The following is a 144,179-nucleotide window of genomic DNA, read 5'->3' as shown; positions in this document are numbered from 1 at the left end:
TTACATTTAATCACCATAAAGCAGATCTTCTGTATAAAATCTCAGCAAAATTATGAGATTCAAATGTTTATGACCATTTATTGTTTCAGAACAACAGCCACATTGAACAACAGCCTTTTATTGAAGAATTAAGCTTTGACTACAACTTTCTACAACTCTAATTCATGAAAAGTTTTGCTCCTTGGAAGCTCCTTAAGCAACAAGAGAAGGATGCAGCTGTTGAGCACATAATTGAGACAGACACGGGATATAAAAAACATACAGGACAATTTTCTAAGATGTAAATAACTTATAGTCCACAGATACCAGCAAGTAGAATTCCTAGCAAGAAGGTTGCACAGGAAGCTTCAGAAAGAAAATTGAAAACCCAGATTTGTTCTATTTCTGTGTCTCTGCTAGTAATTTTCCAGGCACAATGTACAGGGTCTACTGCAAACTGGCCTCAGGCAGGGCTTCACAGAGGGTTGATTCCATAAAAACATGCTATTTCCATTAAAATCCACACTGGGATCTAAAGGATATGCCTTTTTTTTTTACAGGAAGCAACACTCATAAATTTTAGTAACATAAGCAGTTCTAAAATAAAATCAAATTGGAATGTGAAATCATTTGGGGGCTGCTTTTCATATATACTTTTTTTTTGAGAATCCAAACATTCCCAATGAAAAATGACTGAATTTGTAACCTGCGCAATATCTCACACAAGTAACACATGTTGTCTTAACTGTTTTCTCAAAAAGATGTGTGGGCATCAAGCCCTCGGAGTGACTTTTAGATCACCCTGAGACACTTCGAAATTGTGCAAGTCAACTGATCAAGCTAACATCGGTGTGAATCAGTAGTGAACACCTTGCTATCCAGTTCTTCTTTCAGGCTCTGAAAATATACCATTATTTATGTTTCTATAAATTTTATTGCTTCAGATTTTCAGCTTTTTCTAATCACATCTCTGAGAGGAAGCTCGAAATTTCCTTCTCAGCTTTCCAATTAGCCGCATACATAAATGCATAAATGAAACCCCACTAAAATTTTCCTATGTCTGTTGTCCCAGAAGAATAAAATAGCTGGCATGAAATTAAATAGAAATGTAATTTTTGATATGTTGCAAAATGAATAGCAAAAAGATTGTGTAAAATAGTGAATGGTGTGGTGAAATGCCAAACAAAAAAGAGTATTTCCAGTGTCAACATTTTCCACTGGATTTTGTACTGACCTCAGGGACATCCTTTGTGTAAACTTTGTGAATTTCAACTGGAATGTAGTGAGACACAAATATGCTTCCTGGGCATCCACTGTGACTGTTCTAGTGATCTATCATAAGTAACCGAAAGCTCAGAGATTGTTGTAATCAGTGTACAAATTGGGAAATATTTCACAGTTGGAGTTTCTTCATCAGCGCTCACACTTGATTTTCAGAAAGGTAATCACACACATTGCTGGAAATGAACAGAATTACCCAACTTCAGAGGAACAGAAGGACTTGAAGTCTGCATTGGTATTTTTGGGAAGGGAGATTGTATGAGTTTTAGTGCAAGAAATGACTGGAGTTAAAATGAGAAAAGGGCTTAGAATTATCTTGTTCAAAGCATTATGATCTGAGCATGCAGCATAAGGTCTTATTTTCCCTTAGTTTGTGCCAATGCAAGAATTGCTAACACATGGTGGCTGACTCTTCTGTGGAAGCACAAATAGTTTTCTTATCAGCTGATAATTCAGGAAACACCTAAAATTAGGAGGTTCCTGCAATTTCAAGTAGAAAATATATCCTAAAGTGAATAATGACCTAGAAATACGCTTAAGTGAGTCACCTCTAATTTATCTATAATTTGACTAGTGTAGTTACTTTGATTTGACATTAATCAAATGATAGTCAAGAAAATGCACAAATGTGGCTCAGCAGTGACTTGATTAAATTAATGATGTTTTGTATTAGGCATATATTTTTATAAAGGAAGGGTAACACATTAAATGCTCATGAAAGTGCTAAAATCAAGTGCTTTTAACATTATATTTTGAAAGCATATGAGACTCAAAATATCTTGGAGAACATAATATATTTCTGCAATTGTAAGCTGAGGGACCAATGTTTCGTGCAGCAGTTCATACACCACATGTGAAGTCCACTCAGGAGGACCTGAATGCCAAGTGCCCGCTCTTCCCCTGATTCTGTCTCATACTGATGCGTGCCTGCAGATGACAGGTGATGGTTCAAATACTTGCATTCTTGCCACACATGTGGGAGCCTGAGTTTGAGTTTCCAATTTCTGGTTTTGTCTTGATATGTGTGAGTAGTTGTGCCATCTTATAAATGAACCAGCAGCTGGACAATCTCTCTTCTCTCGTGTCTGAATCTCTGCCTTTAACCCAACTAGACAAATACAGTCTTTAAAAATAAACAGATCAAATTACAAAATAAGGAATCTAAATATAGAAACTGCAATATAGCTGCTTTGATCTACCACCTATTAGCTTCCACTTAGTGTCTGATTTCGATTGCAGGCTTCTTATCCTAACTCCAGTTAATGCAGGTTTGGTAGACAAGGAAAGTGACTCCAGAAATTTGGCTTTTCTCACCCATGTGGGAGAACTTCATTATCTTTCCGACTCCTGACTTTGGTCCCAGCCCTGCACCTGTCCGGAATCACAGAGATTTGGGGGAATGTACTGGTGCGTGGGAGCTCTATTTTTTTTTCCATATTTTGTTCTCTGCCTGTCAAATAACTATATATAATATGTGAGTAGTATATAATATTCATTCTATATAACTTAAAATGTGGGGTTCATCAAGCAAACTTAAATACATGAAACTTTTCATAGAAGTTATGGACATATCTCATTATCATCACAGACCATCCTTAATCAAGTCTTTTATTTATTCTTCAGAAGGAACTTGATGACCTGGGAAGGATCTTAAAGTTTTGTCAAAACACATCATACAAATACATATAGTTGACAGTGGTCATATTAGTGTAGAAATTAAAGGTATAGAACTTGAATTGCTATCCATTGGCTTTGTGGTCTTGGACAAGTTGCTGTCCTTTTCCTAACCTCAGTTTCCTAAAATGAGTGAATAATTAGAATGAAGTGCAGTTCGTGCCCTCAGTATCAGTAAATGTTCAGTAGAAATTATCTGAGCTTTATGCTATTAGACATACTAAAGAAACACAGATATTGAAGGGAAATTGCCACGTGAAAGTAGAGATTCATGAAAATGTGATATTTGAGTTAGGTTAGAAAGAAAAGAAGAAGTTACGCATAGAATCAAGTCCAGAAGAGCATATTCTAAAAACAAAAGAGAATATATTTAAATTCATTGAGTTGAGGGCTGCCCATATGTAGAAACACTAATATTTTTCTATCTGGAGAGAAGTGTTTGTTGGGAGGGCTATGAGTGTATAAATGGAGTGAGACTAGAATGGAACAGCAGATGTGAAATGTGGTTAGATTTGTATGTGAAAAATGTAGAGTTTAGTCCTCCAGGAAAAAATACAGAATCATCTCAGATTCCTAATTAGGAGATGACAATATCAACAGATTCAGAGACAGAATGGAGAACTCATGGATACAAGTGAGACTAGCAATACTGAGACAACAGTTAGGCTCATTCCACACAAATATTAACAGAGGCCACAGCTAAAGTAGAAATGGTGGAAATTTAAGAAAGAGAAACAAAGTAGAAAGCATGCATATTAATCAAATCAGTAAGGTGGGGGAGTAGGAGGAAATGCAGGAGGTCCTTACACAAACATGGAATCTAGGAAGTGTAACCCTGGCAGGGTGAGATGCTTGGATGCAGTTGTGAGAGCCAGTGTCGCAGCGCAAGTCCATTAGCCGTCTGCCAGTAACGTTCCCACCTGCTCCAATAGGGTATGCTGAATTCCATTCAGTCCTTCAACTGATCACAGGATACCTACCCATATTCTAGAATGCTAACGTCTTCCCTTAAAGACTACTGATTCAAATATGAATTTCATCTAGGAACACCCACACAGAAACAACCAGAATAACATTTGAACTCTTATCTGGGTGCTATGGCCTAGTTAAGATAAAACAGTCAAGTAATCATCATACACATGTGTAAGAAATCTTTAAAAAAGGTGAGGAAAATGTGTATTACAAAAAAATCAATACTCATCGCTTTCAATTTCTGTGTGCCAACATAAATTTGTCTTTTAATTCTAGTTTTCATGATTTTTTGAAGTAGCAATCTTATATTGATGATTAATTAGAAGAAAGCAAGAAAGGGACTAACACTGGGGACCAAAAAAAGTTTACTTTTTTTCCTTAAGATTGATTTTATTTCTACTAAAAATCAGACATACAAAGAGGAGGAGTGACCGAAAGGAAGATCTTCTGTCCAATGATTCTCTCTCCAAGCGACTGCAATAGCTGGAGCTGAGCTGATCCAAAGCCATGAACCTGGAGCCCCTTCCAGGTCTCCCATGTGGGTGCTGGGACCCAAAGTTTTCGGCCACCCTTAACTGCTTTCCCAGGCCACAAGCATGGAGCCTAATGGGAATTGGGGCTGCCAGGATTAGAACCAACACCTATATGGGATCCTGGTGAGTGCAAGGTGAGGACTTTATCACTAGGCTACTGTGCCAGGCCCAAAGTTTACTGTTATATATAGTGTTAATATAGGTGGTGGCATTTTCAAAAGTGAGAGAAAAACAAAGATTATGAATGGAAGAGACAGGGATAAATTTTGTGCTTGATTGAATTTATTAAAATGACTAAAAATTCAGGAAATGCTGTTTCTCTCTCTCTCTCTCTCTCCCTCTCTTTCTTTTAACTTATTTTTATTGCAAAGTCAGATATACAGAGAAGAGGAGAGACAGAGAGGGATATCTTTTGTCCAACAATTTACTCCCCAAGCAGCCTCAACAGCTGGGGTGGAGTCAATCAGAAGCCAGGAGCCTCTTCCAGGTATCCCATGTGGGTGCAGTGTCCTAAGGCTTTGGGCCATTCTCGACTGCCTTCCAATGTCTCAAGTAGGGAGCTGGATGGGAAGCCGGGCTGCCTGGGTTAGAACCAGCACCCATAAGGGGTCAAGGCTAGGAATTTAGCCGCCAGGCTACCAAGCTGGGCCCTGTTTTTCCTTTTTAATTTGAAAGGCAATTTACACAGAGAAGGAAAGACAGTGAGTGAGAGTCTTTTTCCACTCACTGATTCACTTTCCAGATGGCCATGATGGCCAGAGCTGAGCCAATCCAAGCCAGGATTCAGGAGCCTCTTCCATGTTTCCCACCTGGATGGAGGGGACCAAGGACCTGAACCATTTCCAGTGCTTTCCCGGCCACAAGCACAGAGCTGGATTAAAAGTGTTGCAGCCAGAAAAGGAACCAGAACCCATATGGGTCCCAGCACTAGCAGGCAGAGGATCAGCCTGATGAGCACAATGCCAACCCCAGGAAATGCTATTTCTTAACAAGATCTGAGATACTTGGTCTGAAACTTAGATAAAAAGTGAGATCTAAGATAAGAAACTGAGAAACCACAGACTTATACAGATGGAAAAATATATAGGATTTATCAAGATAGCTATTTAGAAATGTAAAATTTTAAAATTATTATTACTAAATATTTTTATAACAAGTATTTCAGTCCCCATCCCAGTAATATTAATTCAGAACTTTGGGGGAAGTAGCCCAGGCATTCCAATTCAGGAAATTCTATAAATTCAGCCAAGTTTGACAGCTACTAGTTTATCATTTGTGTAGTTTTAGCTTTAAGAAAAAAGTATGACTTGAAAAAGAGAACAAAATAATAGCACAAATGGTAGAGAAGAGTATATGTTAAAAATCATAGGTTACGACAACCCATAAAATAGCAGCAAGTCAAGTAGAAGCAAGGTTATCAGGAAACTAAAGTTGGGAATGTTTTTAAGAGGCAGAAATACAAAGCAAGAAAGAGAAAGATGGGGGCTCCTATATTTGTTCACTCCCTAAATAGAGATGGAGCTGGGGCACTGCACCCAGTCCTCCCACTCGGGTGGTAGTGATCTAATTAGTTGTGTCAGCATTAACAGGGAGTTGGAATCAAGAACAGAAGTGACTTAGATCTAGGCACTTGAAAGTGGAATGTGAACAACACAATGAGATGTTGATTTCCCAAAAAATATTAATTTTAAGGAGAATTGGGTCCATAGCATCAGATTAATGCTTATGAAGATCAGGAATACAAAAGCATCCAATTTAATTTATTCACTTAAAAATCATTATTACCTATTAATACTTAAAAAAAAAAACACTGGAGTGTCAGGCAAGCACCATTTTTTTTATTGCCTGGTACCAAAAGCAAGTCTTTGTACCATATGGTAAAAACTTTTTTTTTTACCCCATGTGGTAGTGGGCTAGGGCACTTTTTTTTTTGATGGTCTAGGAAATAAGGTAGGCACCAAATAAGTCATAAAATCAAAGGGAAAGACAAACTATGTTATCAGCTTGGCCATTCTGTTTAGAAATCAGCAGGATCACACACCAAAGTCAATGTACATATTTGCCAGCTGGGAAATGTTTGCCTTTTCTTTAAAGATTTATTTATTCTTATTGGAAATGCAGATTAGGAGAAAGACGGAGAGATAAAGAGACAGATCTTCCATTTGCAGGTTCATTCCCCAAAAGGCTGCAACAGCCAGGGCTGAGTCAATCTGAAACCAACAGGTAGGAGTTTCTTCCAGGTCTCCCACGCAGGTGCAGAGTCCCAAGGACTTGGGCCATCCTCAACTACTTTCCCTGGCCACTAGCAGGGAGCTGGATGGGAAGTGGAGCAGCCGGTACCCATATGGGATGCTCATGTTTGGAGGTGAAGGATTAGCTGAATGAGCTATTGTGCCAACTCCAGCTGGAAAATGTTTCCAAAAGGAAGGAGGCTAAGGAGTTTTCAAAAGATTTGTTGAGTCTGTGAGTTGTAAAATGAAATGTAACCAATTTTACCTCAATGTCACCATTGTAAATGTCAGTTTCGTCTCCAAAAGGCTCAATTTCATATTATATTAAAATGCAGTATTCGAACTTAGCCCTCAAAGAAGACACAATAGAGCCACAACCATGATATAATCAAATCCCATCTCCTAAAGCACAAGTCCATGCAGCCAATCCTGCAAAAACAGCCACTACAGGGAGAAGGCATTTGATCTAGTGCTTAAGACGTCTACATCCCATCATCCCCTGTCCAGACGCCTGGGTTGGATCCCTGGCCTTGTCCCCCATTCTGGCTTCTTGGCAGTGTACTCCCTGGAGGTGCCAGGTGATTTTTCAAGGAGCTGCATAATCACCTCCACGTGGGAGAACTGAATTGAGCTGCTGACTCCTGGCTTTCATGACGGTCTTTCTGGGCATTTGGAGAGTGAGAGTGCTCATTTTTGTCTTCAATTGCTGTCTTTTTTATCTCTGCCTCTTAGCATCTTATATTACATACAAAAAAGGAAGGAGGAAAAAAGTAACCAAGGAAACAGACCATTATCCTCTCTCTGGAGGAAAAGCCATTTTGCCCTGCCCAATGGGACCAGCCAGTTATCACATGCATATTTTAGCTTTCAAATTAACACAAATTCACTGAATTGAAGACTATTTGAACTCTTACACACTGGATGTTAGCTGCCAAGGTAAGAATGCATTTAGAATTTTTTGACTGAAAGATGAGACTGTTGGACTTGTACTTAATCTTTACTTTGCTAGTTTAGATACATAGCTCCATTCATATTTCTACAAGTTAAAAAGACACCTAAAACTAGGTGAGAAGAAATCTTTTGTAATTATTGTTTTATACAACATCTCCCACTTAAGATCAGTCAGAGCAATGTCGTCAATAAGAACTTATTAAGAAAGCACAATTATTTTTAATTGAGGAGATTCTCCCACCTGTCAATATTTTCATTAACTTAGTCAAATCAAATGAATCTGGAAAGAATTATCAGCCCACTGCCTCAGTCCAATATTTATTTCACTAGCCAAGATGTTCTATTTTCAAGAGTCAGAATGCTGTAGCTCACACTTTCAGTATAGGACAGTGCAACCAGAACAGCAAAAATGAGGTGATTACTTTGAAACTCAGAATCTTGTCTGACAAGGCGAGTCTTCTAACAACCCCAGGTTAGGCCACCCATGACCTTTGTTCATGAAATCATTAACAGCCCTAGAAATGGTGCTAAGTCCAATATAAATGGTCTTAGCAAATTCACAAGACTTCTCTGTAAGTTAGATCAAGAGCAAATAAGTAAGCTCTGAAGTCATTAGTGTAAATTCAAAGAACTTAGGAGGAATTTATTAGACAATTCACTAACTGTAAAGAATACAGACATAAACTCAAATCTCCTTGATTAAAGTTTCTTCTTCAAGGCACTGATTTACCCTCTCTAAGGAATGCAGGACTTGGTAGCACTGCCTATTCTGGCAAGTCCATGTTTCCAGATATGGACTGAATCTTCTCTGTTTTGTGCATTTCCTCAGCATCTGTCTTATTATTTGGTTCCTCTGGCAGTGCCATTATCCCTCTCTTCACTACGACTTATTTGTTCCTTTGTGGGTCCCAACATGTTTACATTTCTATCCTTAACTTTAACTCTGTCACTAAGGAAGAAAGGATTCTGGCTCTTGTCTCTGGGGCAGATCAGATCTACAAGGACGTGAGGAAATCCAGGCTTAAGGTTTCACTCTGGGTTTCCTAGTCTCTGGACAAACAGATTTTCCATCTTGATTTTTAGAGTAGAAAAGTTATAGAAGCTTGTGGACAGATAGAAGGGAGCTGAGTGTTATACTGAATTATGGGTAGATACACACATATTTTACATTTTAAAATTTATTTTCATTTTTATCTTGAAAGAAAAAAAGAGAGAGATACAGAGAAAGAGACTGAGAGATAACCCCTGTTTGCAGCTCTTCTACATTTGTGCCTGCAACAAACAAGGCTCGGCCAGACTGAAGCCCGGAAGCTAGATCTCAATATGCCTCAAATGCCCTCAATTGGCAGAAACCCAAGTGATTGACCCATCACCTGCTGCATCCAAGGGAACACAATGGGAGGCTAGAATCAGACCAGAGCCAGAACGTGAAGCAGGACACTCTGACATATGATGTGGGTGTGCCAAAGAATGTTTTAACTGGTATGTCAAATATCTACCTTTACATCACATGGATTTTGGAACACCCAAAATTTTCGGGTTATGTTATATATGGAACAGTGCTGCATGATATAGCTTTCCATTGCTTCACATTCATGTGTGTTAGGGGATGGCATGGTAGCTCAATATGCTGATCCTCTGCCTGCAGTGCCAGCATCCTACAAGGGCACAAGTTCTAGTCCCTGCTGTTTAACATTTAATCCAGCTCCAAGTTTATGGACTGGGAAAGGAGCAGAAAGTGGTGCAAGTCTTTGGTCTCCTACACCCACATGGGAGACTTGGAAGAATTTCATGATTACTGGCTTCAGATCTTCCAGGCTCTAAATGGTCACTATGGCCATTTGGGGAGTGAATCAGCAGATGGACGATCTTTCTTTCTGTGCTTCTCCTTCTGTTTGTAAATCAGCCTTTCAAATAAACGTATTTATAAAATAATGCATGTGTTGTGCACCAACCCTAACATGTGTAAGAGGTGTATTTGCCTCTAATGGAGATTCAGATCCTGGGATTTGACAAAAGAGCACATGAGAGGATGTAATATCTGTGGAAACAGGAATGAAAAGATAATAATGGTGCAAAATATTTCAGAAATACATGATTATTATTTTGAAATGTAAATTTTCCATAAACCTTTGAAGACCACTCATGAGGTAAGCATTTGTTCATATCTTCTGGGATCTGTGTGTGTCTGAGTGCCAAGGTTCTGTTGGGCTTCAAATGATAGCAGAGACAATTACATATCGTGATATAAATAACAAAGGGCAATACCATGTCTTTATAAGTGATCAGCCAATACAAGCCCTTTTCTTAATTTTACATGAGCAAGCTGGAAATATCCAAAGTGATCTTGCTAAAATATCAAAATTTCAATTACAGTACAATGAAAATGAAATTCTGAGGCTATACTATCGTTGCAATGTGCTTAGTAAAGGATACGGGACAAATGAGAATTGTGCATCATTTAGAGTTGCTCTAAGACAAATCATGAAGTCAAGTGACTATAGAGATCTAGAGGTTTGAGACTGAAGTCCGTGTTGTGGTAAAGATGGTTAGGTTTTCAGTGCGGAAAAGTGGGTATCCCATTATCAGAGTCCAGATTCAAGTATTGGCTAATACACTTCTGATTCAGTTTCATTTTTCCTGCTAATTCATCTGGAAAGGCAATGAAGGATGACACGAGAGCCAACAATCCTACCGTCCACATTGAGGCCCTGAATGGAGTTCCTGGCACTTGACTTTTGTCTGGCCAAAACTTAACTATTACAGTCATTTGGAGAGTGAACCAATTGATGGAAAAAAAAAACCTCTATTTCTTTGCCTTTGAAATAAATAAATCAAGAAATTGGTAAATAAATAAATTTTTTAAAGCACTAAAATCACAAAATAATTATAAAAAATAAAAATAAATTTTTGAAGCCCCAAAGAACAGGCTTTTACATTCAGCTCAATCCCAGTTACAATGCTCTTATTCATTCCCTTGAGCTTCACTGTGGGAATGCTTCATGTATAAATCTTCACACTTTCTCCCACTAGATACTTGACGAAAGGAGTGAAGTAGTACCAGCCAACAGAGGCCACTTGTGCTACTCGGAGAAGCACCTTTTCACCAGCTTAGATTGATGACGACAGTTACAGTTCCCTCAGTCACACGCATCATGTTCTAAATGCTAAACAGCTACTTATGTGTTCCTTCAACCTAGTGACTGGGAATTTATAGGTGGGCATCATACAAAGCAAGCAGAAGAACTGGGAGACTTGTAACCACACGCACTGCGGTGAACCTTAGAAAACAGACACAAATTTCAAGTTTTCAGAGAAACAAAATTCCAGATGCAGTGAGACAAACACAGAGATTAAAAAAAAAAAAATAGTGGCCGCTAAGAGAGTATGCCAGGAAATGCACTAAGTGGCCTTCTAATTGTCTTTCATGGTCGAGTGTAAAAGCAATCCGAGTGCATGACCAATGGTGTCCTTCCTCCTGATTCTTCTAGTGAGGTTTTCATTGAAACCTGAGTCTTTTCCCCACATTCCAATATCTGGTTTTGAAACTAAGCTGCCACTTAAATGAAAACATCAAAGAGGCATTAGTTGGAGAGGGAGACCATTATGTCATCCTACTCACTTCCTTGCCAGTAATGAATCTTGCCCTCATTACTGTTTCTTAAGAAGTCTAGCCCTACTTTGAAGGCCTCAGAGATGGGCATCCATCCTCTCCCTAAGAGAATATTTATTCCACATTTTAATAGTTTTCACAATTCGGAAACTTTTCCTGAGAGTCTGTCCAACTTTTCTTTGCTCAATTTCTTTTCATGGCCATTTGCTGATGGCTTTGGGTTCTGAGAATCATTCAAAGGCAGTTGATCTGGAAAAGCGCAGCTGTGAATTTGCATAACGTCTGTCAACTGGGGAAAGCAGTGGGGGGTGAGGGAAGCCTGCCTATCATGAGCATCTGAAATGACTTTGATTCCTGCTCTGAATCTTAGTGACATGTTGGCTCTGACATATGAGGTGTATTGCCATAAACTTGAGTCAGCACAAATGATCCTAAGCTTTCAATAGCATATTTTTTTTAGCTTGAAAAAAAACACACAGGTTGTAGAATGCCACTGGGAAAAAGATGAGTTTTTTGGTGCCAGCTAGAGCATGGTTGTGATTCTAATTTTTTCCACTCTGGTGGGCCAAGGCTGGTGAGAGCATTAAAGGGATGAGTTTCCCAAAAGAATAATTCCCTCCTCAAAGTACTTTTAAATGCCTAATTTAAGAAAGGTGAAATTTGGTCATCTGCTGAGAAATATATATATATATTTTAAAGAAGTTCTTATTCTCCTGTCTTGGATTTGAACAAAATTCCCAAATCCTCCATCTCTCCTACTTTCTAATCAACTAAAGACAGTTACAACAGTAAAATTCAAAGCCAACAAGAATGCCCCAATCCAACTACTGAGGACCCAATCACCCTTATGGGAGACCTGGATGAAGATCGAGGCTTCAGGATTCAGCCTGGCCCAGATCTGGCTTTTGGAGCTATTAGAGGAGTCGACCAGCAGATGGAAGATCTCTGCCTCTCCCTCTTTTCCTATAACTGCCTTTCAAATAAATCAATAATCTTTAAAAGAAGAAAGAAACTATCTCAAGCTTTGCTGATTCATGTGATAGAGATGACAACTAACTGAAGAGGGAGGAAGAGCTCTACTACATAAAATAATGCAAAAAAGGCATATTACATAGTTCATGAAAGGTACTTAAGCATGTTGTCTGGATTTACTCCTATCTGGAGAGAAGATGGGGTATCTAATCATCTGGCATGGTCAGTTGGCTATACCTTTTATTAGAGCCTTAGACATTTGCATATGAGACATTGTGCAGTTGCTTTAGAAGTTGCTGAATAGCATAAGTAACTACTTTCAGGAAAATTTTTAACTTTATTTTTAGGATGTTTACAATTAGGGTGGGAAGGGTCAAGGGTTAGAGAAAGTAGGTGAGATCATTGCTTTCACATTCTTTTTCTGGTTTCCTGTATCTGGGGAAAGGGGGTGGGAATAAGGGGAGTAGTCACGCCCAGCCTTCCAACTGCTCTGTACCCTGTGATAGGGGACGGCCAGCTAAAGCTGTCCCAGGTCCCTGATATGGGGTATGCTCCAAGGGTCCTGCTTAAGTGGTTTTGATAGTTCAATGGTTCTGAAATGCTGTTAATCTTGCCACCTCAAGCACAATGAAATCCCTCCATGACATAGTCCATATTAATGCTTGACTGGGATAGTTGGTCAATTTGTTCTGTCCTCCATCCTCTGATATGAAGCCAGTTGTCCTCTGCAGGTTCCAGTGAACAGCCATATCTTCCATGTGCATCTGGATATACTGTCTGCTGCTCTATCTGAGCCACTGAGGGGGGTCTATCTCTGACACATGCACTCCATGGTCAGCCCATGGAACCTGCAATTCTCTCCTTGGTTGCGGTTCTAAGTCCAGCACTTCAGTTTGAGGCATCCCCTAAAAAAGCTCATTTGAAGTGATCCCAGACCCGATTCTTATGTGTGCTTGCCAACAGAGAGTCTGGCTCAGTCTGTGGACCACATCATCCTATGCACACACTGGTGGATGCAATTGCTGGAACAGTTCTGTCTGCAGTCCTGTCTCCTATGCAAACCAGTGGGTGTTGGAGCCACCCTACCAGGCTCATACTCCTCCTGCCCAGGTCTCACATATGTTGCTGGAGTCTGGCATGGTCTGTCTCACCTCGGCATTTACCAGTAGGGTGCTGTAGCCTGGCCTGACCTGGCCCACCCCTAGTTCCAGCTCATGATGATGAGGGCTGCTGCCTATTCCAGCCTAGCCAGCCCCTAGTCCCGGCCCCAACGTGCACTCTCTAGTATTGCGGCCTGACCCTGCTTGTCTTGCACCCCATCCTGGTTCTCAGATCTGCCAGCGGGTGATATTAACTGTCCCAGCCTGACTTGCCCCCAGCCTGTGCCAAATTGTAGGCTGGTGGGTACTGTTACCTGGTCTGATCTTGGCTGCTCCCAGCTTTGGTTCTTGCAATCACCTGCAGGTATCGTGTTCCAACAGAAGAGTTCCCCAAGAATCTCCTCTATCAGAACCTCTGCAGATCTCTTATGTGCTGGTGGGTCCATGGACCAGCCCTATTTAGTCCATCTCCTGTCCTAGCAGAAACAGTGGCCTTTCATGACTGGTCCTCACCATTTCAGTCCTTACTATTGGGTGCTACAGTCCAACCTATCCTGGTCCACACTCAGACACCACTTACTCGAGGCTCAGCAGGAGCAGAGACCTAGCCCAGCCTGTCCTGCACCCACCCTGGTTCTCATGAGCACCAATGAGTGCTGGAATCTAGCCCAATTTGGCACATGCCAGACCCAGTCCACACCTGCGTCGAGGGACACTACAGTCATGTCCAGACCAGATTGTAGCCACGACATTAGCCCATGTGCTTACTAGTGGGAACCACAACCCAGCTGGGGTGTCCTCTTAGCTCCTCAATTAGGCCTGTTTCCAGCCACAGATCTTGTGAGTGCCAGTAGTTGCTCTGACCCAGCTTGGCATAGCCTCTCACCTGTTTTGGCTTTGCCTCCAGATTCTGCAGCCAGGCTTAACTTGGCTTGACCCAGGCTCCAACTCTCATTGACAGGTGCTACAACCTTGCCCTGCTCAGTCTGTGCCCATCCCTGGCTCATGCAATCCAGTAAACGTGATAGTCATACCAGTATGACCCTCATTCCAGCCGTGCTCTTGCACTTGCCAGTAGGTAAATATTTGCTCAGACTTACCCAGTCTACCCCCTTGCAAAACCAACTCACACACTTACTGATGGGTGAAGTACTTTGCCCAACCTGCCCAACACCCAGGGCTGAACCACATGCTCACTAGAAGGAGTTATGGACTACCAGGGGAGTTTCCCATGCTCCCCTACCAGACCCACTCACAGACCTAGATCTTATGCATGTCAGCAGGTACTAGGCCCTTACCCGATATATGCTGCCCCCGCTATCCTGGACTTTATATAAGCTGGTGGATGTTGTGGCCCAGTCCACCCCACACCCTGCTTATGGGTGCACACGTGGGTACTGCAGCCTGGACCTGTTCAGTCTGTTCCTGTTCCTGTGAGCACTGGCAGCAGGCTCCATGGTCATGCCTAGCTCAGCCCATCACCACCCCAACTATTAAACTAACCAGAGAGACTTCAGTTTCCACAGGATAAGGCCCACATATTCCCCAAAGAATCTACTGAATCTGCTTCTTTAGCATGCTGGTTAGTGTCATTGTCCAGTTTAATGTGACCCATCCCCTGATCCAACACTCACTGTCAAGTACTATGGTCTAGCACTGCCAGGTAGGTCCCCAGCCCCAGTTTCTGTGTGGGCTGGTGAGTAATGGTCAGGAGTGTTCCATGTTAATGAGCCTATCTCAGGTCCCCCATGTGGGCTGGTACATTGGTCTGACCCATAAAGGAGGTCCAGCCTCTCCCCTTCAAACCTCCAAGTCTCAGTCTCCTTGCTTACCTGCAAGTACTGTGGCCTTGTCATTGGGATTCCCTCAGGAGTCATTCCTCATGTGCAACACACTTCCACAGCAGTTTTGCCTGCCCATATCCCCTTGCTCCTTTCTCTAATTAATCCATAATCCATGTGCCAGGAGTTCATGGGTTCTCTAATCCAGCCTTCAAAAGCACAGTGGGTCATGTGCTGGCTTGATTCCTTGCCCCTCTCTGCACCCAAGATCCAGGCCCGTGGAAGTTCTCCAGGCCTGGTCCACCAGCACACCAGGAGAGCAAGCTGACCTAGTGCTCTCCCTCCCTTCTTTTCACATTACCCAGGACCCAGCGCATGGGGAAATCCCCAGGTTTGCTCCACCTGGTTAGAGATAAACTCCTGGGTCCCCACATGCCCATGGTACTATACCTCTATCCATGAAGACCATGATGTCCCTGGTTGGTCCAACAAGGGGATCTTGGGAATTATTTTGTAAAATACTCATGGCAAAATACTTCGGTTTCTCAGTAACCTGTTGAATGCACTTTCTCTTGGAGTGTTCTCAAAGAGGATTTTCACTTTGTTCGTTTGTTTTTTATGAAGTATGATCACACAGAAATGGAAAATTGGAATTCTGTGAGATAGGCTGAGGCAGTTTTATGCTTTCCAGTGTTCTGGGGGCAAGGAAATGTGTACAGAATGAAATAAGCCAGTGTAACTGAATCCCAGAGGGCAGAGTTTTGGCGGACATATTTCATTTCTAGCCATACGTATGGAACTTTTAATATATGCCAAAATATATCTTCTGTGTGATACCCATGAGTGGTTCAGGTATCCATTTTTTCCCCTTTTTTTTTTCTACAGGGTCTCCCTTCTTTTATCCTTCTCTCCATTATCAGCTTTCGACACAGCAGCCAGAATTTGTCTTTAGAATTCATGTCCAATCATATTTCTTTTTCTCAAAATTGTGCAATTTTACGAAGTTTACTCAGTGATTTGCGCATCCTAAACAATCTGTTATCTAGTATTAATTTGCCCTTTAATCGTCTCCCTTACTAAATACATTCCAATCCCACTTACTTTCTTGATGGTTCTGAAAAGGTTAAGCCAGCAAATTGTACCCTACTCAAACTCTTGAACTCTTACTTGCTTTGTTTTTTTCTGTATGGAATCTATCCCTTGTGGAATTTATACTTCACCATATTTATTTCATATCACATTTCCCTCCCCCCAAACTATGTATCCTCTAAAAACAAAAATTTTGTCTTATTACTCTATCAAACATTGTATACTCCAGGTATTCAATAAAATATCTGTTTAATCAATACATTTATAAAATCACATTAAAATAAATTATTGTGAATTTGAATATGCACACTTTGCAGCCATTTAAAAAATGAGTTGGCAATAATTATATCTATGTATTATTCTCTGTAACTCTTAAAAACTTTGTATGTGATGAGGAATCTTAGTCTATTTTAGAGATAAAAACATCAAGGGTCAAGGATAATTGGAAAGTGTTCAATACTCCACAGACAGTAAGTGCCTGAATACTGAATTCAAGTTGTACATTATAAATCTTCTCACAGAGTTTCCTGTGAATGACCTGAGAAATACAATCAGAGGTTAACTATGTATATTCAGATCTTCACATTATTTAAAGCCCTTGGCATGGCAGCAAGGTAATGACTTGTGGAACATGATAAGACTAGAGTTTAAAAACCTCCAGGTAAAATTCTGGCTTAAGCCGTAAGCCAGGTTGTGACCTTGCCTGCACCCTTCACCTTTCAACTTCAATAGTTGCCTCTGTAAACTAATAATCTCAAAACTTGTGAATTACACTGCAGGATACCAGTGATTAATGGTTACTGCCTGCAAAGAATTATCTAAGTGCTAAATAATATTATCATTACAAACAGCCTTGGAATTCTGGTTCAGAACACTTGGCTGCTTCTTCAAACCTTATCTAAACTAACTTAAAGTCATGGGTCTTTAAAACTGGCCTTACTAAAGCTTTCTCATTGCTTACAGTCTAAAGTGATTTGCTAAGAGGAGAGTTTATCTTACGAATCTTGTGAAGTCTTAAAAATCTCTGCTTTTAAAGTTATTCTTCAAAAGGAAGTGAAAGGATATTTATGACAAAAGCAAAAACATACTTCTGGAGAAAGAAATCCTTGAACTTTGCCATCTGGTGTCACCATCTGGCTGTGGATGCTGCGAATTTCCTGAAGCAGTGCTTGTCCCATGTGCCACAACAGCAGTGGAATTCCTGGTTACTTCCTTCCCAGAGGAATACAAAACACAGGCACGACAAGCAGGAGAACCAGGCTGAAAATGGGTCATCTGAAACAGAAAACATCGAATTTAGCTATTCAGTAACTGCCCTTGAGAAGAACCTTAGAAAAATACCCTGTGTTGCAGAAGTAAGCACTATTTCTCTGTCTGCACGTTATTCAAGTTATTTTAAAATTTTACAGAGTAGACATCTCTCTTTTTTTTAAGATTTATTTTTATTATTATTTTTTTTATTGGAAAGACGGATATACAGAGAGGAGAGACAGAGAAGAAGATCTTTCATCCGATGATTCACTCCCCAAGTGAGCGCAACAGCCAATGCTATGCCGATCTGAAGCCAGGAGCCTCTTCCGGGTCTCCCACGCGGGTGCAGGGTCCCAAAGCCTTGGGCCGTCCAAGTAGTTGCAAAGGCCAGAGTTGAGCCCATCCGAAGCCAGGAGCCAGGAACTTCCTCAGGCTCTCCCACATGGGTGCAGGACCCTAACACCCTTGGCTGTCCTCGACTGCTTTCCCGGGCCACAGGCAGGGAGCTGGAAGGAAAGCGGGGCTGCCAGGATAGAACCAGCGCCCATATGGGATCCCGGGCGTGCAAGGCGAGGACCTTAACCACTGCGCCACCGCGTGGGGCCCGAGAGTAGACATCTCTTATCATTTAATCAGATATTTATTGATTGCTTAGTGAATGACAAAAAATTCATTAGATAAAAACGGCCACTGCTACTACAAAAAAAAAAAAAAAGTCAAAGTATTTAAACACAGTTACTGGAGTGAAATGCATTAATTTAAACTGAGAATGTGAGTTAGTGTTTATTATTTGTGAGAAACACAGATCACAATGGTTGAAGCTACACATTTTGCCTTCATACAATTCCAGTTCCGCCGGCTCTAACACTTTATTAGCTGTGTAGCTCTAAGCAACTGTTTAACCTCTCTGTGTTTCCTGTCTCCCTTGCAAAATCAATTTTTTTTTAAAGATGTATTACTTTTACTGGAAAGGCAGAGTTGCAGAAAGCAAAGCAGACACAGAAACAGGGAAAGACCTTCCATTTGCTGGTTCACTCCCAACAGCCAGAGCTGGACAAACAGAAACCAGTAGAGGAGTTTCCTTTTGGTCTCCTGTTTAGGCGCAGGGGCCCAAGGACTTGGACCAGCCTCTGATGCCTTCTGGAAAAGAGAGCTGGAATCAGAAATGGAGCATCCAGGACTTAAACTGGCACCCATTTGGAATGCCAGCATTACATGCGGAGGCTTAGCGTGATGTGCTGGCCCCAGAAAAATAGAAATATTAATACAACCTACTGCATGAGAGTGTTGAGGATTAAATAAGTTACATGTATAAAACATTTAGAAAATATACTGTGGAAAATAGGCTTTATATAGTTAGTTATCATTTTTCAAGTAGCAAAGTTGTGTGGGAGTAACTATAGAAGGTCTATTAGAATTTGGCAGTTGGCAGAAATGCTTAGCATGACAGAACCCTGTGTATGAGTTTTCTAAGAGTTAGACCAGCAATGTGCATGAACTAATTCGTCTCTCTGAACTTTCCCATTTCCCCCATGAGGAACAGAGAAGATATTCTTACTAATTTCCTAGAGTTCCAATAAAGGAGCATCAAACTGAAAATTAGGAGTGAAGCAACTTGGCAGAGTGCCTGGCACATTAAATCAGTGTTAGCTATCAGTATTGCTAATGTGAAAAATTGAAGCAATAAAAAAAGGAACTAATATTTACCTGAGTAATTAATTAGCATTGCATATACCACTTGCATATACCACTTCCTCAAACATGAATTTCATTATTAGAAACAAGTAATTAATAAGTAAGCAATTAATAAGTAATTAATAATAAATATTTGGGGGCTGGTGTTGTAGAATAGTGGGTGAAGCCACCACTTGTAACCCCAGCATCCACAGGGGCTCCTACTTGTGTCTCAGCTTCTCTTCTTCTGATCCAGCTCCCTGCTAACGCACTTGAAAAAGCAGCCAAGGATGAACCAACTCTTTGGGTCCCTCCACCCGTGTGGGGACATGGAAGAAGCTGCTAGCTGTTGTCTTTGGCCTGGCTCAACCTGGGGTATGATCCAGCAATGAGAGACCTCTCTCAGCCTCTTTTAAATAAATAAATAAATAAATATTGTATAGCAAAATAAGCACAGTAGCCCAGTGACTAAAGTCCTCTCCTTGCATGTGCTGGGATCCCATATGGGTGGTGGTCTAAACCTGGAGGCCCAACTTCCCATCCAGCTCCCTGCTTGTGGCCTTGGAGAGCAGTCGAAGACGGCCCAAAGCCTTGGGACCCTGCACTGGCATGGCAAACCCAGAAGAGACTCCTGGCTTCAGTTTGGCTCAGCTCCAGTCATTGCAGCAGCTTGGGGAGTGAATCATTAGATGGAAGATTTTCCTCTCTGTCTCTTTTTCTCTTTGTATATCTGACTTTCCAATAATAAATAAATATATTTTGGAAGAAAAAAAAGAGAACCAGTAGTATGGTACAGTGAATTAAGTTACTGCCTGTGAAGCCAATATTCCATGTGCCACACGTTCAAGTCCCATTTACTGCAGTTCTGATGTGCTGATCCATCTCCCTGTTGATGTGACTGAGAAAGCAGAAGAAAAAGAGGACTTGGACATCCAGTGCCAATGTGGAAGAACCTGATGGATTCCTAGATGTTGCTGCAGCCATTTACAAAGTTAGACATCTGATGTGAGCCCTCTCTCTGTCGCTCCCTCTCTCCATGTAACTCTGTCTTTCAAACAAATGAATTAATGTTAAAATAAATCAGTGGATATTTTAGGTGTATAGCCAATGGAGTTATAAAAAACCAGTTGACAATTAATGAATATTATAATCTTTTTGGAGTAATTTTTGGACAATTTCCTTTGGATAGACATCAATCTTTCAAATTTACATAGCATCTACAAACTAGCCGGAAGCGCTTAACAAGCTGTGACATTAAGTGATTTTAAGTGACAACGAAGGAAAACAAAAGGGAAAGTGGATGTGGAGAGTGCATGCTGTTGTTTTGCTGCTGGCCTGCCTGCATCCTAAGGGCAGTATCTGAAGTTGCTGAGTCTTGTTTGTATCTTTCACTCACTGCCCCAAGGACATTAGAGAACCTATCTACCAATTGTCTGTCATAACTTACTCAAGTCATTCATCTCAAGTATCCAATATGTTTGTAAGTGGCAAGTTTGATTGTGAGCTGGCAGTGTGAGGCACATCCCCATTCAGTCTCATCAATGCACTTACTAGAATCGTCAGAGCCCATGTGAAGCCATGACACCATTTATAATCCCATCTCAAACTACATTCTTAAGAGCCTCCCACTCCAACACAGAATCAACAGCTTGCCTCCAGCTCGTTCCTAAGGGGAGGTGGTGTTTCCAGGTCTGTGCCTACCTAACACCCTTGGAAAGTCCAGCGTGATAGGAAATTTCCTTCTGTCACAACAAGCTCACCCAGCTTTGATTGACTTAGCATGCCAGATGATGGCCTTCCCCTGCTAGGCTGGACATGCCAGGAGTGCCCTGGCTCAGAATCTGAAGTCACAAGCTTCCGTGGGGCAGCATACGTCTTGCAGAATTGCATGTGTGGTTTCTCCTTTAAAACTGTTTATTACAAGTCTTGCAAATGGAAAGGAGTGTTCCAGAAACTGATGAGAAAATCCTCCCTGTACAAATCATGGAAGTATCGGCTTTAGCAGCTCATAATTAATAAATCAATTTATTCTTTGTGTTCCATTTATACTTGTTGAGAACTCATAAAAGGAGTAAGGCCATCTTTATTATTAGTCACTCTACAAGGTAACAATCAAACTGGTTTGAGTCAGACGAAAGGAAGCTGGTGTTTGTCCGTATGTCTAGAATAAGCCTATAAAGATTCATGATTGTAGCCACAACTAATCCTTGGTCTGATTCTCTTCCTTGCTGGGACTGTTGGAGTAAAAGCAGAATAGCGTTTGTAGAATCTGACTCTTCATTGAAGAAAGCTTTGGGAGTCAACCAAAGGAATAAAAAGAAAGAAGAGCCACCTGCTACAAAAACTGCGTGTGTGTTTTAAAGTTTTCTGTTTCCTGATTCCTCAAGTCATGTATGCTTCAAATTCAAAATCAACCACCAACAGAACTATTAAATAATTCATTCTTAACTAAGCACTTTTATCTACTTCCAATGTTACTTTTTTAGTGTTAACCCACATATTGTATTTGATAAAATTCCTGCCATTTAGCGCTGAATGAAAGCAAACAGAAAAAAACGGAATGATTATGTGAAAAAAATAATAATTTAAAAAATACAATAATTAAAGAGTAGCTTTGAAAATAGATGAAATCAGTTATTTTCAAAACATCATATTCACCTGTCTATGTAAAAGCTACAGAAGAGATACAGTTTAAAGAATTTTTTAAAGAATTTGTGCTTAGGTCATGATAATGTGTTTGGCTAAGTCGTTTTATATATATATATATATTCATTATATATGTATACACTAAAGTTTTGATATTCAAAAGTTGAATAAATGCACAATTTGGTAAGGGTTCTTCCATTTAATAAAGGATCTTTTTCTTATCATTTGAAATCATTCTGTGTTACCTATTAAACATTTCAAAATGAAATATGACTATGATAAAATCCATGCTTTTTATGCAAAAACTTAACAGTAAGTGATTACAATAAAATATATTTAAAATTGTATACAGCAAGAGAAGTTTTATTCAACTTTTGTCTCCTAGACGTCTTCATCTAATTCACAAAAGACATTTTGACACAGATATTGTTTTGCTGCCCCTGAATAGCTCATGGTCTGCCCAACTGTCTCCAAACCTCTTTCTTCCAGATGATGGGCCTTGCCCAAGGAAGGGTCCTTGGAAATGATTGCTGAATTCATCAATGTTGAGTCTCCTGCAAATAACAGAGCAGTTATTCTCACCTGCCTCCAAGAAGTGACTGTAGATGATTTTCAATGAGAATCCATGACACCTGCATTAATAACAAGGGCAGAATGAACTCATCAGGAAAACAGCTACAAGACATTTTTCAGCAGTGGAAATGTTATTGTTATCTAGATCTTTTTTCAAATAGAGACAGAATGTACTTTCCTTCCAAGAAGGGATCATACAAGTGAAAAACGAACAAAGAAATAAAAACACGGCCCCTTTCTTATGTGTAGCCTTTACAAGACTCTGAACACCAGGTTCCTTAAGCACTTGAGCGTCTCTGGCAGGACTTGCCTTCCTCCTAGCCATTTGGAACGGAAACACTGGAATAGTAATTGGACTGTGAGTCACAGGATGTACTTTAGGTCAGGACAGCACTTAAGGAAGACTGAGTGAATACTTGCTCAAACTGTAGATGGAGGCTTTGTGCATTTTTGAAAATATGCTGGTGTGATTACATTTGTTTATGTATGGATTTTAGATTTTGGCTTATAGTTCTTTAAGCTGTTAGAATTTAGATTAGAATTTAAACACACACACACACACACACGCATAGAAGCTGTTGTGTTGTTTTTGTAGTTACGTTCAAATAACTTCAAAAAATTCTATTATGTGTAACTTATTGTCCAGATTTTTCAAGGTCCTAATCAAAGGTTCAGTTTTGGGCCCCAGTGCGGTGGCCTAGCAGCTAAAGTCCTTGCCTTAAAGGTGCTATGATCCTGTATGGGCACCTGTTATAATCCTGGCAGCCCCGCGTCCCTTCCAGCTCCCTGCTTGTGCCTTTGGAAAAGCAGTCAAGGACAGCCCAAAGCCTTGGGACCCTACACCCGTGTGGGAGACCCAGAAGAACTCCTGGTTCCTGGCATCAGACTGGCACAGCTCTGGCCATTGCAGTCACTTGGGAAGTGAATCACCTGACCCAAGATCTTCTCTGTCTCTCCTCCTCTCTCTCTCTCTATATATATGACTTTGCAATAAAAATTAATACATCTTTAAAAAAAGTTCCGGTTCTGAATTTCAAGATAAAATATATCCAAGTACATTTCAGTGATTCTGGTTATCATGTATTTTATGGAATAAAGTATTAGTCAATAGATTCAAGTTGCTTATATTTTATGGCTAGAGATCGTTTTGTTGAAATCTTATTTTCAAAATCACAGTTCTTAAGACCGGAAAGCTCTGAGTCAGTGTGCCAGCAGCAGCTTGGTAAGTGTCAGGACACGTGTGATGCACAGGGACAAGTGTGGAGAAGTTATTTTGTTGGCACTGTAGGTGATTTGGGGGCAAGATGAAAAACTGCACTGGCAGAACCTCGTTGCATTTCCCAGGAACCTATCACCATGATGATGAGATCTGTAAACACACATATTAACTTCAAATCAGTACATAATGTGCTGAATTCTTTATTCTGTGCTGTGGAAGGCTGGGCCAGGGAGCGAAAGGAGATCTAGGGCGGGTAAACACGAGTGAACAGGCCCAATCTCCTCTATGTTAGAATATTTTTCCTATATAACCCAGTCTTGTTTTTTGGAAAGGGTTGGATCCTGGCAATGAGATAGGGATGTAATCAGACCGAAATGGGCTGGGAATTTTCCTATGCACGTTTAGTGAAAGCTGTTGCACATATACTAGTTGATCTGTTAACTTTATTTTGCAATTGGTCTTCTTTTTTCTTTTTTTATTTACGGGGGGTGGGTGGGTAGGGGGTGGGGAGTGGAGAGGATGGGCAGAATTAACTCAAGCAGGAATATGCAGAAAATCAATAAAGTTAAAAAGAGTAAAAAGTAGTAGATTTAATTCTAGGTTCCAGGGAAATAAGCCACATTTGCAGGGTACTGATTGCAACCCTAAGGTGTGTTTTATATCTGTATCAAACAACATTGACTGGTAGTATTATCAGTGTACATTGCGTGACTGAAAATTTTATGGTGGATAAAATAAAATATTCTGCTAAAATATGGAGTAAAATAGCCAGTTTTCCATTCTGTCACAAAGATACGAATGATCAGTTACTTTTTCCCATCAAGAAATTATTAAGTGAAATATTTAACCTCTTCATTTTCTCCACAATAGCTGCAGACATGTTAAAGGTAGTGTTCGCTTACTGTTTCACTTTATGGGAGAAATAATCTCTCACAAATGAAAAAGGTAAAATGAACTCTTGGCATTTTTCTTCCCACTCAATTTCACAGAGAACTACATGTGGCTTCTTTAAGTCCCCCAAATTTCCCTTTTACAGCTTACTCTGAAAAGCCAAATAACTTCATTTCCATGAATGCAAAATTGAATGAATCTGATTTTAGACTGACATAATTTTGGTTACTGTAAATCTTCCTGGACATTTTCTACTTTCCTTTGAATGACCATCAACTCATACCTTCTATCCATGGAATCAATCAGGGCACCTGCCATTGTGCCCAGTTATCTTTCCATGCAGGGTTTCCCACCATGTTCTCTATTAGTGATAAATCCTTCCCTAAAAATCCCACCGCAGGAGCCTGCATGTTTGGGCTCATTTAGGAACTTTTAAGTCACCATTTATGCATATTAGAGTGAATAGTTGATAAGCATCATTCTGTAAATTTTGTAGTTTCCAAGAATCATTAAACACTTAAGGAAATGCAAATAAAACTAAAAATGAGATATCACTTCATGCTAAGAACCCACTTCAAAAAAGTGAATATTTATAAATGTTAGCTATAATAGAATGGAATGGAATAGAATATATAATTAAATGCTAAAACTTAGAAATTTCTGGTGGAAAGGTAAAGTGATGCAGCCACTTTGGTTTTTAACAATTTGACCATAATGTGTTTCACTGTAGATATTTTTTTATTTGTCCTATCTGGAATTCTTTGAGCTTGTATGCATAGATTAGAGTCTTTCATTGAAATCTGAATATTCTTGACATTTTCTAAAATATTTGGCTCTTTTCTACCCTCTTTTTTGAGCGTTCCATTACAAATATAATAAGTCAACTTCATGGTGCCCCCATCAAATATTTATAATCCATTTTTAAATTGCTTTCACTTTTGGTTTCTTGGAGTAGATAATCTCAGCTAACCTGCCTGTAAGTTTGCTAAGTCATGCTTCTATTCAATTCTGTTACTAACATTTTCAATACTTTATAGTGTAATAACTGTACTTGTTGACTCCAGAAGGTCAGCTTGGGTCTTTTAAAAATTATTTCTACCTCTCAATTAACATTTATGAAATCTCATTCTCCTAGTTTCCTTTTATTCTTTGTGGTTGCATTGAGTCTTTGAGCCCATTTGAAATACTTGATTTAAAGTACAGCGCCCCTGAAATTCAAATTCCCTTCATTTGTTAGTTTTATCATTGCTGTTTGTTGTTTCCTGTTAGCTTAGTGCTCTTTCTAAACCACTTTTACAAAATTTATATTCTTTGTGTTGTGAGTTCACTAATGTCTATCCCATTAGCCTAGGCATCATCTAGAGATTTATCTGTGTTTCTTTAAACCTTTAATACCCCCCAAAAAGAAAAATATATCTTCTGAATGCTGACATATTTGCTTTGTTTGAAACCCTTCCTTCAACACTTCAGTAAATTCTTAACAGCCCTGCCTTAGCCTACCGTTAACATTTGTGTGGCTCTTGCCAATGAACCAGAGGTAAAAGCATGTGACTCTCTTAGCCTCCTTTTCATGGTATTTTATTATGGCAGACATAAAGCCTAGCATAATAGGTTATAAGCCAATTTGCAATTAGGACTAAAAGAGTGAGTCTTAATAAGTAACCTACTTTTCTGATTTATTGCAAATGCGCGCGCACACACACACATACATAATCACTTAAAAACTTAATAACTTAAAAAAAATTATTATATCGCATGAATCTAATAGTCAGCTGAGTGATCCTGTTGATTTGAGCTTGGCCTGCTTCTAGGGGAGAGCGGTATCATTTCAATATCTGCAGCTGTTGGCAAGTAGTTGAGGGTTCACTGGTGCAGAAAGTTCCAGCAAGGAAGTCTTGACTTGAATCTCAGTGGTCTGTCATTCTTCAGCAGGCTAGCACAGAATTTGTTGGATTCCCCAAACTTACTGTCAGAGGAGTCAGAGAGAAAGGCAGAGAGAGAAAGAGCAGGAGAGAACACAGAGCCAAACTAACCTTCTAGATGGGTTCAAAGAACAGAGCATTTTATTGGCCAAAGCAAGTCTAAGGCCCACTCAGACTGCCATAATGAAAACCAATTCTACCTCAGAAATTCAAAAAGTACAAAATCATGAAATCAAGAGATCGATGCTAGGAAGAGTAGAAACTGGTATCATTTTTTTGAACCTGCAAAATTGCTTACATCCAATTTGACTAATAATCTTTAATATCCAAACATGTGCTTGTTATCAATATCCAAAGAAATTCTGGAAGATTCTGAATAGCTCCTTAACTTATTTTAAGAGACTCAGAAGAGTAAATGCTCCTTACTGTACAACTTACAATGTAGAACGTTGTATAGTAATTTTGCATTTATTTAAAGTTGGCCAATATAGAGTTATTTTCTCAAGGCATATCTAGCAATAAAAAGAGAACAGGTTTCTTAAAGAGCAAACATTGGGAAATTTCAACAATTCGGCCTGTCAGTTCTGCCAAATTTTGCTCTGACATATTCCGTATCGACAGACAACTCTAGCAGGCTCGAGCAGGTGCTATTTGTGAAATCTGGTGGGATTAATACTTTGCAGTTAAACAAGCATAGACTATATTATGCAGTAAGTCATCTCACTGTCAGCCCGCTGAAGAATTATTTAGCTTAAACAGACCATAATCTGTTGCTAGGAGAGATAGAATAATAAGAATAATTATAGCAGGGAAGTGTTGTAACCTTTTGACAAAGACCTTGTTGACATTTCAGCTTTTTCCATGAATTGAACTTGTCAAGTTTATATGAACGGCATTCACACTGATTGCATTTCACATGTATTATGGCAAAGTTTATGCTATGTCTTATACGTGAAACATAATGAAGCATGTCAAATGATGTAGAAAATCCTGGAAGAAGGGTATGCATTGGATACTCAGATCACAAAAACAGTCTGAACTTTGATTCATCATAGTACTATAAAACTCAGGACTTAATGGGAAGACACTCTACAATAGGAGTTGGAAGTATTTATTTTTCTAGTTTTAACTGATAGATTCAACATTCTGAGAAATAAACCACATAATGCATCCTGAAGCTTCACTGAGCCAGCACTGCACTAGGAGTATTTCTGGTGTGGAAAACACAGGAAGTAAAGATACTGACTGTGATTAAGTTGAAGACAGACAGATCTGCAGCCTTTGAGAACTCATGATTGACCACCATTTACCTTAAGTGCTTTACATACAGGATATGCTTCAAGTGTTGTTTAAACCAGGAGAAATTTCACAGTGCACAACAGTGTCATACCTAATACAAATCCTCTAGAGTAGAGGCTAAGCAATTGGATCACAAGCAAGAACAGAATGTTTTAGCTCTGATGAATGCCCTAGCAAAGTACAGGGTTCCAAATGGAACCCAGCCTTAAGTGGATCAACCAGCAAGAGAGGAATTTCTAACACCGGGAGCTGGTTAAGTGAATGAATGAGAAATAGCTTTAAAGAATAAAAAATTTAATTTTAAAAGTCCTTTTCAAAGGCACAGTGCAATGGATATGTTGCCTGCATTAATTACCCTTCCATGTGTTTATGCCAAATAACTAAATCTCACAACTTTGAGAATGTTGTGAGCTATACTTTTGGCAGAGCCCAAGACTGCACTTTTTTCCTGTTAGATACTATACAAATTGTTTATAACCACAAATCCAAGCCTGTTTTCCTCTTATTTAAGTCATTGTTCTTGGCTTTGATTTACCACCGTCCCCCATCTTTTTGTTGATTTACAGTTGTCAGGGTTGAACTACAAAGGGACCAGGAATCCATGATAAATGGGAACATTCATGCAATAAATAGCAGGCTGAAGGGATACATCTGTTGTAGAGAGTGATCTTGCCACTTGGCTAGTTTTATTTCCTGAGTAAATAACTATAATTTTCTTATTAGAAACTTTCAGTGAACTCATGTTTAGGCAGCAATGACTCTGTAGAGTTGTTCCTCTAAGAGATGGTTTATTAACCATTTGCTCTAGCTCTCATCTGCAGATCTTTGTGTTACAACAAACAACTTGTAATGCCAGATTTAAATGTTGAAACTAAAGACTAAAGGTGATACCAAGACACGGGGTGCTGACATTGTGAAAGCATGCGCTTGGTTGGTTTTGGACTATATTTGCAATCTGTCCAAATCTAGGAATTTTGTTTGAGTTAGGAATCTAAAGGTCATTGAGTTCTATTGGTGTCAATGTTGTGTCATAAGAAAAAGCTGCTGTCTATGATGGCTGTAGCTCATATGGGTACCACTTTGAGTCCCAGCTCTCCAGTTCTGAACCAGCCACAGGCTAATGTGTCTGGGAAAGAAGTGGAATGTGCTTGAAGCCTTGAACCTACAAATGAGACACAGAAAAGGGTCCTGGTTTGTGACTTTGGTCCAGCCAGGCTCTGACTGTTACAGCAATTTGGGGGAATGAGACAGAGGAAGATATGTCTGTCGCTGCCTCTGCGTAATTCTTCAAGTTCATGAGACAAATCTTTTTTTTTCCTTTTTCTAAGATTTATTTATTTTTATTGGAAAAATACAGAGAAGGAAACATAGAAGGATAGATGTCCCATCTGCTAGTTCACTCCCCAAGTGATCGCAAGGGCTGGAGTTGAGCTTATGCAATGCCAGGAGCAAGGAGCTTCTTCTAGGTTTCCCATGCAGGTGCAGGTCCCAAGACTTTGGACCATCCTTGACTGCTTTCACAGGCCACAGGCAGAGAGCTAGATGGGAAGTGGAGCAGCTGGGACATGAAGCAGTGCAGATATGGATCCCTGCACACCTGCAAGTTGAGGACTTTAGCCACTGGGCTACCATGCTGGGTCAGAAACAAATCTTTTAAAAAACAAGTCTGTCCATAGAATTCTTATTCACATTTGCACAATGGAATGGAAAGGTAAACGAAAACACAATAAAATAAAATAAAATAACTAATACATTTCTATTGTGTGCATCATATTTGTGAATATTATCCTGGACCCCAAGGAAACAAGTACTTTTAAATAGTATTCTTTTCATATAAGAAAATGTACAAGAAGATATGCAGGTATAGGTATATATCAATCAATACTGCTTACAACTTGATCAAGAAGCTGAATTTGAAGAAAAATCCCTGCACCCCATTTTTTTCCTACTATTTGAATTGTAATCATTTTAAGAAAACATCATTGAACATCTTTTTCCACACTCTGAAATAGAAGCAAAACAGTTTGTCAGTAGAGAATCTGTCTCAGAAATATGCATATTCATTTTAGGAGACCAAAATAGGTAGAAGGCTATGTAGTACCTGGACTTCTCATTAAATCTACTTGAATTTCAGATTCAGATTCAGTATGTCACAGCAAAGAGCATATGGCACGCAGAAACTGCTAATGCTTAAATACCAGTGAAATAGCTTTCTGAAAAGACTCTAAATGTAGAAATATTTTCACAATATTTTCTAATTTTTATCTCCTTTATTATTTTGTAAAAAATGTTACCTTTTGTCCTATTATTACTTTTAGTGAAGATTCAAGTGAAATAATTTTACTTGCACTGAAACCCCTTTTCCTAAATGGAATATGCATAGCAAAGCCACCTCCAGGGACAAAATAAATCCATACGTTAAAAATCACATACTGAAATACCGATTGGAGAACTCCTCTATTATGCTAGCTTTCATATTAAATTTACTCATATCATTAAAACATTCACATCTATACACTCATGACATACATAGATAGCAACTTACTTGTTGGTTTCTTGATATTGGAAAAGTTATTTAACCTCCCTTGAGCTCAATTTTATCTATAAAAATGGCTAATCATATAAGGTTAGAATGAAAATATATAATGCATTATATATGTAATACAAATACAGTAACTGAACAGTAACTAAACCAGTACTAAACAGTACCGCACCTGTTGGTATTTTATGCCATATAAACGCACTCATGATCATTCACTCCAATGTTTTCTTTTCACAGAAAACAGCATTCCACAAACTATTAATTCTGGAGAGATTTTCTATACAGAAAATATAAAATATCAATTTGAAAGCATTTCTTCATGATAAATCTGACCTTAACTCAGAAAAAATGTAGGAATGGAAATTGTAGCAAGAATACAAAGAGTAAGCAAAATAACTTGTATTTTAATTGCCTTAGACGACCATCTACAAGTTTTCCTTTGTAAAGAAATCTAGTCTATACATGGTAAAAAAATTATTGAATGGCCCAACTTCAAAAAAAAATTCAGTCCACACTTGTTGAAAGTTCATGAACCTTGGCAAAACTTTTGTTGAACCTGAGTTTCAGGTTTATTTGAAACTGAAACCAGGTGAGCCTCACATTATGTTATGAATGCTTTGCAAAGCACTACAAAGAAAGCATGATTTATGTAACAGGAAATATCTGATCCTAAAGGTTTTGTTTTACCTGTGTTGTGTCTTCAAAATTTCTCAGCAGTTTTCAGTAATTTTTAACTTAAATCTGCTGATACATTTTTAAAGTTTATAATTGGTAACATGGATAAATATATTCGAATAATACGTAGCTTTTCATGATAGAAACCTGACATTTCTCAGAAATGTATTCTTTCACTAAGAAAGTTTTATCTTTGTAACTATACAGATAGTTTTTCGTCTTAAGGAACCTTAACTAAAATATTTTATTTCAGTATTTTGCAATTTTCACATTTGCAATTCCATGCTTACTAATCTCAAGGTTGAAAGTTCCAGTCTAGATTAATTGCCTCTTTTGGGTACTCCTAGACAAGATGTTTTTAATTTAAGAGTTTCTTGGCTTCTTATAAATGTCATGCTAATTATTTATTAATATTCATTTTTAATTTCAATACAAAGGAAAATGGCATGATACACATTCTGACATATTAAATAATATTGCACAAATGTCCCAAACACAGACACTATTTTTCACAATTTGTTTCTATATCAGGGTGAATAAATGATTGGCTGTATCCTATACATATATACTAAATAATCATTTTAAGTTGACTAACTACATTCTCCTGTGTTATAAAATGCCCCTCTTTTGGAAGTGTGAGGTAGAATTTAAACATTTTAGTGGCTTCTTCTGTTTTAAAAGCATGGTGAGAAGGTCCTTAAAATTATAGGGTGAGAAAATAATTCTGTAAAGATGAACCTATGTAATGCCAAATTGGATAACAGCTAAGAAAACACAGTCCAAAAAGAAGAACAAAATTGATTTGATTAGGTCCCTTGAGGTTTGTAATCTTATTTAAGAGAGTGTCTTTAACCATTTATTTATAAAAACACACCTTTGGGTTTTTTAATGGAAAGAAATACATAAACAGCAAAGTGAACATTTCAAAGTGTAGAATTGGGCAAACCTTCATAAAATAATAAGTTCCCTTCCCAAACAGTGAGACAGAAACAGGATGTGACCAATACTTTGAAAGCCTCTTTAAGCCTCCTTGTAGTTTCTAATCATCTCATTTTCCCAGGACAACTACTGATCTAAGACCACAGATTAGTTTTGTCTGGTTGTGAAACCAGTAAACGTGAGCTCATGCAGCATGGGCATTTTTGCACATGATTTATTCAATTGATCTTTGTTTTGAGATCCTGTTATGAATACGGTTATAGCTGTTCCTTCTTATTGCTGTAAGTATTCCACAATTATTTTATCCACTTGACCATTGGTGAACATTTGACTTTTCTTTACATAAATAAAAGGAAACTTATTTTTGAATTCACCTATAATAGACTGGCTGGCTATGTCATAAGGCAAGTCTATTAATATATTCAGCTCAGGCAGCATTACCAAGCAATGCTTTCGTAAAGATGTTTTTGTAGCAATTTACATGTTTTATTTGTGTTATATTCCCCCTGCCTCAGGTCCTCCATTGCATAGTCTGCAATTTTTATGGATGACATTCTGAAATGCAGCTCAAACTAATCCACTATGTTTTTTAATTCCTTTTGTATTTCCAATGACCATTGAGATATCTTCTATTTTTCAATGCCTGCTTCTGTTTTGCCTGTGTCTTGAGTTGGTTGATTGCTTCTAAACTGAGTTTTCTTAAGAATTTTATAAACTCTGAACATGAATTCTTTGCCATCCTTTAACATTGCAAAGATTGCTTGCTGGTATGTGGCTTGCTGCTTCATTCTCAAAACTAAATTCTGATTGCTAGAAGTATTTTATTTTAAGCCAATTAATGATTTTGTTAGGGTGAAGCTTTTTATAGATTCTATTTTATTTGTTTCATGAAGAATATTTAATAAATTTAAAAGAGAGATGCATACAGCAGGTGCATCCATTAGACATTACAGCAATCCTTTCTGTGATATTTTTTAAGTTTAAGGCATGAGTAAGCAAAGCAGATAGGAAGGAATTCCAACAGCATTGAGGTGATTAAATCAGTATAAAGACATAGTGGCTTCAGAAATGGGTAAGAGAAACCATTAATGAATTCTGGGGTTGGCTGATTGGCTAGTTGGCACTACCATTAAGTCCAAGGCTATACTTACAAATATTAGAGTAGGGAACTGTTCAATTTAGTCTATACTTCACTTGTTAGTCTTCACAATGTCCACATAGCAATTGTCTTATTTGTGTGTGAAATACAAAATTTAATTCTTTTACCTTTTCTTAATTCTACTCAATTTGTATTTATAAGTAATTAACATACATCAGCAATAAGACCACAGAAACAGAAAAAAATGCATTTGTTTCACTGCTCTCCCCACTCACAGGAAAGGATATGAAAATGAGTGACAGCTGGTATTCCAGGTCCTACGGCTCTGCCCTGCACCTGCTCAGATGTCCTTCATGGATGAGCAATTTAGACTCAGAGCCCAGCAGTCCACTTCCACATAGTTTTTGAAGTTTAACCATCAGTTGATCCTGGTTACTTTCATGCACTAGGAAAGTAACCTAATTTCCTTTAACTGGCCCATTGTGTTACCTGGCCAATTTCCCAGTTCCTTCTAGTTTTGTGGCCTCTTCCTGCAGGCGTTTGTGGCTCATGGTCAGCCCTTCTGTTTAGATCCTTAAAAAAATAAAAACTGAACATTATCCTCTTTGTGGATCCCTAGCTGTTCACAAACCTTGCCATTGAATGTTTTATATGTTTTATGTGTAGCTATTCCCCTAATTTTTACATGATTTGCTTGGGCCCTTTAGCCAGTTTGTTATAACATCAAAACTATACAAAAAGAATTTTTTTAAAAGAATCACTGAAATCTAGGCTACAAATTTGGAGAAACTGTCCAGTATTATTAGCACACAAGTTGTCCAGCTACCAAGTTGACGCTGCTACATTGAGCAAAACCAGATTTCCTGAGGCAGCCACAGAGGAAGGAGTCAGATTCAATTAGTTCTGGGAAAATGGATCCTCAAGAGAAAATTAGTGATCCATATACTCTCAGAAATATCCGTTGCTCACTGCAATAAAAATATATTTCCTGACACTTGATAAAAACACAAAAGAGAGGGAAGGAAAAAAGCAAGAGATTTCGAAGAAGCTGAGCATCCTTCTGCAGGAATATGTCGGGGGAAAGTGTTCAGAAAAAACGGTTATATTTTAGACCTATAACTACTTGGTTGAGCTGTTATATAGTAAGTATGCTCAAAACCTTGGCAGGAGATGATCTGTCCAAACCAACCTGAAAGAAAAACCATGATTAGGATTTTGAAAAAGTTGGTATCTTAATCAGAGGTAAAAGAAAGTGTCCCTGGGCAGCCAAGGCCTAGTTTTGCACCATTTAGTAAGCTGTGTATTTTATCCAGCACACTGGCTGTGCGTGAGGATGTATATGTGCCCTTGCAGAAGTTTTGCCAAGCTGTTGACAAGACCTCAGACATCCATGCAGCCCATAGCACAGTGCCTGGACTAGAGTCTTGGCTACAACGGTGATCCATGTTAATGTCCATGTGATGCTAGGAGGCAACAGGTAATGACTCAAGTGCTCATCTCCCTGTCACTCATGGAGCAGACCTGGGTTATGTTCCTCATATTAGTCTGACCCAGTCCTGGCTATGGAGGGAACCTGAGCAGTAAATCAGCAGGTGGAAGTTCTCTCTCACTCTGACTAGCAAATACAAAATTAAAGTAAAAAATTTTCCATGGGGTTCTCATTTTATGAGATCATATCACTGATTGTAACAGAAAAATTGTATATTTTTCTTAGGCTAGTTTGAGCAGGCCATCTTACATTATTATTATCATTATTATTATTATTATTAATTTCCCTTTATGTCAACATCTGCTTCCTTAACTTTAGCACTTCAAATTTTTACTTGTATGTTTGGATTAAAGGGAACAAGAGATAGGAAACAGCAAAGCCTCAGGCTGTGTCCTAAAATCTCTATTCCACAGGAAACACTTCCAGCCAATGTTTCTGTTCTGTGCCTCAGAACAAAGCCAGCATCACACCTTGGCCTGTTCTGCTCTCAAGGCTTTCTTAGTTCTTTGGTGGCTGGAAGGCAGCACAATCATATGACCCCCTAAGCAGCACATCAGCACAGGATAGATTGAGAAGCAGAGGTGAGAAGACTTGAGAACTTGAGCAAGAGAAGGAAGAGGAAGAGACAAAAACAGTCTGGGATCCAAAGGGCTCCCACACTGTTTGCTTTGGCCTTTAGACATGGCAACCCCTCAACAGGAAATGTCAGCGTATTACAGCCTTCTCATGGCATCCTCAGATGACAGCCGTCAGCCGCGTTGGCCACATTCCCAAGATCACACCAAGAGGAGAAGAACAATATGAACCTGTATGAATGTCTAGATTTTTTTTTTCTTTTAAGGCCAAAGAGTTTACTGGGCTGGCTGACTTGGCAAGCTGTTAACAGAATTAATGTGACTGCTTTGGTAAAAATAAAGGGATGCAGAAGAACTCACCACTCCAGGGTAGCCAGCTTTGGCTTCCAGTGACGATGGCGTGTGCTGTTAGCCCGATTTTGTGGGTGAGATGGGATTGGCTTGCTTTGCAGAGAACACAACCTGCAACAATACTAAACCCTGCTCACGGAGGCCATTTGGAGGTCTAAAGGAAAGATGCTCACTGTGGCTAGAGGGAACAGCCAAATCCCAAGTCCATAGTTTTTTGGATGACTTTCCCAAGGAGATTCACTTACACTGCATGTCACACCTGTGAAGGCGCTACTCATGCACTCACCCTTGGCAAGCCCATTGTTCTTATAACTTCTGCCTGGAAGCCCTTCTTTGGAAAGGATCAAAACTAATTTTTTTGTTGTTGTTCAGCACAGAATCATTTAGGGTATTTTGCTGCTTTAACACATCATTCATTTCTTCCGTCATGGAGGGGAAGGAAGACAGGCACCTACAACTGGTCCTAGTTCCATGTCACTATGGGGTTTCATCCCTTGGAATGGAACAGAGTATTGAAAAAGTGACACATTTGTAAGCTGCCTGGAACTCTCTGTTGACTGTTCTGTCTGCTTTTGTTTGCCTTGGCATACTTGCTCAGCTGCGTCACAAACCAGTTTCCACAGCCTCTGAAGTTTTGTTGCTATTAAAACCTGTCGCTAAACATGAAATGAAGGGGCACACAGAAATCAATACGGTCTGTCTACACCGAGGCTTTTCATGTTATTTTCCAAACGACATTCTCCTTCGTTGTGAAGCACAAGGCACAGAGGCTGCACACACACACACAGGTCCGTCCACCCTTAGCACTCATCTGGGCCTCCCATTCCCTGCGGCAGATTTTACTCTTCCTGGCATCTATCCCTCGCATTCAGTCCATTCATGGGAAGCCAGGTCGTGCAGGCCCAGGCATCTGATAAAAACCCAGGGACCTGTTAGGGACACGCTGGAGAAAAGGCCAGGCCTCTGTGACTAAGCAGGGACTGTGACTCCAGCCTCTTTCGAATGGCATGCAAAGCTTCCTCATACCTGTTGAGTCAAAGAACAGTATTTCCAGGGCCAAGGTCACAAAGAAGCCACTTTGGTGCCTTGCTTTGTGCTTCCATTAGGCATCCTAGATCATGGAGCACAATGTGAAAATACAGCTGGTCCCTCTGAAGGCAAAATACCTCCTTCCTTTTGTACATATCCAGCTGTTTAGAGTGATTGTCTCTGTGCTGTGACAATCGCTACCACTGTGAGGTCGCTCACATACCCACTTTTTCTTATTTACTTACATAAACTGAGCAGTAAATTAAGGATTTAGGATATATGACTCCATTAAATTCCAAGGCTTTAATTCTGAAAAGATGTCAACTATATAGCATTTATTTTATAGTTATTATAAATGGCATATTTATTTCTCAATTAATGTTTTTATAGAGACTGTGTGTCCCAAGTGGTGTTTTAACAACTGCGTCTAAAACATACTCCTTTATGAACTTGGAACTTCCTCTCATTTGTATGGATTTGAAATTGTTTTGTGCAAACATGAATTTAACTTTAAAATCTATTTTCCACAAACTTCTTTAAGGCCCTTTATATTTATGAAACTAACACTAAATATGCAAGTCCATTTGCCCAGTAGAACAGAAAATAAGCTGAGTAGCTTTACAGGCACTCCTGAAGACAAAACTTAAACACCTTTTCTTATAACTGGCCAAACAATATGCAGAAAGTCACAACTGAATTAAGCGCTTCATTTCATGGGATCCACACATTGATATGTAAGTCAACGCACTCTTTCACAAGAAAAATAACGTCTTAATAATTTAATCCAAAGACATAACTAAAGTGCAATGGAAAGTACATAGAACGTCCGAGAGATCAGGGAAGTAGATTTGGAGGCTAAGTAGTAAGAAACACAGTACCCAAAAATGTGACAGCTTCCCAGGGAAACCAACAAAGGCACAACAGCAGAGCAGATGCGGCCACTCTCATTTCAACTTCAGCACCACTGACCTGGACACCAGGGAGTTACTTCTCCCTTAGGAAGAAAAATTTAACACTTGACACCCGCTTCTTTTCTTTATCTGTTGGGATGAGAATATCTCACTGATAGATCCTAATTCATGTGCATACATCCTTACTTGCATGGAAAGCTGGAAACAAGGACATAACATTTTTCAACATTAAAGTTCAAGATGGACATTACTAAAAGAGAGGAAAAAAAAACAGAGAGAGAATATTTGCCAAAAAAGAAATAGTGACTTTGTCATAAAAGCCTAGAGCCTCTGCTTCTATTTTTCTACCAGATTTTGCAGCAAAAACAATGGAGATTTCGATCTACCACAGAATTATTAGTAACATTAATTTCTTAAGAAAATAGTACATCAGGAGCCAGAATCATGGGGTGAACTTCCTCTCACTTGATAGAAAGTTGATCATTATAGTGGCAACCAGGCAAAGGATCAAAGAAGCATGTCCAGCTGAGACAATTTTCCTCCAAGTCTAAATGTACCAATCAAACATTGTTTTATTTTTTTTTTCCTGTATACTGTGGCAACCCATTCTTCACTGTAGAAGATGTATTTTTAAAATAAAAGACCACTAGGTTGGTGTTTTTTTTTTTTCCTCCATTTGTTCTCATTTGCTAATAGAGTTCAGCCTCGGATTATTACGGATTCATTTTATCTTGTGATACAGCTCCATAGGCTCATGGAATTTCCCCTTCCACCTCCCCATAACTCCCCCCGCTACACTAATTTCCCCTATATTATTGCAATAGTATAGTCCTTCAACAACTGTCCAAGTCCAACATTCTTCTATATTTAAGTGTATCCTGATATAAACAATGGTAGAAAGTACAGTGTCCTATTGTCAAGATATGCATAACAGTTCCATTGGAAGTCCATATTTTATTCAAGCAGACTTGCATACAGTAATGTGCCGTCACTTTTCTGCATGCTAATCTCCATTATACAGTTTCTCTAGAAGAATATATGTACATGTTTACCTATATATCTTTTGATCTTGTATTTTGCATGAAAGTTTGTTTCTGAGAGAACAGTTTATGTCTTTAAGAGTGTTTTCATTATGGATTTTTTTTACATCAAGATTGTGGTTTACTTTTTCCATCACTATTCGTTTACTGGGTGCAAGTAGTTGATCTGACACTACAGATGCTGGTTGAGGTGGCTGAATCCTACATCCACACATTTGGATTCAGTTCTTAGCTCTTCTCCCCCATCCAACTTCCTGGTAATAAAAATCCTTGGTGGTATCAATGGTGACATCAATGGAGTCATGTTAGCTCCTCCTTCTGGCATGGGTCTGGTTCTGGATATAGTATGCATATTAGGGGGCATATAGGTGGGAGCTCTGTGTAATTCTTTCTCTCCTCTCCAATGAGACATACATTTTTTTCTGATTATAATTTTTTCTACTACTTTAAATTATATACCCTTAACAAATGTCATACTAGTGAATGTCACATCTTGAAAATCCAGGAGGGGGGAAAGAAATTATCCTAGATTTATGTTTACAAAAATCAGGTTGGGTCTTGGAGAGCTATTCAATGATGGGGGCTTAAGAACTTATTGCTCTGGTGACCATGGGTTATCTGGCAGGGTCACATGTCTGAATTATCTAAAGTTTTCCTTTCTCAATTCAGTAACTGGGGTCTTTGTCCTACTATTTGATTTCTAACACTTTGGAATTCTGGTATACTCAATATGATGCACAAACTCTGTACCAGTGTCCCCAGTCAACATAGACATCTAAAAAGACCCATCCTAGTCTTTTATTACTGTCAGTTTCTACAGTGCATTGCAAATCAATTATAAAGTCAAATTTGAAGGGAGAAGAAGGCATTTGCTAAGAAAGTTGATATACTATTGAGAACTTAAACAAGATGGGAAATTGGGATTGATGTCCAGGTGCTTCCTGGCTTTAGCCTGGCTCAGCCCCAACATTTCTGGGTGTTTGGAAAGTCAACCAATAGATAGGAGTTCTCTCTCTCCCTTAGTCTGTGGGTGTGATCATGCCTAACTATACGTGTGTGTATACACATATATACATTTATGAGAATATATTATTTTTATATGTGTATATGTGTTTTATGGATATTGTTATTAAAAGCTTTGATTAGAATGCTTTTATCTGAAATTTTTTTGCTTCCTAAAATATCTTTAACACATTTCATAAAACTATATTCAGTCAATGCAGATGTGAAAAGTCACCTCTCTGGTTTCAAAAATTTGTGAACTTTTTCTTCACAATATTTTGTGTATCTATCTTTTGACCATTCTAAGAAAGGGCTTAATTTGCTTTTAAGTTGCAAAATCGTAAGAGTTGAAGAACTTCCCATTACAAAGATATCAAAAACTTAGACAGAATGAATAGCCTTTTCTTTCTTTGTGCTCTCATGATAATGAAGGTGTAAAGCTAAAAAGAGAAAAAAGAAGCAACAGAAAGAATGAATAGCCAGCTGAATAGTCTAAAAACTAAGACTACATTGACTGTTTTGCAAGGCAGATACTTAAAACAGAGATGCACATGGGTGCACACACCCTCATCTCTTCTATTTAAGAAAAGATCAGATTCAAGTATAATGTATCCTCTTCCAAATATTTTTTCAAAGTGAGTTCTTTTTATTTTTTTTAAGAGAAATTCTCAAAGAATTTGCCAGAGCAGTAAGAAAATCAAATTGAAAACTATCGGTTTTCTGACAAACACCTGCCTCTTATATCCATCGCAAATCATGCAAGTCTCCTCACTTTTGCTCCAGGTGTTGGAAGGATTTACTGTTGGGGGACTCAGTCAACAACGTAATACCACAGACCTCACTGCGTCAAATCTGACAGCAAGTTTCACTCCACAAGGGTTGTCTGGATTTAAAGTCCTCATCACAGTAAAATTTCCACTCAGAATTTTTAGCGTTGAGTTCACATTAGTTTTTACCTTTTCATTTTCTCTGATATCTCACCACATTCCTGCTGTTACTGGCAGTACTCATTTTTTTAAAGCAGCAGTTTTCATAGTCTAGCCACCATAAGCACGACTGAGCATGCCATTTCCCATTTTCCTTGACCATTATATTTCTACACAGCATATTGTCCTTACTCTTTTCCTGTCTATGTAGAATTATTTTCTCCAAAAATGTTTCTCATTATTACATCCTAGCAGCTTCACTACTATAGTTCCTTACTGCTAGCCTATCAATCTCCACTGAATCTTTAAAAGGATTTTTTTGCCTTATCAAGAAATGTGTCTGTCATCCCTCCTAATACTTATGAGTTTAATATTCATTTTCCTGCTTTGCCTTGCTTCTAGCTGAAACAAGCTAGAAGCTTGTTTCTCTTTTACGTTGAATCTTTGTGATCTCTTTTCCTTGTTGACTCTGGGTATCTGCTTTATGTCCATTGATGACCACAATGGCCACCTGAGCTTGTGCTACACCTCAGGGAAGAATTCACACATGAGTACCTCGTGTGTTTCCCATGAGACTGTCACTTTTCCCAACAATGGCACTTTACCATTCATTTTATAAAACTTCACGTTATATTTAAAATACAAGAATTGAATTTCACTTGGCTATCCTAGAAATCACTTATGGTAGTATTTAATATAAGGTCCAGGAACCGCAATGAGTTAATAAATGACTTTTAGACCATCAGTGACATCCCCTACACCTAGGCTGATTTTACAACAAAAACATGCTAAAGATCATCCATCTTTTCTGGCAATAATAATGTAGGCAATGAATAAAACTGAAACCCAAGTTCAGAAAACCAACTCTCGAAGAGAATGGACTTTTGGAATCTTTCTGCCTTTCAGTTTCTGAACTTAATTTCACATACTCTTGGGGATCTAAAATTCCACAGAAGTTTTCAAAACCCATTACCTTGCCTGTAGGCAGTATTTGTCTTAAAAAGTCCAGCAGATGAAGCTCATGTGTTACTAAAGATTTCCCAGGAGAGGAATTTCATAATTTCTTTTCAGTTTACTTTTGCACAAACATCAAACCAGCCTCTTACAGCAATCGCTGCTTCTCTTGTGCCCTAAAAACACATCTGCTCACACTCATGCTTATACTCATGTACACACACCCTAGTGCCTTCTCTTTAAGAGATCAAATTAAAGTGTAATTTGTCTTACATAAATGTTCCCAAATATTCTTATGAAAGTGAAGAAAAACAGTTATCAAATTTGTTTTTGTGCTTCTGTTACATAAAATCTCAGATTGCCAACTCACAGTCACTAATAAATCCTTACAGTCAAAGCAACAACTGTTTGTGCTGTTGGTAGCCCTTTATGAAATCCGAATGGGAAATGACTACCCCTGCCCTGACTTGAAGTCATGTAGAAGTAGCCACAGCATCGCAAAGTCATCTTAGGATGGGCAAGAGCGCCCGTGCGAGCAAAGGTAGTACAGCATGACGATCCTGTCCCTTACGTCCAGTGCCTCTCCTTGGGTACCGGAACTGCTAGCTTCCTCTCGTCTCTGACATGCCACTCTTAACTCCACAGCAAAGGGTAAGATTTCAAATGATTTTTACCTCTTAGGTTCAGCTCAAAAAGTCCTGATCGATCTCTTTTCCCATCTCCAAACTCCTGCATGATGAATAGGGGTACAAAATGCCGAATGGGATTTCAAATTCAGTTCTCTAGTAGTTTGATTCTGAAAATGATGTTTTGCAGCTCTGGCAGCTATGTGTAGGTCCATTATTTACAGAATCAAAAGGACTGAGACTGAAAGTAGCAAGCTATTTGCTTTTCTTCATCTGAATTCTAAATTTTGTTCTCTGGAGGTGAATGGGGAGCAACTGATCAAACAAGTGTGATCCTCCATGCACAGGGCCAAATGTGGGGAAAAAGAAGACCATTTAGCAATTGGAGGAATACATGGGGAGGAAGATGGATCAAAGAATCCCTAGTTACTGCTGGGAAACAATCCAGACTATGTGATGTGAATTTTAGAGTTCAAAAGGGGAATTGAGGCTTGACCTGTAGCAGCACTGGGAAAGGATGTAGAGCAAGCCAACAAAATTGTAGTCACAAGGGGTGTTTGAATATGGATATGGGAGCAAGGAGCTGAATCAGAGAGTTGGCATAGTTACAAGTTTAGAAATAAAATCCTGTCCCCCTTCAGCAGGTTGCATATGCAAGGAAAAGGTGCATCAGTAAAATGAAAGCATGCATGGTCCAAACAGAGAGCCTTCTGTAAGAGATCAGCCCATCTGCCTTTCTGAATTCACTAGAAAATTAGTCAAAGTCTGCACTGTTACATTTTGGGAGATTGTCTACACCCTAGAAACAGGAACTTAGCAAAAAGTTAGGTAGTCAAATGTTGCTGCTCTTGTCCTAGATTGTTTTTTTGTTTTGTTTTTTCCTTCTTAGAGCAACATCATGTCAGAATGAAGTGGTTGGCTGGACACCCATCACATGAGAACTATACTCTTCAGACCAAATTCTGCTCTCATCATTTCAAAGTGTCTTTCAATAGGCCTTGGTCTGCAAAAGGGAGATAGAGAAGTCTCAGTAGGAAGGGAACTTTGGTGTTGGGACACTATCTTTACCATGTCCTATCTTAAGAGTCATTCTTTAAAAAAAAAAAAAAAAGAAAAAGAAAGGATATAATTGTTTCTCACTTAGCCGTTATTCCGCTACCAAACTGTATTGAAAATTAGTAATGAAAGAGAATATTGGAAAGACAGAAGAGGCGAGTGCAAGATATTGGCAAGGATATGTGAGTTCCCAAACAGAAGAGCTGTGGCTTTCCTTGGGATTTGAAAGTTAAAAAAAAAAAATAAATTATGCCTTGTCATTGAAATGATTCACAATATTTTTCGCAGTCTTGATTGCTCCGTATGTATCATTTCTTTGATACTTAGTGGGGGGCGGGGAGGAATCCCCAGATTTCCTGCTTGAATTTCAGGAGACAGTGTAGAATCAGATTGATAAGATCTTAATAATAGTTAAACTATTAGTTAGCATAAAGAATACATAATAAACTTTTATGTACAATTAAATCTTTCTTTTTAATTAATCTATCTGAAAGAGAAATAAAAAGAGAGGGAAACAAAAAAATCTTCCCCCTGATAGCTCACAGTTAACTGCCACAGCTAAGTCTGGTCAGGCTGTAGCCAGACATTCAGACATTCAGAACAGAGTTTAATTTTCCTCCATGAAAACCAACTATTTGAGCCAACTCTCTCCTGCCTATCAGCGTATGTGTTTGAAGAAAGTGACATACTGCTATACCCAATTAAATTCTTATCCATGATTAAAGATCAAGTGTCCATATTTAGAAACAGAACATATTTTTTTCTTTTACCTTGTTTGTGGTATACTGAAAGCTAACTGAATTATTACCACATAACATTCATGTTCAAATTCAACTGTACTTAAAAATAAGCATCTACCTTTTTAATTATGTTCTGATTTCTGACCTTCAAAAATAATGATTGTGATAATGGGGGAAGAAGAAATGACATGTTAACATTTCTAAATTGAAAAAAGTGAAAGGGAAATATAAACGTTCAATACAGAATAATGATCTAACAGTGAAATTGAGGAAGGGAGAGAAAAGGTAATTTAAAAAATAAATAAATCTTTAAAAAAAGAGATAAATATATGAAAACAAAAATCTGGAAGTGTTTGAATAATACTAAAACGAACTAAGACTAATAAGGGTAGTTTTTGTATGTTAAGAAATATTAAAAGAAAAATTATAAGTGACAAATGCTTCTATCATGTTTCTTTTTTTTTAAGATTTATTTATTTTTATTGCAAAGTCAGATATACAGAGAGGAGGAGAGACAGAGAGGATGATCTTCTGTCTGCTGATAATTCATTCCCCAAGTGAGCACAATGGCCAGCGCTGTGCCGATCCAGAGCCAGGAACTTCCTCCAGGTCTCCCACACAGGTGCAGTGTCCCAAGGCTTTACGCTGTCCTCGACTGCTTTCCCAGGCCCCAAGCAGGGAGCTGGATGGGAAGTGGAGCCACCAGGATTGATTAGAACCAGCACCCATATGGGGTCCCAGCATGTTCAAGGTGAGGACTTTAGCCGCTAGGCCAAGGCCCTGGGCCCATCATGTTTCTTTTTAATGGTCTAGTGATGAAACAACTAATTTTTCAAAAAGCCTAATAAATTTTGATAATCGCAAAGCCATGAAATTTTTTTTGACAAAGCTTCTATTCACTAAAACAGTGAGGCAAAATATGTATTTCAAATTGCAATGATTATTTTCCACACTACCTAAGTGACAAAATTAAAGGGAAAAATGCAAGTATTTGTTTTGTTCTAGCATGGAAGCTCACAAATCCTTCCCAGATAGGAATCCACTCACGAGGAATGTCAAAGCTAGCCTCATCACAGATGGATCCCATCGCACATGTTACTCCAGGGCGTCACTGTTGTACCAGACGACATCTTCATTGAATCAGACAGGTACGATGCTCTGCAATGCACTGATTAGGAAATGGTTTTCTGTCTAGTTCGCTGAAAAAGGCATGAACTATTAATGCACATTTGTTCCTTAACACAGTTGCGACAGGAATCTCTGGGTGTATTGTGTTAGTATGTACCAAGGAAATGACTTAGTGGTTATGGATTAATAGTCTCTTCAACATGATTATCAATCAATGGAACCATTCAAACAAAAACCAGTGACTAAGCCATCTTTAACATTTTTAAATCATCACTTTTTAATTTTAAAGAAAAGATAAATGATTTAAAATAATGATGGCTAAGGTCTTTTCCCCCTAATCTTTTTTTGTTTGTTTTCTGAAAGTCATTGAGACTAAGAATCTCTGTTTTAGAAAAGAAAAATCAAATATCTTTTATTTCTCAAAAATCATAAATATTATTGTTTTGAATGCAATTGGATGTTAAGAAACAAAATAGTGCTTAGTGAAATAAAAGTATAATAGTCTAACACATGATTTCAACTTAAGAAACAAAGTTTGTTGCAGAATGTAAGCTTACTTAGATGAAAAATTTTGTGACAAAAAGCATGCATATATTAAAGACTTAAAAGTGTGTATCACAAAATATGAATAAACAAAAGCAAAAAGAGTAGATTCCAGGATTTCACGTGAAAAAAAAATGTCTCAAGAGGGCTGGAAAGATTTAAATAAAATTAATTCAATGGGGAAAAAAAGGAAGTTTCATACATAGACACAGATAACACAGATATTATACTGCATGTTCTCTTATGACTTTAGGGTTAGAAAGGTGACCTGAATGAATCACTAAGTCAATGTCAACCCTAAAGGTTGAAGGATAAGCACTATCATCCATTCTGTGTGTGTGTGTGTGTGTGTGTGTGTGTGTGTGTGAGAGAGAGAGAGAGAGAGGGAGAGACAATGTCAATGCCTAGGGAATGTAAATTATAAATATTTTGCATTTCAAATGCTTGTACCAGTACATTGTGTCATTCTTTTTTTTTTCTCTTGTTTCATATTAAGAAAATGATCACAAAATAAACACACTCCGTTCCCTCCCTGGATGCCTCCTCAATCAGCTTTTGTTGAAAAGGTCCACATTCTTATTATCATCACTTCTCAAAGCCCCTGCTCTCCAAACCACACCTTCAACAATGTAGAGATGCTATAAAATCATGGTTCCGTAACAGCGTAAATCGAATGCTGCTCATGCTAACACCAGCAACAAAAAGTCTCCCTGTTTAGAGCCTTTTGCCATCTATTGAAAAAAGATTATTTATTGTCTCAAAAACACTAAGGAATGTTCAAAGTGGAGAAAAAAGAGATGATTTGGTAGAACCCTGGGCAACCACTTAGTAAATAGAAAGGGCAGTTGTCTGTATGAGATATCAATAGCTCCACCAGCTCCCTACACAGTTGTGATTTTCTGTAGCATTTCACACAGGGTATGAGGGCACTGCCAAGTCATCTGAGAGCAGGACTGTGCAGCCGTATGGAAAGAGAGAAGACTGGGAGATAATGGTTCCTGTCATGAGTTTTCCCAACTTCTCTTATGATATCATTTATTGTCAAATAAGTTTTAGATATATACTTATATCAGCCTTAAACTGGAAGGAAATAAAAATTATCATGCTATTATTTTTGTCCACATGAACAATGGCTAAGCATTGGCCTCTAGAAAACAGTTGATTCAACCACAGGGAGCAATATTGAAACTGATCCACTGAGAATCATATTCTTATATAAATTGTTTGGTTGTATTCGTTTCCACTCTAGCTGCCATGACTTAATAGCTATAACAGCCTTATGATGTCATGTCCTTTCCAACAACTGCTTTTCTTGAAGGTTTGTAGCAACTAAAATACGGAGTGTGTGAGAGTCCTGCATGTGCTGTGAAAAGCAGAAGGGAATTAGCATCAACACCAATATCTCGGTTGAGTGTCCAATGTTATCCTCTGACAGTGGCAGGCTCTTAAAAAATTTTTAAATTAGACGTTTTCCCACCACAAGGAAAACATTCATTTATGGGGATTTTACAACCTGGGATTAAAGGCTTTCACAGAAAATATGCTGTCTCTATCATGGATTATCAAAAAGCATTGGAGACACTGCCAATACAATTGGTTTAAAGTTGGAAAGTTTGAAACCGCTTTAAAGTTAAAAATGGTATCTAAAAACAAATGTGTCAAAGGCAAAAGGCCAAACCATCTCATTCTGCAGCAAGTAGAAAATGTCAAAAAGGAAAAATGACCGAAGAAACGCGGTTAACAATGAATGAAAGGAATGCTTACTTTATAGTCATTAGCATTTGTTATTTTTAATGTAATTTTAAATGCTTCACTTAAAGTTCAAGAGTAAAACTCAACCATTTTGCAAGGCAAGCTATTCTTCTATGGCTTACCATTTGTCTTTGAATATAGTTTACATATGCGATATGTCAGCAAAATGCACTGCTCTAGCTAAAGTACTTAAAGCTTGCTGTCATCATCTGAATCAGCCTCACACTGTTGACATGAGGCTGAATTGCACCTGCCAGATGCCAGTAGCATCTTTCAGTTGTTATCACCTAAATATCTCCAGGCATTGTTAAGTATCCTCTAGTGAGTAAAAAAATTCACCCCAAATTAAGACACTACAAAATACAAAAATACCATAATTTTTGTATACTTGCCTAGCTTCACTCTTCCACAAATTTCTCAGGTCTTTATAGCTTAATGTAATTAATTATGTTATAGTAGTTAATTTTAAAATAACAAGTAAAATGTGTTATGTGAGTTGTGCAAATAAATTAATTAGCATCTTTTTTTCTGAACAAAAAATAATGTTCCATCGGTGGTCTCTAGAGCTTGAACTTGGATTGTAGGGGTTCTCAAGACCTCCAAAATGCTATAATGTCTAAGACATAAAGAAGAAATTCCAGGAAGGTCATAGTCAGGTTTTACGATAATGAAAAAGGAGAGAGAAGCTCTGATGGCAACTGGAAACAAAATTAAGTGAAAACTTGATTAGGGAAACTGACAGAATTACTGACATCAGCAGATTGCCTGGCAATCAATGAGAAATATTAGAAATTTGTTTCTGGAATGCAAAGATGTGAGAGCACATTTAACATACCCTAAAAAATATTGCCAAATTCACAGACACATGTTTCACTTAAGACACTATTATATCGGAAATAAAAAAGTAGCCAAGATTCTTTAGGAAAATATGCTGCTTATGCACATGACTCATGACACAAATCTCTAGGAAGTCTTGGGATTCTCCCAGTAAAACTCTCACAGATCATGAATCCTTGATACAATTTCAGTGTCAAAACAATTTGTACAGTATTTGGTGAAAGAATAATAGAGAAGGGCTAAATGAATGGCAAGTTTGAGTTATTTCTCTGTCTGCTGTAGAGAAAGGGCTCCCAACAGAAGGTGGATGCTGCCAACACGATGGAGTGCGGGTGTAAGGCGGTTTAAGAGATGCTTAGGCCTCCAGGGTAGAGATGAAGGGTGGAGATGAAGGCCGTTCCTAAACGAGGCAGCTTCCCAAGCTCTTGTCCCTTCACCCTCCACCGTGTGAGGATACTGCTTTTCTTCTTCCAGGAAGTTATAGCAGAAAGGGGTCAGCTTGTAAGGGAACAGCAGCCCTCGTTATTGCTCCTGTCAATTTCCTTTTGGGGGGGCTTCTCAGGCTCCAAAATGGCATCTCCTGTTACAGCAGCACAAATGGATTATGCCTTGAATCAATCTTATAAGCTCCAACTTGAGGGTATGGAGAAACACACACACACACACACACACACACACACACACACACACACTACACAAGAGGAGTTATTTACAGAAATAGAACAAATGTATACGAATCCAAAAGTGAAAAGGGCTGTGGCCAAAGGAGACTGCTAACTTAAACCAATGCATAAACTTTTGGCTTTAAGTACAGCTTTTCCATTGGTTGAGATTTAATCGATACAAATGTATTAACCCTCATCCCCACCCATTAATCTTTGATCTGACTACCCTAAATCAAATGATGGTCAAAAAAGATTCAATGTCCTAGATTCACAGCATGTTTTTTTATAAATAAATTTTGCAGCTGGGTGCCAGACAGATGGATTTAGGAATAAATAAAAGACCTATGTCTGCAAAGTAGATGGGATCCATATTAAGTTTAGAAATAAAATGTCAAGTAAAAACATTGAAACATGATTTTTTTATCATCATAAGCGGATAAATGAAAATTGGAGGCATTGGTGATTATGATCACTCTGAGATAATATCATTTGAAATTATTTGCTTACTAACCTCTGGGCTGCCAGTCATGTTTCAAAAGGGGCACTTGGAAACTTGCTGCAACATGGTGAGGGAAGAAGGAATAGAGGGGGAGAGGGTCCCTATAGATTCCCAGGATTTAAGGTGATACTAGCACCGTCCTGCTGGGTCTCTGTGTCCTCATCTGAGTCAAGAGGATGGTAGCATACATCTTTATTTTCCAAAGGATGTGGCATGGAATTATGAACTATTCTTCCTAGGGTTACCTCCATCAAAAGTTCTTTTGGATAATATACCTATATTTTTTTCATACTTAGAAAGTATGATATAGAAGTTCATTTATTAGAAGCCTTCCAGTGAAGAAACATGTTTAATTTATACAATCCAATTATTTTCTTTTAACTACATAACTTTCTATTCTATATTCTTCATAATAGATGTTGGGTTTCTGTAGAGCACTCTAAAATGTTGGCTCATGTATGCCTGACAGCCTTTTTAGTCCTTCACAGTAATGTAATATTGATCAAAAGTTTATCATAAAGAATTCTTATATAATCTGTTCACAAATCGCAAGTCTATCTTCCAATTTAGGCATTTTATTTGGTTCCAGACTTGAAACTAAATACAGAATAAAATGAGCAAATTTCATATCCAGTAAAATTATACTGAAAAATGATGACAAAATAATTCAGAGATATCAAAAAAATCTGCATGAAGACTATGCTGCAGATGCCAGTAATTATGTGGCTAGAAGACAAACCCTGCTCTTGCCATCCGCAGGCTCTCCAGTTCTTCCTGTAACAGAAAAAGAAAAAGAAAGAAAAGGGAAAAAAGCATTTTTCCAATTTTGTGGCTGACAATCAGGAGTTGTCTTTTTAAAATATCTGTATTTATGCATTTGAAAACCAGAGTGACAAAAGGGAGAGAATCTCATACCACTGGTTAACTGCCTGAACGTCCACAACAGCCAAAGCACTACATCTTTCTTCAGCTATCCCATGTGGGTTTCAAGATGCAAACACTGAAGCCATCTTGTACAGGTTCCCAGGATGCAATACAGGAAGCTGAACACAAAGCAAAGGAGCTTGGATCCCAGCTGACACTCCAATAGGGAATGCAAGCTTCCCACGCAACGGCCCAACCCTCTGAGCCATAGCACAGAAGTTTTAAGGGCAGATAGAAAAATTTTGCTAAATCTACATTGTCTAAACCTACAATGTGATGATAGTCATGAATGGTAGCATGGACTTGTGACTGTTGCTGAAGAACTAAAGTATTATAATAGCACAGGGAAAAATCAGTGGGGGGAGAGAAAAAGGTATGGTAGAAGGGGAAATCCTTGAGCCTATGAAACTGTCATGACAAAAATAGAAGTAAAAAAAAAAAAGGAGCCTTGTTTCAACGTTTAATAAAGGTTAGTAAGCAGTTTTTAAAACTTTTGCTAACTTTGCTTATAGCTAATTACCATTTCCCTTTTTTTGAGAAAAAAAAGGAAGAAAAAAGAAGTGGAGAGGAGAGGGAGGGAAGTGACAGAGAAAGAAGGGGATGGAGTCATGGAGGGAGGGAACGAGGAAGGAAGAAAGGAGGGAAGCAAGGAATGAAAGAAGAAAACAATTAAGGAAGCCAGAATATGGTGTATATAAGCACACAATTCATGTAATATAAAAGACCCTTATAACTGCCTGATTGACACCAGGCACGCACACCTGTAGGACCCTTCAAATAATAATATTCAGAGCTAATAATGTGTCAAAGCGTAGTTTTGCAATGCATATTGCATCTTCCTATCTCCTTTAGAAAATCTGCCTGACCAAAGGTGCACTCCAGCTCAGAAATGTTGCCTCTTTCATTTCTATCAGGCGTCTAGGGGGCCCAGGTAAAAAGTCGACCCCACTGCCAGGGATCACCATCATTTCTATTTCATTTGCTTCTGAATTGTTTATTTTTTAACTTTTAAAAAATGTATTTTGCATTCGGTCCTTGAGGTTGGGGACAAAAGTAGCTCCTGACAGTGTGGCAGCTGGGGGGGGGGGTGCCCCTGCCAGGCTGGATCCAATGCTGAGGACTCAGGCCAAAGCCACTGCCAAAAGGCATTGGGTGGCCAGTGCAACAAATGGTTCCAGGTTCTGCCTGCTGGCTGCCTGGCGGTGAACTCCGGGGTTTTTAGGATATGTAATTGGTGCCTAAGGATAAGCAAAGTGTAGTGGATAAGGACAGTGTTAGTGTAGTGAGAGATGAATTCTAGGTGATTCCCAGTAACAAGGTCATGAGACTTTTGGGTAAGTGTAGGGTTTGAGACCTGATGGTTTGAAGGGGAGTGTCCATAAGATCTATTAGGGCCAGACTGATTCACAGCCCAATTAGCAATCCTGAGATGGGCTGTTAGCATAGAGCATCACTGACTGCCAGTGATGCTGGCTCACCAGTCCACACCAAAGCTAGGGATGGGTGCCTGTCGGGCAGACTAGGTACCAATACCAGACTGGGTGGTGGAATAGTGGACTGGTCATACCTGGCAGATCAAGACACTAGCCAGCATGTGAGAAAATCAGACCGGGTGTAATCTCTGTGGGGGAAGTGTGGGCTCAACCCTGTGGAAATACAAGTCCTGCAGGTTAGCTTGCAAGCTGGGGTGGTGATGGGCTGAGAAAGGTGTGACCATGGCACTTGCCATCACTTACGGGTAAAGGAACTGATAGTAGTCTGGGCAGGTCAAGGCAGTAGCACCCAAATGCGCATCCTAAAATAGGATGTGGGCTGGGCCAGGCTGCAACTGGAAGGGGGCAGACTGGGCAGGGCCAAGCAAACCCCAAATCACAAGAAAGAATAAAAATCAGGATGGAGCACATTCATACTGAACTAGGCTCTTACACTGACTGATCTGCAAAAGCCAGGGATACTAGGCCACAAGGATCAAAGGCAAAGGTTGAGACAGGTGGGGGTCTTAGCCAACTTGGTCAGAATAACCACTGCATACACATAATCTAGAGCTGGGAATAGACTCGGTTGGGGAGCTGTGATAGTACACCCTTGCTGGGTTGAGGATTCCACGGGAGAGTGTGGGGGCTGGAATGGGGGCTGCGTTCTGGTCTGGATATGGCTGTAATCTCCCTTGGCATAACTGTGAACTGCAGCTGGGCACACCGGCCAGGGCTAGATACCACACCATCTGGTGCTCTGGAGAACCTGGGTAGATATAGGATGGACTAGGCTGGGACTCTGTCCCTAATGAGCCATGTGTGAGCAGTGTCTGGGTATGGATAAGCCTTGGCTGGGCTGCAATATCCAACATCAAGAACTGGAATGGATTGAAGGCCAGCAATGACGGCTGACCCATGGAACCACCAGTATGTGCAAGATCTGGCAAAGGAAAAGTTCTAATGGAGGAGCTTGGGAAACTCCTCTGTCGGGATACAGTCCCTACAGGTGAACACAAAAAGCACAATAGGGAGCAACCCAGACCAGACCAGAGGAAGATACCCACCATCATACATTTGGCATAGTTTGGGGGCAGACCAGGCTGCACCCGTTCACATCACCCGCTGGTGAAACTAAGCACCAGAATAGAGTATTCTTCAGGCCGGGTTTAGTCGTGACACAAACCAGGGCACATTATGGAATTCCAAGGTGGGGTGAGCCATGCCAGACATGGTTGCAGCACCCAAGCAGCACACATGAAAACTGGGGTGGGGAGTGGGCAGAGCCGGTAGGGGGAAAGTGGGCTCCCCTGCTGGACAACCACTCCCACTGGAGAGCATGAGTTGGGATGGGGGCAAAACAGACCAAGCAGGGCTACAACATCTGTGGACCTCAGGTGAGCTAGATCAGCGAAGGGCCATGTTGGACTGACTGTTCTGACTGGTGAAAGCAAAACTTAGAGTGGGTGAGGGTTGGTTGGGCTTTTCCACAGCATCAGCTGGCAGAGGCTGGTACTGGGTACTTAATCTGTCAAATTAAACTCCAGAACCACCTGGAGAGTGCATAATTTGGAAGTTGGAGTGGCTCTCCCACTGGAGAACACAAAAACCAGGACAGAGACGGGGTAACTAGACAGAACAGCACCTACCAGTATGTGTGTGGACTGGATGGTAGGGTAGGTTGGGTTGAACTAGGCTTCAATGCCCATTGACATGTACGAGAGCTAAATGGAACGTGAGACAGACTGAACAAGTCTGTGGTACCTACTAGCAAGCATGGTAACCAGGGTAGGCCTGGTAGGGGTTATGGGGAGTCGCCCCAACTAGGCTGCAACTCTGACTGGTTTGCGTGAGGGTCGAGAATGAAGTGGACAGGATCCGGCTGGACTGCAACACCCATTGGCTCGCGAGGAAGACAGGGCTGAAAACAGAACTGACCCAGCAATTGCAACCACCAGCATGTGCATAACCTGATTGGGGCGACGGACTGTGGTGGACCCTGTGCTGGCAAGCACACACAAGAATCAGGTCTGGAATCACCTCAAATGAAGTTTCTTTGGAGATCCCTCCAACTGAACTACTGATCTCAGAACCCCAACCATGAAGAGACTATGTCAGCCAGCAGATTTTGAAGAGATTTCATCCCGATTGGAATAGTGAGATTGGCAGCAATTCAGAACTGTTCAACTATCAAAACTGCTTAAGCAAGACCGTCAGAGTGCACCTCACTTCTGGAACCTGGGATGTAAGGGAAGGTGGTGGGGCTTTCCCCTTTGTTTCTCCCCTGATCCCAGATTCAGGGGAAAAAATGATGTGAAAACAATGGTATTACTCACTTTCCTGTAGCCTTTGACTATTTGTACCATAAGTAACTAAGTATGATTATCAAAAACTAAATAAAGTAAAATTAAAAAATGTAATTTGTTGATTTGAAAGTCAGAGTTAAAGAAAGACAAGCAAAGAGACATAGAATGAGAGACAAGGCTCCTATACACTGGGTTGTTCCTGATATGACCTTAATGGATGAGACCGGGCCAGAACAGAGCCAGGAGCCTGGAATTCCATTAAGGTCTCCCAAACAGGTGGCATAGACTCAAGTGACACTGGAGACCTGGATTGAGTCCTGGGTTTCTGGCTTCAACTTGATGCAACAAAGCTGCAGGCTTTTGGCAGAGTAAACCAATGGAAATCACCTTCTTGGCTTCCTTCTTTACTTCCTTCTTCTTTCTCTCTTCTTTCCTTCCTTCTTCGCACTCTCTCTGTCTCTCTCTTTCCCTGCCTTTTATATAAAATAATTTTTAAAATCAGAAAATAAATATCAAAATTTAACTATTTTATCAACAGTCACTGATTTCTATGTATTTTGGTATAGTTGATACAAAATAATCAAAATGTTGGATCAATACAATAGGTACAATGATGGAATTTTAAACAAGAATCATTAATGGTGTAATTTTTAACTTCATTAGAATTAATTCTGGATTTCCTAAAACAACAGAATGACATTTAAGATCTATACAGCCAGGGGAAAGGGAGCAAGTGATATGCAAAACCCAGACACTGACTATTCCCATATTTAGATAAACTGGGAAAATGTGAACCAAGTTATTCTTAGTCATGTAGCATTCAATTACAACTACCTAAGCTTGAAATGTGTTACTGTGGCGTTTTGGAGTCTGTTATCAGATGAATTTTGTCCCTTCTACAAATCCTGTTTGTAGTTCTAACTTCCAACACCATACAATATGAAGGTACTTGAAGATAAGTTCATCAAGGGGGCCGTTAATTGAAAAGATGCTAATTAAGCTTAACTCTAATCCAGTTTGCCTGATGTTTTTGTATGAGGAGAACGTCAGAGACACACATAGAAGATCATGTGAAGGTGCAGAAAGTCATCTGACAATCAAGAAGACATACCTCCGAAGAAACCAGTGCTGCCAATACCTTCATCTCAGACCTCCAGAAATGGGACAAAATAAAATGTGGTATTAATACCACTTCACCAATGGTACCTTATTATGTCAGAGCTAAAATAAACGTGGATTCTAAACGGTAAGCTTGGATTTATTTAGAATATTTATTAGACTTGCCTCTTTGGTAAAAATAAATGATCTGATAGAAAAGGAATAGAACCATACATTAGAGATGAAATACATGTCACAGAAAGTCCTAATTAAAATCAGTTTGAAAACATCTTTTCTGTCCGCAACACATTTTGAAATTAGAAAAAAAAATTAGCACTATTTCACAGTTATACTACCATGATTTTTTTGTCTCCCCAAGAATAGAATTCTTGAGATAATTGATTTGCAAGAGAATTGCTAATAACCCTTATATGTGATCTATGAGAAAATAATTCAATTCTAATCTGAATTTTGTTTTATGTTTTGAAGATTTATTTATTTTTATTTGAAAGGAAGATGTTATAAGCAAAGGAAGAGATAGAGAGAAGGTCTTGCATCCAGTGGTTCACTCCCCAAATGGCCACAATGGCCACCGCTGAGCTGATTCAAGGCTGGGAGCTCCTATGTGGGTGGAGGGTCATTAGATTTCTTTGCCTCCTCCACTGTTTCCTGGGGCCATTAAGCAGGGAGCTGGCTCATAAGTGGAGAAGCTAGGACTACTACTTAGTGCCGATGTGGGATGCTAGTCCCCAGGGTGGGATTAGTCCATTAAACCAAGTGCTGGTCTCATGAATATCTTAAATAACCAGAAATGTAGCTGAATATAAGATTACACCGACATTAGCTTAAAGATAGTAGAAGGAATTACTCCCACAAATTAAAGTTTATGCTGAGTTTTGTCTAGTGGTTTGATTTTTGATATCTTAGAATTTCTTCTCTTGATTTTATATGAAAAATCTGCTTTTACCATATTTGGATGATTTAGACAATATTTTGGATTATGTATTTTTAATAAAAGAAACAATCCTTTTAAACCTGTTTTTCCTCTGCAAACTTCTATCTAAAGGTGAATGCTTTACTTTTAAATGTCTTCGACTTCTAAAAATGATAACCCTAATTTACTACACCAATTTTTGAGATTCATTTACTTATTTTCTTGTGATTTCTTGTGATAAAAGATCTTTTATAAGGCAGAATTACACAGAGGAAGAGAGAAAAGGAAAGAGACCTTCCATTCATGCCAGTCTCCCATATGGATCACAAAATCACAGCTACTTGGGCTGTCTTCCGCTGCTTGCCCAGGCATACTTTCAGGTAGCTGGAAGAGAACCGTAGTAATTGGCATATAATACTTATGAGATGGGGGCAACACAGCAAGTGGCTTATCTGCTGCTCCATGATACACTGCATTAAACTTGACAAAAGATGTTAGATGCATAGAAAGACATGAAGACAGATAGAGTGCCTTTCACAGAGACGTGAATTTTAGTATCTTAGCTGTCTCTAAATTTCATCTCAACAATGTGGTCACTTCTTCCCACAGCAAACATCTGTGCTGTTGCTCTTTGTGAGACTGCACACACAGCAGAGTTTTTACTCTTCCAATCTCATTCTAATTATATCCAAGATTCAATTATAACTCAATTTGTAATGGAAAAAATAAACATGTCAGTATTTCCCAATGTGTTTGACTATGGATCCACTTGTCTCATGAAATGTGCCTTAGGATACTCCACTGGAAATACAGTGCAAAAAGGATCGGCAGGACTCAGTAAACAACTGGACTCAGAGCAGAAAATTACACTGTTCTGTGCCTTGGAAACTCGCAGTTTGATTTTTGTTTTTCAGAAAAATCAAACACTTGGAAATAAAGTATTTTTCTAAGTAGTATCATGTCTTTGCATGTCAGATGAAATTAGTAAATGTCCCTCTATAGATTGCTTATATGTTGATGAGAACTACTTCTGTCAACTTGCCTGCATTATAAAAAATGTTTGCCAAGATGTATTAACCACTACACTTAAGCTACATGTTAACATTCAGAGTTTGTATCATTGGTAGATAATATCAACAGAAAATTAAAAATAATCCTAACAATAATAGACCCTTCTCTTTAGGCCAATAAGTTGCATCTTATTGGCCTTGGGATCATCTTCAAAATTTCCTTTAGGAAATTGTTTTAGCTAGTCAGATTCTAAAAAGTTTGTTGAACCAATCTTAACATCCATCTGGTACAGTTATGAATTAATGAAGTGAATGCAATTATTGATATGTGCTCATTTTATAATCATATTGAGAGTCTCCTTTTAACTTTGGAAACATGTTTTACCAACTGATAAAAATGGCATTGTTGGACAAAACATTTTTTTAATTTATTCTTATTGGAAAGGTAGATTAGATTTTGGGGGAGAAAAACAGATAGAGAGAAAGATCTTCCATCTACTGGTTCACTCTCTGAATGGCCAATGTCCAAAGCTGAGCCAATCCAATGCCAGGAGCCAGGAGCCAGGAGCCTCTTCCAGGTCTCCCAGGCAGACACTGGGTCCCAAGGCTTTGGGCTGTGCTCGACTGCTTTCCCAGGCCATAAGCAGGGAGCTGGGTGGGGAGTGGAGCACCTGGGATTTGGTGCTTTTATGTAAGTATTGAACCATTCAGCCATTGCACCAGGCCCTGCATAAAAAATTTTAGAGGAAGATTTCACCTTTAAATAGTTTGCCTTTGACAGGATGGAAAGATTCTTCTTGTTGACCAAATATAATTGTAAAAGCTTGCTTTCTTGAAACATGCATTTTAATGAAATATTATAGTTTAATTTTGCACCTAAACTTCCTAGAAAAAGTTAACAACCCTCAAAGAACCAATTGCTATGACATCCTTTGTGAATTCCACCTATATTGGAGTTTGTGATTCTCTGTTAGTCTAGACTCTTTCAAAGCCACCCAGTGCACATCTCAGAGGTGTCTGTATAAAAAACAGTTTTTCAGACTGCCTGCATTATAAAAAATGTTTGCCAAGATGTATTAACCGCTACACTGATCACTAGTGGGAAACCAAATATGTCTCTCATCTTTCCACAATGTTATAAAGAAGAACACAAAAATAAATGACCAGAAATCACTTCATTTTTTTCATATTAATTTCTTTGGCAGAGACAAGGCCTAGGATTTTTTTTAAGGAACGTGTCTGAAACAAATCGGATCTTTCATAGTAATAACATGACATTCTAAAAGCAAGTTGTTGTTTTTAAGAGCTTCTCGGCTTAAAAAATGAAGTAACCAAAGGCTGAACATGTGCTGTGATGATTACATTTTGCCAGAAAAGTCCATTGCCTCTGGCTCCTATTTTACAACCAAAATTAGCCCTAGTTCTGGGCTGTGGTTGCAGCTCTAAGCCATGCCTCCTTTAAGAGATAAGGGATATGGATCACACCACAACAGACACAGAAAAATAAAAATAATTAGATAAAACATCATGAAACGGACCAGGCCATGCAATATAAAGGTTTTGATTGAGAAAACACTCATTTCTTATAACAGATTGAAGACTAACACTTATTTTATTATATATGGAGATCGTAATAAAGCCAATCATATTAATACGGCAATATTCCCAGGCAGGATTAAAACTCAATTGTAAAAGTGACTGGGGATACATCCTACACAACTTAGGTACTGGCAAAACTATCTTCCACGAAGGCTGAATATGTAGTTGTACTTACACATGTGCATAGATAAATGCACAATGATTTATAGGTATCAAAATAAAACATCGGTTTTAGATGTCAAAATCTAAATGAAAAGACGCAACCCTAATCATGTACTCTCCATGTGATCCTATGTCTGTTTCAGTTCTCCTTCATTCAGTCATCAACTAAGAAATCGGGATCTAAATGAAAATTCTGATTCTACCTCAATATAGTAGGCACAAAACATCATGGCTTGCACATCTGCCTTGAGAAACCTGTGATCTTGACAGCAGGAGTGAGTGAATGCTAGATTCCACAGCTGCATGAGGTTTTATATAAGCTGTATCTTTGGAATCCAGAAAAATTAAAAGTGTATCCTAGGATATGATCACCACTATCATTGGCATTGTTAGTACTTAGAATGTGGACTTTGTTAAGCAATCCATATCGTTATTTTAGCTCCACACATGTGGCAAGACGTTGTTTTCTGATTTCACTTTTGAAAGGAAGGTATTGATGCCTGCAGAGGTTAAAGAGCTTGCCTAAAGTCCTATTAACAGCGAACACTGGACAGACTCAGAGTCAAACTTCAAGAGGACAGCTCTCAACACAAAGCCCACATCCTCCTTTGCGAGAAGTGCAGTCAATCTGACAGCTGTGGAAGCAGGTCCAGGCTAAGAAAGTCAGTGATCTTATTTATCTTGCTCGATGCTTTATCTGTGACTGCAATGCAGGTAATGGTCAGAATTAACTGATTCTCTTCAAATCAGCAGACAATTACATTTAGGGAAATCTGCATTTTATTGTCATTAACTTTTAGACATATTTTAATTAGGTTTTTAGTATAAAGAAGCTAATTTTCCATTATTTCATCTTTACTTTCAACCATAACCCCCTTGCCCTCCACACACACACACTTTTAGGAAATCAGTAGTAATTTTCTAAAACAAAATCCAATTGGTCTTAAAACTATCTGAGTTCCACATTCCCAGTTCTCAGTTTTCAGCCATCACCCTCTACAACATCCTCTACTATGCTCTGTATTTTCATACAATGAAAGAAAATTAATCCCTTTCATTGCATGTGCTCACTTAAAAATACGATATTACAGATCATCACAGACAACATTTTGACACATTTCAACTTCAACTGGCACCAAACCCATCTGTGACCTACGTCCTCTCAAAGCTTTTGTTGACGTTTCTTTTTGAAGTGTGTAAGAGTTCCAACTTCCTCCACAAGGGTTCATTGGCCCGTGGGTTCATTGGCCTGTGGGTCCCTGTCTCATTGTTACCCTGTGTTTTGCTGGGCTCCCCACTTGCAACTCTCTAAGGATCCATGACTGAGTTGAATTAAACCTTTGCAATTTGGCAGGAGTAGGAAGAACACATAAAACCTGCCAGCTGTCAAGGAGGTAAATGGTGATTTTGTTTCACTTTTTAATGAATTAAGGCAGGATTGAAGCCTATCCAAAGACAGCGTGTTTGGTCTTTTTAAAGATAAAAAAAAAAAAAAATGAAAGAAGGATGTCTTCTTCGCTCCTGGCAGTGAAATGCAGTGAGGTGCTGATGATTTAGGATGGGCAGCCAACACTTCAGGAAAACTATCTGAAGTCAGTTAGTTTGCTGGTTACTTTGGTATCCAACCAAAGGTATACTTTTGGTTTGAAGCAAGCAGACACCTCCCCATTCTTGGTCAGGAAAACTGCTCTGCCTCTGACCTTCCCCCAAGACAGTAAGGAACCTGTTTTCTTAAACGATATCATCTCACAAATCCCCAGCAAAGTTGGTGGAGCATACTCTAATAAATGTACATACCATTTATTTGGTGTCTTCTTTTCTTTCCTTTTTTCATAGCTAAAAATAGTTGATATAGATCAATGTCAATTTGATTGGGGAACCACAGCAAACTTGTTTGAGACAATGAAAAAGGTTGATTGCACGTCCTGCTAAAGAACCCAAAGTGATAACTTAGTAGGTCCTTAAAGGCATTTTGTATACAATTTAATCCAAGTTTGCCCAGTCATGAACTCATCTTTTTAGAAACCTCACAGGTTTTGACTTGTCACTTTTGTCCAAATATCAGGAAATTTAAATGCCTTAAACTTAGACTTCTATTTTGTATAGGTGCTATATGGAAACACACACACATACAAACTCAAGAAAAGTTGATTCTGTTGTTATCCTACTTTCAATTGTATGTTTTCTCAAGGACAACCTAATCGGAAGTTTGCTTTCTCCCATCTTCTGTCAATATTTCTAAGGTTTACTGTTTGTCCGTTTCCTCTGTTAATTGATAAATTCTGTCAATATTAACAATAAAATTGTGTTTTCTTCTTTTGTTTGTGTATTGCCTTATAAACTATCAAGAACATCCAGTCCATCTCACCGACTGATCATCATCTGTGGTCCAGTCTCACATGCTTTCTTTAACAGGGTTCATAAAACAGAATATGGAAATGTTACTCTCCCTGATAAAAGGTATGCATTCAGCCCTGTCTCCTGAAATGATGCTAAACTTAGAGGAGGCAGGGATTAAGTGGCATGCTCTTTTCTAAGACACAGTGTCAGAAAAGCATGGCTCAAAATGCCTTTTTCCTCTGAAGCCAAAAGCAGAAAGGCAAGTTACTATCCCCCAAATTGAAAAACACATTGAGAAACACTTTTGACAAAATAATTGTATCTCTATTTTATTCATGTGTATTTCACCAGAATATTAAAGCGAAATACAGAATCAGTAAAAGAATGTAGTTTAAAAGTATTTAAGGGATGGCATTATTTCAAAGCTACACTAAGTATGGGATTTTTCCTGGAGTTGAAATGTCCATTATTTTGGAATGTGTAACACATTTGTCTTACGTGCACTTGCAAGTAATTTGAAATCAGTACACATACACGTGCACACTCAGCTCTGCACAATTAATCTCATTGCTGGGAGGAGAGCTACTTTTTTTTTGCTGTTCAGACTGAGTGGCTTATAACCACAGGAAGATGTTTCCCACAGTCCTGGAAAATGGAAAGTCCAAAATCAGGCGGTGACTGATGGAGAGTCTCTGACACTCACCCCCAAGTCCACAAACAATGACTTATTGTTGTGTCCTTGCCTGATGGAAATGTGAGGGTCTTTTTGGGATCTGTAAGAGCACTCATCCCATGCAGGAAGATCCTCCCATCATTACGTAACAGATCACCCTAACACTATCATGTTAGCATTTGGATTTCAACACGTGAATTTTGAGTGGATACATTCTAGCACTGTACTAAGCATTGGAACATGATTGCCTTTTCGTAAAATCTCTTAGGAGTTAGATTTCTATATTTATCATCTGTAGGTAAATGAAGTAAAACAAAGAAGAACTGTCCAAAGTTTAACTGCATTACCTTTGGTGGAACCATAGGTTTGAATCCAGAAAGTCTTTTTTTATTTTAAATCTTATATTAGTAAGTACTATTTCAGCTTTACATAATTGTGTTATCATTTCATATTTCTTAAATTGCTCTATAAACATTTACATGTCATCTTTAACAGAAAATGCACATTGAATAATATAGATCACATTTTTAAAATTTTATCTAAAATATTAGTTTCAGATTACTCAAATCCCAAATCAGCTATTCAAGTTCTTAATTGACACAAAAATGATTAATATATCTTAAAACACATGTACTCTCAACTTTAAAATCCTTATTTTGAAAGAAATGTTACTCTTTTGAATTTTAGGTATTAATGTGGCTCTTCTCAAAATTAACGTTCCCTGAACTAACACAACTAAATATACAGCATTTTCTAAATTGTCTAATATCCTAGGCTCATTGTTTTCTTAGGAAATTTTCCATTACTTACGCAATATTGGACCCTCAGGCTCAAGTATTGGGGTCCTGTATTTGCTGCTTTTACCAGTTCGTTGGGGGAGAGCTGGCTCAGTCATGGAGAAGCCAGGACCAAGAACGGGCAGCTAAATGAAACACTGGCATCACAGGTAGTTGCTTTACTCACTACAGTACAACACCAGTCACACACACACACACACACACACACACACACATTTTTCAGGTTACAAAAATTATTCTTCATGAGACTAAAGAAAATATCCTGTTGAAGAATGATCAACACATCAAAAGTGTGCATAATTCATATTTGCAATGAAATGAAAGTACATAAATGTTTAGGACTCATACATTCACAAAGAAACTATTTTTCTAAGCAACTCAGAGTTAAGGGATAGGTTATAATTGGAATTAGAAAATACTTGAAAACCAAAAATATATATATGAAACATAATGCCAGATTATAATATATGCTACTATATACAAACACATATATTATTGTTTATATTTTCTTTGAGGTTACAGAATCCATTTTTTTGCCAACACCTTTTGTCATTTTTGGTGACCTTTATTCAATTCAGTGTAACTGCAGGGGAAGCATCCTATTTTTTTCTCCGAACATTTTTCCAGCTTTTTAAGCCAAATGTGTGCGTAATTACAAAATTCATTTTTCTGTCTGTGAGTATTTGGATTATTTTAAGACTAATAGGTGTATGCTTGTCTACTATTTTTCTTGTAAACGCATTGTACATATTTCATCACGGATGCTTGGCCTTTTCCTAAGCACACTGTTTGGCTGCGTGTTTTGCTGGGGTCTGGCAACGACAACCCTCCTCTGCTGCCTTGGGTTTACAGATACACCCAGCTGACAGGGCTCATCTTGGGCTTGCTCAAATCCTCCCACTGAATTCTAACAGTGCCCAGTCTTCATTTCACCCTATCCATCACACCATTCTTTTACTTCTGAGACTCAGATTAATATGGATATGCATGAAATTACTTCCAACAGTTCATGGTAAAATGAAATGTAAAAATAGTCTTAGTTGTTTAATAAAAAAGCCTTTTAACATAGATTTCTCATAAAATACCTTTTCTCAGACTTTTTCAAGATCCCTCATATGTATGTATTTTAACTTTTCTGCACCAAAACAAACTCATAGTTTAATAGCATTTTCCACAAACATTTATACCATAACATTTATTTCTTCTAGAGAAAATGGTGCTTGCAAAAGCAGACATTTTCTAAGCTTTTATAGCAAATCAGAGACTAAAAGTCCACATTCAAATCCAAGTTTTTTTTAATGCCAACATATAGTTGTTGCCCTGTACTGGTAAGTAAAGACTGACCAGCAGATGATACTGAGTCTGCAAGACAAAAAGTTACATATAACAAAGTGTATTTCTGCAATATTTTAGAAAAAAAACAATGACAACTATGAAAGCATTGTATCAGTAATGAGAACTCTTGGCTACCAAGCAGTAACAATATTTTCCTTAGTGCAAGCCACATCACAGGATCTGGGAAATTTTAAGGGTTAGACTTAACACAAGAAGAAGATATCAGCAATTGCATATTTCAAAATAAAAACTTCAATGAGAACAACTGTCCACAAAAAAGAGCACCCAAGAGGCGACAGACTATTAGCCTTCTCTCCAGTTCCCATAAATCCAGACCAAAGTTGCCAAAGTCACAATTCACAGCGGATGCAAAGGGAAATGTGTGGTGGCGGAGGGGATGGGGCCGGGGATCCCCCTTTTAACAGTTGGCTAGTTTTCTGGAAAATAACAATAAATTTGCCCAACTTCATCTGAACTTGCTCAGCTCTATTGAGCCCTTCATCCATAATTAATGTGAAGTTTTCACCATTGCTGCCAGTTCCACATGTCTTTATCCTGCTGCTTTCCCCCTGTGGTTTGATGATAAAAACCACAGACATTCACAAGTGCACAGGAAATTCAAAAGAGCCTTTTAAAAAAAAGGTTCTGGTTTTGTTTGGCATATATAGATTTTGGAGTCTGAAATAGAACAAAACCGAAATTTAAAAGGAAGCTTAATGAGGTAATTCCACAAGAACCTAAAGTCACTGAATGAATTCAAGCAAGTTGATGCAAATTGAAGCTTCAGTACACACAATCTTGATTGTAATCCTCCTGTTTACCTGGACTAACATGGAACCGATTCTTTTTGTTTTATATTTTTGTATAATCAATTCAAAGCTTTATGTTATGGAAATATTTTGGTGTTTAATAACTTGTATACATTTTAAATAAAATGTAATTCTCAAAATGTAAACAATTGATTTTTACTCCTAAATCTAGACGCTTTCACTTCAGATAACATATCTTGCTGCAATGTTTAAGAATAGCTAATACAAGGGCCAACACTGTGGCATGTCTCTGACAATAATGACATGTTGCATTAGAGTATTTGTTGAGTATTGGCTATATCATTTCCTTGTAATATTCCTGGGAAGGCAATGGATAATTGTCGAAAGTGCTGAGAGCCCTGCCACTGATGCAGAGCTCCTGATGGAGGTCCTAGAACCAAGTTTTCGCCTGGCCAAAACATTGCTGATGTGGTCATTTGGGGACTGAATGAGTGGATGGAAAAATCTCTCTCTCTTTCTGTCTCTCTCTTTTCTCTCTGTGTGTGTGTATTCGTCTATTTTGTTCTGCCTTTCAACCAAATATATAAATAAATATTTTAAGAAGAAAATCAGTATTTTTGCAAAGTGTAATCTTCTCCAAAGGTTGCCAAAAAGTATATAGAGATAATATGCTTAAGGTTTTCTTTAATCACTCACAAGGGAGAATGACGGAGAACACAAACACACGCATACAGATGCTCACTCGGGCATGCCAAGTGGCAGTTTCACCTGCTGTGGAGATAAACACTTGTGAAGGTCACAATCTAGGAATTTAAGATCACTGATAAAGTGAGCCCCAATCCTAGGACTAAGAAATATGTCTGTTCCCCATATATTTGTACATATTCTAACATTCTTGTTTAATAACAGGGGATAGAAGCTTTAAAACAAAACAAAGCAAACAAACAAACCAAATGGAGCTCTCAGGCCCTATTTAAGCAGTCTCTACAGAAAAGCAAAAGGGAGACAAAAACAAGAACTTTTGTGGAAATTTTAGTCTCTGATACCACAATTGCAGCAAACAGTAAATAAAAGTTGTTTCCTGCTAGATGGTTAAACCTTATTCCAAACGTCTATCTATCCCTGTTTATTTTTGCAAAAAGCATCTAGAGCTTTCAGCAATAAGGTTCAAGCCATGACAAAGGCGCTCATGAGCGTGTGCACGCACACATACAGACACACACAAGACGAAAGCACGGGACAGAATCAGTCTGATTGGCACAGGTTTTGGAATTCTCATTCTAGATAATTTTAGACAGCAATGATTGATATACCATGAATTCTAATGGGAACGTGAGTATCATGAAGTAACAGATGGTTGAAGTAGGCATAGATGGAAATTCTGAGAGTTAAAGGGAATACTAGAAGTCAACTACACTGCGCTTTGGATTGCTTTACCCAACAACTGTATACAACAAAGTAAGCACTGATCTTTCATGGGTATCAACTTTTCTTCCAAACAGAAAAAAAAAAAAAAGAAATAAATGAAAATGGAGAAACTAAATATTTAAGAATTATGGAAAACTTAGGAACGTGTCCATAGGGGCTGTTGGTTCTACTGGCCTCTAACTTTGTCTTTCAAATATAGCAGAATAAATCAGGAAGATACTTTGCCATTAATCATTAAGGTTTCTAAATAAACTTGTTTGGGCCCAGCTACATCCTCACTGTGCAAGTGCTTGGATCCCCAGTAGGCACTGTTCATTTCCCATCCAGCTTCCTTCTTACAGCCTGGAAAAGAAGTACAGACTGCCCAAAACCTTGCTCCCAAATGAGAGGCCCAGTAGAAACTCCTGGCTCCTGCCCTTGGGTCAGCTTAGTTCTTTCAATCATCTGGGGAGGGAACCAGCAAATGGAAGATCTTCTTCTCTACTCTCCTCCACAAATCTGATCTGCCTTTTCAATAAAAATAAATACATCTTAAAAATAAAGAAAGAAATATAGTTTATTTTGCCTTATAATATTTCCACAAATCAGATATTAAAATCTTCCATTGCTCAAATGTCTTATGAAACTATTATCATGCTCTTATTATTACTTTTATAATTATTCTAATGTCACATTTTCCTTTTGTCACTGAAAGAACTCTAAACTGTCTTTCTCCTATGGTCTCAAAGAGCTTTAGAATTTGCCACATGAATCTTCTAAGACGTCAGCTTAGGATTTCTAACACCTTGACTTAGATTTGATTGGAGGCCTGCCTTGAAAAAATGTCACCTCAGGTTTTAGGAAAGTATTAGATGAACTTTGAACAGTTAAATATATTCAATATTTTAACAACTACAAATGATCATATCTGCGTGGTCCCTCCGAGGTAACCCATGCAAATTTGAAGCCATACTGCAGTCTGTCCTGTGCAACACACAGGGTGACAGTAAAGAGACTATTTACATCCAATTTCAAAACATCCATCAGAAAAACCACAGGTTAAAAGGAGCAATCCCCATTTTCCAGTTTTTCTAGAGAGAGATCAATAGAGTTTGTTTCCCTTGTCATTTTGATCTTGAAACATGTCTTCTGAAAGGGCCAAGAAAGCAGACTCTTTGCACAGAATCCCTGCGGTAAGGTCATGGTAGCTATTTTAATGTGCAGCTCCGTCACTGCCTAAAACAACTGCACTGTGCTTGACTATTTGGTTCTGAGGCCAAGTAAACTGAAAACAAAAGAAAACTTCCAGGAATAACAAAAACATAGTGTCAATAACCAAAACAAGGTCAAACTGCCAGATGGGACTTCGACATTTCATTTTATTTCTGCTCCCGATTCTAGATTCTTGTTAATGTGACACTGTGGGGGGAGCATGTTACGTCTTAAGTAATGGTTTCTCTGCCATACACTTGGAAGACATTGGGTTGTGTCTCTAACTCCTGGATTTAATCGTATTGGACTTCAGCTATTGCAGGCATGTAGGGAGCAAACTGCCCAATGGGAGTCCTGTTTTTTTGTCTTTATCTGTATCTCTGCTCAGAAATAAATAAATAAAACCAATTTTTAAAAAATTTTAGATAACAACAACAGTTCAATGATGTTAAACATCCGTAAGGGACTTTGTTGATGTATATAAGTGCATCTTATACATAAACTCATCCCTGCAACAAATACTCTATGAAGACCTTCTTTGAACCAGCCCATACACTGGATGCAGGCACCATCATTTTTTGCATTTCACGCATGAAAACACTGAGTTTTAAAGAAGGTCATGTTTTGCACAAGGTCATTTGCTAAATTTTTAGGCTGGGATTTGAACCCAAATGTGCTTGAGGCAAAGACCAGAGATGAGGCTTTGTATTGCCTTCCGTGGGGCCACTTTTAGCTGCCAAGTATGTTATCCCAGCCTCACCTACCTCTCAGATACGCTTCTTGTGTTGTTTTTGGATGTAAGCCCAGTCAAACATTCACTGTAACAATGTAGAGAACTCAAGACTTGGGATATATATTTTTTTTACATACCACTTCTGTCAAGCCACTGTTTGCAAATTATTGCACAAGGTGCCACAATAGTGCCTGGCTGAACCAGAGGCCATTTCTTGACAAATCCAGTCCTACGATAACAGTTTTAGCCCAGAAATGAGACTACCATAAACCGAGTGGTTTTGGGCCTCTGTGTTTTGGCCCGGCACGGGTCTGGAAAGATGTCAGTTTTCTAAGCAAACATAACCTCTGGTTGCATTAATTGTGGAAATAAAGTTTCAACTTGTTCCCTTCATTGAGGCAGCTTATAAATCTACCATTTGTTGAGTTCAAAACTGGTGAACTGTGATGACGACAAACATGATGGACTTACCTGAGTACTCAAAAGTCCCTAGGTTTCTCAATAACAATGGCATTTTGCTAGAATGTCTGTGAAAAGACCCTTGAGAACAACTGGTTGGGATGTAAAAGCTGCCTTCCATTGACACGTTGGAGATCTTTCATGCCCAAAGCAAAAGAGAAAGAAATATTTCTGTCTGATTCTATTATTTAGAAGTTAACACAGAAAAAAGCTAATAAGAAGAAAATCACAGACCATCGTCGGGGGTTCCCCTGGGGACATGGTGTGCCCTCTGCCTATGGCCTCCCACATGGGCTAAGCAGGTGGAGATCCAAGGGCACTCTCCCATACCACCCACTTCCAAGCCACCAGTCCTAACTGTGGACAGTGAGGGACATGGATATATCCTTTCCACAGAATTTTATAATTATATGTGCCTGTGCAGAGTCAGGAACACACATACATAGTCACTACAGCCATGCAACCTTTGCTTGTCTTCTACTAACAGTCATTCCAGACAGGTCAAGATTGCCTTAAAAGCAGTGGCTTCTTCCTGCTCATTTGGGCAAAGAGAATGGGAGAAAGAAGTGTGTCCCTGTGCCACGGCAACTCACCAGAACTCTTCCCTTGATTTAGCTCCTGTCCCAACCAGAGTCAGTGTGGTTTCAGAGATTCTGTGCCAGCCAGTACTCCCACCGCTTCCTTCGAATCTGCTGCCCATAGTCTCTGGCGTGTTGTCTCTTACTTAAGGTGATAGGGAGCTGTGTTGCTTTGAAAAACAAAAATCCATGCTAGAAATGGCATTTAAGTAAATTTTAGCTGAATATAACCAAGTTATCAAATATTAATTCACAGAGTTACCAAATGCCTAGTAACTATAAGGTATTTCTAAAGGATTATCTGTAACAGCTAACAATTAAAACCAATATAAATTATTCCAGTTATAATTATTGACTTGTGGATCGTTAGTTATCTTGCATAAAAGTAATTTGCCATCAAAAAATTCTTTGCTTTATAAATCATGGATTGAAGTTTTATGAAAGTAATTTTTGTGTGACTGTTGTAATAAAGATAGCATGCATAACAAAAATCAGTATGTATGGTTTTATTTCACCATACTCTTTAGTATCAAACTAATTCAGAATTGATGAATAAAGTCACCTTGATACATGGGGAGATAAATATTATTTGAATCACAAAATGTAGCATAATAAGGAAGGACATCATTAGAGTCAGTCAAATGGATACAATAGTGCTTTGTTCTTAGATACCTTACCATAAAGTTAATTGACGTACTAAACTAAAATGACTCTGGCTTTCTTTTATGGAAAATATGCCATTGTTACATTGGGAAAAAAACTGAGCTGGTGTCATCACAGCACCTAACTTCAAAGCATACTACAAAACCATAGTAATTAGACCAGCACGGTACTGACATAAAATCCATGCATAGATCAATGGAACAGAATAGAAAACCCAGACATTACTCTATACTCATATAATCAACTGATTTTTTTAAGATTTTTTTTCTTTTTATTGCAAAGTCAGATATATAGAGAGGAGGAAAATCTTCCATTTGATGATTCATTCCCCAGTAAATGTAACGGCCAGAGCTGAGCTGATCCGAAGGCAGGAGCCAAGAGCTCTTCTGTGTCTCCCATGCAGGTGCAGGGTCCCAAGACTTTGGGCCGTCCTTGAGTGCTTTCCCAGGCCACAAGCAGGAAGCTAGATGGGAAGCAGGGCACCAGGATTATAACTGCCCATATGGGATCCCAGCGGATTCAAGGTGAGGACTTTAGCAGCTAGGCCTCCATGACAGGCCCTAGCTCACTGATGTTTACCAAAAACACCTGGACTTTACAATAGAGAAATGACAATCTATTTAATAAATGGTACTGACAAAATTGGATGAATGTATGTGGAAGAGTGAAATTAGATTACTGCCTCTCACCATCTACAGCAATCAATTTAAGATTAACTAAAGACGAAATTTAAGATGTGAGACTATGAAGTTGTTGCAAGAAAATGTAGAGAAAACACTTCAAGACTCATGTAGAAAATGACTTCTTGCATAAGACCCTCAAGTTCAGGCAGCAAAAGCAAAACTGAACAAATGGGACTAAAATAACCTTGATACATGGGCAGAGAAATATTATTTGAATCACAAAATGTAGCATACATTAGAAGGACATCATTAGAGTCAGTCAAATGCCTATATGAGTGTTCTGTTGTTCTATGGAGAAGTGGCTGCTGCAGTCAAAGGAAAGGGTGAAGAAAGTGAAGAGGCAGCCAACGGAATGGGGAAAAAAAAACATGTGCAAGCTACTTTTCCAATAAAGTATTGAAACATACAACCCGGTAAATAATTGGCAAAAGACTTCAATAGATAGTTGTAAAAAATTCAAATAGCCAATAAATATATGAAAAAACCCTCAACATCAGTAGCCACAAGAAGTTCAAATCAAAACCTTAGATATCAGCCTACACCCTGTCTGAACAGTTATCATCTTATTTTTAATTTTAAAATGGGATATTAAGAGATTTAATGTGGTTCATTAATATAATTTGAAAATATAATGATGTCCCCATTTTCCCTTTCGCCCTTTCTCCTTTTGTGTTTTTTGCTTACGTGACATAATTTTGACAAAGATACAACACTCCACTAAGTGAAGATTTCACCAGGTAAAATGACCATGGTTCACAAAACATGAAGCAAGAGCTATAGAAAATAATCCAACAGAAAAATGTCAATCTCACTTGAAAATAATCACAGATTATAATGGAGTATAATTCTTAACAGCAACTTATTTTTCATAATACTTGCATTCCCTTTCTTTTTATTTCATCAAGCTAGTTATTACTCCTTGAAATGTTTGCTCTTTAATACCTTTTATTGAAAAGCTGGTTTGCTCCCAGATGGTCTCCACAGCTATTGCTAAGCTGACCGAAAAGAAGGTCGTTAGGAGCTTCAGGGTCTCCCACAGAGGTGCAAGGGTCATGAACCATAACCTTGTTTTTCCAGCCATAAGCAAAGAGCTGGACCAAAGTGGAGTAGCTGGCACACGAACCAGTGCCCATATGCAATACTGCACCACAGAGTAGAGGATTAGCTGCTGTACCACCACACTGGCCCTGAAAAACATTTACTTTTTGAAAGTCTGAATTTTTATATACTTCATGGTTTATACTGCTGGAAGCTTTCATTAGGCAAGAAATATTGGAACATGATTTTAACAGACTGCAGAAAAAACAAGTCTTCATTGAACCAATACATTGATTATTAAATGAATGAAATGTCTTAGCTATAAAGAGGTTCTCTATGTTGTAGGGTACAATTGCAGCGGTAGTCACTGATATCTCTTAACAAAAGTAAAAGCCTGTATGCCTGTATGTTCTCTGTGCATTCATTTCAGTAACCAGTGACTGATTCTAGATGGCAGAGGGTCTCTTTCCAAGATAGAATGTAATACCAACAGGCAGCTCCCCCCTTTACTGCTTAGCTCTAAGGTTCAAAATGAAAATGTCGTCGTTAGTGCATTTCTGTTTGAAGCCATACTAACAGAATTGTCCATTCCCTAGAGACAGACTACTTCCCTTTGTGTTACTCAAAGTGGCCACTAAAGGTCACTGTTACTCCATAGACACAGACCCACCACCCAACCTGGACCCAGGTATGCAATCTGGGAACTTTCTACCTCCATCCTTGCACAGCAAAGGAAGTACTTGGAAGGAGGCAAGTTTACTTAGTACACCAGCCCTGTTTCAGATACACCTGGATAAGTAGTTTGATAAGAAAGTTCATTCACATCTCTGAAATTGCAGGAGAATCATTAAAATTTTAATGAATGTCATTTCAAAGTCAACACAGGGTTTGCATGAAGTTCAAGAATTATAGTCTGCTCCAGAAAAAAAAATAATAGTTTATTTTAAAGTGAAATAAGTCATTTTGGGGAACTGCATTCGCGATCTCAAACCATGACTGACTTCAGTTATCACTGTTCTCATTTGAAGAGAAAGAAAGTGAAGGTGCCAAGAACTCAGCTTAAACCATCTGTAAAAGTAATGACATTACATAGAGGAGACCTTCCTTTTCACAGATGGCAACCTGAAAAATTCAGGAAATGTTCATATTTGAAACTGTGGAATTTCTTAGGGATGAGAACACAGTTGATATATATATATAATTTGTAGGGAATTCAATTCAAAGAGCAAATATAGATGCATAATGTCACTAACAGCAAACAGTACATAAATAGTAAAACAATAACTATCATTTACTTTAAATGTCAAAATAGTAAATAGAAAAATATCAAGGATTATGCCTGTGGAAATTTATGATCACGAATTGCTGGAGTAGCAAACAGAAATCAACATTTGGCAATAACCAGTTAAAAACACAAGCGTGTTTTCTTGACTATAGGATTATTAGGACTTCAAAAAACACTTATTCAGTTTTGCAAGGAAGTCCATATAACAAATTAGAGCAAACAAGGAAACAGAACCCAAAAGTCAATTATTGAGAAAAAAAGCTAAATGGTTGTAAGTCTCAGAATATCATTTATATTAAGCTTAAAAAATTGTTTCCTAAGAAATTTTACTGCTGAAAATTCAAATGGCATTAAATTAGAGTGGGATAGTGTGTTTAGCTTTTTTCGTTTTCATGTAGGTAAAAAGAATACAGTTGATGGATCCATCCCTTCCTAAGAAGAAGCACTGCCTTCTCACCCTGCCTGCCTTAATCCTCATCCTTTGTTTCCTTTGTTTCTTTCAATAACATACTTTCATTTTACTTTACAATACGCCACTAAGCATAACATCTGCAAAGTAAAAAGTAGAAGAGCCACCATTTCACAAGAATATAACAGGACTAAAAGCAATAACACAATCATAAGATGTCAGTTTTATTGTTACACATTTTTGTATTTTGTGTGAATTATCACAACCAGTAATTTACAAAAATATGAAATACATGAAGTTACATTCAGCCATATGTGATTGTTCATTCTCAGCTATCATTAGTGTACAAAGACGATTTCATACTATTATGTCTACACACACAAAAAAATGAGAAAGGCAAGAATTATTTCCATGATTGATGGTGGTGATAAAAGAGGATTTTTATATAACTTTGTTAGGTGATTATACTCAGATCTGTATAAATTAAATTATTGCAATGCATGCTACTTTTCTCCTAAATTGTATTATTTTATCTCCTCACTCATTGCATTCTTAAATATTCATGATAGATGATAAAAGGAAAAACTTGCAATACCATTCATCAGGCATTTATGCCTTTATGTGAACCAAAATAATCCTAAAATAAGCATGCCATTTTAACAGAATAGTGGCATTGCTTATATCCCAAGTAATACTTAGATATTCTTATGAATCAAAAATTAAAATATGATGTAATAACATGTTAAAAACCAATCAACAATGTGACAAAATGACATCACACTGGTGAAAACTGGCTGCTTTTCATAGAAATGACCATGAGATGTAATTTTGCAAGATTCTAAATAATTACATCAAGCACCATGTTTGTTGATATAGAGGCTGAAGTAGAGATGAGATTAACTTACCCTATGTTATATAAAGTCAGTGAGTTACAGAGTTTGGGTTAGAACCCAGATCCCTGGCTTCATTTCCATAACTCAGTTGCCATGATACAGCTTCCCTGGCACATGCTAGAGTGGTCTAGGCAGAGAATGACAAGGCAGGAACTGGGGAGGTTAAACGGGCTATGGCAGAGAGTTGTGGGACTATGGACAAATGGGAAAGGCTCGGCCAACTCACTAACAAGTTGTGTTCATATTTGGAACAAATTTATCCAAATGAAAAACCATCTCAAGAGTCCACACTTGATTTAAGTTGGTTGGTTACAGATACAGAAACGGATCAGTGCTGCCCAAGTCCCCCTTTCCTACTTTCACCTTTGCTGAACCTTCAAACTCCTTCAGAACCTCAATTTAAAAATTTTTGTAAGCTCAGAAGATTGGGTGTAGTTCAAATCATAGACCCATGTCTTTGTATGTGTTAAGCTATCTTTTTTAAGCTTTTGGAATTTTCTTTTTGTCTTTGATATCATTTGTATCTTTATATGCCACAGAACTGTATAAACACATAGATTTCTCTTTATGCATTCTCCATTCTCCTTATTCATATTCATTGGATGTGGCATGACCCTTCCAATTTAAGATTCTTATACTCTGATACATGTGCCCATATTATTTCCTCAAATATTTCCTCTTTTTTATTCTTGTTTTGCTTTCTTTCTGGAAATTATATTAAAGATGTTTGTACATAGGTTTCTACCATGTAGCACTTAATTCTTCTTTCAGTTTTCTATTTTCTCATCCTTTTCCGACTCCTTCTGAACTGTTCTTAAAAGTAATCTTTCCATGCAGTAATTCATGAAATGTTTGTTTATATCATTTGATATTTAATTTCATTCATCACAGCTTTCACAGGTAGTATTCCCCTGGATTTGTCTTATGACTTCTTTATTGTTGTTGCAGATTTAATATAGATTCTCATGTTTTTATAATTGTAAACATTATCCTTTTGTTATGCTGTATAGTTCTAGTTTTCTAGTGGAACATGAGTTTTGATTTACTTGTAATTTTGAAAGCAAATGGTGATTTTAGATTTTGTTCTCTCTCTCTCCTAGGTGTCGGAGAGCTTGTGTTCTCATGGGGGACTGAACATTTTCTCTAGAAGTAAGTCAGAAGAAGGGAAGTGAGTCCTGCTGGCTTTGCAGCTTCAGCATTTTGGAAGAAATTGAGACTGAAATGTCCTTCTGCCAGTTCTGCTCTGTTTTCCAGATCTGATACAGAACACATGTGCTGACCTCAAAGCAGTAAATTTAGAAGCGAATAATAAAAAGATAAGAAAAATTATATTTTCAAATTAAAAGAAAACATTGCAAAGTAACTCACAAGTCAGAAAAAAATAACCATTAAAATGGAAAAATGTTAAAGTCAAGTGTATGAAAAAAGCATTGCAGAACAAAATATATAAGGCTGCATAAGGCATATTTAAGGGAAAATTATTTGTAATGTATATATCAGAAATTCTAAAAAACATAAAATAGAATGCACTAAGTTTAAAACCTAAAAGACAAAATACACTTAAATGCAGTGGAAGGAAAAAGAAAAAATTTAAATGACAATGTAAAACAGAACAAAGATGTGGCATGGTAACAAAATAGTAGTAGTGTAGATCAGCAAAATTGAAAGTTAGTTTTTTGAGAAAGAAGTCATCAAATATGCAAATACTTGGGGATACTAACAAAGATAAAGTGAATAAAAAGCACAGATAATGTGGATGGGGAAAAGCGATATTAGAAAAAAAAATCAGAAATTTAAACATAATAGAAAAATATCCCTAACTAGTATATGATAATAGTTTCTAAAGCTCATTCAAAATGTATAATTACTTTAAAACTACTATTTAGCAAACCAGAATTAAGAAAAGTTAAAATCCTTAGTAATCTTGGAAACACTAAAAACTTAAAACAGTGTTTAAACTAAAACACTGCCCAATAGGAAACCTTAAATGAGGATAGATTCATGGGATATTTTATTTTACTTCCAAAGAGTGAATACTCACTAACCTAAAGAAGTGAACAGCCATTTTAACAAGTAAGTACTAGTTAAACATCAGTTGATCAATGACAACTGTCTTCAGTTAACCCATGTCTGAAGCTCAATCAGTAGCAACCCTATTGCTGAGTACTAGTCAATTGGCAATGGATTCAGTACACATCAGGTTTGTAAACTGCCATAAACTACTCCTATCCGTGTGATGAACAACACACCAATAACAGGAAATGCTTTTCTCAAACTGAGAGCAACACATGCCAACTCCTGTAACCAAAACAAAGTGAACTCTAAGAATAACAGCAAGGCACACCTGTCCTTATGTCCAAAACAACCTAAGTTTTGCTTAAACTCTACAAATCGGCAGTTTGTTTATCTCAATCAGAAATAGACCATGAATAAAACCTGTAGCATTTTACTTGGCAAAATTCTGTGGGCCTCAGTCAAATCATTATCCTAACCTGGTGCCTACTGCCCCGATTCCATTTGTTCTTCTAATTTAGTGAGCCTGATTAAAACTGAAGTGTGGATTGATTTGTTGCATTGATACTCCTAATTTATTTAGCTGCCACAGGATTCATAACTGACAGTTTACTATATAAATCAGTTAGACTTCAAGCTAATTATACAGGATAATTAGGTCATTTTCTAGTAATCTTTACCATATTTAGGGCATTGTATGTTAATGAAAACTAGACAGACCTTTGTGTAAAATCACTGGATCTTTCATTGCAATATTAAAATTATTTTTCACATACTTTTTTATGCTTGTGTGTGAGTCTCTCAATTCTAATCTAACATGCTTTCATTTTTCCTTGCATTATCAGGTATTGAGTACAGAAGGCAGCTAAAAGATTGTCAGGGTGGAGTAACTCCCTTGGGGAGAGGAGGCTTGGCGATATTCCAGACCCCTGGATTGGGTGCTTTTTGCTCCAGCACAAGTGCAGGCAGCCGGGTAGCAAAACTTCACAGGGGAGGGGAGGCCTGGCAGCACCAGAGCCCAGTGGTGCTTGATGAAGCCTTCAGGCTGCCTGGCAGTACACTCTGGGAACTAGGGGTGTCAGCTTATATGGGTTCTGGTGAATGGCATAGATTGGGATAAGCAGGGACCTGAAAGTTCATGTCCAGATGGGGAATGGCTACTGAAGGACTCTATAGACAAGGCCACTGCATTGGCAGGTAAACAAGGGGTCTGAGACTGAATGATTTCAAGGGGGAAATGGGGATCTTTAAGGATCAGAACAAAGCACCAGCACATGTGGGAGACTTGGGCTGGGGTAGTTAGCATCGACCACCAGAAAACACCACTCACTGGTGTACAATAAAGCTAGGACGGGGGGCTTACCTAATGGGATTAGATCACAGTACCCACCAATGAGATACAGAACAGGGTCCAGGTAATTTTAGTCTGGTCCATGACACTAACCAGCACATGCGAGAATTAGATCTGGGGATAGAATCTGAGGGGTTTGTATGTGGGCTCAACCCTGTGCAGCTGCAACCTCTGTTGGCACACACAAAATCTGTGGCTGGGAACAGATCTGGTCGGGGAGCTAAAGGGATATCCTGGTTGGGTTGTAGTTCCTACTGCAAGAGAGAGAGCCAGAATGGGAGCAGGCAGCAGTCTGAGCTGGATATGGCTGCTCATTTATGGACTGGGTCTGTGGAGTTTCAGGCTGTGGCAGGTCCCAGTACCCACTAATTTTCTTGAGAGCCAGAGTGGGTGCAGAATGGGCTAGGCTAGGTCTTGGCTGCCACTGAACCATGTGAGAGCCATGTCTGGGTGCAGACCAAGTATGGCTAGGTTGTAATCCCCAAGAATAACAACCAGAATGGATACAGTCTGGCTCCACAAAGACACTGTTCTTTTCTGTGCAAGAGGTGAACTAAGTCAAACTGGGCACGACCCACCTGTGTGCAGGAGATCTAGCATTGGGAAGTGACCTAATAGAGTAGCCCAAACCAGGCCAAGTTACTGTACTTGGCAGCACACATGTGAGTTAGGTCTGGGACTGGGTCAGGTTGTGCCAGTTCATAACATCCACTGGCAGATTCAAGAACCAGGTCAGGGTGTACGATGAGCCAGGTTGGATCACAACTCCAGTCATCTCGGGGTTTAGCCCTGCCAGCAGGCCCCGAGGTCACCGAGGGTGAGGCAGACAGTGGCCTTTGGTCGCAAGAACCACCAGAGACAAGCTGCTGAGGAATGTCTGCTTCATTACGTACAGGTTACGGGTTTTAAAGGGCAAGAAGGGGAGGGCAGAAGGAAGCCTTCCGGCATACATTATGCCCATCCATGATGTTGTAATTGGTTGTATGACATATCCATATCCCTAGATTTTCCGGCCATGTCAGAGGTCATGTTCCATGGTTACTCCCCTTGACCTGTGGCCATGTTGGAGATCACAGTCCATGTGTAGGCCTAAAAGCTGTGCCTCAGGCCATGGGGAAGGTTAGACTTAAGCCACACCCTCCAAGCAGCAGGGCAGGGACCTGGAACAATCACCCACACAGTCAATCAACATTAAGTCTGCATCACCCACTAATGGGAGCTGGAACTGAGAGCTGCACCAAACCAGGCTGCAGCACCCACTGGTGGATGCAGAAGTAGGGTGAGCCATGCTAGTCAGAGCAGCAGGTGCTGGGTCCAAAAGCCCTGGGGGCAGGGAATCTGGTAGGGTCCAGGCTGCCTGGCCCGGGTCTTTGGGTCCACCTGCACAGTGGTTACCAGGTCTGTGAGCTCCCAGATACAGGCTCTGATGGGGCCCTGGTCTTTTGACCTTGGTCCTAAGGCCCTCTTGTGGTGGGTCACAGTTCCTGAGCCCCAGGGCTGGGATGTCCTGCAAGGTCTAGGTTGCTTGGCCCGGGTCTTTGGACCTGCCTGCAGGAACTGCTCCTCCACAGTTCAAAAAACAGAGCAGTGGATAGCAAGTCCTGATGCACATAATGGATATGGCAACCCATTGGGACCTGAAGAGGACATTAGGTACCATAACAGAAGAAGGAGAAAAGAACAAATTGGACAACTATCCCTGTCAAACATTGACAGAAAAGATCTGGATGAATAGAGACTTGGAGGTGGACTATATCAGCCACTAGATATTGTAAATGTTTCCTCATCCTTGGATCAGCGAGATCAACAGCATTTCAGAACCCTTACAGCATGTGACACATCAGGACCCTGGATTGCTATTGGGTAACCATTCCCCATCCCCAGGTACTGGGAAGTTGGAAGGCTAGGTTTGTCCCTTTATGCCCTCCCTTTCCCCAGAAACAAAAACAACAAACAGAAAATGTGGAAACGACGATCACACCCACTTTTCCCTGATCCTCATTCCTCCCCGTCCTGATGAACTATGTAAACATCATCAAAATAAATAAGTAGAAAAATTTCAGTGGATTATTAACCTTAGCAGGTTACAATTACTAACATATTTAAACCAAGAACTGTTCGGACCAAAAATAACTGCTGACTTCTTCACTCTTCTGAAAAGAGACTGATAGAAGCATAACTGTGAGATGCCAGAAATTAATGCAACACCAGTAATTTCAAGTGGGCACTTGACAGAACTCTTCCACAAGGCAACCTAACAGAGGTCACACCCACTAGAACTTTTTTCTTTTTTAAAGACTTATCTATTTGGAACAGAGAGCGAGAGAGTCCAGGAGACACAAAAAGAAAAAAAGAGAGCCTCTAGTCATGAGTTCACTGCCAAAATGACTAAAATGGGATGTTGGGTCAAGTCAAAGCCAATAGCCTAGAATTCCATCTGGGTCACCCATGTCGATGTCTGCAGCCCAAGTACATGGGCCATCTTCTCTTGCTTTCCCAATGGCATCAATAGAGAATTAGGTTGGAGACAGCCAGAACTGGAAGTCAGGATATCCTAGAATAGTGGTGGCTTATCCTGCTGTGCCACAATGCTGGATCCCCATTATCCTTTCTAGAAAATAGCAGAGTTCATTTTTTTTCCAGGATTATGAAAGATATGATCAATTCTCACTTTACATGTAACTTTGTATGGTACACTTGGAAACTCTTTCAAACATCTTAGAATATTGTAACAATGTCTGCTTTCTCAGTCATCTGACATCCATTAATACTATCCTGGGTTGGAAATTCTACACAGCCCTTGTCACAACAGATGGTACAACAAATGACTGAAAACAAGATAACAGCCTGCTGACCAAAGCTCAGTGGAAACTTAGACTTGGAAACAAACCGACATTTTCAAGATAACTCAATAATAGTTGTGGATACCTGGACAGGCTTTGATGGTCTCATGAACAACTCTGGCTAGTGGAAAATGGAAAGAGAAACTTAAGAATTTTGAAAGCCTCCATATTGGTCAACGGCTGTTCCACAGAACATGCTGGAGCCATGTATGGCATAATAAAGCACATATATTGGTTTTAGCCTTGCGTTTCTCTCATTGAAATATAAAAGCCTTTTGAATTTCCTGAGGTGACCCACAGCTTTCATTCACAATGAACTTTTCTCTTAATTCATGCCAAGGAGGTGTCTTAGTAGTCCATGCAGTTGCGAGTAAGGGACTTGCCACACACAAAATGACAGTGCCAGGACATTTAGCTTCACCTTCCTCAACCTCCAGGGCAAGGAGGGAACTGGAAATTGTGTGGCTAGTCAGCTGGCCAATGATTTAACCCAAATGCTTACATAATGAGGCATCAGTACAACTCTTGAAAAATTAAGTTTGGAGAGCTTCTAATCTGGGTGAAGGACAGTTCAGGGTTCTGGGAAGGTGGCATGAAAGTCCGTGGAAGCTGTGAACAAACTCCATCATCCCTCCCAAGTGCTTCTGTGCTTAGTTACCATGCATCCCTTCCATTCAATATTCTATTCATTTATTCTTGTTATATTTGGAAAACAAAGGCACAGATAGAGAGAGAAGAAGAGGGAGAAAGAGAGAGAGAGAGAGAGAGAAATCCTCCTTTTCTAAATTCCCAGGAGAGAAGGAGACAGACCATGCCAAGACCAGAGGCCTGTAATTCAGTCAGGACTTCCTTTGTGGGTAGTAATATCTCCAGCAGTCAATACGCCATCTGCTGCCTTCCAGGTTGTGGATTACCAAGAAGCTGGAAACGGAAGTGGAGCCAGGACTCATATTAACCCACTTCTATATGGGCTGCAGTCATGGTAAGTAGCATCTCAACCACTGCACTAAATGCCTTTCCCGATTTAGCTATTTGTAAATTACATCCTTTAAAACAAAAGGGCAATTTTAAATACAGTGCTTTCTTGCATATTGTGAATTATTCTTGCAAATATTCAGATCTCAAGGATGGATTGTAGGAACCAGCTAAGAGGCAGCTGAGTGAGACAGAAGCATAACTAGCCTGGAGACACAGGATTTCTAGTGTTTGACGTACCAGCAGTCTTATAGGACTGAGTCCATTAATTTGTATAATCTGTCATAACTGCAAATGCTGTAAGAATTGAACCGATTCGTAGGATCCTAAAACTTTGGGCTGAAGACTCAGTGTAAAATTGGTTTTGAACCTGTTTGCTATCAGTGACAACTTTCTTCTGTGAACATGCATTTGAAAGCTGGGTAATCAATAACAATTTTACGTTATGAACATCAGCCAGTTTTCAATGGACTTACTCCAAGTCATATTTCAAAGATAAATATTAGCCTGTTTTCACCCACACAAACTATGCTTTTGTAATACTGACGTCATTCACTCCTGTTCCTATATACAAAATAACCCAAAACAAATCTCCCTCCAAGAGCTGTATGTCATCAGTCTCCTGTTTTGTTCAAAGTGACTATCCTTGACTACCATGGCCGTATGTGAATTAAACAGGACATACATCAGGCTTTTGGCTGAAGATATTGAGCAGTCATGTAATGCTTTGACACTCACCTAACTTCTCCCATAAATATAGAGAAAAGAACACTCCTCGGTTTATTTCAGGAGGAAAGAGCAATCTTTAAAACAAAGCTAGGAGACTTTAATAAAGAAAATTTATTGTCCCTTTTCCTTAATAAGTAAATAGTTGTAAAATTTCTAAAGAGGATTTTAGTAAATCCAATGTAACAGAGATAAAAATATATTATAAATAAGTTCAGATTATCCAATGTATCTGAAGGCGGGTCTATAATAATATAATTGTTTACATCATGTCAGTAACTCAGAAAGACATTTAGTAATAATGCAAGAGCATGCTTAATTTTTTAAAAAGTTATATCTATAAACTAGGAATAAGACAAAATGGTTGAACTTGATAAAATTATAAAACAGTTATAGCAAAGATGATTTCACATAGGAAAATTCAACAAGCATCTAACTTATAGCTAAAACTGTACTCATTTTCCACAATTCTATTTAACATGTTTGAATTAAAAATGCAACTGCAAAAAGAATTATTAACATAATAATCTTGAAAAATGAATATCATAATTGAAAGATGATATAACTATTTATGTGGGAAATCTAATAAACAATAGACAAACTATCAGAAATAATGGGAAAGTGTAGTAAGGTGAATGGATGGAAGATTCACATATGTGCTCATCTGTATTGTCTATTCTAGTTGTCAACTGGGAGATCATTAATAATTTAATTCTAGAATATAGCTTAAAATTAGTTGCATTTTAACAGTAAAACCTACTTCCATTTATGTGTATTGATTTGTTCACATTAAGCTTTTCAGTACTAATTTTTTAAAAAATTCAACCTAGGATTTGTTAAAACTAATACAGCATACAAAAAAATGTAATCTGTAGGCACAAGAATGACACTTGAAAAATTAATCCTTGTGTACAGCCTTTTTTATACTCACAAAAAAATAGCAGATTTTTAATTTTGTTTCTTGCTTTTCCTTCTTTCTATGTTAATATTATTTTTTACTTGGAATTTGTGAATTCTGTTACCTAATGGAGTGTTGAACATGTGTGAAAAATAAATATTTTAAAAATTTAGGAAGAGGAAAAATGTACCAACAGTATTTATTAACAGAGAACAAAGAATTCCAGACTATGCATCATAACCTTAGGAAATATTTCAATCATATTTTACTTTAATGCAATATAACAAATGACATAATATATTAATGCTACCCATTCACATGTTTACATATACATGAAAATAAAGTCTTATAGTAATGACACTTTTGAGTGAATTCAAAATCCATTCACTCTTGGGCCCAATGTGATAGCATAGTGGTTAAAGTCCTCACCTTGCACACACTGGGATCCCATATGGGTGCCGGTTCTGATCCCGGTGGCCCTGCTTCCCATACAGCTCCCTGCTGATGGCCTGGGAGAGCAATCGAGGATGGCCCAAAGCCATGGGACCCTGCACCCATGTGGGATACCCGGAAGAAGTTCCTGGATCCCATATGGGCGCTGGTTCTAATCCCAGCACCACTTCCCATCCAGCTTCCTGCTTGTGGCCTGAGAAAGCAGTCGAGGATAGTCCAAAGCCTTGGCATGCTGCACCCTTGTGGGATACCCAGAAGAAGTTCCTGGATCCTGGCTTCAGATTGGCATAGCATTGGCCGTTGCGCTCACTTGGGGAGTGAATCATCGGACGGAAGATCTTCCTCTCTGTCTCTCCTCCTCTCTGTATATCTGACTTTCCAATGAAAAACAAATAAATCTTTTAAAACAGAGCCATCACTCTTTCTTCTGCCCTCGGGGACCTCTATTCTCTGTGCTTCCATTGCCTCTGCGAAGTGGGAAGTGTTTCTTCTTGTCTTTCAACATCACAGCCTAGAGTTTCTTGTTCCGTGCTTGAAAATAGTTGCTTTCTCTATTTCGTTATTCCCATATGGCTTTGAACAGAAATTAATAGTCATTTTTACATATATCAGACTTTATACATTCTAAAGACTGCCTCCTTTGCAAATAATTTATGATGAAATGGATTTTACTGTATTACAATATGGGGAATAATGAAATTTATTTATACATTTTTATTTATGATACTTACAGGCAAAATCAGTCAGATTAAGGTCGTAGTAATTGGAAAAATAAACTGAGATTTTGCGCTTTGTTGGCCTTATATCTCATTCTGTAGTTCTCCAAGGAAATTGGATCACTTAATTAGAAACACTTCAGTATGGAAAATAGGGAGGAATACGAAGAGATTAATAACACATAAGTGTTATTGGAAGAGGAGGAAGAAAAACCAGAGGAAAGCACTTGTAAAATGGGAAAGAAAAACATATGAGAAAACTTTTGAAAATGACATTTTTATAAAAGTTATGGAAGGAAGAGTGGCCTAGTACATGTAAATGCGCAACGAGACTGGCGAAGACAAAGACTGAAAGGCCATTGGACGTCATGCTGTGCCAGAATCCTGACGCTGAATTTTTAGAGGGGACTGTGGACAGCCAGAAAGTCGTGTCATATGCAAGATTGCTCTGATGACACAAAGCTGTGGGCCAAAGAACGGAAACGAGGTGGGCTTTATGTGTAAAAGATTTGGCAGAATTGACCCTAGTAGGATTAGATGCAGCTCTCCTTGACCCTCTTTATGCATCAAGGTGCTTACGGGACAGACACTCTCCTCATTGAAAATATGCTTCTCTTCAAAACGGGAACTTTCCTATTCCTGAAAAGACAGAACCTCTGCTTCACCTCCTATTTTACCTTTCTGATTCCAGCACAAGCAGGATATCTTTTTAGCCCTGACATTTCCTTGATTGTTCCACCTGAAATCAGATGCTTGCTAGCAACTTATCCCATTTACTTGTCTTTCATTTAAACAAATTTGTTGTAAACTGTATCACTTCATACCAAGTGTATTGGTAGTTGGTGAGGTTCCCTCTGTGAACTCCAAATTCATACTCATGCATCCAAAATGTTGGAATCTATCAACTTTTTAGGAACTTTCAGTTCATCACAATGGCTTTTTCTGTTTGACTTTCTTTGAAATGTTTTCACATATCTTATTGATTTAGAAGACAAAATGAGAGAGAAGCAAAGCCAGAACCAAAGCCAGAGCAAAGAGAACTCTCTCATTCACTGGTTCATTTTCCCAAGTACCCATACCCACTAGACTGGACCAGGATGAATCTAAGAACCTGGAACTCAATCTGGGTCTCCACTCCAACATGGATTATTGGGACCCAAGGACTTGAGCTACATTCTCTTGTCTCCCAAAATACATCTACTTATAAAGCAGAGATGAAGTTATAACTCTGGCACTCTGATAAGAGATGCAGGCAACTCAATCTGTATCCATAATTACTGTACTGAATGCCCACCCCTTTGCTAAACTTCTGCTCAGAGAATGTCCCACAGTCAGGTTGGATCTGATGGCAATGTTTAAATTAAAAAATGGCATCAATTCCAGAATTCTCACTCCATTATAGCTCTTTTGTAAAATTCTTGTCTTTTTTCCTCCTTTTCACTGTCACCATGAGAATTTTGGAGCAGGTAAAGTTTTACCATAGCCTCATGCTTCCCAGCAGTGTGATATCAGAAGCAGGGGTTCATGTCTTACACACTTAGCTTACACTTAAGGAAGCAAAGAAAACAGTACATTGTCTACTAGGCAGGTTTATCTTGCGTCTGGGACCAAAATTTAACAGGAACACATTATGCTAGCTATGTATAGACCTCATTTGTATAAGTTTAATATATCTTTAATAAAATGTAATGTTTATGTGTTTCTCAAGGATTTAGCACCATGTATATTATTGTATGTACAAAGAATATAGATTTGTGCATTTGTTTTGGGAAATTTTAGGTGGACATTACTTTATAGCTACTATAATCTTTAAAGTTGGAATCCAGGCAATTTTGCTGTGAACTAAGAAAGCTAACGTATGCTACCAAGAATAATGAATCTGAAAGACTTTCTCAGAACTAAGAGTGCTGTCTGACTAGTTGACAGTGTTGGTTTTGAGGTTCCACTGACACCACTCTACCGTACATGGGAGCTCAGTATCTTGAAAAGAGACAGCAGATATTTGAAATCATGAAAATTAGGATTTCCCATGGCCAAGTTAATGAAAGTATATATAAGCAAGGTAACTTAGGTGCTGACTAGAACTTAATCAGGACCAGAGAGGGCTTCTGTATGTGGATCAAGTTTGAGTGGCTAGGAAAGTAATGAGATAGGAGACTGGCAAGACTAACAAGAATGATTGGAAAGCTCTGAAATTCCTGGTAGAAGAGTAGATGCCAAGAACAACAATGTGTCAGAGATTCTACCCTGTGTGCAAGACAACTGCTTAACTTGCTATATTTTCATGAAAACTGGTAGAAGATAATTCCTCACAAAATGAAATGTAGCCAGAAGGTTATCAGTTTGCACTGCATCTGTCTACCTGCTTTCTTACGGGGCCACACAGACGGCCAGTTGTGACTTCCATGGACTGACTGCAGTAGAGAAAATCTGAGTTTACAGAACCTAGACGTCCTGCAACAGGTCAGTAAGCATGATTCATTTTTACTGAAGGGGGAGATTTTTTGCATAACTACATTGGGTACGAAGTACACCACCTTTGCTTTGGAAGGAGACTCAAGTGTCTTCCACAATTGTAAGCAAACATGCCCCAATTCTCTGGAAGTGGTTTTCTATCCTCCCATTCTTTTAGAAATTGTTTGCAGCATGGTACCAATGTGGTAGCATAGCATGCTAACTCTATGTCTGAGGCTCTGGTATCCCATATTGGCACTTCTACAACTCCTGACTGCTCCACTTCCCACCCATTTCCCTGCTTATGGCCTGGGAAAGCAACAGAGAATGGTTCAAGTCTTTGGGCCACTGACCTATGAGGGATACCAAGAAGAAGAAGCTCCTTCGCCAGGCTTCAGATTTGCTCAGCTTAGGCCATAGCAGCCATTTGTGGAGTGAACCAGAGAATGGAAGATCATCCTCTCGCTCATTCTCTGTCCTCTTCTCTCTGTAACTCTGCCTTTCATATTAAAATAAGATAAATCTTTTAAAATTACAAAAAGATAGTTCACAGCAAGGAAGATCAGTATCTTACTTACAAAATGAGCAGAAATGTGTGAATCCCACAGTGCATTGGCTGAAGTGGGCAACTGATTTGTACTATCATTCTAGGAGATGAAAACATCTTGGCTTTAAATTGGAGGCTCCCGAGCTGCTAAACTACACAAACTTGTTGGGTGACTTGCTTCTCTGAAATTCTTAGGAGGATGGTAATGTTTGAGTTGAAAGGAATATCGGAATGCATGTCTTCAATGCTCATAGGATAATTTAAGTCATAGTGTTGTAAACAACAGGCGTTAGGAAAAGCAGACTAGCATTGCCCAGATGGCAGTCTCAAATTATCTGAGTCCTAAGGAAACAGAGTTGTCACCATGTAGGAAACAGTTTTACATCAAGCAAGTTAAAAGGTGAAGGAGAAGGAAGTATTTGTTTTAAACGTTCCAACATTTCCTTAAATCTCAAACCTTGGTGGATATTTGTAATAGAAACATTGAAAATAGTAATTTGGGAAACTGGTATCACTTTAAATATTGCATTACCTTTTCCATTGCAATTTGAATCAGTTCAAATTAAGTCAGTAGTTTAACCTATCTTTAAGGGCTCATTCCTATTCTGAGCTCTTGGAATAAATTATATGAAAAAGTTGCATTCCCTGTTCTTAATGAATGTAAAGAGCTTCGCATACAGTGACACAGATTTTCATCAATCAGAATACATTATATTGATTGACAGTAATTGCTGAAAAAGACCTCAAGACCACAGTATATTGACAAGTAAAAATTATCATGATTATTTGAGATGTATGCTAAAGAGAGAGTAGGATTGAATTCACCGCAATCCAAATAGGAGCCGAATGGAGTAAAATTTAATTTTGCCTGCTGAGAACAGCTTTCTTGCTTCAGTGAGAATTTGACATTTGACTTGAATTTGAAAAGAAACAATTGAATAGGATTACAGAAGAAAAACTGAGAAAGCATTTCCAACAGAGAGACAATAATAAACAAAGATATGCATGAACTGGAAAGGAATATCAAGTGCTTAAGAAATAGCATAATGGAAATCTAGAAAGTACCTGTTACAGTAGGAGGGGAAAATGGGAATGTAGAGCAAATGGCCTTAACTGATATGAGAAAGATTTGGAGTCGATACATGGTAATATCAACAGAATTTAAAGGATAAGCTTTGATCATTTCATCATTTCATTTCATATGGCTAGCAACAGGGTATGTTTTGCATTGAAAGGCAGGGATATTTAAAATGAGTCTAGGTTAATGAAGATTAATGACTAGGATGAATAAGAAGAGTTAAGACTTGAGAGAGGTTACCAAACTCTTAGTCAGGGGTGGGAAATATTAAAGAAATAGTAAAGAAAGACATTTTTAAAGTATTCAGCAAATTGAAACAAGTAGATGAAAATGACATTAAATATAATCCACTGTGCTTTCAATATCCCAATACAACCTTAAGAAGAAATAGCTGACTGTGTGCTAATTTTATCTATTTAATGTGATGGCCAACTTTGTGTTAATGTGCAAGATAGTAGATACATTTGGCTTTATGGGCCATATGACTTCTATCAAAACTTAATTCACATTGCTGCAAGAAAACAGCCATAAACTGTGAATGAATGTGGCTGTATTCCAGCGAAACTTTGCTTACAAGAGCAAGGGGCCAGGTTATACACCTAGAGTTGAAGTGATTCCTGAAGATACAGATGTGGGGAAACTTCACCCAAAAGTCAAAAACATTCGATTTTTATATAGGATTGAGAAGTGGAGAAAATCAAAGATACTGCAGGAAGGTAGTCAGACATGTATGAAATAAATCAACTAAGTTGATCATTACCAAGAAAGCAGGAAAGTATACTCTGAAGGAAAAATAATATAGCCATGAGAGTTCTGACTTCTGAGAATACCAAGTTTACCCCATGAGTCAGTGAATGACCAGGTCAGAAAACCGATTTAAGTCAAAATTTATGACCATCAAAAGAGTAAAATCAGTGGCATGTAAAAAAGGTAGTAGGTTGATTTCTAGGATGACAAAATGCTATCTCAGTGACCTCAGATCTGAGGGCTAGTGTTAATTTTGTCCCACAGCAGGCCACAGAGCTGCCTAGGAAAATGTCTAATGCAAACAACCCTGCTGATTATTTGATAGCATCCTGTTAAAAGATTTATTGACTTTATTTGAAAGGCAGATTTACAGAGAGAAGGAGAGACAGATTGTCCATCCACTGGTTCACTGCCCAAATAGCTACAGGGATTGGAGTTAAGCCCATCAGAAGCTAAGAAAAAAGACATTCCTCCAAGTCCCAAGCATGGGTGCAGGGGCTCAAGGACTTGAGGCATCCTGTGCAGCTTTCCCAGGCCATTAAGAAGGGAGCCAGATTAGAAGTGGAGCAGCTGGGAATTCAGCCATATGGGATACCAACACCATAGATGGAAGAATAGCCTACTGTTCCATGGCACAAGTCCCTTGACATAATCTTTTTTCAAAAGTAGTTATAAAATATTACGTTTTTCTGAGGAATTCCCTACATACTCCTGCCTTCTTTTCTGAAACTCTGGTCTTCCTACTTCCTGTTGTTCTTGGTGAAACAAGACTCAGAGGCTTGGTCAAAAGTAGTAAATAGAGGAATAAATAATTCCTTTTCTAGGATCAATATACTATAAAAATATTCGCAAGTGTGAAACACAACTGGACAAAGAAAAGAGGATTTCTAAATCAGTAATCAGGAGCTAGCTGAAATTGCATGTACTTCCTTTTTGAAGCATATATGTTTAATATTCAAAACTTTAAGGTTTGTATTGCGTACCTAAGGAAATACATAATCGTACATCCTATTTGTGGTAATGCTTTCATGGGAACCAAAGGCAACACACAATAAGCAAATACCAATTCTGATTGCTTCATATTCCAATTTTATAAAAAAAAAATGAGCATTATTCACTAAGGTTCCCTTAGCCACAATTCCCATTGGGTTTCGTGGGAGATTTGCCATGGCTGAAGACCACAAATAAGACCCATGTTTCTGGTAATAAAAAGACTACCCTGTTACTGTGGAGAAACTGCTAAACCACAGAATGAAAGAAAACAGTTTCATGTCATTGGAGAAGTCTCCAAGTTGACTTCCATTAAAATGTAACCTTATAGTAGGATGTGGATGATTAGAAAGCACTTAGGCTGGAGGACAAAGGTTACTTTCCCAAAAGAGAATTCGTGTTCCAGTGAACAAAGAGGTGGATGGGAACCCTAGCGCTGCTGGCGCCCTTCCCATTCTGTCACGTCTTGAACGTGTCTTCTTTTGCTAGTTAACCAGCAGGTCCTTCCTCTCCCCTCAGCACTTGTGCCAAACAGAGCTCCAGGCCCTGGTCATCTCACAGTGGGACTGCTGTTACTTTTCCTTCCTACAACCTGGGCCTCCTGCCTTTCTCCTCGCTGATCAGTCCAAGACGTCCCTGCCCCATACTGCCTTCACTCCTTGTTAGGCAATCTGCTTGACTAGCTTTTGAAAATCTCTCACGGCTTTTTCCTCCTTATTTCATAAAAGTCACATGTCTCATTTTTGATTTTTAGTTCTTCGAACACCTCAATCAGTTTGTCCGGTCTGCTTAACTGGGAAGACTGACAAATCCAGCAAAAGATATGTATTAAGAAACATTAACCCTGCTGGATCCCATCGTTGAAAAAAATAAACTTCTCAATCAGCTTTGGATCTATCGAGCAGAAAAAAAAAGTGAGTATCATGAAGCATTTGGCAAGGCATTTTCCTCCTGCTCATAATTTCACTTTTAGAAAAGAATCGATTCATCTAGCTTTGATTACACAAAGTTCTTCGCTACCTCTTCACATAATTAACCAGAGTTTTTGAAATATAATGGGCTTTGGAAATTATGTAGCTCATGACTTGACAGCTGTTAACTGTTGTCATAGCAGAAGTGTTTATTAAAGATACTCTGGCGTATTATCCTGGTGGGAGTCCCTTCGTGCCACTCACCCTTTGTCGTGGAGTGCTCCTTGGAGGTTGCTGGGAGCCGCAGGACTCCACTAGTTCACTCCAGTGTCTTCTTTTGCTAACAGAGAAAATCGAAGCTCATGGAGCACAGGAAGTGCAGAGCTACAGTGAAGGGCAGAAATGGCCAAATTCAAAGTGTTTTCATTTCACATTTAACTTCTTCCACCATGGATCTTATAATCATGTTTTCCTTATTGTTTTGGAAGTCATCCATCCAGGCTGAATAAATCTTTGATGGTATTTTAATATAAATCAAGGGACCAATCCAGAATGCCAATGACATTCAACAATGTCAGTGGAAAATGGCAGCAACTTCTGATAAAATCAGCAACACAAACGTGGAAGCTTTTGGTGACTTGGTTAAATAAATGCTAATTAAATAAATGGATGTTGCAAGTGTTCACAAAAGAAAAACAAAACAAAACTTAGTATTCTATCTATAAATGTGTATCAGAAGTATCACACTTACAGGATTGTTTGAGAATTCTTTTCATCCGTTGAGAAAAAGAAGTATGTGGGTTGAGAGGATTTCCAACCAAAGCCATCCTTAGCATTTGTGGGATCCAGGGCACAGGACGAGACATGGATACTGATAAGCCACACACTAAATAGTTCAAAGCAAGGCTAAAAATCACTCTGAGCTCTGGTCCTTCACCTACTATTGTCTGCTCTTGAGGCACAGGTTTCGCTTTCTAGAGCCTTCAGAACTCATGGGCTCCACACCAACAGTCTTTATTCTCGATGTAAACCACGGTGGAACCTGGGATCCCTGAATGGTGTCTAGATTCACTGGAGTCCTTAGCAGAGTGTTCACTGATGCTCCCTTGGAGATGCAGGAGAGCCAGTGTTCTCCCTTAACCCCTCACTGCTCTGGATCAAGTCTTTCAAATGAAAAACTTCCCAAACCTTATTTTTGTATATTTCTTTAATTTTTTATTCATCCCCAAATTGTTGGAGACCTAATTATGATCATTTCAATGTTCTGAATAGCCGTCTGTGCACACAAAAATGCTGCAGATACTTTTGATTTGGAGCTAATGTTTATTTTTATGTACACATAGTGAAGTTTATATGTTATAAGCGGAGGGACTCCCTGGTCTCTTTTGATTAAAAATAGATCAACAATCACACTAAGGAAAGAAGAATTCCTAATTATGCCATTTTCAGACCCAGAATATTGTGACTCTCAGTTTGGGGGATAAAAAAACGTTACAGGGGTAACTTGAAAAAATAGCAAGTGTGGTAGAGGGTTTCTCCTAATTGACGTGAAGACTTGTTTTTAAGAAATGGCTCTGTAATCTGAAGATTATTCAGAGTTAGCTTTTGCTGACCACACCATATGTAAGATTCTCAGCCAAAGTGAGAAAGATGGCTATATAGCACATCCTAAAAGTATCCTTGACTCCTGAGAAAACATGAAAGCCTCTACCATCAGCTATATTCGGTCGCTACCATGGGCATTTAAACACACACTAAAGCATGGTACTTTAACACTGGAGATGGTTATGCATCTGTAATGTTTCCATTCATGCTGTTATTTTCCACTGGCAGGTAGGAGTGAGGTTTTGACACTCTTACTATAACGGAGGGTGTTAATCTTATAATCACCCTGTCAGCACTTTCTGTCGGAGTGTTAATGGCCACCTTTCAGCCACTCAGAGGCTCTTGCCAATAAAAATAATACCGGCATCCAGCCAACCAGAGGTTATTCCGCTACTTTTTCTCTTCATTTTTTTAAAAGCTATGAATAAATTAAGAAAAAAAAGCATGAGTGTTGGAGGCAGAAGTCTACTTCCATGTCCCACTTGCCTACTTCTTTGGTTGACTCCCTGCCTGGTAATAAACTTCAAGCTTTTCCGTTGGTCTGAATCTTTTCATTACATTTGAACTATCGAAACTACTTAGTCTTAGTTTTACACAAATACTGCAAGAAATAGACTTATTTAATTGAAAAATGTGGAGCATCCATTCAGCTGGATTGGAAGACTCACTTCTAATGTAGAATTGAAAAAAAAAATCAGAGATCTAGTGATTGGGAAGTGACAACTATTATTTACATGGATATGTTGATCATATAATGGGAGCTCCTAGAACCCACATCATATAGAATTTTGAGATAATATGAAGTAAAATATAATTGCCTAAATTTTTATGTTCCACATTGAATCCTTTGTTGGAGCAATGTGCTGCAACCTTTACCATTTTTATTTAGTAAAATTAAGAATTTAGTAAAGTTAGTAATTAAAATCAAGAGTTGATTTTATAGGAAAAATAACATAGCTAGCCAATTGCATGATTTTCTGATATCTGTTCCATACATTTATTTTCTTCCTTCCTTATCCTTAAACCACATGCATTTGTATTTGAAGATTTCTATTTTATCAACCAGCCTCTTCACGTTCATTTAAGCTGCACCCAACTTCCTTGTGTTTAGATGTTCTAAAGTCATGCTTTTGTGTGACCAAGTATATTCTTGATATTTCTGACAAGGTATTAGTTCTATGAAATATAATTTCATGTTAAGATCTCAGGATGCTTAAACATCATATACACACTTATCCCAGAGGAATGCTTACTCATAAGTCTATAATCACAACCATAAAAGTCGGGGTAAACATACAACACATAATAAGCTGAATTTCTCTCTCTTAATAACACTTTAATTGATGTGCCTTCTGTATCTCTGGTGTGCTAAGTTTTAAAGGAAGCAGCATTTGTTCCGGAGTACTATGAGTAATACTGATTGAAACCACAAAGGATTTCTGCAATAACTAGACTGATTTATTTTATGTTAAGGATAAATCTGTCATCCTTTTTACCCCTAATTATAATAGGTACTTTATTTTTCCTAAAGACACACGTCATATGGAAAATATATTTCCAGGAAATAAAATCCAAAGAAATTTATAGTATCCTCTTCTCGTTGAAAACTAAGTGAAATATATCAGCAAAGTTTTCACTGGGTTTGGCTGCAAAACAGGGAAAACAATGAAGCACCAAGTATAGAAACTGAAGTTTAGGGTATAGGGATCACATACTTTTTCGAGAAATTTCCTTCCCAAATGTTGATTAAAACAGGCTGAAACTAAAATTTGAAACTGCAAAATCTAAGTTATTTATTTTTTTTTTTTAGTAAAGGCAGTTTAAACAAGTTTTATCTGTATTAGGTTCCATTAAGAGACAAAGTGGGAGTTAAAAAAAGGACATGGACTAAAAAGCTAAATGAGAAAAATTCAACTTAACTTTCGCTTTAAGAAATTATAGTTATAAAGGAAAATGTTAGAATCTACATTCATTTTAGAATATATTTTCGTAGGGTAAAATTCAATGACTTCATGCTAAAAATAAGAAATGTGGATTCTAAGTCATTTTAAGGATTAATTTTTTTTACGCAAAAGGGGATATTACTGTAATTTTCTACACATCTTTAATTCCTTCTGTGGTGTGAGATCAGCTCAGATGAGGACTCTCTCATTTGCTTCAAAAGCACATCCATTTTTAATCTCTCAAAATCTTCAGTGTTCTAGAAGAAAAAAGAGTTAGAGAGTTGTGAAATTAGGCTTTGAGTACAAAGAGGTGCTTTGTCATCTCTGCTCATTGATGTCAAGACTTGGGAAAACTCTGCTGGAAACTAGTAATGTAAACCACTAGGACTGGTATGTGATGTTGGTGGTTTGACCCAGCAGTCTGCTTGTTCACTCTTTTTAAAACACTGCACAGCACTCAGAGACACTCTATTAAATGATCCTGAAGTCCCTTCACATTTTATGACTTATCTTAAACTATGTTTTGTAAGTCTTCAAAGAAAGTTTAAGACTCTTTTAAGTATATATAATTATTTTCTAGACATGGTTATTTTTTTTCTTGACTCATTTTTAATTTGCAGTAATTTAGAGTTTTCTTTTTTTATTATTTTATTTTGTGACACAGTTCCATAGGCTCTGGGATACCCCCAACCCCTCCCCAAACCCTCCCCCTATATTGATTTCCTCCATATTGGTACAGTAGTTCAGCTCATAACCAGTCATAATTCCACCATTACAAGCATGGACCATGTAGAGAGTCCAGCATCTTATTGTCCAGATAAATTCAACAGTTTGATTGGGAGACCATCCTTGGTCTGAAAGTAGAGCTGGCAGAAGATCATTCCTTCCAATGAAAAGCCACAACACAAATTCAACAACAGGAAGTGTAGAAGGACATTCAGAATGTTTGGTATTGTGGGAGATAATAGCCAGTTGAATATCCCTTGAAGGCACCAGGGACAATTAATATGGAGATGAACGAGCAGGATACATTCTGGTTCACAGGTTTAGATAAAGAACCTGCTAGTGGAACAATCTGTGTTTTGGGGAACTGCACCTTGCTGTTGAGATGTAAATGGCTCAAGCCCCTCCTCCCTTGAGGCCTACATGACAACCTTCTTTTAAAAGTCTAATGCTGTTAATAAACTTCGGCTATTGGCCATCAGTCAGTAGTCCATATGTGTTATTTTCGTCTTCCATGCACCAAGTTGTTCACTGCAGGACAATGACAAGGAAGAAACATGGAAATTTACAACATCATAAAGTTAATTTACATGGTATTTAGTGACCAATGTGTTAGAAAATACAAGAACTCAACAACATCCTGTAACTACTTCATTGACATCTCAATTTTAGTTCATATATAACCAGCTGCTATAAACCAAAAAATGGTGATAGGGTACTATTCAACTGTCTCATGTTTCTTTTCATATTTATATTTAGCAGCTTATACTATTCAAGCGTGATTTTTACTGAACTTCACAAATTTTAGGATAGTCCAAACAGACTTATAACTAACAAGCCATATGTTAATGATTGAAGAGTAGAACAGTTTTGGCAGGAGTGTTTAGGGAAATCTTCAATACCTTAATGAGGAGTAACTGATCTTTGTGTCTTACCTACTAAAATATATGGGAGTCCAAATTGACTCTTTCTTGTCTGTTCTAAGCTTTCCTTATTGGTCTCTCTCTGTCTATCTGACCTAAGTTTGGGGGCTCTGGAGCAACCCTGATGGTCATTACCCCTGACGGCTTAACCCATTGTGTCCCAACACCAAGCCTGAAAATTTTTAATTATTGGTCTAGCATTCTTAATATAAAATCTAAGATGCTCCAAAATCTGAAAACTTTCAGGACTGACATGATGTCACAATGGAAATTCAATGTTATTAAATTTAGTTTTCAGATACATTATTTAAAATGTTGTACCAAATAACTTCCTTTCATATTTAGACTTGGGTTTCATCCCCAAGATATTTTATTGTCTGTATTAAAATAGTTCACAATCGGAAAAAGATCATCCAAAGTCTCAATGACTTCTAATGACAAGCATTTCAGAAAAGGGACACTCAAATTATTGTAATGAAAGGTCAATGAAACTTTGTTCAGTTGTCTGTTGGAATATAAGGAAAGGCAGAGCTATATACTGGTGAATACTTCACAGTATTGGTTTTGTGTGCAAGCACAAGGGAAAAAACGACTTTATGCTGAACTCACAAAGAGTGACTCAAGGTGAAAAACAGGATTAAAAGGCAGGATGAAGAGGAGCTGCTTTTGAGCTATCCAGAACCACAGTCCTTACAAAGTCTCAGTAGAAAGAGCTGCTCAGTCATTTACCAAGGAATGGAGGAAACCCATCTCCTTGTCCTGATTCCACTTTCTCTGGCTCAAGCTTCCAAGTCTTTGGCTTTGCCAGTGTGGTAAGATGCAGGGAGTATGTCTAATAACGTAAAATCAGACCCCAAAGGGCAAACCCTTGAACTTGACATTCCCCTGAAGGGCGTTCAGTCAGGAGATTCATTTGTGCTGCTGGGTGGTCAAAATATAAAAATCGGTTAGCTTAATATTTACCCTTACTGGGGAAACATTGTAGACTTCCAAGAGTGGCAAGGAAATTCATATAAAATTGAGGTGAGAAAACAGGGGGAAAAAGAGTTTACATTTATAAATACTCTAAAGCCTACTAAATGAAGTCTTATGTTAATGTTCCTAATAGCAAAATACTGACAACTCAGGAGTGATGGGTTTAAGTCACTAGGGAGGGACTGAAAGAAACAGGTGTTAATACATTTGGTGAGGCCGATGACAGCCTGCCCCTAATTAAATCATTACCCAGCAGATTCTGTAGCACTCCAGTAGTGCTACCTATGCTCCAGTCAGTTTTTCACACATGCTTTAAAGGACTTCTCCTACTTTCTTTTTATCATTAACTAAACCTCTCTTAATTAGCAGTTGGTTAACATCTCAAGTATGCCAAACATAGCCTGCCATCTAGGCTAACTAAACATAGGAAGACTGTTGAGCTAAGAAAATTATTTTATAATCATTTATTCAATGTACTGAATAAAAACACAGAGTAATACAAAACAAGCCAAGGAAACAAAATTTTGATAAATACAGTAAAAATAATTCAAAAACTTGCAAACATTTCAGAGAGGTATATATATATATATATATATATATATATATAGCTTGAGAAACTATCATTAGGTAGTTTATTCTGTAGACAAGCAGAATTAATAAGCAAAACAATCATAAATCCCAGTTATTCTTGGTTATATCCCAAAATGTATACCACCACAATAATAAACCTGCACCCAGTTTATTCAATTACAGAAAACCTTTAAGCTTCCCAGCTCTCAGAATACATATTTTAGAACCTACTGCCCCAAAATAAAATCCATCTGTAAGATCCACAGCTACAGAGTAAGACTGGAAGAGACAACCTTGGGAATTGGACAAGCAATACATGTTCAGTAAGGATCTGTACGGTGAGGTATGGGGAGAAACGAAAAATGGTCCTTTTTCACATAGTGTAAAATCTCATTTCTGGAAGTTGAGAATAATTTTGCAAAAAGAAACAGTTCATCAAAGCAGACAAAAACAAGGAATGCCCAAATTTGGTGAGGAAGGAGGAACCTGAATGGGAGCACGGCAGTGAGGTTGGGTATTTGAAGGTAGACAAGAGGGAAGGGATCAGAGTAGGCAACAGCAGCAGGCTGGGGTGTGGAACAAATCAGACCCAGGAGCATTAGTTCAGGGAAAAGAACACAGTGCGGTAGGAGAGCTTTGCTTTGTCAGACACACAGGAGCTTCGCAGGGACCCAATGCTCTCAAAGGAATGGGGAACCTGATTGGATAGGTGGGCTCAGAAAGCACTCTGAGGGCATGTGGATGCATGTGTACTTGGCAGCAGTGGGATATAATAGAACATGTAAATTAAAGAGATTGGAAAGGATTTGCAGGAAAGGCATGTCCATCTCTGTTAGTCTGACATGAATACCAATAGATTTAAAATAGAAGCTGAAATCAACTGAACCATAGAGACCAAAAAATGTTCTGCCAAAGAAATGAAAAACCAACAGTTTACATCTTTGATGTGACTCAAAAAAAAAAAAACCAGATTTAAGAAAAGATAATAAAGTCATTATTTAATCAGCCAGTTGAGTGGGAATTTCAGTCCCTTCTGCGCTCATTCTACTCAGCTCCTGTCTCTCATGCCTTCCCCCTCTAATCTTAGGGCTTTCCAGACTGAAGCTAGCTCTGCCTAGAACAGCAAGTGTATGACAATCATCTAATCTTGGATCCAGTTAAATAATAGAGCAGCCATGGGTATTTATCACTTCTCTTTTTGCTACCAATTTAGCAGGGGAGGAAAAAAAAGAAGTACAGGACAGACAGAGAAAGAAATGAGGGCAGAATAGAGGCCCGAGACAGTCTTCCTGTCACTCAAATTACTTTTTGAAAGAAGAAAAGCATGTAGAAGAGTAACTTATCAGAGAAGAACTTAACAAACACTGTTGAACAGAGGAATATAGCAAACAAATAAAACAAAGACCAAGCAAATAAATTTCTCCTGAAAAATATCAGGCTTGGAGTTAGTGATTCCTGAAAGAATGGAAGATGAGATACAAACCTGAAAACGAAATCAGTTGGAAAATCTTTGTACGGACCCACTCTCATAGCTGTGCACCACACATGTCCATTATATTGCCCATGACACAGAACTTCACTGACCACCTTCTCCCACTCACTCACTCCAACTTCACCCTTGACCATAACATCAGGAAATTGTGGGTTTCTTATTTGGGAAATTCAATGGGGATTTTCCAGACTTAGAGACAGCAGCACAGAGAAGAACGGTTACAAGGCGCCATAAAAGAGAACTGGGAAATAAGGATTTTAAATTCAACACAGACCTCCCACTGCATTCCTCAATAATTCTCTCATAATGTGAACTGCTCCAGAATAGAAATTACTACAGGCAGAGGAAGAAATGATTCTGCAGGACTCCCAACAATCTGAGGGAGCATAAAAAATACTTCTTTATAACAGACCCATCAATAGCCTTGCAAGATGAGCTGTTTCATGTATGAAAAGCAAACAGATGTATTGAACTGAAAATGTTCAGCAATCAAAACAACCTCTTGGAAATTGACAATCTGATTGTCAGAAATTACACCATTTTTGAAGTTGCAAGTCGGGGATCTCCCAGCAGCTGGTACACATGCTTCTCTGGATCCGAGGCACAGCTCCATTAGCAGAGTGGCTGTCCTGAACTCCTAGATTCTCCAGAGAGAAGTAGCTCCACGATGGTATGAAGCCAATACTAATGGCCAGACAGATTAAGTCACAAAGCATCTTTCTTCCTCTTGTATATTAAGACTTAATTTTTAGGGGCCCAGCACGGTGCCACAAGTGGTTAAGGTCCTCACCTTGCACGCCCCGGATCCCATATGGGCGCCAGTTCTATCCCGGCAGCTCTGCTTCCCATCCAGCTCCCTGCCTGTGGCCCAGGAAAGCAGTCGAGGATGGCCCAAAGCTTTGGGACCCTGCACCCACGTGGGAGACCCGGAAGAGGCTCCTGGCTTCGGATTGGCATCGGCCTTTGCGCTCACTTGGGGAGTGAATCATTGGACGGAAGATCTTCCTCTCTGTATATCTGCCTTTCCAATAAAAAAATAATAAAAATAAATCTTTCAAAAAAAGACTTAATCTTTTAAACTATCAATTCTCTGAAACCATATTTATCCTCTATATTCCTTCTGGAGCATAAGTTCATTGATTTTGTATCAATTATGTCCTTGGCAACTACTTGTTAAATCTTGGAGGGATAGAGCAATAAAAATAAAGCTCAATAAAAGTTTATCTGTGAGATGTGATTATTCATGTTCTTCCTAGAGACAGAGACAGTCATTGAGAATCACTGTAATTTCAGTGGGATGTTTCAATTACCTAACTAAAGAATACTCAGTAAAATCATTGAAAATATTGGTATACATAATTGTATTTTCCTTGGAATTTATTCAGCATTTGATTTTTAGATTTACTTGCATTTTCTTTTTAGAAAGCATTCATTTTCTACAGTTGTATTGAGAGAAATAGCATATTAAAAGAATGAAAACAAATACTTTTAATTTACTAGTTGATTTACCTTAGTTGTAATATACCACCAATCTGGAGTTTAGAAGTTTGAAATTTACATTGACTTGAACACAAATGTGCAAATAAAACCTTGCTTTCCAAGAAGCTCCATTTGCAGCTTAAAAATGTTCATTTTCCTTGAGAGTAAAAGTCATTAAATGTCATTTGTATCCTCATTAAGGCAATAAAATCATGTAGCTTTGTATGAAAATTGAGTCGGAGTATGAAATTGAGAAGACTATAAAATCTCAGTTGTTCACTCTAATTTCTCAACCATGTTTTTAAAAGGTTTATTTATTTTTACTGAAAAGCAGACATACAGAGATGAGGAGAGACAGAGAAGAAGATCTTCTGTTGGATGATTCACTCCCCAAGCAGCCACAATGGCCAGAGCTGAGCCAATCCAAAGCCAAGAACCAGGAGCCTCCTCCAGGTCTCTCACATGGGTGCAGGGTCCCAATGCTTTGGGTCATCGTCCACTGTTCTTCCAGGTCAGAAGTAGGGAGATGGATTCTAGTGGAACAGCTGGTATGCTAACTTGTGCCCATACAGGATCCTGGCATATGCAAGATGAGAACTTTAGCCACTAGGTTACTGCACTGAGCCCAAGCTCTTGTATTCTTTGGCTGTTCTAGTCTGCTACTGAACCTATCTAATAAATTCTTTATTTCAGTTACTGTAGTTTTCAACTCCAGAATTTATATGCTTCTGTTTTTATATTTTCTCTCATTAAAATTAATTTTATTTATCCATTATTTTCACTTAATCATTGATTTGTGTCCCCCTTGAACTCATTGAATATCTTTACGACAATATTTGTGTATGTATTTATTACTTTTTTTGTTAGATCCTAGACTTCTGTGTCTCCTGGCTTTTGTCATTGAACTCTCATTATCCAGGTCTCCATGTCAGACATTCCATTTTCAGTTAGATGCCCTTGCCTTAAAGCCACCAGGGATAGTCAGTACATTTTAAAAGCTGAAGTGTGAATTTCAAATTAACTATTGAGGATGCATTTCATGTTTTGCAGAATTTTTATGTATCATCATCCCCACCTCACATCAGTCTTGAGTATTGACGATATTTAGTATCTGTACCTCACAGACCAAATAATTCTTTAACTTCTAATTAAAAGTGATAACTTGGAATTGGAAACATATAACTATATATATATATATGTATATATATGGATACATATATGGATATATATGAAAAATATTCCCATTAGAGTCAAGACAAAATGAAAATGGTTAAGAAAAAGTTAAAATAGACCAAAGTGACACTAACATGTTGCTGCAAAATTGTTCATTGCAACATTGGAAACAACTTAAATGAAATTATAATCAGCATGCAAGTAATTATAGAAGCCCATTTGATTGTGTAGATGTTTTTAAAGAAACAAAGCAATATGTAATGAGAATATACTCAATATCTCTATATTACGTGTACTTGGAAAACACAGATCACAATATCCTATCAGGCTTTTGAAAATTAAAGTTTTTTTAATTCCCTTTACTGTTAGCCATAAAAATTTACTTTATAAATTTCATGTTCTATCAAGAAAGACATCTTACTATGAAATAAGGCAAATTAATATCATTAAAATATAAGGTTTCAACCATTTTCAACACAGAAAGTGATGGAACTCTCCAAAGAAATTAAAAGAAAATGGAAAAATAATGAGTTCTTGTTTTTAATTTTAATTCCTCTTTAAATTGTAAAATATTTTAGCATATAGAAGTTCTGTTACCATATAAATACAGGGTTTTTTTTTTAATATTTAAAAGCGAACTCCAAAACAATTATGCCCTTTCTTCTTCTGTTAAGAAAAAAGGAGAAGGATTCAGAATGCAAGAGAACCATCCTTATGATGCATATAAAAATAAACCAATAAACAGAGAATATGGTGTACTCTGAGTGGAGAACTTGGTTATTTTTGTTGAAATATCCCTTAGCTTTGAACTCAGTCTCTGTGAGCTGACATTGAATTAATTCCAATGGTACTGAGACAGGTACACATGATCAGGACCCATGGCAGCTTTGGTTTTTCAAACCACAGCTTAGGAAGTGTAAGTGGAAGAAGTTTAAACTCCTAGCATCCAGGGAGCAGTAGCACACACTGGGAACACTGCCAGGTCCTTGAATGCAACATTAATGAATGTGATGAAATTAATATATACACATTTCAAAGAAAATCTTGTTCTGGAAGAAGAGAACTGAGAACAGAACCACAGGGAACAGCCCACTTGGAAGAAGGGCACGAAGGGTAATCAGCAAAACCTAGGCAACTAATGGTTTAAAGTAAAAGACAAAACAAACAAACTCAGCCACATAGCAAGAAAGCAAAGAGATGGAATTTTAAAACAGGAAATTTTGAAAGCTGTGAAAAGACAGAGAAAAATACCAATGAGATAATGAACGAATCATATGGATTTTCTCAAAACACAGGGCAAGTTGTTTCCTCTTCTTACCTTAAATACTCAACAATTTCAGGAACCTTCAAGCAAACTTTCAGCTCAACATGTTTCCTTCTAATAAGTAATTTTCCTTTTCTCATAACTAATCTGGTAAACTCTTTGTAATTTTCATTTTGCAACATGATTCTAATTAGATGCTTGTAGTATATCTTTCATCTACAAATCCATACATACATATTGATTAAATATATACTATATAAATGATGCACAGACAATTCAAATATGTGAAATAAAGTACCTTTATTTAAGCATGTAGTAGGCATATAACTACCACTCATGTAGTCTTATTAAACTATCCTGTAGCTTAACTTAAACTATATAGTCTGTTTCTGCGAAGGGCTTAGTTTTTTCTACAAATTCTGTGACTGTGTTCTCCTTTTAAAAGAATTATAGTAACTGTACAACTAGACATATTCAGCATCAAGTCAATAAAACCTCATTACCATCTAGCCATCAAAGAAATATTATTCATACTTCTTAAAATATTTTCTTTAGGTCAGTGTTTAACTTGCTATCCATTTCAATGCCTTCAGAATTTAAAGTTACACAATATTGAGTGAACTATTATGGGGAAAAAAATGGTAAACAATGTGTATTGTATTTGTAGAAACATTGAGGGAAAACCAGAAAGTTTCCCCCTACCAGACATTGTATGTGATACCTAAAAAGTCATTTTCTTTTTGTTTCTTTCAATGCATATGCCGACTCCAATATTTAATAATCTTATTATCCACTATCATTTTTATCTTTATCTCTGACTATTTTTGAATAGTTTTCCATGCAATAATGTACTTCTTTAAGTTGAATAGTGAATTCCTTAACTTATTTCTCTAGCTTCCATTACTCCAGATTTCCAACTTTAATAATCTCAATGTTACCAAACTCTCTATTGCTCAGGATCTCCTATTCCTCTAGGACTTTTTTCAAAGTAGCCAAAATGCTTGAATCAGCTCAGCATTTCTCAAACCAATCACTTGTTTTAGAGGAGGGATTTCAACTTGTTTTTGTTATTATCTCACCCTCCATCAGGTTACCTGTCTCTCATAGCTCATGAACTGAGCTAAGAAACAAGCTGTACCTTCCAGCTCCTTGAATCCTTGGTACAGCTGGTCCACCCTCTCAAGCCATAACTTGTTAAACTCCTTCCCATCTTTTCAGACAAGCTCCTAGGAGAGCAGGTTCTTAGTGCTAAGCTTGTTTCTTACTGTCCCATTGTATATCATCTCCCTCTTGAGGAAGCTCACTGCTCCTTGTTTTGAAACTGCCAGAGGTAAACAAAGCTGGGCATTAGAGTGGCGAAAACATTTTTTGCAATCACCACTGATGCTCAGGAAAGAGTTGACCTCAAGTTACCATACAGAGATAACTTGACATTTCAAATGAGGAATGGGAGCATGATGAGGGCCAAGAGAACTCAAGGTAGGGGAATTGCAAAGCATTGGTCCGTGTCAATGTGATTACGGCAATTGTGCCTGCCAACTGGCAACGACCAAGGTAAGCATAGTATCTCCCCATTTAGTGTGAGAAACCCAGACCTTGTCACCCTGATGTCTACATTTCAAATGAATGGCTTTCAATTCCTTGAAAAAAACCCGTCCTGAAGTGTGAGATACATATCCATATCCAAAGACAGGAGAAGGATTTACAATTGTCAGCCACTTCAATAAAATAGGAAAGAAGGGTCAGGAGCCTATCTTCAAGTTTTAATTGGGACAAGTACTAACTTCGTTTGATTGGTATTCTTCAGAGACATGGGAGCCACAAAAGGATGCTTGGCTATTCTAAGAAAGTGGCTTAGACAAACTGCACTCCATATAAGGTTTGACCCAGTCTCTTAATGCAACATTATGAATGGAATGTTCATGCAGAGAAAACCTGCATTTGTCAACAAATCCCCAAGGGAGGATCAATTCCCAGAAAGTGATGTTCTACACTGGGCTCATGAGTTGGAGGATGGCAAGAATTGCTATTCTAAGAAAGCATATTCATGCAGGAGCAGGTTCCTGCTCCCCTTCCAGATACATACCTGGAATACAAAACGGCTGATTTCATATTCTTGTATTTAAAACATTTTATACTGAATGTTTAGTCAGTTTTCTACATGGTCATGAGGAGCAACCATTAGTAAACACACCAGCTGAGGAAGGACTTCCCATGTAGAGGGCCTAGAGATGACCCAAATCACAAACTGTTAAGTTTTCAAGATGATTCAGGATTTCAAAATGTGTGGTTTATTTCCTTTTCCGAACCATGAAGATCAGTACCTGTTATCAGTCATTTTTTCTTTTAGCCTATTCTGCCCATCAATCTAGTTTAAGTCCCAGTTGTGGAACATTGAAAGTCAACTTTTTTTCTCTCAGCCCCACAGATCTTGCTTTGATTGAGTTACAGTGTAGGAGATCTAGTAAGAAGTCTCCTTCAGAGTTGCTGATCAGTTCAACACACAGTTTGAACACACAGTTTTTTTACATTCTCTATACGGTACAAGAGATTACACTTTCCCATTTTTGGCTTCATCAAGTCATGGCTTCAGATGAAATCTGAACTAGAAAATGAAAATAAAACAGACATAATATGAACTACTTTTGACAGAGATTCAAGGAGCCATCCAAAACCCATCTGCTTCCGGAGTGAGGCACGTGTGGCTCCATTGGTACCCATCATGCACTTCTGGAGGAGCTCAGGATTCTGTAGAGAATGTTCCGAACTACTGGACAGGCCAAGAACAGCAGGTCTGCTGGGGGACAATGTCACACAGGATGGCTGTCCAGTGAGAGCAGAGGCCATCGGGCTGACTGCCCTGTCTAGGCTATGTTGAACCCAAGGAATCCCCAATAAGGAATGGGCATTGCAGTTTAAGTCTCAGTGTTCTGGAAAGTAATATCAAAGTTATATTAGGTGCTTCAACTCTAAAGGTTTTCTTTATTTGCTTTAAGTCCTTTACTTAAATGTAGTCTGGATCATTTACAGTTTTTCTGCTTTGCTATATCCTTGTAAATCATCTTCTTTTAAACCTTCCCTGGACTATCAGGACCTCATTTAAATACTCTTAAAGTCTGACAATTAGTATCTTTTGGTTGTCAGGTACTTCATAAGCAAATCCTTCAACAGAGCTGACCTTTTAAACAAAGCACATGAAAATACAAAAAAAAAAAAAATGCCAGAAGCAATCATACAGTTAAAATGTGGTTTCTTTTTCAAAGAGTAGGCAGATTCAATGGGTCCAAGCATCTACTTTTTGACGTGTTCTTAATAGTTTCCCACATTGAATCTGAACAGAAAAATGCCTAAATGTTTTAATTACCCAAATCTCTTTTAAATATAATTACAAATATTGAAAAATTATTCCATTTTCTGTTTTGTATGATTTTAAGGTATATTGATGCTTGAGAAATATAACCACCACATGTCAAATTTGCATACTAGATATAGTTCAGAATACTTAAAAATTCTGGTAAGTTCACTGCAGTTCAAATAAAGAGGTCTCAAAGTCTTATCCAAGCAGCTGTGGCTCCTATTTGAATCATAGCCTAGATTATTAAAGCCTCAAACCACAAAATCCCCCTAGGAAATCTTGCATAAGCATTGTTCTCATTGAAAAGGGCTGGGATCAGAAAGGAAACAAGAAGTTCAAGCTTTAGTTGGCTTTAAAACATCAAAAACCAAGTGGTCAATTCTCCCTCAGAAGTGTGTCCATAACCCTTTTGAAAGGCAATGGAAATTATATGTGTGGATTTGGGGAGAACATACCCCCAAGTAAGTAAATTAGGAAATGCCAAGAACCAAGTTTGCTTCAAAAAAAAAAAAAAAGGTTTAAACAATGGTTATTTTAAAACTTCTTTTGGTGCAATATGTTAAGTAAATCTAGTCATCACTGATAGGATTTCTAAAACCGATTTTAAGGAAGGACGGCAACAAAAAAGTTGATCATATTTCTTTTCTAGTTTTGACCAGAAAAACTCGGTTGCTAACCTGTTTTTTTTTTTTTTTTAAGCCACTCTATTCTTCTCTAAAGCAAGTATCTCATTATTCAAAAATTGCTTGCTTTGCTACCAGGGCCCGACGGGAAGCTTTTCAATTTGCTAATGACATAGCATGTAAAACAGCCTTTTTGTGGAAAGAATTGGAACAGTTATGTTTATACACAGATTTTTATCAAGGAAAGAGGAAGCAATGTTCTTCAAGATCCCTAAGAATGCATCTGATAGACAGCATTCATTCAGCAGGAGAGAAGTAAGGAAGGGAGACACGGATACGGGAGGTATTATTTTTTTAGGAAGTTGGTATAGAGCTCTGCCAAAAATATTCCTCACAACATCCAAACCACAAAGGTTTACTAAACAGAAATTTAAATCAAAAGGCAAACAGGATGTTCATCTGGGACACATATTTGGACACATAGTTTTAATACCACATGAAAGCTGAGCCATCCAGATGTGAAAGCAATAAAATTTAAACAAAACACAAACAATAAAGAAAGAAGTGAAACTGCAGGACAGTTTCCACAGGGAACTGGGTGCAGGGAAGGATCTGGATCCCAGACAGAGCAATTCACGCTGAGGAAGAGGTGGGGCAGGTTCTTTAAGCCTGTGTTCTCTCACAATGGGAGAAGTAAAATCATAATCTGGTTTTAGGAAACAGTGAGCTTTGGCAACCTTTAGACCAAAGTGGAAACTTATTAAAGCCAGCACTTTTATATCAGATCAACTGCAGGAAGGAAAACAGAGGGAAAAAAATTGTTGGTACATACTGTACCCTGAACATGCTGAAACAAGAATTGAAAAACAATTGCTATGAGCTACCTAAGGTTAGTCTTCAAAACAAAATGCCCTAACACCTCAGAATACACAAGAATTGAAAAGTCAGAGTCTTTGTTAAGACTTTAGCAGGAAAGAGCAAGTCACAGTAGCTTAACACTTTGATTCGTCACACAGTGGAAGGGAAGTTTTCATGGTATCATTGAATTATCCTTAAGATTCTGAATTTCAGTACGCTTCCATTGCAAGCAAGAGGACATTGACCAAGAAGACAAAGGGTTTTGCATATTCTAAAATAGCCTTTAAACAATGAAATCCTCCATTATTTTTTTAAAAAGTAGGATACTCAAAGTGCCATGCTAACAGTTCTCAGATCTCTTCTTCGAATTGTGATAAATAAATCCCTGGCAGATCCTATTTGCCAAATACCAATGTTACATGCATCTAATAATTTGGTCCATCCTTAATTTTACCCCCTAAGTTAGTTTGGGGGCTTCGGTTGCTTAAATTTTTTTTTTTTGTACATTCTTAAGACTTAAAGTAAAAATAGTTTAGAGTGAAAGAAGCAGAAATTAGTTGATGCCATTTTAGTCCATTTTTATTTTTCTATAACGAAATAGCCCAGACTACATCCTTTTAGGGAAACAAAACTGATTTTGTCTCACAATTTTGAGGTTGGGGAGCCCAAGTTCTGGAAGCCACATGTGGCAAGGGCCCTGTAACAAGGCATATAGGCTCTCCCAAAGGGAGCAAGTGAGAGGGTGGTAAGCTTTGTGTGTCAAAGAGGCAAATGTGTGGGGTGTCTTCAAGTTGTAAGGATTCATTCCTATGGTAACTAACCCAGTTCTCTGAGACACAACCCCCTCCCACGAGATGTGTGATAATCACTTCTGAGGGTGGTACCCCAATGACTTCACTGCTCCTCACTAAGTCCTTCTTCTTGAAGGTTTCACAGTTTTCCAATAGCACTATTATGAACCCAAGCCTCCAAAATATGAAGCTCTGGGGAGCAAACCATTTCCAATGGTAGCAGTGAGCTAGTACTAGAGCCATAATTATTTCAGAGATGTCAATATTTGATAGTTTAGGACAAATCTCCAAGGGGGGGGGCTTGGAAGTTTGCATTATTTTCATTTAAAATTGTTACTTATTTTACCCACTTTTCATGTAGTGTTTTACATATTTCTATTTTTTAATAGAACAGAAATTAAGCTGTCATGCTTTATAAAACAGCCACAAAATACTTTAAAAAGCATGGTGAGTGAATGCTGTTTTAAACACAAGAGAAGCATGTGGTTGGATTTTCATTTTCATTTCGCTTGCATTTCACTAAAACAAATATATAGCATTCACATTGATTCTGAATTAATGTGTTGCTTATTTTCTGCATAGCAGGTTCTCAGCCATTTTCAGTGCCTGAATTGTTTATCATTCAGTTTTCTTTTCCTGTATACCCAGAACTTGGCTTTCCTTGGCTAATATACTAATTTCTTCATGATAGTTTGAGGGTTACAATAGCAAGTTTTGTTACAATAAGTATGTTGAAGAGTAAATTGCAAGTATTTTATATGGATGCATAACAAGTGACTGGAAACATAACACTTTAAGACACCATGTATTCATTTATCTCACAGGCCATGTAATTCTGAAGTATAGATGATACCTCTCAGGGTCTCATCTCTGGCCGCAGTGTGATGCACATAGGCTACATTCCTCATGAACGTTGAGACTTCTGCCAAGCTCCAAAGCTGATTGGAAGAATTCAGTGTCTTGTGGATGAAGGGCCGTGTTCCTGTTTTATAGCTAGCTGGCTGCAAGCTGAGAGCTGTTCACAGCTTGCCAAAGCCACTAATTTTCCAAGTGACTGTCACAATATAGTATCTTGTTTCTTCAAAGGCAGCAAAGGTGACTCTTTGACTTGAGTTTGTGAGGCGTGCCTTATACAATGAGAGGGGAGGCTCAGGAGTGACATCTCATCATCTCATCACCATATTCTGTTGGCTGGACCAGATCATGTGCCCCAGGAACACTCAAGAGGGCAGGTAATTGCACAGGGTAGAACACCCCAGGGTGGTGACCGTGGAAGCTGTCTCTGAATCCTGCCTACCATGTGTAGTGACTTTTATTTGCTCACCAGTTTAATTTTTTCCTTGCTAATTTAAAGTGACTCTTTTCAGTAACTTTTTAAACATTGGAAGTACTACCGTAAATCTATGAGAGGTTTCACAAGAAATTTAGCAATATTCTGATTTTATTTTGATACTGTTCAATATAACTCTATTACATTTGGAGAATGAAAAGAACGTTAGGAATCTAAGTCTTCATAAAGTAAGCAAACTCACAAAATAGTTGCTTCAAATAAGATAATTTAGTAATAACTGTTTGAGCATCTTGATTAAAGATGTGGTAGTCTAGCGGCTAAAATCCTCAACTTGCAAGTACTGGGATCCCATACGGGATCCTGGTTCTAATCCCTGCAGTCCCACTTTCCCATCAAGTTCCCTGCTTGTGGCCTGGGAAGGCAGTTGAGGTCAGCCTAAAGCCCTAGGACCCTGCACCCACATGGAAGGCCTAGAAGAAGTTTCTAGCTCCTGGTCAGCTCTGGCCATTGTAGCCACTTGTGGAGTAGACTAGCAGACAGAAAATTTTCTTCTCTGTCTCTCCTTCTTTCTGTAAATACTGACTTTCCAACAACAAAAAGAAATTAAATCTTAAAAAAAAAAAGACACATAAGTCAGGTCAGAGGAAAGAGTCCATAAAGCACTCCAAGAAACATGCTCAATACCAGAAGCCCTTCTTTCCCCTTTCTTTATTCAACATATTAGATCTCATTCAGGTATTTCTGACATTTTATCGTTACCTTAGCCAGCATGTGGATGGCCTGACATACCCTAACATTTTTTTCTAGTGAGTGTATGGCACTCAATCTCCATTCCCAATTTAATCAATCAATGCATTCCCTTACTGCTCTATTTCCTGATCTAACCATTCACCCATGCAAATATCTTGTTTGTCAATGTGCAATATGTGTCCATTTCCTCCTCTAGTGCCTTACAACCAGCAGGAGTGAGTCAATCCTCGTGGCCTCAGAGTGAATGCTCTATGACAAGTGGATGTGACTCATTACCCCTCTTTTGGCAAACAACAGTATCTCCATGTTACTATGGACATTTATTCTGGATTCATTATGGCCAGTGCCTCGACTGATGAGAATGCTCCCATGGTTGTCACAGTTTCTTATTATTAGCCCTTCTCATTCTATTAAGACTAACAATGGCCCTGCCTATACCTCTAAAACCTTTGCTGCCTTTTGCTCAAAATATGCTATTCATTATGTCATAGGCTTCCCCTACAATCCTCAAAGCCAGGGCATAGTTGGAAGAAGACACCAAGACCTTAACAACATGTCTGAAAAGCACAGAGAGGATATACTATCCCTCATGAATGTCTTGACTTGGCCTTATTCACCTTACGTTTTCTTCAGATTTTGCCGTCTGGTGAGGCATCTGCTACGCATCTCTGTAGGCCACTTGCTGGTCCAACGCAAGTGCCATTTGTTTGATGGAGAGACCCAACCACCCGAAAATTGAGAGGTCCTTACCCCTTGCTAACTATGGGAAGATGGCTTGCTTGTGTTTCCCTAGAAACTGAGCCACAGCCTGTGTGCGTGCCTGCCCATAAGATTAAGCCCTGGACCCCCTCTATTGGAGGCTGATCCTCCAGCGAGACAACCTCAGAACCTCATCCTGAAATCTGTCACCATTAAGGAGACAATGGAAAAGGAGGAGGACAGTCCCTCTCAACACCAGATGACATGGGATAACCTCAAAGGATTGGTATACAAGACTCATTAACTGTTCCTAATCTCCTGAATTAAATAAATCCCTAATAAATTAGAGCCACAGAGAAATCCCCTATTTTAGAATTTTTGAGAAAAACTTTAAAATTCCTCAGTTAGATCCTAACTCTGTGAGAAATGGGTGATTTATAATAACAGATTCTAACTGCTCTGGACATTAAGAAAAAAGCTGTAGAGACTTGCAGTGGGACCTTTACGCCCACTTACTACATCTTAAAGGTGGTCACATGGTCTTTTATTATATACCAGGAGGAGATTCCTTGGTAGAGCAAAAGGACAAGAGGAGGTTTCTAATCCTAGTCCCAGTGAGACCCTCAGTGGCCTCCCAAGAGCTTTCACTGCAGGAGCAGTAGACTCTTCGCCAAGGGCTAAGGACTTTGGGGTCAGCCACTTCCTATCAAGTCACCCACGTGGGACTGAAACAGCTTAGAATTCCCCACAAACTCTGGTGCCACACCATACTAGCACTTTAGAACCCCAGATGATTCTCTTGGTGAAGGGAAACATAAAGTTTTCTTCCGGACATGGGAGAACAGCTTCTCTCTCCTTATCTCTAGCTTTGGTATCCTTTTTTCTTAGAGTGACCATAAGGGTCTCTCAGAAGCCACAGTTCAACTCAAAAAATACCAGTGTTCATAATTAGAACAGAGATAGAAACTAATATAGAAAAATAGATCATCTGGAAAAGTTAGTTGGCCTATACCATTGGCCAGGCTCTCTATATGGTTATTTGCCGGTCTCCCTGTTAAGTTTTATGCTGGACTCATTGAGGTAGGATGCCCTCAACGGTGCAGAATTCATGTCTTCGTAATTGTTAATGAACTGAGAATTTATCTGCTCATCTACCCAAGACTCTTCTGTTCCCTGATTGTCAATATATGACTTGTTTTCTCAGAATAATTTATTTGCTTGTCTTTGCCCTAAACGTATAAAGTTCTATACCATCTTACTAGAGGGCTAATAACTTCTGGATTATTGTGAATCACTGGTTTTAGATCCTTCGCCAGTTACTATCTAAGAGAAATGTCTTTCTGAGACTCAAGGTTTACAAAATTGGTACAGTGTAATTGTTTTAGAGAATCTAACACTTGTGTATTTCCTGCCTAGATGCAGAATGGTGTCAGCCCTTTCAAAGTTCAAGTAAGCTTAAATGATTATGGATAAAAGTTCTATATACTCTCTCTAAAGATTTCTTAATTCAAAACTATTAACATTAAATAAGACATGAATCCATGGAAACTTTAAAATTAAAGTTGTGTGTAACTGTCCTATGTGATGGACTTACTATTCATGGGCTTATTGTTAATACTAACCTTTTCACTGTCCCTGTGCTCCTTAAATGATCTACATTACAACCCTGCACGGCTCAGGCATGCTTCCTGTAGTTTATTGCCATTACTGTTTTAATTGTTTATGAATCTTAATGTAAAGTGCCTTGATGAGGTTTAAACCTAACTCATAAACTCATACTAGCTTGGAAAAAATTATAACTATCATGTTTTGTGGTCTAGACTTCAAAAAAGAAAAGCCTCCAAACTCCAAGCGATGCTTCAGACACCCAATGACTTCTACCATCTATCAGGCACCTATGGAATCAACCCCCTGTAGAATGCCTTTCAATGCCCCTTTTCAGCAGAAAGCAGCCAGAGCGGTCATTGTCCTGTGTCAATGTCAGCAGCCAGGGTCCATTCTCCTGGAAGATGTGAGGAGCCAAATGGGCTAATAGGCGGGATCCCTGATCCCTGCTGAAGCTACCTTTTAATTTAAACAATGTGTGACCTCCTAGGACCCATATGTGGTTTAAAGTGACCACTTTGTACATTTGAAATCATATGGACTTTACCAATTGTAGTGATGTTTTCATTTTGCATCTCACCACTTGTGTTATTTAATTTCATGTGGCTTAATATGTCTTAAAATCTTTGTGATAAGAACAATGTTAGTGGATCCAGCATGGTGGCCTAGCGGCTAAAGTCCTTGCCTTGAATTTATTGGGATGCCACATGAGCCCTGTTCTAAACCCGGCAGGCCTGCTTCCCATCCAGCTCCCTGTTTGTGGCCGGGGAAAGCAATTGAGGACAGCCCAAAACCTTGAGACCCTGCATTTATGTGGGATACCAGGAAGAAGCTTCTGACCCCTGGCTTCAGATCGGCTCAGCTCTGGCAGTTGCGGTCACTTGTGGAGTGAATCTTCGAATGAAAGCTGTTTTTCTCTGTCTTTCCTTCTCTCTGTATATCTGACTTTTCAATAATAAATAAATAAATCTTAAAAAAGAAGAAGAACCATGTTAGCACCCTGGATTGCAGGCCAGCTGAGTAATGAGTTGAATGGACCTTGAAAGCAAGCACCTGATGGGCTCTTTTTTTCTATTCTATTCTATTCTTTTTTTCTATTCACCGGATGCCCCAATCCTTGGCACTTTGCGCCTATGTGAGAGATGCAGAGGAGGCTGTTGGATCCCGGCTCCTGGGTTCAGATCAGCTCATCTCCGGCCATAGCAGCCATTTGGGGAGTGAACCAGTGGATGGAAGATCTTTCTCTGTGTCTCTTGTTTCTGTAAATCTGACTTTCCAATAAAAATAAGTAAACCCTTTTAAAAAAAATATAGATGCAGAAATGTGGGCCATGAAATTGAACTGCCTGGGTCTGATTTCTCACTCCACTACTTACTAGTTAACTAGCCCAAGGCAAGTTAACAATTTCACTACATCTTTATTGCTTCAACTGCTAAATGTATATAATAACTAATGGTAGAAATTTTATTAATATTGAGAAATTGCAAGCCCTACACAAGACATGCAAAATACTTATACCAGAATACAGTATATAGTAAGCATTGAACAAATTTAATTTCTATTTTTATGACCCCTAGTGACTGAGGATTAGTTTAATCAGTATAGGAATTATTGAGAGAATCAGAGTCAAAGTCAGAATCCACACCGAAAAACAGTGACCACTGAGACAACGGGGTTACAATGTGCTGGTATTCTGCTGGTGTGAATAATTCACATTCGTGTTTTGTAGACACACAGTTCATACAATCAGAGTATGGCATGAGGTCAAAGGCTTTAACCCGCTATCCTCAAAATGCTTTACTTTACTGTTGCATTCTGTCCCCTTTGGAATCAAAATCTTATCTGAACATATCTCATAGTAGCCTGCTTATCACTAAGAAGGAAAGCTGATTAAATATATATATTTTATCACTGTTTGACACGTGGCTGTGTTTTACTGGTGTGTTTGACATGTGGCAAGTTCTAGAAGAGTGTCTCACAGCTATATATACAAGGTATCTGATAAATGCTCATTATCTTTATGCCATTTGTAAGCAAGAAGTTGACCTGTTGCTGAATAAATGTATCTGAACCTAATATACTTTTACTGGTTTCTTTTTATCTAAAGCAATCTTGCGAATAAAGAAGCAACTGAAAACCTGGTTTTATATCATCCTCACTCTCTTCTTTTTTTCTAAGATGACCTTTGAACTGGAGGAAAACATACTTTATGCAAGTGGGCAAAAATGACTCAATCTTCACACTTACTCTCATGAATTCCAGTAAGAGAGATCTCAGGTTCCTCTCTGATAAAAAATTAACCTGTGGGTGCCATCTGTTAAGATTCTGGACAGGAAGAGGCATCACACCTGCTCTGCTTGGCCATTTCTTCCATGTAGATCCACATGTCACATTTGGAGTTGTGGCCCAAAGAATGGTAATTTGCTTGCTGGGGTCTCTCCACATGGCTCACAAATCCACTCTGGTGTTATTTTTCTACCCCTCTTAACTGGAAATTACATTCATCACCTAGACTGACTGCTCCTTATTCCTGCTAATATGAAAATACATATGATTGTTGCTGGTAAACATTTCCCACTCCAGTGGTATCTAAAGTGGTCTAATTTTCCAAATTTGGCCTTCTGTAGATTCCAATATTTTATTCTGAAGTAAAAAAACTTAATAGTGACTGCCTCCAACTGAATTCATTCTAACTGCTACAATTCCAATCTCCCCAAAGAAAACAGATGATTCTGTCTGGACAGAAGAAAAGTCCTACTGAGGAAGAACAAACCAATAAAGAACATTCCTCTCCTTAAGAAAAATTACAATGATCCTGCATCACAGAGTGAGCATGGTTCTATGCCAAGAGTAAAAGGCAAGCAGATAGAAAGAGGCTGCAATCAAACTGGATATTAAAAACTGATGAATTACATTGCCCCATCCTGGGGGTACAATATCAAAGCACAATTCAAGGGCTTTGATTAAAAGAAGAGGTAGTTCTTGCCTTGAAATAGAAGAGAAGAAGTAGAAGCTTGGAATGGTAAGCCACTGCTAGGCTGCTTTCTTACTGTCAAAATGTTCTGATTCTGCTTTTCATTACTTTTTATAGTTATATGATTCTCACAATGAGTGAATTACAATGTTTAAAAATGTGAATGCTGTATGAAATGTTTTGAAAGAAGTGAGTAGAAAAATAGAGAGCCATAACATACAGCAGACTTGCTTTTAACTGAATGCTGTTGCTGGAAGAAAATGGCCCATCCTTCTGTGATCTTCCTTTCAAAGTCACTTTATTAGAAAAATAATAACCCTGTCCGTTTGCAACACGAACACAAGTGTCTTATTATTTTTGCTCAGATGGGCATATTAGCCAGATTCAAAGTCACATAAGTGGTCTATTCTTCCCATTACTCAGTTGGAGTTTTAACCAGGACAGATGTCTTGTCTTGTATTTTCTTTCCCTGCTTCCTTTTATTATGTTTCCTTTTAATGCTGTTCTTTTATTCAACTTGGAGACAGAATATGGCAAACAGATTTTATGTTATTTGCTCATTCAATGGGAAAAATATAGATTCCTGTTTCAAGCAGCGCATCTGTCTGCTCTCAGGAATGTTAAATAATAACAATAGCACAACTGCAGAGTGGCTTAGGATAGGAAACGAAAACCACTGCTGGGTTGTGGAACTCTTGGAAGGACATTCTAGGCAGAATGTAATTAAGTAGTTGGAATTTGTGGTTAAGGCCACCAGGGTTAAAAATACGCCTTGTGAATAAGTGCTGTAGATGTTTCAGAGTTAGAAATACTGGCACATTGAGGAAGATGATCAGAGCACCCTCCTGCTCCCTCCAGCATTTCCTCCAAGAATATTGAGTCTGTGTCTTACAGGATGCTGTGTATGCTCAGCTCAGGCCAGGAAGGAATAGGGGACCTGTCATCTTGGGACAGAGAAGAAAGCTCTCTTTGTTTCTCCTCCCAGTACATAAACTTCTGTTACAAGATTACACAGCTTTCAGTTTGGTTCTTTCCAATTAATCTCTTTTCTCCAGTTGAATTCATCACGTGCTCATGAATTATATGATGGAATCATTTTTTCCAAGAGACTTCTGTGTTTCCTTTTTGTCATTCATGTGTTGGTTACTCAGTGGCACGTTATTTTTTCAAGGTGCTACAATTCATTTTAGATGTTGTCGGTGATGTGGCTGTCCTAATTCATACTAGTTGTTGACCTCATTTCATGGCCTCTCACTTATGGTAATGTAGAGTGATGGAGTACTAGGGTTTATCATATACAGTCATGGGGGTACAATGGAACATGCATCCCTGCATCCAGACAAAAGATACATTCCCAATGAAACTATTGGACATGTGTAGAATCAATAATTGCAAAAACTTGGATGCAATCGAAAAGCCCATCAACAGAACACTGGATAAGAAAGCTATAGTTCATTTACTCCATGGAATACTACTCAGCTATTAAAAGAAAAATACCAAAATGTAGCCCTAGCCAAAAGGGCCCAACTGGAAACCATTATGCTAAGGGAAACGAGCCAATCCCAAAAGGTTGGATAACACATGTTTGCCTTATTTTAACATGAAATGATGTCAATCAGAAAAACTGCACCTGTAAAGTGTAATATTATTTCAACCCCAAACAGCCTGTATCTCATGCAATAAGATATTGTGATGTAACCAATGAACCAACAATCAATGTGAGTCAGATGGCTTATGATCTACATCAAAAAATTGTAAAACCTAATATACTTTCTTTTTTTTTTTTAAAGATTTATTTGTTTATTGGAAAGTCAGATACACAGAGAAGAGGAAAGACAGAGAGGAAGCTCTTCCCCTCTGATGATTCACTCCCCAAGTGAGTGCAATGGCTGGTGCTATGCTGATCTGAAGGCAGGATCCAGGAACCTCTTCCGGGTATCCCACAAGGGTGCAGAGTCCCAAGACTTTGGGCTGTTCTTGACTGCTTTCCCAGGCCACAGGCAGGGAGCTGGATGGGAAGTGGAGCTGCCAGGATTAGAACTGGCGCCCATATGGGATCCTGGTGCGTTCAAGGCGAGGACTTTAGCCACTAGGCCATGCCTCTGAACCCACCTAATATACTTTCAAAACCCTGTGCTACTTGGAAATGGGGTGGGAGAGCAGAGAAATCTTCCCTCTCCTTAGAATGTGTGAGGAAGACATGAAGTATAACCTATCAGGAACATAACAGGTGACTTATAGACAACAAATTCAAATTAGCACTAGACAATAGTAAAACTACAAAGGCATACAGGGGGAATCAAGAGCGATCCTAACAACCTCTTAAAAAGAGGTCATATGCACAGAGGGCGGGGGGACCCGAGAGTGGAGCAGGTGGACTGGAGGAGGCTTGAAACCCAACCCTGGACACTCCTGGATCCTCACCAAGGACTATCAATACAGGCACCAAGGATTACATCCCAACTGCCAAAGAGACCACGGGGAACCGGAGTGCCTTCGGAGGCCGAGAACTCTGAGGTCATCCACCCCCTTTTGGTTCTACCTCACGGGATAGAAGAAGCCCAAATCCCTGCTCGCAGGATCCAAGGTCATCGGAACAACAGCCAGGAACTCTGAGCGGTCCACAGAAACAGAACAGTAAGCTTCCTTCAGAACTAAGGAGAGGAGCTTTCTCTGGTCCTTACTTAGTTCCAACTTTGGATCCCCACCCTCTCTTGCAATGGCCATCAGGGTCATTCCAGAGGTCCCCCCCCCAACACACACACACACACACACACACACACACACACACACACACACATTAGGATAGATAGAGAACAACAAGGAAAGCTTAGAACCAGACAGGAAATGGTCAGCATGAGCCCACACATACCTTACTAGGTAGGATACAAATATTAATTACTCCTCACTAATATATTGAAGATTTCTCTGCACACACCCCCTAAAACTGTTCTGCACCTCAATTGTTGACATATGCCTTGTTAGAGTTATAACCCAATTTAGACTATCCTAAAATATGCCAAGTTCAACAAAATTATGCTTCCACACTATAAACTGCTAAATACTAAAATGAAAATTGACATAAGACAGCTGAATAGTACCATATAGCCATTTTTAAGGTGTTTAACAGCCAGTTCGATGTTTAAACTAAAATTGAAATGTCAATGAAGTAGTCACAGGATGTGGTTAAGAACTTACATTTTTTTTCACATATTGGTTACTCAATACCATGTCAATTAATTCCATAATGTTGTAAATTGTCATTGATGTTATGTTGTGGCTTTAACTTGATCGGGATGAAATTCTGCAGCTCTGCCTTCAGACCAGAGATGGTCTCCACAAGAAAACGTTGAATTTACCTGGACAATAAGATGCTGGACTCTATGCTTGGTATACTCTTGCAATGGAAGAATCTTGACTGAATTTGAAATATAATACAGCAACAAGGTGGAGGAATCCACCATGGGGGGAGAGTACGGGGAGGGGTGGGGGGAATCCCCAGAGCCTATGAAGCTGTGTCACATAATGCAGTGTGATTAATAATAATAATAATACTATATATACATATATATAAATTACACAGCTTTCTACCTCAACTGCTCACATGAGAAAAACAAAATCATCATGTCTCATCTGTCTTTGATGGGAAGATATAGAATTGAGGACATCACCAATGAAAGGAATGCTGCAGTCATTTCCCTAATATGATTTCACGTCCTCACTTAAAATATGCAGTGTGAAATGAAACTGGATGGTGCAATCCCACAAAGGCAACATCAAAACAAACAAGCTCATTTCTTACTCTGTGATTAGCACAGAGAAAAATGGGGATGAACTCACCAGCAGAGAAATGAAATATTGACATTGCTATACTACTATGTATTATATGCAATTAATAACAACTCCCAAAAGTGGCCAGGTTCTAATTTCTGAAAACCAGGAATGTGACCTTATGTAATAAAAGAGGCTTCCCAGGTGTGTTAAGTGAAGCATTTGAGGGGTGGGTGTTTGGCATAGCATTTCAGACGCCTCTTGAGATGCATGCATTCCATCTCAGAGTTGCTGGGTTTAAATCCCAACTTGATTCTTGCTTCCTGGAGACAGTGGGTGATGGTTCAAGTCCTGGATTTCTGTCACCCACATGGAAGAGCTGGATCAAGCTCCTGGCCCTTGGTCTCCACCTGACCCTGACTATTGTGCATAGGTTGAAATGTGCTATACATGCCCAGTTGGTAAAAGGAATGGTCAGAGAACTCTATGGATTTTAGGAACACTAAGGATGAACAAGCACTCTTAACTCATGAAAGGCAGCAAATACCAGGAAAGTAGAGATAATTATAAAGAAACTGTTCTCTGAAGAAATGCCAGAGTGGAAAAGGAGATATGTGCATGAGAAAAATGCACATTTTTCCCAATGCCACAAGGATAATAATGGTTTGCAAACAGGACATGAAAAATGAATGAAATGAACATGTATTTCAAAAAGAAAAAAAAGAAGCCTGATGGGAGCTGCCTTTCAGACACTGAGGAGAGAAAAGCCTCAAAATAGTAAAAACAAACTCAAACTTGTTTTTAAGCCTTAAAGCAAGTGTTCTCACAGGTATCTAATGAATTTTATGGGAACTCTGATTCCATTGCTTCGATAGGCGGCTCTGCTCCCAGCCACCTCATCTTCCTTTTGGACATCCCACATGGAACTCACTCAGGTCCCCTCAGTTCATCTATGGCTGGATGTGCAATGCAAGGATTTTAGCCACTAGCCTATCATACCCAGCCCCCCACCAACTCATGATAAACATAGCTTTACCTTTATCTTTCTGATATCTATGATACATGCATCCATTTGCCCAGGGGTGGATCTACAAATCCTCTTTCCATTACTTCTAAACCATGTTAACACTTAGCCTCTTAGGCTGCCTCCAAATGCATACTAAATTCTATCCGGGTTTACCCTCTTCCCTGTTGCAGTTCTGTCTCAAACCCTTGTTATGTATGAGTGTTCTAAGCCCCTAACTTGTCATTTGCCACCAACCAACCATCATTGTACGTTGCTTGCTAAACTGTTCTTTGGGCAGGGACCAGAAAGATCCTTAAAAACTGTCAATCTGATAATAGAGCTCTGCTGCACAGAATTCTCCAAAGATTGTAGATTTACAAAGACTCTAACCTTACATTGCTGAAGAAGGCCTCCGTGCACTGATCCTGCTGGTCTCACTCCTGCTGACGTTGTATTATATCATCCTCTTTCCAATCGCAATGCTAATCCACACTGGTTTCTGTCCCCAAACTAACTTGCCACACACTTGCAAGAGTACATCAAAACATTTTCATAATTTGCATTTCCGTGAATGTTTTGAATACCCTTCATGCATACTCAGTTATTTCCATTTGTTTTGTTTTCAATACGCATAGCATTTTGTGAAATCTTCTTGTTCAGGTATTATCTTTTCAAATACTTCCTCGTACCATGGAGATCGGCTGGGACAGATGAGCACAGCCCTTGGCGTTCGCTGCTCCTTACTCCTCAGCCAGAGAGCAGGACTGGTGCGTCTATCATTGTACCAGGTCAGGTCACCGTCCAGCATAGATATGTCATAGATGATGAATGAGCCTCATCCCCTCACTCCCTCCTCTCCCCTCTACTCCCGGGATCGATGATTTACCAGATCCTCATCAATCTCACTTATGAAGGGAATGATTTAAGCATTGTTTGCTTTGTTACCCCAAGTTTCTGACATCAAGGTGGTGTCAACATTGGTGACTCAGCATAGCCATGTCTACTTCCTCCACTCCAACCTTGAAATCGGGGCTTTTAGAGCTCCAATCTCAGCCTTGTGACTCTGATTTTCTATCGTTCCAATTTTGTCAAAAATAAAACAAACGCTGTATCACTAACACAATGGATATTATTTTATTTTTCATTTTTTGTTCATGCTTGAAATAATTTTTTCTGTCAGCTTCTATAACTTCACATTCTCCTGACTTTATTTATTTATTTTATCTTTCTGGCTGCTTCTTGCTTAATTCCTTTTAAGAATTTTTTTTCCTTTTATCATTTACTTTTTAAGTTATATTGAGAGATAAAAATCATGCAAAAAATTAATGAGCATGAGGATAAAACTATAACATCAGCTCAAAATATACCAACCACTTCCAGAAATTTCCTTCTATTCTTGTGTGCATTCAAAGTGATAATATTTAAAATTAAATCCATCATCTTAACATTTTTGAAAATGTATGTATTTTGTTTGAAAAGCAGACTTTACAGAGAGAGAGAGACAGAAAGAGTTTTTATCTGCTGTTTCAGTCTCCAAATGGCTGCAACAGCAGGAGCTGAACTGATCTTAAACCAGGAGCCAGAAGTTTTTCCCTGGTCTGTCACTTGAGTGCAGAGGTCTAAGGCTGTAGATAGGGAAGTGGATCAGAAATGGATTAGCTGGGACATGAACCAGTGCAAATATGGGATGTTGGTGCTCTAGGTAGAGGATTAGCTCACTATATCATCCTGCTGGCCTCAACAGATCTCTTTTTAAAGATTTGTTCATTAGTTGAAAGTCAGAGTTACCGATAAAGAAGGAATCAGTGAGATCTTCGATCTGCTGCTTTGGGCTGCAGATGGTTGCAAAGCTAAGCCCTAGGCCAGGAGCCAGGAGTTAGGAAGTAGTAACTCCATTTGGGTCTTCATTCAGGTCTGTCTTCTGGACATAGAATGAAAAATACTAACTGATCACACTTATTTGTGGATTTTTTTTAAAAGTAAACTACCTGGAAAGAGAGAAGAATTGTGATTAAAGGTTGGACAGATAACAAAATGGGGACGGGACATCATCAGAGGGCACAAACAGCCACAGTCAAATAAAATGCATAATTCTGAAGCTACAGTAAGAAACGTAGTTAACAATAGTGCATTATGTAGTGAAAACGTAATGAACAAATAAATTCCCACACAAACAAGAAGCTATAGAAGATGCTATGCAGGGCCTGGTGCCATAGCATAGCAATTGAAGTCCTCACCTTGAATGCACCAAGATTCCATATGGGCACTGTTCTAATCCCGGCAGCCCCGCTTCCAATCCAGCTTCCTGCTTGGGGCCTGGAAAAGCAGTCGAGGACGGCCCAAAGCCTTGGGACCCTGCATCCATGTGGGAGACCTGGAAGAGGCTCTTGGCTCCTGGCTTCAGATTGGCTCAGCTCTGACCATTGTGGCCACTTGGGGGATGAGCCAGCAGATGGAAGATCTTCCTCTCTGTCTCTCCTTCTTTCTGTAAATCTGCCTTTCAAATAAAAATAAATAAATCTTTAAAAAAAAGAGAGAAAGTGATACACAGATTGGCTTAATTTATTGTGAAGGTATATCAAAACATTACAGTGTTACCTAAAATATATGCAATATTTTTTTTAGAGAATCAACACATGATATGGAGTCTGCTTCATTTTAAACTGCAATTTGAAGAAAATGGATTCAGCTTTTGAGTAATAAATTCATGAAAGTTGTCATTTCTTTACATTGTTAAAGTGACACTTAAATATATTGCATATCTATAGGTAAAGACTTAATTGCTTCAGATTTTCTTCTTATTTTAGCGAGTGGCATGAGGGCGATCCGCAGGCCTTTGCCACGAGCATCCCGGCCTTCATCAACATCAGTGAGGAAAACCAGAGCTCTGTGCTTATCCGAAATCTAAAGGAGCTGAGATCTCAGAGGAGAACTCGGAAGGTGGCCTTCATGTGGACTTAGCTCAGAGTATTGCAGCCTGTGACGTGTGCCTGAAGGAAGAGGGTAAAGATGTTGAAAGTGTGATGAACAGCGTCGTGTCCTTCCTCTTGATCTTGGAGCCAGACAAGCAGGAGGCTTTGATTGAAAGCCTTTGTGAAAAGCTGGTCAAATTTCGGGAAGATGACCGCCCATCTCAGACTGCAATTGCTGAGCGGCATTTTGCATGGAATGGATAAGAACGCTCCTGTAAGGCACACGGTGTATTGCAGCCTCATCAAAATGGCAGCATCTTGTTTGGCCATTAAGTACATTCCAACCGAGCTGGATCAAATTAGAAATTGATTTCTGATTGAAATCTCATCACTGGGAAGAAACACACAATGTTAAGATTACTTTATGAGGCACTTAGGGATTGTAAAGAAAAGCAATGCTGCTTCCAAAGTCATGGTGGAATGACTTGGAAGTTACACAGAGGACAATGCTTCCCGGGCGCGAGTGGATGCTCACAGGTGTATTGTGCGTGCACTGAAAGATCCAAACACATTTCTTTTTGATCATCTTCTTACTTTAAGACAGTCAAGCTTTTGGGAGGCGAACTTATTCATGATCTCTTGACCATTTTTGTGAGTCCTAAATTGGCATCATGTGTCAAGTTTTATCAGAATAACAAAGACTTCATTGATTCACTTGGTCTTTCATATGAACAAGATATAGCAAAAATGAGACTACTTACTTTTATGGAAATGGCAGTGGAAAATAAAGACATTTCTTTTGATACAACGCATCAAGAACTTCAGATTGGACCCGATAATGTTGAAGCATTTGTTATCAATGCAGTAAAAACAAAAATGGTCTATTGCAAAATTGATCAGACGCAGAGAAAAGTAATTGTCAGTCATAACACACATCAGACATTGGGAAAACAGCAATGGCAGCAACTGTAGGATGCATCTAGTGCCTGGAAACAAAACTTGAACAAAGTGAAAAACAGTCTTCTGAGTCTTTCTGATTCCTGAATTTTTTCCCACATACAATTTTGGTATTTTGCAGGAGAAAAACCTAAGCATAGTAAAATATTATAAACCAAAAAAAAAAAAAAGACTTTCTTCTTATTATGCATTCAATAAACTATTGTTGGTTCTGTGACATTAAGAAGTGTTTTCCACCACACTGCTCCTTAGAAATAGTGTTAATGACAATTTTGTTAAAGTATAAAGAAGACTGAATAACAGACTCATTAAAAACCCAGATCATGGAAAAAAGTCCGAATTTCAATGACTAGTTAGTTAAAATGGATATTCAACCTGCCAATAAAACTTCTTACTGGTAAACTGAAGTTGATGAACCCTGTAGTTGTAAAATGTAAATAAAGCAATGTTTCTATACTGCTTAGCACAACATGTGGCTCCTAAACAGCTGTGTGTTGATTTCACATGCCTATTCCTACCTCAGTGATTTTTACATACTGAAATAAATACAAATCAGGAAAGGGCAGCGTTTCAACTGTGAATGCACTCAGGAGGGCATTTCCTACACAACAAATGTCCGAAACAAAGTTTTTTTTTTCAATGTGTGGAACCAGTTCTCACGCTGTCACTTCTGCCCACGACCATATGTCCTGCTTCCATCCTTGCCAGGAAATAAAGTTTGTCCTTACATGACACAATCCATAGACTTTGATTCAAATTGCTGATGACACATTTACTCTCAGGACACTTTATTTTGCCATTGGTCAACATATATCTGTGGGAATGCTGACTCTTTTAGGGCGTGGGGGAGAGGGTTTTCAGATGCCTGGATTTCCTGTTCTTCAATGTTATATTTTGTTTCACAGCTGTGTATTTTTTTATGCTGTTGTTCTGACTCCAAGCCCTTCCAGTTTTGTACTCCTAATGAATTCTTACATATTGCTGAAACCTAGATTAAAGATTTCCAAGAATAATGATGCTTGCCAAACCAGATCAAGGATGCCAGAATGATCTTTATAGGACACACTCCTTTTCAGAACCAAACTATAGTGGTTTTCAATATTTTTGTTTATTTGAAAGCTATGATTACACAGAGAAAGTAAGAGACAGAGATATTCAATCTGCTGATTCATTCACTAAATGACCACAGTGGTCAGATTTGGGTCAGATTGAAGCCTGGAGCCTGGAGCTCCACCTGAGTCTCACACATGGGTGCAAGGGCAGAATATCTGGACCATTCTGTGCTGCCTTCCCAGGTACGCTAGGAGGGAATCAGATTAAAAGCAATATAACTGACACTCAACAACTGTACTCTGTGATGTTGGCATTGCCGGTGGTGGCTTTGCCTGTTATACCCTCACACTGGCCCCAAAATAAAGTTTTTCAAAGTTATATAACCTGGGGGCAAAGCTTGACATTTATGGTTTTTTTTTAAAGATTTATTTTTATTATTTTTTATTGGAAAGGCGGATATACAGAGAAGAGAGACAGAGAGGAAGATCCTCCGTCCAATGATTCACTCCCCAAGTGAGCTCAAAGGCCGATGCCAATCCGAAGCCAGGAGCCTCTTCCTGGTCTCCCACGCGGGTGCAGGGTCCCAAAGCCTTGGGCTGTCCTCGACTGCTTTCCAGGGCCACAGGCGGGGAGCCCGACATTTATGCTTTTTAAAAAAAAAAAAAAAACTAGGGCCCCACGCGGTGGCGCAGTGGTTAAGGTCCTCACCTTGCATGCCCGGGATCCCATATGGGCGCCGGTTCTAATCCCGGCAGCCCCGCTTCCCATCCAGCTCCCTGCCTGTGGCCCAGGAAAGCAGTCGAGGACAGCCCAAAGCTTTGGGACCCTGCACCCGCGTGGGAGACCCGGAAGAGGCTCCTGGCTTCGGACCGGCATAGCATCGGCAGTTGCACTCACTTGGGGAGTGAATCATCGGATGGAAGATCTTCCTCTCTGTCTCTCCTCTCTGTATATCCGCCTTTCCAATAAAAAAAAATAATAAAAATAAATCTTAAAAAAAAACCTAGAGAAACTCTTTTTAGTCTTTGATGTATCCCTAAGTGAGAATCACAGGTCTTGTGAAATGTCTGTAAATATTAACTATTGATATTTCAGCCCTTCTTTCCCACCAGATTTTTAAGTTCCTGAGTGGAATCTAGTTTTTCCTTTTTGTTTTCAAGCACAGTATAATGTTGTATAAAAGGAATCACTAAATTTTAAGGAATGAATAAACGGAAGTTAGTTGTAATACAATAGAACAATAGCTTGAATATACCATTATTATTACATAGTGAAGAAGAAAAGCTGTAGTCTTGTAGTCTTTCCAATGTAACACAATGAGATCAAAATCCCAACATGACAAAAAGAATCTGAAATTTGCAAATTACTATAGAAAGAGATGAACTCCATGCAGTGGGATTACTATACAAAGCTTGTTTTGGCAAAATTCATATGAAGGATTATTAGTTGCTCAGCCCTTTGTTCAAGATGCTGTTGACAGTGCCCGGTGACGTGGCCTAGTGGCTAAAGTCCTCGCCTTGAACGCCCCGGGATCCCATATGGTTGCTGGTTCTAATCCCAGCAGCTCCACTTCCCATCCAGCTCCCTGCTTGTGGCCTGGGAAAGCAGTTGAGGACAGCCCGGGGCCTTGGGACCCTGTACCCGTGTGGGATACCTGGAAGAGGTTCCTGGATCCTGGCTTCAGATTGGCACAGCATTGGACGGAAGATCTTCCTCTCTGTCTCTCTTCCTCCTCAGTGTGAGGATAGAAAGGGGAAATCCCAGAGCCTAAGGAACTGTATCAGAAAATTTAAAAATCAGCAATAATAATTTTTAAAAGAAAAAAAAAATAGAGGTGCTTAGAGAAGCTGCATCAGCTGAACCCGCAGGCAGCATTTGGGGGTAATGCAGAGTGGGAAGCATGAACTGAAGTGCAGTCAGTGTCATCCAGATTCTTAAGGAGACAGAGAGGAGCAACTGGTGAGGAAGAGATTGACACTTTCATGTACATGCTGATGGGTGGCTGGCCATGCAATAAAGTGATCAGCTCCTCATGAATTAGCTTGCAATTCCTGCGCACAAGAAAAACCAGTCATGGTCAAAGAATAAGGAGAATAACGCATTCACAATGTCTGAACTGGGACAGACTTTTGGCACAGCATAAACTGCTAAGTGGGACACTAACATTTCCCTTCAGAACTACTGAGTCTGAGTACTGATTCTACTTCTGATTCCAGCTTCTTGTTAATGTGCATCCTAACAGGCAGTGGGTGGAGGTGCAGGTGTCTGAGACCTTTTCGCCAACTTTAGAAGCCTGGAGATTCTGTATACAGTCCCCAGGTTCAGCCTAGCCCAACCACAGCCATCTCAGCATCCGAGGAGTGATTCAGAAGACCCAATCTCTGCTCTTTGCCTGTCTGTCTCTGCTCCTCAAACACTTTTACAAGAAGGCGGGCAGAACCCAAAGTATGATAATTCTCCTTAATAAACCTCACTGAAGACTTCAGCAGTATCCTGGTGGTAGCAATACAGTCAGTATTTCTGCATAAGCTATGTAAAGAAAATGCATTACAAGAACTATGTTGGAGAACCAAATGTCTGGCAGGACTTTGATTTTTTTTAACTCAGAAGATTTATCTCTGCCTGTATCAGAATGATTTAGGAAATTTTAACTTCCCAGAGAAGGATAAAAGTCCTCAGCAAAAAAAAAAAAAAACCTTAAATTTATGAAACATGAAAATTATCTCAACAAGAATGGGAGGCATCTAGTTGCAGGTATCTGTGGAATAATTCAGGATATTCACATATATGGATGGCTTTAGTAAGCTGGATAAGTCTGAGTTTCATGTTCATTCATGCTAAGTAGGTAACAAAGTGCAAGCATGCTCTTCCATAAGATGGCACATGAATCATTATCTAGACCTTTTGTTGCTTTTTTAAGATTCTGATTTAATAATTTTGCCTTCATAACATTAAGAAGCACAGCCTTCATTGAGTGAACTCATCTAATTAATGACCAGTGAAGTGGCAGCTCAGAAAGAATAGAAACTAAACAAAGTCTATCCCAACTAAGGTGTGCATTAGGAAAAATTTTCAATTTAGATTAATGTGAATGACCTTAGGAAATGGGGGAGGGAAGAAAGAAGGCATTTGCTAATCATATCACTCAAAGTTCATAGACTCTAGTTACTTCACGCATCTCTGAATGTTCCTGCAGAGATAATACAGAAGCAAATGGAGAGTTCAATAAACAACCGGTAGACCTCTTCATTTCAATTTTAATACAAATAATGACAATGGAATAACTATATCCAAAAAGGTTTCTAGTTTTGTTTTCCTAAATTTGGCTCAGTAGACTTATAAATAATTTGGCTATATCGTCAAAATAAATCATATATCCTTCAAAGTTAACCACTATGTCTTTTAATCTTCCTGCATCTTCAGAACAGCATCCCTGTGTGTGGTCTCCGAAAAGTTCTTGGACAAAGCGTATCATGAAAACACTATACATGATTATAAATTAATCTGCACCAAATTATCTTGTGCTTACTTACTGTAGTGTGTCCAACTAGGACCTTGTGTGAGGCACTAAGCAGGGTAAAATGCCAGTTTGAGATGAGCCCAATCAGAGCAACATTAACTTTGCTACATTCGAAGGAAGAACAAACATCAAAATTATGGTGAAGTTTGGGTGAAATTATAGATGCTTTACAAAGTCAGTAAAGAGAATTCTCCCAAAGAAATCAGCATTATACAAATAGTTAACTTGCTCTAAGAAATGAGGAGATGACACTGAAGATGTTGCCTATCTCAGCAAAACATGCACATCAAATTGTAGGGGAAAAGGTGAATCTTCCTGTCCTAATTGAAGAGGACCTGCAATCCACAGCTCAACAGGGTCAATTGACACAATTCTGACTTTCAGCTAACTTCCAGCTAAATAAGTGGCAAAACTGCCGTACCCCAATCATCCACAGATAAGATCAAAACCTATGCAAATTACTGGGATGAAGAAGACCTGGCTTTTTCAGATAGCAATAGTACATGACAAATGGCTTCATGTATGTGATAGACATAACACGAGTCAGGCAATGACTCTCAAGAGTAAAAATGATGTAATGAAAGCAGATTGGACTAATCAAGGGTAAAGATCACGGCCACTGCTTTTGGGATGTTCAAGATACATGTTTCACTGTTATTGGTTGTGTAGAGACCCAAACAATGATGATGTTAGCTTATTAGGAAGGTGCTTTAAGGAAGTATAAGCCTTATAGGAAACACACATCCAGAGAATCCGATAGCAAGAAAATGCTTTTGTTCATTTTTCTCCTCAAATTATTAGGGGAGCAATTTATATGGTCATTAGACATACATCTTAGAAACCTACCAGTCTCCTTATCACTTCTTTTTATTTCCTAAACCTACAATACCTTTAGAGGGAACTAAATTTTTAAGTGGGCTGTAGAGCAGGTTTAGAAAAGATTTCATGGCATAAGCAAATATCTAGAAACCTTGGTTCTTTAGAGGTATACTATATGCGGCTATCATTGCTAATAAAGCTGTCTTAAACTTCACAGGAGCTGTGTTGAGAAGCAAAGTTTAATGTTTCATCCTTTTTGTATTTACATGAAAGAACGACATAAAGAGATAGAACATGTAGTTGATCTCTTACAAAATTTTGCAAAATTTGGACTACATCAGATCACCCACACAAGTGGGAGTTCACTTGAACTTGAACCATCTGATACCTCACAGGAACTTTAGCAGAAAGCTGGACCAGAAGTCAAGGAAAGATTCAATCCCAGGAAATCTTACATGGGATCCCATGTCCTCAGTGATTGCTTAATCTAATGAATAATCATATCTGCTCCACTATTTGCAGGGCCTGGGTCGTAAAATTGCATACCCAACTGAGACTAGAAAACACTAATGCTAAGGAGAGTGAAAGCCCCAGTTACCCGGAAGGTAACAGCTGACAAACAGCTTGGTTGCCTGGCTGCTGACGTGCCTCACAACCCCCAGGACCAGGACAGTGAACAGTTACAGTGGTCCCAGAAGCCCCCCCAAAGCACACCAGAGGCTAAAATCTCAAAACAACAAGAAAGCACATAGAAATGGGGAGAGATACTGGCAAAAGAAATTATTCAGATGAAGAAGCCAACACTCCCTGCCAAAAAAAAAATCAACAAAAAATAACCTCAGTGTCAGAATTGTGAGATGACGACATCGAGGAACTACCAGATAAGAAATCTAAAACTATCATCATGAAACTCTTCAGAGATAATGCGAAACATTGGGAAGAGCTCAAGGAATTAAAAAATAACATTATCACAGAAATTAATCAGGTCCAAAGTGAAATTTAAAAATTAAAAAACATGGTATTAAAAACATGGAGAATTAAAAAACATGGTACTATGCTTGACCAACAGAATGAAAGCTGAAAAAGAAAGAAATGAGAAGACACAACCAATAAAAGATCTGGAATAAAATCTAATCAAAACCAAGAAATCTATGCAAGGAATAAATGACACCATCCAAAAGTTGAATATCAGAATTACAGGAATTCCGGAAGGTATGGAAAAAAAAATCAAGATCTCAAGAGGTGTTCAATGAAATTGTAAAGTAGAACTTTCCAAACTCAAGGAACATAAGGACAAGCCAAATTCAGCAAAGACAGAAACCCTAAACAGATTCAGCCAGACACATCATTATCAAACTCCCCTAAAACAAATATAAGGAAAGGATATTGAAGCAAGTATGACGAAAGATAAAATAAAAATTAGAGGAAAACCAATCAGAATCACTGCTAACTTCTCAGAAGAGACCCTTCAAGCAAGAAGAGATTAGAGTAGCATTGTTCTGACTGTAAAGTAGAATAACTGTCAACCAAGACTATTATATTCAGCAAAGCTTTCATTTCTATTTGAAAAGGAAATAAGATGCTTCCACAGAAACAGAAAGTAGGAGAATGTGTTAACAATAAGCCAGCCATAGAAACATTCCTCAGAAATGTGCTAAAGTCAGAAAGGAAAAAAATAATCCATAATCAAAGATGGCAAATGGGAAGATCTTCACATTAAGACACATAAAAGGAAATGACATTAAGCAGACACACACACACACACACACACACACACACACACACACACACACACACACAATCATGACAGGGCTTAATGCAATCTTTTAATAGGAATTCTGAACACAAATGGCCTAAACTCCTCAATCGAAAGACACAGATTAACAGAACGGATCAAAAAACAGAACCCAACTATCTATTGCCTAAAGGGAACACATCCAATCAACAAAGATACAAAGAAGCTGAAAGTGAGAGGATGGAAAAAGACATTTCATGCCAATGTAAAGTAGGAAAAGAGTCAGTGTAGCTGTTCTAATTTCAGATGATGTGGACTTCACTGTGAGAGATATTAAGAGAAAAGTGGACACTAGATAATGATAAAGGGAGCCATCCGTCAAGAAGAAATAACAATAATAAATGTTTACATGCCAAATATGAGAGCACCTAGCTATATGAAACAATTATTGACTGACTTTAAGATGAGACATTGATACCAATACATTCATTGTGGGATTATACATTAACACCACTAGATCAACAAAATGGAAACTCAGCAAAGATACAACAGAACACACACAGACAATAGAACAAATGGGCCTAATTTATATATATTCCATTCTATGGGCACAGAATACACATTTTTTCTCAGCTGTACATGGCACGTTCTCCAGGATAAACCACATGATAGGGAATTAAACAAGTCTTATGTACTTCAAAAAAAAATGCAAATAATATGAAGCATCTTTTCAGACCATCATGGAGTGAAACAAAAAAATCAATAAATCAAAATCCCCAGGAAATTTGTAAACACATGGAAAATGAACAACAAACTACTCAATGATCAGTCAGAAAAGAAATTAAAGCAGAAATCAAAAAATTTCTTGAAGCCAACAAAGACTCAAGCACAACACACCAAAACTTGTGGGATACTGCCAAGGCAGTATTATGAGGTTAATTTATTGCAATTGGTGCAGACATCAAGAAATAGGAAAGACAACAGATAAACAAGCTAAGTATACGCCTGAAGGAACTAGATAAACAACAACAAAATAACCCCCATAACTACAGAAAATTTAAAAGTATTAAGAGAAGAAATTAACCAAATAGAGATTAAAAGATCAATACACAAAATCAATGAATCAAAAAGTTGGTTCTTTGAAAAAATAAAATATACACCCAACTGATTCAACTGACAAAAAAAGTGGGAGAAAAGAAGAATTAATAGCATTAAAGACAAAAAGAGGAACTTACTGCATCCACCTCAGACATACAGAGAATAATCAGAAATGACTATAAACAAGTATATGCTAACAGATCAGAAGACTTCCATGAAATGGAGATGTTCCTGGACTCCCTCCAGCTACCAAAACTTAACCACACAGCAACAGAAAACCTAAACAAACCTATAATGGAAGCAGAGAATGAATCAGTAATTATAGCCCTCCCAACAAAGAAAAGTCCATGCCCAGACAGTTTCATTGCTGAATTATATAAAGCATTCCAAGTGGAGCATCCTCCATAAAATCTTCAAAACAATAGAAAGCAAGGTAATTCTTCCAAAGTCATTCTACGAAGCCAACATCACCTTAAAAACAAAATCAGATAGAGATTCAAGAGAGAAAGCAAACTACAGACCAATATCCCCGATGAATATCGACCCTGAGATCCTCAGCAAAATATTAGCCAACAAAATACAAAAACATATCAGACAGATTATTCATTCAGACCAAGTGGGATTCATCCCTAGCCTGCAGGATGTTTCAACATTTGTAAATCTATAAATGTGATACATCATTTTAAAAAACCTGAAGACTAAGAATCATATGATAGTTTCAATAGATATAGAAATAGCTTTTGACAAAATCCAACACCACTTCGTGCTAAAAACGCTAAATAAGTTAGGCATAGAAGGAACAATCCACAACATAATCAAAGCAATATATGAAAAACACAATGCCAGCATCATATTGACTGTGGAAAGATCAGAAGCCTTTCCGTTAAAATTTGAAACCAGACAAGGATTTCCACTATCACCATTTCCATTTAACATAGTACTGGAAGTACTTGCAAATTCTATTAGACAAGAAAAAGAAATCAAAGGAATTTAATTTGGAAAGGAGGAAGTCAAGCTATCTATGTTTGCAGATGACATGATTCTATACACAGGAGAACCAAGAGCTCAATAAACAGACTATTAGAACTTACACAAGAGTTTGGCAAAGTGACAGTGTACAAGATAAATGAAAAGAAGTCAACATCCATAGTGTTTGCAAATAACCCCAAGGCTGAAGACTAACCAGCGAGGTACCCTTCCAAATAACAGAGCAGAAAATGAAATACCTGGGAATAAACCTGACAAAGGATGTGGAAGATCTCTATGAGGAAAACTATAAAACATTAAGACAAGAAATAGAAGAAGACTTCAAAAAATAGAGAAATATGCCATGTACCTGGATGGGCAGAGTCAACATCATCAAAATATCCATATTACCAAAAACAATATATACATTCAACACAATTCCAATCAAACTACCAAGAAAATTCTTCATCGAGCTGGAGAAAATAATGCAAAGGTAAATCTGGAAACATACACACAAAGACAAAATAAAACATGAATAGCCAGAACTATCTTAAAGAATAAGAACCTAGCAAGAGAAACCACAATCCCAGATCTTCGCACATACTATAGAGTGGTAGTTATCAAAACAGCCTGGTACTGTTACAGAAACAGAGAGGTAGATCAGTGGAATAGAATAGAAATATCACAAGTGAACCCACACATGTACAATTATCTAATCTTCAACAAGAAAATAGAAAACAATCTGGGAAAAAAAGGAAGGTCTCTTCGATATATGCTGTTCAAACAACTGGCTAATAGCATGTAGAAATAAGAAGCAAGACCCACACTTTCACCATACACAAAGATCAAATTTAAATGGATAAAAGATTTAAACCTACACCCAGAAGCCATCAAAGTTTTGGAAGAAAAAGTTGGGCATACTCTGCAAGATATAGGTGTAGGCACTGACTTCCTAGAAAAGCATCAATAGCAAAGGAAGTCAAGAAAGAAATAAATATTGGGACTACATTAAATTAAGAAGCTTCTGCAGAGCAAAGGAAACAATCAACAAAGTAAAAAATGGCAACTTTCAGAGTGGGAGAAGACCTTTGTACACTACAAAGAGACAAGGAGTTAATTTCCAGATTATACAAAGAACTCCAGAAAAATCATAATCATAACAAACCAAATAAACCATCCAGAAACAGGCAAAGGGAATTGGCAGACATTTCTAGAAGGAACAAATTAAAATGGTGACAGGCATAAAAAAATGCCCAAACTGCCTGGCAATAAGGGAAATAAGAACAACACCAAGGTTCCACTTAATGCCAGAAAGAATTGCCCATATACAGAAAACTACCAACAACACCTGCTGGCGAGGTTGCATAGAAAAGGAAACCCTATCCCACTGTTGGTAAGAATGCAAGCTAATGCAACCACTATGGAAGTCAGTATGGAGAACACTTAGACAAATAAAAATCCATTTACCCTATAACCCAGCAATATCACTTCTAGGAATATATCCAAATAACTTGTTACATGAAAAAGCAATATGCACCCCAATCTTCACTGCAGCACAATCAACACATCGCAGAACATGGAAGCAACCTAAATACCCATCAACAGAGGACTGGATAAAGAAAATGTGGCTTATCTACACTATGGAATACTGCTCAGCTATTTAATTTTTTAAAAAAATTGAAATATGATTGTTTGTAGCTAAATCAGCAAAACTGGAAACCATTATGTTAGGGGAAATAAGCCGAATGCAAAATATCAGATATCATATGTTTGTCATAACATAAGATAATATGATGTCAAATCTAGGGAGGGGTATTACTTGTGAATCTTACTTTTTGTCACTTCATACTTACCTGTGCCTTTTGTAATGAGATCTTGTGATGTAATTCATTAATCAACCATTCATATGAGACTGATTTTTTATAATAACCTGAGATGGTCAATGTCCCTTTTATCACTGTAATTGGTACTACCCATAAAATAACCAGGATCTAGTCCTCATTATACCTTCATTGGGGCCCTGGGATACAAGAATGAACTCACAATGAAATGCCTGACAGTTTCCTACCTGATTGGGAGACACTCCAGTGGCAGCATGATGGGCGTGGGAAAATTCACAAGACACACACTGTGAGACCGTAGGGGAGAACAGAGGATAGGCAAGGGAACTTGGGTGAGGGGGAAGGGAGACCCCAGAGCCAACTAAACTGCATCAAAAAGCAATAAAAAAGAAAGTAATCTTGACCAAAAAAAAAAGATGCCCAGGTGACTGGCAAAACATTTTTGGATAGGTATGAAAAGGTGATTCTGAAAGTTACAATCATGAGTAAACTGAGTAAAGATCTTTTCTCATCAATGTCTTAGACACTGTCTATTCATAGAGGACCCGAATAACACAACATCACCAAACTGAACAGGAGTGGATTTTCTCTCTCATCTTAAGCTACCATGTTGAGATTGGAAATCCTAGTTCAAAGGTCATCACCCTCTAGCTTTCACATTCACATCCAGGAAAGTGTTGATGAAATATATACACACATATACATACATGCACACATATATTACATATATGTATAGGTGTGTGATATATGTATATAATACAATATATGTGGATGTAATATAAACATACATGTGTTATATATGAATGTTTTATATATAAATATATATATAGCTTCTGTGTGTCTAGAGAATTCTAGTACAGTATATGGAAATCATCAAGCAATTAGCAACATAGAGAAAAGAGAATTTTACAAACCACTAACTCAAAAGTGTGGTAGGATTATTCAATATATTTAGCACATTTTGGAGCAAAGAATGGATGAATGTGACAATTTCTTAAAACCAGAGAAAATTACTCCAAGGTAGATTTTATGGTTGTTGAAAAGTAGTGTAGCTGCTATGGAAAATTAGTTGAAATTTTCTTAAAAACATTAAAAATACAGCTACCATGAGACCGTGTGCAGTGTGACTCTTGGTTAAATATTTAAAGAAAACGATAGCACAATCTCCAAGACTTAACTGTATTCTTGCATTTGCGACACATCAGTTCCAATGCTGTGAATTTCTGTATGCATTACCCAATTTTGAGATAAAGCAAAAATTAAAAAAGGAAAACAGCAAGAAAAAGAAGTTGCCCCGTGTGCTGCCCATCAACATGCATATATAGCTTTTAAAGGAAGGTATTCTTAATAGGCATAGCAAATTTGGCTTTACTTTAGGAAGAATTTAGAACAAATTCTCATTTATCAAATGGTAATTTTGAAGACAACATTTAGAGACAGACATCGACTTGAAAATTTACCCAGAAAATGATTACATATTCAATAAACTCCTGACCAGCCCTTCATCTCAAAATACTGCAGTGAAGCAAAATGTTGAATTTATGTTTGTTGAGAAAAACAAACGCATTAAGTTTATATATATTATGTATGTATATAAGTATATATACACACATATATAATAATCATATATATATTGTTTATTCTTGCTCCTTCTGACTTTAAGTTTAGAAAATTATACATCTGTTTAATATCATGGTTGCTCTGGAATTCTCATTCACATTGAAAAAAATTTGAACAGTTATTCCAGCATATCCTTTTTTTTCCTTTTACAGTGTACTACTAAATCCACTGTAAACAGTGGCAGCTTAGCCTTTCTCTCCCCTAATTGATACTCTTTCTGATAAATCAAGAAGCAGAAACATTTCAAATGGTAAGTTTATATGTTAGCTACTTGGATTATCAAGTATTCCTGCCCCTAGTCACTATTCTAGAACCAAAACTGTATACAGACACACAAACACAAGAAGACATTTTTTTGTCAGCAGTTTGACTGAGAGTTGCCCATATGCTGGATCTGCAGCATTCTGTTGCTATTATCCTGTTTCTTGCTGGAAAATGGATCCATTTTCTGAGAGTCTTGGCCACCCATACTGCTTGTCTGAAGAAATGATTGAATATTTTTAAATATTTCAACATTTTCATAACCACCATTGTTCACTATTTTTTCTTAACCATCCATCCAGCTAGGTACTTCTTTTTAAGAATCAAATCACTGGGCCCAGAGTGGTGACCTACTGGCTAAAGTCCTTGCCTTGGACACACCAGGATCCCATACAGGTGCCGGTTCTAATCCCGGCAGCTCCACTTCCCATTCAACTCCCTGCTTGTGGCCTGGGAAAGCAGTTGAGGATGGCCCAAGGCATTGGGACCCTGCACCCGTGTGGGAGACCTGGAAGAGGTTCCTGGCTCCTGGCTTTGGATCGGCATAGCATCAGCTGTTGCGCTCACTTGGGGAGTGAATCATTACAAAGAAGTTCTTTCTCTCTGTCTCTCCTCTTCTGTGTATATCTGACTTTCCAATAAAAATATGTAAATCTTTAAAAAATAAAAGGAATCACATCACTGTGTTAGAAGCAGCATTTTACCAAGCTATTAAAATTAAGATTAACTGAAGTTTAATAATTAATTATATGATTTACTTCTGCATAACCTACAAAGTCAGATCATGAAGTAAAATTTTCTTCTAATCTTTTCTGTGAAATTTTACAGTTTTTTACATCTTCTTTTCTTGGAGGTTTAACATGTCTTTCTTTAATACCAAGTTTAAATCCTGAACATTTTAACCTTTATAAGGCATACACACACTGTTAACTACCCTTTAGGTTTTAGTACAATTTACTTCAACATGGTAGACATTGTTGCTGCAAATATTTTTAAAAATTGCTAAAGTGTTAAATGATAATTCATGCTACAACAGCTGAGAGCCAGGAGCTTCTTCTGGGTCTCCCAAATGGGTGCAGGGTCCATGAACTTGGGCCATGCTTCACTGCTTTCCCAGGCACATTAGCAGGGCACTGGATTTGAGGTGAAGCAGCCAGGACTCAGATTGACATGCACATGGCATGCCAGCACCACAGAGTAGAAGATTAATGCGCTGTGCCACTGTGCCAGCCCCATCCATGATGCTTCTTGAAGATCATTTCTAGCACCATGACTTAAGGCACCATCCACTGAAGGGTGAAGACCATTGGTTTGGATCTCTTTGTGGAGTTGTAGGGTGTATTTCCTCCAGTTCTCAATCAGTTCCTAGCATGGTAGTTTCTCTCTGTGTCAAGGGTAAAGGAAACCACAGTTACTCCATGTTCTGCATCTCATGTAGGATCCAGGAATCTCCATAAATATCCAAATTGACAGATCCTCAAGACCCTTCTATACAACGAACAATCATTTGTTTTTTAAAAGCCCCTCTATAAAAAGGATTTATTAGTAGTATAGATTAGACACACATCTAATGGCATACTTTAAATAATTTCTAGATCATTTTTAATATCTAATGCAATGTAAATGATACTTAAACACTTATATTTCATTTGGGGCAGATAATGACAGGAAATAATAGCTGGTACTATTCAAGGAGACTTTCAAAGAAACTACAGAATGTTATTCTTCTACACCTAACACAGCTGATATTTCCTTGAGATTCCTTGATAAAACAAAGAAATAAAACCTAGTCTTAAGTATTGCCTCATCCAACTGATTGAGCAAATGAAAGTAGGATAAAGAAATAGCTATTAATCCAGTCGTGTAAATCAGTCATCGGAGATTCAACTCAAAAATCTTTGTATTTTAAACAATATCAAAAGGAAATGCTACTAGGGCAGGTGCAGTGGTACAGCAGGCTAATCTGCTGCAGTACTGCCATCTCATGGATACCTACTCACTTTCCACCCTCTCCACTTCTAGTCCAGCTCCCCACTATTGGACTGGGAAAGCAATGGAGGTTGGTCAACCTTGCTGGGGCCCCTTCATTCAAGAGAAAGTCCTGGAGGTAGCTCCTGTTTCCTGGGCTGAGCTTCAGGCACTGTGACCATTTGGGGAATAAAAAAGTTGATAGAAAATTCTCTCTCACTCTCCCTCATGGGTGCCGGGTCCCAAAACTTTGGGCCATCCTCAACTGCTTTCCCGGGCCACAGGCAGGGAGCTGGATGGGAAGCGGGGCTGCTGGGATAGAACCGGCGCCCATATGGGATCCCGGGCGTGCAAGGTGAGGACCTTAACCACTTGCGCCACCGCGCCGGGCCCGTATCTTCTCTTTTTATAATGGGTCCAGGAGCAGCTATGCTAAGGGTGCATTTTCATGTTGAATACTTCCAGTTCCTACCAGCACCAAGCTATATTGAGGTTAACCCTTTATTGAGGTTTTTATGTTACAAAGTTTCCTCTTAAATATTTGGCAACATAACGATACAGATAGAATCATAAAATGGGTAACAAACTCTTTAGGAAAAGTTTTATCAGATCTCTGCCAATGAGAAGTAATGGATGTTAGTAAGCTTAGTTACTCTACATAACTGACTTTCACTGCAATATATATTTATAGTCTGCCTAATTTGAAGGAAAAAATCAAAATATTTCTAAAACATTCTGTTTGCATCTCCATTGTTTTGTTTACTCTTTACACGTAAACACATTTTGAATGAGGACTCTAAGTTTAAGAACCTTCTCAATTAATTCTTCCTGTGCATCTAAAAAGAAATTAACTATTTTGATGAAATGAACTCATTTGCAAAACAGTTAAATAATATCCTATATAGAAAACACCTGAAAATAATTTGACATAATTTATTTCAGATGCACAGAATTTCAGAAAGAGAAAATCATGTGAGGTGTTTTAAAAGAGACATTTAAGGACCAGCTCTTCCAGGCATTATCATTGTATCCCCACTTAGAAGGTATTAAAAATATTATTGAATAATCAGTAAAGGAATTTTGAGAACGGGATAATATATGTACATAAATTTTGCCATAAACTAGACCTGGAGTGTAAGACTTACATGAACTTGATGATGAGTTTTATAATCCACAACTATATAAGGATTGCCAAGTTATGACAACATTGGTTGAATCCAGGCCTGGGTCAGATACTTTCTTAGTACAACAGTGATGGGGAATCCAGTTAACTATATGAGAAGGACTAGCACCAACACAGGACCAGGGAAATCAGAAACAAGAGTCCTGCCCTGGGAGCCTCTAAGAGGAACGAACGAGACAAGTCTGACTTTCAGGATGAAAGTTTCTGTAACATGACAACACATCTTATGTAGAATTCTAACATCCTTCTCAACGGTCATTTGCTCTTGCTTCCATCTTTTTCCTCATCTTGCCATCTTATGCAAAGTGATACTTCAAGTTACATAATTTGAAAAACATTTCTTCTAACAGGCTTGTTTCAGGAAGTGCCACTTAAAAATAATAATAATAAAAAAGCGTGTTTGAGCCTGTTGCAGTTTTCCCTAACTACAGATAAGGCCATCTGAAATGAAATTAGCTTAGCCTGTTCAGAACACTGGGGGAATGCCATTTATCCAAAGGCCAAATGTCCCATCTCTGAGGCCGAGGCCCCTTGCAGCTTGGGTCTCCTCAGAGAAGGCAAAGCATCTGGAAAAGTGGTTCCCCCTCCACGCCCCGGAGGAGCTCCCTGACAGCAAGCTTGCCTGATACTGGCTTGCCTGCCACAGCTGCAGGCCCATGCATTTCCCCACAGAATCATTTAATTAGTTGGCTCTTTCTAAGCCATTCCCCACAGACAATGAAACAAACAGATGAGAGGGAGGAAAAGATGCAATAGGATAGCACCTGCAGGTTTCATGTGCTAAGGCTGAAGATCACATAAGCACTCAGGGACTGCTCGCAGCACAAGGGGATGAAGTAACACAGCTGGGAAACTAAGCAGCAAGTCTGCCAATAGGAAGACTGTCCAGGGGCTTAAGTGTCTGGACAGATAACCACACTAAGAGAGAAGGGAATAAAAGAGGCATTTACCATTCTTTGCAGGGTGGACCTGACACACACACACACACACACACACACACACACACACACACACACACACACCCCTTGACTCACATTGGTGAGGGCAGTGCAGGTGAATCAGTGCAGTTTGGGTAATTTGTATTCCATCTTCAAGCTATTATCTGTAGACAAATGATTCTTTCTAACCAAAGCAAAGTCGATGACTGGATATTATATTTTATCTATATTTTAAATAAATTTTCCAGAAGACAGCCATATTATCAGGATTTTCTTTTGCAATAAAACTGTGTCTAATCTCAACATTTGTAAAGCTGTATTTCTTCAAAATGTAATTTCAGCTGCTACAAGCATTTTAGGGAATTTCTGTTGACTCAAGCTTACCAAGTTTCCAACTCTCAGCAAAGAGGGAAATTTCGGCACCTTCCTTGAAGAGAGTGCATCACAAAATAAAATACCTTTATGTTAGAGAAAACACAGTATAAGCCATGCCAGTGGGAAAAGCCAGGAGTTTCCCCATTCTCTTTTAGAAACTGACCCCTTTGGGGTTACACACCCCAAAAGGCAAGTCATTGTCCTTTCATATAGCCACATGCTACAATCCTCTACTCCCATGGATTTTATATAATTTTGTCAATTTTTTTACATATATTTATTTTTGTATCTTAAAATCATGAACACAAAAGTTGGTGCTCAGCATAAAAATTTACATGAATAAAGACTGGTTTGAGATGTACCAGTTTGTCTTCCAGTTTGGAATGCTCAGCTTCCGGTTACTGTGTCCTGGGAGACATTAGTTTTGGCCTGGAAGAATTCTCTGTCTTTTTCACCCTCACTCCCTCTCACTCTCCCTCCTCTTCTGCCATATCTCTTCTCTCTCTCTCTCTCCCTTTCTCTCTCCTCTCCTTTTCCTCTCCCCCCTCTGCCTTCAAGTAAATAAAAATAAGTTTAAAAATAAACAGGCTTAAAAGGAGAATTTGAAATATCTGAAAACTCTGACTCTAAGAAATAAAATAACTTTTTAAAATCTAGGTAACTTTCTCTTTCCATCAAATCTATACAAATTGACATATTCCAATGTATTTTTTAAGATTTATTTATTTTTATTGGAAAGTCGGATATACAGAGAGGATAAAAGAGAGGAAGCTCTTCCATTCGACGCTTCACTCCCCAAGTGGTCACAATGACCAGAGCTGAGCCGATCCAAAGCCAGGAGCCAGAAGCTTCTTCCAGGTTGCCCATGCGAGTACAGGGTACCAAAGTCTTGGGCCATCCTTGACTGCCTTCCCAGGTCACAAGCAGGAAGCTGGATGAGAAGCAGGGTTGCAGGGACACAAACCATTGCCCATATGGGATGCTGGCAAGTGCAAGATGAGGACTTTAGCCACTAGGCTATAGTGCCGAGCCCCCAGTGCATTTTTGGTACATGCTTAGAAATTCTAGTACAAAACATAACAAAGAAGCTATCCTCTGCAGGTACTGTATGAGCTCCAACATTTTTCATGTTCCTAACTACAAAGCTGCACTCTTAATTTCAGTGTTCACATTATAAAAATGCCAAATTTACTATGCTTTTACCACCACTCAATATTACTTTTTGTAATCTCATGATTGAAATAAGAAATTTCCTTGTTTAATTGCATTGTTTTGATGCTTAAATACAAGTGGCTACTTGTATTTACTTACTTAGAAAATTTAACTCTTCTACCTTTAGGACATTTTAACTGATTCATTTTTTTTCTGGTCTTAATGATTTCTTATGACTATTTCTCTGATGCTGACATTAAATGTATTTTATTTGCATTGTAATTTTCATTTACTTGGTGGAAGTAATTGAGTGTGTGTGTGTGTGTGTGTATAAATAAGAACAATTCTATTTATTCTTTTCATGAATGAGATTCTTTTTATCGTATGCTTCTTTTCTGGAAAACTACCTGCTTCTTATTATGTATGGAAAAAAAGTACATCCTCCTATATCTTGGTAAGCGAGTAACAGTGTCTATTAAAACGATAATTTAACACTGTGTTGTCATATTTGTGGAGAAAGCAGTGGCAACTGGGAGGGTTATTATACTTGCAAGACTTTTTCTCAATTGGCCTGATCCTTGAGCTGTTAGTATCAAGCAAGCACAAGGCCAAACCCATGGTAGAATTAAAACATTATATCGGATTTTCCCCTGCCTCACTATCATCCCACTGCTTTGCACACTCTGTCCCAATATGGGATTCCATGTCGTTATTAGAATGACAGCAGCCATAAGTTTCAGCAGAAAGTCTCAACTAAAAGAACTACCACTGATCTATCTTGTATCCAAACTTTTCTAAAAACCAGAAAAATAAATAAAATCAGAAGACAGATACATTTATGTGTGATGAAAAAAAAAATGGAACTTGCATTATTTTTAACATATTGTTTACCCAATACTATGTCAATTAATTCCATAATGTTGTATATTGATACTGAGGCCTTGTTGGGGCTTTTAACTGACTGGATCTTTACTCTGTTAGACCTATCTTCAGACCATAGAAGGTCTCCCCAAGAGGCCACTGAACTTATCTGGACAATAAGACGCTGAACTTTATGCTAGGCATGTGTTTGCAAGCAATGAATCTCAACTGAACTTGAACTATGGTTATGCAACAAGGTGGAGGAATCCACCATGGGGGGAGGGGTATGGGAGGGGTGGGGGGAATCCCCAGCGCCTATAAAACTGTACTACATAATACAATGTAAGCAACAATAAAAAAAAAAAATACTACCATTTGTCAATTAGTATCTCTCATAACTTGCTCAAAGTTGTTTGGTCCCCGTGTGGTGAGAAGTATCATGACAAGGTAAGGAAGAATGGCTTAACTCCAGTATAGAGGGAATGTCATCATTGTGGTATAATTAAGGCTAGAAAGATCCCGAACGACAGCATGACCAG

At 38.5% G+C, this 144,179-nt stretch overlaps 1 pseudogene; it reads left to right on the top strand.

Moving 5' to 3' along the window:
• Positions 1-44,697: 44,697 nt before the first annotated feature.
• LOC121147508 lies at positions 44,698-124,379 on the top strand (annotated as a pseudogene).
• Positions 124,380-144,179: the final 19,800 nt, after the last annotated feature.

The sequence above is a fragment of the Ochotona curzoniae genome, unplaced genomic scaffold, assembly GCF_017591425.1.
Source record: "Ochotona curzoniae isolate NIBS_2020 unplaced genomic scaffold, NIBS_Ocur_1.0 scaffold_4506, whole genome shotgun sequence".
Classification (NCBI taxonomy): domain Eukaryota; kingdom Metazoa; phylum Chordata; class Mammalia; order Lagomorpha; family Ochotonidae; genus Ochotona; species Ochotona curzoniae.
The sequence above is the reverse complement of the archived record's forward strand: the minus strand, read 5'-3'. Positions and strand labels throughout refer to the sequence as shown.